The sequence below is a fragment of the Silurus meridionalis genome, chromosome 5, assembly GCF_014805685.1.
Source record: "Silurus meridionalis isolate SWU-2019-XX chromosome 5, ASM1480568v1, whole genome shotgun sequence".
Classification (NCBI taxonomy): Eukaryota; Metazoa; Chordata; class Actinopteri; order Siluriformes; family Siluridae; genus Silurus; species Silurus meridionalis.
In genome coordinates, this window is record NC_060888.1 from 19,956,163 (window position 1) to 20,100,341 (window position 144,179).

The window sequence follows — 144,179 nt, forward strand, 5'->3', positions numbered from 1 at the left end:
GATAGGCCTTGCTGCTCTACCACAAACAGGTCCTGAGGCTGTCAACTTTGGGCTGGAGCCTGACTGCACTGTCAGCCTCTAGCATGGAAACAGCATGATTGGAGTCATCAAGTTGAAGTTTTTCATGTTGGGCTGCCATTTTATTCTCTGGAGAGAGCTCTGTGGGGAATGTGGTCATGTCGGCCTCTGGAACCTCTTCTTCTAACAGAAGAATGGTGATAGTTTCTGACAGGCAGACTCTCTAAAAATCTTGAGCTTAAAGTTGGAAACCCCAAACACCTTTATTAATATGACAGCCAGTTCAACTACAGTGTTAAAGCCTCTGGTTCAAATGGTGACCAGGTGCTCAGCCTACTGACTGACTCTGTGAGCAACCTCAACCTTAGTCAGTGTGGTTCCTGAGGAAGGAGGTACCAGAGGCTTTCTAAATAAATTTTGCTTTGTAGAAAATATCACACTATCACCTTCAAAATAGCAAAGCAATACAGCAATAGAGCAATACTCCCAGCACTCCTGCTACTTCTAGATTATCTCAGAAAAGTCTACTTTTTTTGAAGCGCATCAAACATCATCTGCAATTTGCGCTGCATCTCCGCAATGGTGCCAAAATGGCGACCTTTGAGCTGGATCTTCATCTTCGAAAGAAGGGTCTTTTTCAACGGCACAGCAGTGGCAGCTTAATGGCGGTGGAATTTAAACTCACACCCTTCTGATAAGAAACTCAACATCTTGCCCATTTTGCATTTAATTGACAAAACCTCGCCTAATCCTGATTTCAGTTTGGCTAATGGTATAATCAGAATATTATAGCAGTACGCAAAAAAATTACCTGATCACATCAACATATTTGAAACATAAAACTAAATAATAAAAAATCATTACAAATATAAAACAATAATAAAACCCATATCCCAGTTTTATTTCTGCATTTTCAAATATTTGAAAAAAGTTGTTTATGGATGAATGCAACATGAATAGCTTTACCCAGTGTAATAGTATTTGAGGACCATCTTAATGGCACATGCAGATCAGCATTTGCCCAACCAGTTTGTTTAATAGGACTGTCACCAGTAGACCTGAAAGACTCCACTCTGTTTAGTATGACTGCGATGGATGATCTCCACAATAGAGATATAGGTCCCGGTTAAAAAGCCCACCAGGCCAATTAAGCTGATGACTATGTTTTTACTTAGCACAAAGGGTGAAATTCCTTCTGTGTGGAAGGTGATGATCTCCAGCAGAGGAGGAAATATGAGTGCTAGAGCACTACTGCTGATAGAACCTACTAAAGAGATGACCAGGTCCAGCTCTGGAATCAGAATAGCCAACGCACCTGCAAAAGAACACATAAGGGCAAGGAAGTTATTTTCTCATAATGTTGTCAAGATCATCTGTGGGGTTTAAAAAAAGAAAAAGATTTTTGTAACTAATAATTCCTAGTGGGAAATACACTATATGAGCTAAACTAATTTACAGATGTCCCAATACAGAAAAAAAATGTTTCCCCAATCTGTTAACACAAAGTTGGGGGCACACAATTGTATACAATACATTTTCTAGGTGACCCAAACTTGTGCCAGCATACCCCTGTGCACAAAGCAAGTTTCATAAATACAGTAAACCCCCGATAATTCGCGGTTCGGAAAATTTGCGGGTTCTCATTTGGAACCTAACTAACAGCAAGTTGGGAATTCTCCTAAAATTGGCGGGAATCCGCAGCGGAACCGAATGTTAAGGAATGTTAGGAATAACATTTTAAACTATGTTTTCACTGACAGATTTCCTAACAATTTTTAAAACACATTATTGTATTAAAGTTACATAATGTCTAGATGAATTCACTAAGGTACCATAGGTGGTACAACATGCACATGCTACTTCTGAGATGGATGAAGCCGGTCAGCCATATCTTTCCATACTGGTGCTCATATGCTGGGTCACAGAGTAACTGCAGAACACATTCAGAGGAAAGAGCGAATTGCCGTCTTTCACAATTTTGAAGACACCCACAATTGGTTGAAGTCTGTGTGAATAAAAAAGGGGTGAGAAAATGCCATCTCGAAGATTAGGGCCAGGATTAGAGATTAAGGCAAATTTTGCTCGCTTAGCTTCCAGATGGATGTGGCATCATCAGGATGTGAACTTGTGATAACTTGACTACAGTCTTTGATTTGATTTGATGCACGGACGACTCGGAATCCCATATGCTTGAATTATAAGTATGCATTCAAATATAGTATGAATAATCTAGTATGAGAATGAATATACTGTAGAATTATTATCTTATAATTATTTACATTTAGTAGTCTTTAGTCAATTTGTAGTTTGTAGTTGTAGTTTTGTAGTACATTCCTTGTTTATGTCTAACATACTAGTATGAGTATGCACTGAAAATATAGTATAAATAATATACATTGTAGTGCCAAAAGTTTTCGGACAGCTAGTCATTAATATGGTAGGCGCTTTTTTTTTTTTTTTTTTTGGAACATCAACCACATTTGATCCCAATTTGCTTCCACTCTTCAGGGAAGATGTTCCACTAGATTTTGGAGTGTGTTTGTGGAGATTTGTGCTCATTCAGACACAAGGGCGTTAGTCAAGTCAGGTACTGATGTAAGTGAGGTGTAAGGCCTGGTGTGCAGTCAGCGTTCCAATTCATCCCAAAGATTTTCAACAATTTCTAGTGAAGGGAAAATGTAATGCTACTGCATTCAAAGACACCCAATACAATTGTTTGCCTTCAGCTTCAGTTTTGTTCATATAGTGTATTTCATAGTGTTTCTAGACTGAACCAAGGAATGTACCACAAAACATGACAGAATGTCTGACGATTCCAGTAAGTTTTAAAATAGTTACAAGAATTACAAACTGACTAAAGTCTACTAAACGTTAATTTTACTACTACTAATAGTAGTATTAGTAAGAACAACAATGCATAAATCACTTCTGTATGCATAGACATTGTGTTACAAATAAAAGCTGATTTGAGAACCTGTATTTTGAAGGTTTTTTTGGGCGCAGTGAACAAGCAGCTAATGATCATAACTGAATGCTTTTCATGTCTGATAGATCCTCATCAACCACTAATGAAGCTAAAGGAAGGGTGATCAACCAGCCTCGCTCACACAAATAACTCGACTCTGTGCTAACACCGCGGGTTCTCCTTTTGTCCATTACAAACCAGCAGCAAATTTTCAAATGCTAATTTCTTGCACTTAAACACACATAGCTGCTTAGGGCTTTTCTGCCAGTTATAACCTGCTGCTGGAGTGCCTGTATAAAAGATGTGTGGAGTAAACGTGACACGGTTAAAGAACCTCATGAAAGACACTTATCCAAGAACTCTGGTGATTTTGTCCAATTTTAGACAATTTCTTAAATTAAGCCAGAAGGAATGCTAGAAGGTTGCACTTTTATTTGACATACAGGAAACCACCATGAGGTAGAATAATCTAATGTACCAGTCAGTGTTAGAGTTATGGTCATGCAAGAAAATTCTAAACACTTGGGCTCAGAAACAAGGAATGGTAAAATACTCTGTAGTAATAGGGGATATGTATTAGATATAAAGTTGGGTTAAAAAAGGCACAATGCTGATCATGGTTGTCTGATGGATCTATAGCAGCTACTAATGTGGCAGAGGGAATCATGGAAATGCCGATTTGCTCACACAAATAACTCTATCATCATGCTGCTTTTCTTTGATTGGTTCTTCTTTTACCCATTAGAAAATCAGCAGAAGGCCAAAAAAAACAGAACATCCAAAAGACCCTCCTGAAGGCAGACAGAGTTAATTAAAAAGATGAACTCTGATTGACTGATTTCATCTCTGCTATTCACTTGTGACCTATGTTCCTCTTAATCATTTCACAGCTTTGGTTGACATTGTAGTGTCACATTGTGTGTATCAGCACATTTCATTCTATCGGAGACCAAACAGAAAGAAAGGGGTGCTTTTAAATTATTAAAATCCATTTAGGGCTTTTTTTTTCATGAAAAAGTATAATACAGAAGTGCTATTAAAAAGAGGACCATTTGATGAACAAGGATAATGGCGTATAAAATGTGTAAAAAGTCAAAGTACTCTGCATCAGTTAGAAACACTCAATTACATATACACGATTATAATATAAATTATAAATACATTAGCAATGTTAAATTGGAAGATGTTCATTAGTTTTCTAACAGCAGCTTTTATGTGTAATTCAAATAACAGCTTTATGTGCAGTATATGCATTATGTCTATAGTAGCAACTCATTCACACAGAGGTGCATCTTGGACCTTAATCTAAGCCAGGGGGCCCCAAACTTTCTTTCTGTGTGGGCCACATAATTTTTACATTTCTTTAATAGGGGTCCAGGTCGCTCTATAAGAGAAAATTACATTGGCCGGAGTCACAATCAGTATTTTTGTGGAGATTTTATTATGTTTTATTATGTTTTTTTTTTAAATGCATGTATTATGTTACGTTATATTGAATATACCTTTCGTTTGGGTAAATCTTAAAATTTTTAGTTTGAAAGCCAACCTTTGTTATCAATTATAGATATGATATGAAACCAATATATCATGAAAACTTTCCAAATGTAGGGGCGGTTCATATTCTGCCTGTAGGCTGTAGTTAGGTAACCCCTTATCTGACTATATTAGATTTTTGAATGAGAGGTTTTATTTCATGCAAGGAGCCTCCAGAGTCAGCACTTTCTAACTGTACATTTTTTGCGCTTTTTGTTTTACAGTAATATGACAAGATGTATTTTCATATTCTCATTTTCTTGTCTTAATAAATTGAAAAAAGTGCAGACTATTTTATGTAGTAATAACCAAAACAACCAAAAACTCCCGAAAGAAACACTCTGAACATGAACCGTGCTAAGCAAAACAACACAAAGACTAGGAGCAAGGTTGATACAAACACATGACAACACATGAACATGAAAAACAGCAAAAGCTTGACAATGACACACAGAAATGTAAATTTTACCAGAAGTAACAAGACCAGTCACATTAAAAAACATGACCGGTATGATTTGATAGGAAGACAATTGACAGTGTGGTATTACACTGTTCTCGACCCACACTCTTTTATCTCTCTCTCTCTCTCTATACATATATATATACACAGGATGTATATTATATCAAAAGCTACTTCAGACATGTTTTTTATTTATTTAATACCACAGCAGTTAAAATTTTATCTTAATAAAGATGCACATTTTATTATTTATATATTAATTTCATGTTGTATTTGAGACAAAATGCAGAAGCTGGCTCCAAAAAACAGATGCATGAGTGCTGCCAGCATTGCTTTACAGGTTGCAGAAGCTGAAGGACCGCTTGTCAGTGCTCAGACCATACGCCACACACCGGCACACATCGGTTTGCATTGCAGTCGTCCAAGAAGGAAGTCTCTTCTGAAGCTGGCTCACAAGAAAGCCTGCAGAAATTTAGCTGGAGAAAACCTGTCCAAGAGCATGAATTACTGGAACCATGTCCTGATATCTGTTGAGACTAAGATAAACTTGTTTGGCTCAGCTGGTGTCCAGCATGTGTGGTGACTCCCTGGTGAGGAGTACAGAGAAAATTGTGTCTTGCCTACGGTCAAGCATGGTGGTGGTAGCTTCATGGTCCGGGGCTGCATGAGTGCTGCTGGTAGAGTGGAACTGCAGTTCATTGAAGGAAAAATGGATTCCAACCTTTACTGTGACATTCTGAAGCAGAACATGATGCCCTCCCTTCAGAAACTGGGACGAACAGCAGTTTTCCAACAGAATAACGACCCTAAACACACTGCCAAGATGAAAACTGCCTCGCCTGCCTACATAACTGAATTCTATTGAGCACCTGTAGGGCATCCTTAAGCGGAAGGTGGAGAAGCGCCATGTGTCTAACATTTAGTAGCTCCAAGAAGCCATTATGGAGGAGTGGAAAAGGATCCCAGCAACAACCTGTGCAGCTCTGGTGAATTCCATGCCTTAGAGGATTAAGGCAGTGCAATGATTTTTTTAAATACATTTATTATGTTACGTTATGTTGAATATACCATTCTTTGGTTGGTGGGTGAATCTAACGAATTCACCAAAAAAGGCTACGTAAATAACTAAGAGAAATTTTAGTTTGAAAGCCAACCTTAAAGGCCGGTCAGATAGATAGCAGTGCAAATTGAAATGGGAGAAAGGCCACTTTAATTTAAGTCCCTGACACTTTGAAAGCTCTAGAGTCACAAAGACCCACGGATGAGAGGTAATTAAATAACAAGGTGACTGAAAGGCATTTCTCACGAGAGCACTTAAAATGATTATTTGTGTAACATAAGGCCAAAAGTACTGTATGTGGACACCTGATAGTTGCACTCAGATGTGAATGATGAACATCCTATCTTAAAAACAGAGCTGATGATATATATAGGAAGGTGAGTTTTCTTTGCTACTATATCAGCTTCTACTTCTCCAGGAAAATCTCCCTTTTGGAGAATTCGAAATGTTGCAGTGGGAGTTTATACTTGTTCAGCTGCAAAAGCTGTAGATTCAGCCACTTATGAAGGCCTGACAAACAATTTATGTTCCAGTTAATTGCAAAGATAGTCAGTGGCATTGTCAAGGCTCTGTGCAGACTACTTCCACTCCAGCCTTGTTAAACCCTGACTTTAGGACCTTTGCCCCCTAGTTCTGTAAGCTTTCAATATAGTAGTAACAGTTCAGAGAAGAGGCACATATAGAACTGATAGTCCACATAATTTTGGTGATTTTGTGTAGCGAAGTTTGGATTTATTTTTGCCACCTCAGAGTTTTCTCCATCTTTTAAAAAACAATCAAGTACAAACATTCATCTGTAAAACCTAGTTAAATATTTATAAAAACGTTGACTGGTTGCTGTGATCAGATTTACAAAGTATTTCTTATTAGCATGTATTGATAGTGAAGCCATTGTTACGTAAGGCAACAGTCAAAATCAATGGATTTATTATTAAAAATTTGTGAGGGATCGATAACAATTTACTGGCTGTTTTGTCATTTTAAAACAATTATTTATGTCTGTAAATAAAAAAACGCTATGCTTCTAAGGGCATATAAATGGTGTCGCACCATGCTACTTGGTTATCACACCTGTTGTATATTCATCAAAATATTATTATACTATATATACTATATCATACTATTATAGTTATGACTTATTTGAATTAAGTTGTACTCATTTTAAACCTGAGCTTACATCATATACATTTTAAAATGTTAAAAATACAAAAATTGCAAGCTAGTGATACAAGAAGAAAAGCAGAATCACGCAGCCATCACATAGTCACAGGCATGTAATCAAACATATTCAAGTATTAAAGCTGGTATGTTAAGTACCAGTAGAATGACAGATTGATGTGTGTGGTTTTAAATTATTTCAAAGTAATTGTTCTTTGAATATCAATAAGTTCAAGGTTTTTTTAAATAAAGTTAAAAAAATTTTTTAATAAAATAACTTGTCAATTAAAACTCACCAGGGTGAGGAAGGTTCCAAGTTCTTAGACCCATATGTCTAGTGAGTCTGAAAATGCGTGCCTAGTATACTATACAAAATATTTATATATCTCTTGTTTAACGACAGTTGGTTTCATAGTGCTGTCATTATTAAAGTTCTAGGGAGCAGCTACTTGAGAATAAACGTTAACATTTGTTGACAAAGACTGTGTGTTGCACAATGCTAGCCTGTAGGCATATACATTATCTGCATGTGCTACTGAGACTGGGAAACGATGCCAAAAAATTATGCCTAATGATGCCAAGGAAGAACCGCAGAAAAATTAGTGACTGAATCTGAAAACAGACAAGAAGTCGAAAGTGAATTCATCATCCTGTATGTTTTGCACATCTGCCTTTAGATCGCAAACACAATTGATAATCGGAGAATTAAAATTTTATTTTAGAAATAGAGATAATTTAAAATTCAGGCCATTCCAGCTAGATTCTATTATACTAGCTAGACACCGACATATTTTCCATATGAGTGTAACAATAAATAAGTTATTTCCTGTGATAATGTAATGTGCTGTCCTGTTACAGGATTTATTTATCTCCCAGCGGATTTTAACCAGAAAGCTGGAGAAAAATCAATATTGAATAAATTACACAACCTGGACCCTTTTGTATTGAACTATGATAAAACTGTATCTAATGGATAACTTTGTACTACATGATGAAGATCTTTGACATTATCGTTAAGGGTTCATCATGTGGCAAAAAGGTGCCTCTTTTCCAAGGACACAGTTCTCATTCTGCATATTTCCACCACAGGTTCCCGATCAGAAAAATTAGTTCCACCCCAGCCACCAAAAACCTGCTTTACTAGAACCCTGAAACAGGTTACATCAGACAACAGTCTACAGAAGGAACCTGCATTTTACTGCTCCCAACAGAGATCCAAGGCAAACTAGAAAAAGCTTGCAAAGAGGAAAAAAGGCAAAAAGTGTACAATGCTGGTTCCAGTCAAATGAGTGAGCAAATCATGAACATACTTTAGAAACTTATGACGGCATTCAGGGATCTAAAAAGAAGCCCAGAAAAAAATGGACTGGCTTCTTTGTCAAACAAATGACACATAGCAAAGAAACCTGTTACCATATTAATGTTTAAAGTGATGGCCGGTTTGTGAGCTCTTATATGCCCGGTCAAGATAACCGTGCTTGGAAAAGACCCTTTTAATGCTTTTCATAAAAACTGTTTATAATCTGATACGTTACAAACGGAAACCTGCCACCAAAACATGGTTTGTTTTACTTGGTTTAAACTTTCTTACAAACTTTGCTAAACACAAATCTAATGATTTAAAGCAGAAATAATTGTTTTACTCCAGGCATAGCCAAAGTGAATGTAGATTGAGAAATGAAGAGTCATTACAACATTATGAAAGAAAAATTGTACTGTGGTAGATACATGCAGTAATAACAATTCCATTTCTGAAATCAATAACCAACAGAGACGCATTAATGTTAACAAAATATATAATTTTTCTCTGCCTTTTTCTCTGCAAGAGCTACCTTAAAACCATTTCTTATGCAACATGTCCCAACAAAGCCCAAGGCAATTTTTTTTAGTTATTTAAAACGTATGTTTTTGTTCTGATCCACACGATGCACGTCACAGTTTATAATTTAGAACCACCTCCATGAACTCGAGTAAGAATAAAGCACGTATCTGGGGTTTAAAACCATTATTCTTAGTTGTTTAATAGAATAGCAACGCTAAAATATTTTTATTTTGTGTCCACAATGGCAAAGCAAGTGCTCTTATTACTCTGCACACAGTGGACTTGAGCACCCAAGTGAGTGGATCAGAATCACCACTAGGGTTTAAAATACTGTATTTTTCGGACTATAAGCCGCTACTTTTTTCCCATGTTTTAAACCCCGCGGCTTAAACAACGAAGCGGCTTATTTATGAATTTTCGTGGGTTTTTCCCAGTTTCACAAACTTCAAGCCAAAAAACTGAGTGACATAACATTATACCAATTAAATTTACGAACGGAAATGAAAAAAAACGCATCTCACCTGTGTTCTGAGCTGCACGGCATCGGGAGAAAAAAGTCTTTTTTTAAATGCACGACGATGCCAAAAGAAAAACTCCCAAGAGAAATAGTTGTGAAAGGAAGGAGGAAGAGAGTGAACAATGACTTTCTTGGTAGGCTTCTGTTTAGATAGAAGCCGTTGTAGCGCGTTGAGTCAGGGTGAAGGGAGAACTCGCTAACTCCAGTTGTAACAGAAATCATATAAACACAGACAGGTTTCCAAAACTGTTGCTTTTTTATATTTCTTGGCAACAGTGTTACGGGTTAGTCAAAGAAACTTTGAAATAAGCATCTGAAAATAATAAGGACATATTCCTCAGTCTTGCACACATGCAGTAATAGCGGAAAATGTGGCGGCAGGCTATTCACAAAATGCCGCTCTGCTCTTAAAGGAGCCACAACATATTTCACCCGTTACACCGTGTAACAGTCACTGTCTTTCGTTAAAGCCTGTGTAAAGTTCATTAGTTTCAGTGTAGACAGTGTAGCTTATAGACAGGTGCGGCTTATTTATGTTCAAAATAAAAATATTTGTCAAATTCAGTGGGTGCGGCTTATATATGGGTGCGCTTAACAGTCCGGAAATTACAGTAGTCCTGTTGCAAAGCATATACGTTTCTAATGCAGTTAAAAAATATATTGAGAATCCCATTTCTGCCTGTTTTTTGTTACAAATCTGAAGCTAGTAAGGGTATCATTCATGTCAAATGTATGTATTGCTCTTTGCCAATGCATCAGTTTGTTTTCCAAACGTATTCTCCAATTAAATTTCAGTTGTAACTTAAACTCTCATTAAGAAAAAAATATATACTGCCAATAAACACATAGGTCATTAAAATAATTATTTGGAATATAATGGCAATAAACATATTAGTCATAAAATATCATATTTAAGATTATTTGGTGCAACTGTTAACAGAATAGGGCTTTAAAAGTGTAAACCATGCTATTATGCTACCTCTGTGTTGACAGATAACGTAGTACATAAAGAAGCAACAGTTCATGTTAAACTGCGATCATTATAAGCAGGCTTAGTGGTTCTTGTAACCCATCCAAAAATAATGATTGTTATAGCTGGATTGAGTTGTCTAAAATAACTGTGTGCATTTGTTTGGTGACAAATAAAAGCTTTCATCTTTCTTTTCTATTGAAACATCGACATAATTTGTCTGTTGATGTTTCAGTTAGGGTTTTTAAGTTAGCTGGAAAGCTCACAATAACTTTCTTTGTTTACTGTCAAATCAAGGTGTCATTTACTTTAGCTTAGCTCACTTGCAGATATAAGATGGGAACAGTATCGAACATAGAACGTTTTTAGATTTGGTATTTTTGACATGTGAAATAGTAATATGTTAAAAATTGCTGAAGTAGTTTTTCACCAAACGACTTCAAGTTCCTGATGCCTACATTTGCTTCAGTATGCCATAATACTCAAGTACCAGTACTTTTACTTTTGCTCAACTCAGTATGTATTATACTCTTTCCATCACTAATTTTTGGCCACTCAATTTATGTGAGGCCTTTATATGTCCCTGTATGTCCTTCATTATAAATGTATTATATAATTCTGAATGACATTCACCAAACAGTACCTACAACTATGAAAGCTATTTGCAAAACCTGGAAAAATGGACTGTAGTGAAATTAAAATGTAAAACTGCTCATATGGACATTAGAAATCATTCAAAACTAGGACAATAGATCAAACTTGGATAGACATGCAAGATAGAATTATATGCTTTTTATTAAAATTCCATTGTGTGCCCATTATTCCCTTGCTTTATTAGTTTTAGGTTTGCTCCACACTTAAGCATGGTTTCAAGTACACCCCAAATCCACGCATATGCACACAAACACTTTTTTTTTCCTCCAGTAAGATTATTATCAACGAGGCTACATTATGTCGTACTTACACTCCTAACCATAAGCTCTAAAACCAGATGGTAAATTTATAGCTTGTTTTTATGGTTGTTCAAATGTCCCAAGACACTCCCCTCTTTTCAAAACTCTCAGACATTCCCAGCAGTATGAAAACATTTTGTCCTCACCAAGATATAAATACATATCAACCCCGAACACACACACATGTGCATCTTGTGTGCACAATATGATTGAATGTGCATTTCGGCAATGTTTGCCTGTTTTTAATCCGTCTTTATCATCAACACACTTAGTTCAGTCATCTGCTTTAGTTCCACACATTGGTAACAGGGCACTTAGTTGTGCTGAACTGCACTCATGCGCTCAACTGTCAATGTTCTGCCAGTAGTGATAGTAAAATTTAGGACTAGTTATGTGACAAGAAGGGGCATGGACAAAGCTTCCTACACTTTGCATTAACAGAATACCTATATACCGTAATTTCCGGACTATAAAGTGCACCCAAATATAAGCCGCACCCACTGAATTTGACAAAGATTTTTATTTTGAACATAAATAAGCCGCACCTGTCTATAGCCGCAGTCTACACTGAAACTAATGAACTTTACACAGGCTTTAATGAAAGACAGTGTCTGTTACACGGTGTAATGGGTGAAATATGTTGTGGCTCCTTTAAGAGCAGAGCGGCATTTTGGGAATAGCCTGCCGCCTCATTTTTCCGGTATTACTGCATGTGTGCAAGACCGAGGAATATGTCCTTATTATTTTCTGATGCTCATTTCTTAGTTTCTTTGACTAACCCGTGACGCTGTTGCCAAGAAAAATAAAAAAGCACGAGTTTTGGAAACCTGTCTGTGCTTATATGATGTCTGTTGCAACTGGAGTTAGTGAGTGAGCAGCAGGTCAAAAGTCAGAGGAACATCATCCATATTTATGATGTGGTGCGGTCTGATTCAGTGGGAGCGCTTCTGATTTAATATAAAGAGTTTCATTGGTTCACCTGAACCCGTTCCGCAGTTTCATTGGTCTAATGTTATGGGTCTCAGTTTTTTGGCTTTGAAGCTTGTGAAACCGGAAAAATCCCAGAAAAAAATCCATAAATTAGCCGCTTCATTGTTTAAGCCGCAGGGTTCAAAGCATGGGAAAAAAGTAGCGGAAAATACGGTATATATATATTAAGTCTAAAGGTTTTGTAGCGTATTGTTAGATTGGAAGTCAACTTCCAAACTTACTACTACTTCCAAATAAGCCTGTCCTGTTTCCTGGTCTTATTTTAAATACAATTCTTATTGCTCTGCACAATTTCAGCTTGGCCCAGGAATTGGTTTTCCATTAGTGTACGTTGTGATCATTTGAGGTGTGAACAGAGCTCCAGTTACACACACCAAATGAAGCCCTGTGGCTTTTTTTTTTTCTTCAGAAGAATTAAGGATCCTGCAGTATATGTCGGCATATTTCTCTCCTCACTCTCTCATCTCCCTAAAGAGCAAAAAAAAAGACAGCACAAAGCAGCCCACTCCATTAATTAAAGCAGTGGAGAGTCTTTGGTGTTTGATGCTGGTTTCAGAAATTGCTGAGCCTGTTAAACTCGCTGCACTGTTATTACACTGCGAATATTCACACATATGATGAGAGGGTTTTTTTTTCTTTATTCCGTGTGGAGGGTTTCTAATGGTGAACCATTCCCAGGGGTATAAAAGATATTAAAAGTTTAGTATAATGAATAGAAAAAGTTTTTTTTTTTTTTTTTTTTTTTTGGAAGTGTGTAAAATTATGTTGTATTAATTGAAGTCTCTGAGTAACTTTTCTTTTGGCTCTGGAATTCAGTGCATCGATTATACAAGTGATGATGCACATATGTTATGGCTTGTGGCAACTAGTTTGTTTCGGATGTTGCCAGCAAATTGTGCATTTCCATGTAATTGTAATGTATTCCCTTAGTAGCACACATTTTTACGAGTTTATGTGTTTGCTAGTGAAGCTCATAAATAAAAGTTTCAAACCTTTTCTAAATTAATTAAAGGCCATGTGTTTTGTCAGTTCCGATGTTAGACAAAAAAGATTTACTTATGTTTCCACCTCATTAGCCCTTTCGTTAACACAGTTATTGTGGGTATTAACAACATCAGTATGAATTCCGAAAATGATACCACAGGGTTATCAGTTTCATTTTGTCATAATAGTCAATTGTTCAACCCTTGCTTTTGGTCTCCTCTGATTCAAAAGGGGAAACAAAAAAACAAAAACTAAATGTTATAAAATCTGTTATATTCAGATTTTCCTCTGTATTTTCCAGTGACTGAATTTCAAACAATGCACTGTGCACTATTATGTTTTTTCAAGCATAAGCACTTTTAAATTACCAAAATTTCAATAAATGTAAGGGAGGCTTTATATCCTACCTGTAACTGATATACCTGATCTAGTCCTAATTCTCTTGGAAGTGTTTGGACTCCTGCAAATTTTAGGAGAAGCACCATTGTGAGTGTAGACCAGGGGTGGCCAACCCGCGGCTCGCGAGCCGCATGCGGCTCTTTGGCTGGTTTCATGCGGCTCTTACGTTTATATCGAAGTTTGTGTTTGTGTTTTTTTAATGTGCGTGTTCGCTTCGCTTGAGTTCAATACGGTATTTTTAAGACTTAAATGATCTTGGCCCTACCCGTACTGGGAAACTTTGCGGTATATACATCTCACGCGCATGCGCATTTGACGAAAATACCGTACTGAACTCAAGCGAAGTGAACACGCACATAAAAAAACCACACACAAACAAAGTCTGTGTTTTCTACCCTGAAACACGTGAAATCAAAGCATCGATCTGTTCAGACTGACACCCATGTGAAAGAATTGCTTCGAGTGGCAACAACGGAATACGAGGCAGATTTGAAGGGGATTGTTCAAGGCAAGGAATGCCAAAAGTCCCACTAAGTAACATGCATAGTAAAAGAAAAACGCTATTGTAAATTATTATATTTTTGTTTGTGGACTTGGTTAAACTAAGAGTTTGTGTGTGTGAGACAGTGCACACAATGTTCATTGTTAAAAATGACTGGCCTGTTGTCTTAAAACTGTAGGAGTCAATTTCTGTCATTATGTTGGTGTGTGACATTTACATTGGTGTGTGTGCGCGTGTGTAAGAGGAAGGGATGGGTGATGTTCATGTGTGCCTATGTGTATGATGTGGCTCTTTGTGGTAACACAGTAAAAAAATGTGGCTCTCGGTCTCTGACTGGTTGGCCACCCCTGGTGTAGACTAACAAAAACACGCATCAGGGCCTTTCAGGAATGCCTAGATCACGAAATGAAGTTTGAAATTTCAGATGAAAACGCATACTAGCATTAGTCACTTCTGCATGGTTAAGTATTTAGGGATAAATAAGATATTCAATTGGTTGATATTAAATTGATAAAAACTTGAGTAACACAGAAGCACATACAGTCCTAAATAAGAAAAAACACTGTACCAAGCCAAAAATGGCATAACATTAAGCTTTAAATAGTATTAACAACAAATCATTAGTCAATAACATTTTCCTTTGATTTCTTTAAAGATCTAAGCCGTGTGTGTAAGTGTGAGGACTTTTTTTTTTTTTAACCAAAGAAACAGTAAATTTTATTTAATTCAGTGTTGATGAGTAGTTGAAAGGACTGGTAAACAACCTTGACGTGTGTTGCGTAAAAAGGTCCATGTCTCTATATCTTCCCCAAACATTTTGCTACAGCAAATGGGTGGCATTGAAGAGCTTCAGGTGTGTATTTGTTTAATTCGTTATTCACATTCTGACCAATGATTTGTTGCTGCTCTTTGAAAGCTTTATATTTTACCATTTAGGGCTCAGTTTGGGTTATTTCCTCTGCCCAGAAGTGAATATGAGGATACATACAAAATGTGCTTTGCGTTTTATAACTAACATTTAGTTAATGAAGACACTTGTTCATCACGCTGCAGACTGCATCTGGGACTGCTGACTACATGTACACTGCATTAAGCACAAAATGTAAAAAAGCTGTAAAAGGTTAAAAGCATTTAAAAAGCTCAGTGATTAAATGATAGCACACTTTTCTTTTAATACTAATTAAAAAAAAACACCCTGAAGCTAATTACTTTGCATATAAAGAACAATTCAACTATTCTATTTTTCTATTCTATTCAACTACATTTTAGCTTCGACAACAATTTAAAAAATTGTCGTTTCATAATGTTTAATGTGACGAATGTCTTTGTTAGATGAAAGGAAATTAATAGTCTCCTGACAGATGTGTTGCCAGATCCACTCGTGGCCAAATTGAACCCAGTGTCCCAGTTCTGCAAAGCTTCAGCAATGCTGCAGACACAAATTGCTCAAACTATAGTACATGAAACAGAATATGCAATCAGCATGCTGTCTTCCCTCTTTATGTGCCATCCTCCCTCAATGCCACTGATGTATGAAGAAGAGAAGTGCACTTGTATGTGTTGTGACAAATTGCACATTTAGGTTTGTATACCACTTTCTTTTTTTTTTTTTTTTTTTAACATAGCATTAATCCTAGTGGAACCTTAAATAAAGTTACAAGCAGCTTAGCAAAACCGGTTTAAAAAAGTTTAGCTTACAGCTTACCTTTTTTCCAGAAAAAAAAATCTCTCTTACAATCTCTACGCCTTTATAAGCAGTCCCGAAGTTCAATGTTTACCTTCCTAATCCACAAGGCTATATTTCACACAAGAAAACCAATTAAAGAAAAAAAATGCACGTAGTAGTAAATCTTAAAACTTCACAAGGCGTCAAGGAGAAGTCAAGCATTCATTAGAAGGTTTTAAAAGAGGCTGGAATGATGCTTTAATGTATTAGGCAGCTGATTTACACATTCTTTCAGATTATAGCTTTTTGGTCTCCACTTCTATCTTTTCTCTTTCTATCTTTTAGTGAACTATAATCACAGGTCATTTGAAAAATTACAACTGCACAGCTCGCACTTGTCTGGGCATCTTGGAAATGTATACAGCAACAAAAATAATGAGAAAACGTGAAATCAGTGGTGGGAAAAAAAATATGAAAATGATCAATTCCTGCACTGATATATAAAATTCCAACCATGTGGGAGGAGCCAAATTTGATAGGGCCATAATTAGAAACAATCATTGACAAAAAAATACCTGCTCAAGTATGATTACATGGATTAAGAAAGCCAAAAAAATAAATAAAAATGGAAAAAAAATGGAAATGTCATGCTTTGGTGCACCCTAAAAAAATAGGCCACCTATAAAGGGATTGGTCTCATGTTGCTACTGAACAAGTGTCCCATTATTACAAAGCACAGGTGCCATGCAAATCACGGCCAATTTCTTGTGTTTTCAGCAAGAATGAATTTGATTCCCTTCATGTTGGACAATACACCGCCACACACTTACAGTGACTGTGCCCTGCTGAGAGAACACACGAACACACACACACTCCCATTCAGTCACACCATGAATTATCTACTAAACACCACACAGCACTGGGGACATTTAATTTTGGCTGTCCTCCATTCACAAACTACCCTTAAAATAAGTGTAATCCTTTATCCTTTGAAAAAACTGTATGGTAGAAAACGCTTGAAGGAAGTAAATATCAACAGAACCATAAAGTAATCCTTTATAGAATGTGGTTGACCCACGCTTTAATATGATATTGCTGAAGGTTAAATCTCCACAATACAGGGTTTCAGAATGTGACTTTGCCACGGTGCCATTTTTACTCCTAACGCATTCACATTCCATATGTTTAATATTCAGGATGCTGATGCACAATGAAGGTTTTTGCACCTGCAATTGTATAGTTTTCATATATTGTTTTTGTTTTTTATCCTAAAAAAGGAATCTGAAATGTTTCATTTGCAGAACCAATTTCCATTAGTTTACTGATTTTTTATTTATTTATTTATTTTTAACTCCAGGGCCTGTGAAAGGCCATTCAGAATAGAATAAAAGTATTATGACTATTGAAGCAAGTCTACAGATCTGCTATCAAATCTCAGTTCTCTGTAGTAATGCACCAAAATTCTCAAATTAACAAAAAGTTATTTCAATGTTTCATCTTTAGTAACCACTTTACTCTGGTCAGAGTCATGGTAAGTCCAGAGCCCAGGAAACACTGGCCAGGGGCAAAAACATGGATCGAACACCCATCACTTCAATTCAAAAACTTGATCAAATTGGGCCTACCATAGGCTGTTAATATTGCTGTATTAGTTAAACTGGCTTCTTCTGAAATATAATAATTACAGACAGTAAAACGCTGTAATTTTAGAAATGAAATACAACTGACCACATTTTAGAGAGTAACATTTTTTGGAAGGTTTTATGAAGGTAGGAATGTGCTAGGCTTTTGATGTGCGTGTGTGTGTGTTTGTATTTCAGCTCACATGTAAGTAGAACGAGGCCCATGCGGATGCTGAGGTCCACGAGCAGCGCCAACCTAGGCCTGACCCGTGCCACCGCTGGGGGAATCAGGATTTCGGCTGGCACGTAGAATTGCAGTGCATATGTAATGTAGATCCCAAAGGAGTACAGCAGTTTCACGATCTGATACATCCTACAAAAACACACACATGCAAAAACGTGCAGAAAGTCAGATCTGGTCAATTACAAAGCAAAAATACTAGCGAGTAAATCCTGGGGACGTAAAGGACACGCACAAAGTCTTGTGGCAAAGACAAGTGGACTGACTATTACTCAGTGTAGTGAAACAAAAACATGTGGATGGCAAAATAACACAGACGGACATTATAAAAAAACGGTTTAAGTACAATTCTACAGTCAAGTGCACATGTAAGATTAGACAAAGTATTTTTTTCTTTACTAAATTTCGCCTTTAATAAACACAATTTTTATATCACTTTAAAGAAAATAGAGATTTTTTTTTTATTTATCCCACTCACATCTGATCCTGAAGGAATTCTTTCTTCCCACTGCTATTTTTGTTGTTGTTTAACTATACTGCAGTAAAAATCTGTGTACTGAGGCACAGCACAGTATGTCATGCACAATGCTGTGCCAAATCTCATCACTATCCAATCCCATTCTGAACACTTTTGGAGTGTTTGTGTAAAGACTGTCAGTTTTATATTCCATCCAGACCATATTTCGAGGTCACTGAGGCCTCTGATGGTGGTATGGTGGTTCAACTCCCATGTCATTATCAGCCATGAAAAAACATTCCAAATGCAGGAGGAAACACTGCAACCTCCATCCAAGGTAGACCGTTCATCAAGCTTTAAAAGAGAGCTCTTTAAAGAAACCACAATTTCAATTGCCATGCTTCCTGTCAAGAGCAGAGAAGTGGTACATAATTAAATGGTGTTATTGATGTATTATGGTGTGCATGTGATTGGTGCTAATTGTTCAAAATATTTTCCCAAAAAAAGTCTAAAAATAGCAATGCACTGAAGCTACTTTTCTGAATTAGCGGTCAACTAGTAATATTGGTAGTCATGCTATATCTAGCACGTTTATTACATTTATGGCCAGCGCAACTTACACTTATCTCCTTTATACAACAATTAAAGGTTAAGTGTTTGCTCAAGGGTCCATGAGCGATAGATTGGTGGTGCTAGGATTTGAACTTACAACCTTTCAACTTCTTTTGAATAAAATAAATTGGAACCACAAGCAAATGCTACTTCTAACAAAAAAAAACAAACAAAAAAAAAAAAAACAAAGCTGAAGTTTTGGTTAATTTTTATTCTTCCATGTTTTTTTAAGCCCCCAGAACCTGGTGGTTCTCAGTATTCAGATTACTGAAAGTCATGTTATAACCCAAATAACGTGCATTTCAGCTCAAACTAATTTTCAAGAATATGAAAGAGTGCGATTTTGTTTTTCTTTGTAAAGATAATATATATATATATATATATATATATATATATATATATATATATATATATATATATATATATATATATATATATATATGATGTGCATGAACATAAAAACTCAATGAAACACAGAACTGTGACTGCTCCTAGATATTATTTTAAGTTTATGTGGGCTCTGATTGACATCTCTGCTTCTCCCTGTGTAACTGACACACAGTCTACATGTTCATCATTTCCTGCAGAGAACATCACACAGCGAGGAGATTGAGTGAAGCGACTGTATCCTGAGCCACGTGCTGAGGCTTTTGCTCAAGTGATTCTGGTCAGCTCTGTTCTATGGGACCTGTGTAGGCTGCATGCTGGAGCAACCGGCTGGAGAGAAGCTGAGAGCAACCTCCTGCCTGTGCTGTCGAACTCGATTACAGAGAGCAGCAACTGGCGCACTCCTGCAAATTGAACTGATCAAGCAGTCTCAATCTGTTTGCCTTCAACACCTGAAAAAACTCACTCGGCTGATGGTGCTTTCCTGATGGTCTGTGCCATTAAGCGTAATATAATGTACAGTAGAGTCTGAAGGAGATTAAAACACACCAACACACTTTCCTTATCAGCAAGGACAAGCTGGCGTTCAGCCAACCGAAACGCTTCCATTTCAGCATGTGAGTAATGGAACATCGGTGGGACACGTGACTGCGAAAGGTCTGGCGGAGCAGTTTATCGGGAAAGGAAAATGCAGACGTGTGCATGAATCTCACCAGCAGTCGGGTAAGTTAAGCGTGATGCTGCCCCCTATCCGGCTGCCGAAGCAGATGTACCCGATGGTGCCGAGGGAGATGTACAGCATGGTGACGATCCCCATTCCCAAATACAGTACTTTGCTGAAGTGCTGTGGTTTCTGCATTTTGTTTTCTAGTGGCAGGACCTGCAAATTTGCATGTGAGACAATTACCCTTTAAAAAAATGTTTTACTCTCAATTATCGAATCATTTGATATCGGTTATTAAAAATGACACTCACCACACCGATTCCTTCAAAAGCAAATATAGCAGTTCCAAAGAATAAAGGGTAGTCACCAACTTTTCCGAACAATGGAAGGTTAACAGGGTGTGGAATATGCTGGAAAAACAAAAACAATATTTATAGACAAAGCAGGTAAAGAATACAACAGGTTTTGAGGGTTCTGAAGATGAAAAGAAAGTACCTTTAACAGGGAAAAATACACTCGAATTGAACTGGCTAGCAAGCTAGCCGACAGGTTTATAAAAAGAATGTAGATACTTAATGATCTATTCCAGCTAAAACTACACAAAACTTTCCACTGGATTTTGTCGGAAATGTCACTAAATTACTATTAATTTCTTGTTTGTACAACTGTTGTGGAATAAGCACTTTTCATGAGGCACTCTTGCAGTTATACCGATTAGCTACAGCCCTCAGGTTTGTGTGTGGACCCCAATCACATGCCCTGCAGATATTCATATTGATTTATGGATATGGTGAAACTTTATGTGAGAATAGACTTCTTTTACATTTAGGTCAGTAGGTTTGCCTCCACAGGAAAGTCTTTATGTTGATAAAATTCTTGCTAACATGCTAAGCTAAAAGATTATTGTCTTATTAATTACATTAAAAGAAAACAAATAAGAGCAAGTAAAAAGATGCCATTTTGGCAAACGATTTACAGCTCTCTCATTCAGTGGTTATGGGATTAAGGGCTTTGCTCAGGGGCCACGGAGTGGCAGCTTGGTGTGGCTGGGATTTGAACTCAAGACCCTCAGATTCAAAGTCCAATACCTTAAACGCTAAACTACCATCTCCCCTGGCATTTCTCAGACACCCTTATATAGATGAGCAATTGAGTGCTAGGGGCCTTGCTCAGGGGCCCAGCAGCTTGGTGGCACTGGGATTTAAACCCATGTTCTTCCAATCAGAAGTCCAACAGCTTATCTACCACTAGCTACCACTACCCGTGACTAACATAAGTGATAAAAAAAAAAAAAAACACCATTATGTTTTACAACATTAAATTTAACTATAAAAAGTTCAAAAATATGATGTCATACATAAATGGTTTACTAACGATCACTGGCAAATTGCTGTAGTTTAAGAGAATAGTACAGTTAGCGACAGGTGCATTCGATAACAAAAATCACGCTAAAAACTGCAGTAAAAAAATCATTTCAACCCTTCAATAAATGAAGAGTATAACATTTACTGCCTTAAGCAAGCAATGCAAGCAGTGTAAGTTATGGATAATTTTTTAGGCTTATATAATGAATAAATGTTCATTAATTCATGCTGACGGTGAATACATGAAGCTTATAAAAGCTATTGAATTCATACATCACTATTTGTGTGTGTGTGTGTGTGTGTGTGTGTGTGTGTGTGTGTGTGTGTGTGTATACCATCACGCAGTAGACGTAGATAAACACCAAGCTGGCACACATGACCACATTGGCTATGAAGGAGAAAGGAGCTAGAAACTTAAGGCTGCGGGTAAACACCAGGGCGATAATGAAGGGGAGGAAGATAACCATGTAGATGCGGGAATCAAAGCTGGGAACAGTCACTGCAGTCTCATTGGTATTGCAGTTCATCGTTGTCCCATTGGCCGCCTCGATTACCTAAGCAAAACAGTGTGTGGTGTGTGTGTTTAAAAGTATGTTATTGATGAAAAATAATTATTTAATATAAACCTTGGTGTTAAGCAGACAAAAACTTTTCTTGGAGTCAACTTCTTTGCAGAATTATTGCTTTTCCTACTAAATAGTTTAGAAAAAACAGCTGTATTCTGGGTCGACAGACAAGTGCATGATTGACTAGCCTAGCTCTTTGAGCAAAAATGAATAAAAGCGTAACAGCACCCTCGTGTGGTCTGAGAATTAACAATAACATCGCAGCCATGAAACTCATCATGCATATTCTTAATATTCGTTTGTACATCTTAGTGTTTATTTAATGGAATTAAAATCTAAATTAGATTCAACTTTATTGTTATTGCACAAGTTATGGTACAAGGCAACGAAATGCAGAACTAGAAGTGCACCCAAAGTGCATTGGTAGCAGTGTAAAATATTTACATATGTACAGGATTATAAGGCTTTAAGTTGATAGATATAAATAATAACAGATAAATGAATATGAAATGAAAAATATAAATATAAATAAATAGTACACAGAAGGCGATTATATTCAATGTATACAATTTCTCCTTCATTGCACTCATCGTTTATAATCACCTTCCATGTTCTGTTTATATTCATATTGTTCATTTCAGATTGTTCATTCGTCTGTCATTATTTATAACCATCGTATATCATTATATGCACTGCTTATAATGCAAACCTGTAGTGTTGTAAAAAAAATAATAAAACACCACACATAAAATTATATTCTTTATCACACTGACCAATATAAAACAGCAAATGTTTAAATACAGACTAAAAAAATTTTTTTTGACTGAAAACAAAAATGAATTTGATGAAGTACCTCACCTGTTTGACATTGTCACTCAGAAATACAAAGTACACACAGCAGAAGCCCAGCTGAGTAATGATCAGGAACACATTCACCACACGCCTAGTAACAGAAACAACACGATCCACAGCTTTATATTCCATTCAAGATTGAGTGAGAAAAGGAAAAAACATTCGAAAGTCAAGTGCTAAACTATTCAGTACAAAAATATTGACCATTGTGGCATCCACAAGACACTTTTGCAATGTGCAGAGGATAATTCTTATTACAGCTTCCTGGAAGTGAAGTGGTTTGAACAGAACTATTTTGGACCAATCCCACCCATTTTCAGCGTTTCTGGTGTTTTCTAATGAAATTCTGTTAAAAAACTGTCTCCAAAACGTCCTGAATGCGCTGTCCCTCTAATAAACAAATTTCTAATCCTGTCCATCCTCGTCACTCCCAACAAAAACCTCAACATCTTCAGCTCTGCTACCGCCAGCTCCACCTCCTGTCTTTTACTCAATGCCACTGCCTCTATACCATACAACATCACAGGTCTCACCACAGTCCTATAAACTTTCCCTTTCACTCTTGCAGATACTCTTCTATCACAAATCACTTCTGCCACTCTTCTCCATCCACTCCACCCTGCCTGCACTCTTTTCTTCACTTCTCTAACACACTCTCCATTACTTTACACTATTGACCCCAGGTACCTGAACTCCGTAACCTTCTCCACATCTTTCCCCTGCAACCACACCTCTCCACTGCCCTCCCTCTCATTCACACATGTGTACTCTGTCTTACTCCTACTGACTTTCATTCCCCTTCTCTCCAGCATGTACCTCCACCTCTCCAGGCTCTTCTCAACCTGCTCCCTACTCTCACCACAAATCACAATATCATCTGCAAACATCATAGTCCAGGGAGACTCCTGTCTGACCTCGTCCGTCAACCTGTCCGTCACCACTGCAAACAGGAAAGGGCTCAGAGCTGATCCTTGATGCAATCCAACCTCGACCTTGAACCAGTCTGTCGTTCATTACATTGCAGCGTTTAAATACCCATTCACTTTAAACTTAAACTTGTGTATCCAAGATCACATTGCTTATTTTAGCATGAGTATCACTGAGACTGATTTTTATTACTTTTCACAGACAGACTTTTACTAATTATTATCCTTGTGAATACAAAAAACATAAGCACTGGACACCAAACATGTCTTTGTGGGCTGAATGGGAAATTGTGCACATTTGCCTGTTTAACAAACTATTAAGGTTCAGGTGATCATGAAACTAATTTACAGCAGCACAAAAGAACCAGAGAAGATTAGAGTGTATAGATAAATATAAAAATATACAATAAACACATAATTACCGTCCCCATATGGAATGCCTTCTTAAACAAGATACGTTTTCCATCCCATATTCCACTGCATCTCCATAGGACAGAAATGGCTTCCCTAACCTAATAAATAAAACAGCAGTTCAACCTTTATTTTAATTTGAAGATTGTCAGAAATGAGCACAAACAATTTAGATATTCCAGTCAATCTTTTGGAACTTATCCAAATGAGAAACCAAAAAGCAATTTAAAAAACATTCAGTGGAAATGTGATAAAATCAATTATAGACCAGAATACAATTAAAAAAAAATTATTCATGACAATAAAACCCTGCTTTGCTCTAAACTTCTCAAACACATTTCAGTTTCACAGATACTCTATAAAGACAAAAGTGTGTGGTCAACTTTTTGAATGTCTCGTTCCACATTTTGTCCGCTTTTGCTGTTATAATAACCTCCACTCTTCTGGGAAAGATATTCCCTAGATTTTGAATTGTGGTTGTGAAAATATTTGCTTATTCAGCCACAAGGGTCATGTACTGATGTAGAGTGAGGAGGCCTGGAGTGCAATCAGAGTTCCAATTCATCCCAAAAACTTCATAAAACATCAGTAAAATCAAATAAGTCATATCCGTGTCAATGATTCCCCAGTCGTGACAGGGAACTCAAAGAGTCATATAGGTACAATCTTAATGATTCTGACATTCTATTAAAGAGTTCAATCTTAGTTATCATGCGTGTTATCTTTGGACAAATAAAAAAACGCATTCTACAAATCATCAAGCTGAACATGACAAACATTTGCTCACACCCAACGTCACATGAGTTTCATAAGTGAAGTAGACCTCTCAGGAGATTCTACACAGAAACCTGCTGATCACAACTCATGTGACCATGTATTGAGCAGTGGTTTGTCTAGACATGAACACCTTATTTTTTTTCTTTTTTTTTTTTTTATCTCTCCTATCTTTTGAACAACAAGCCAACATAATCCGTTTCACTTTTGCACAATTGCTACAGAACATGTTTGTATTAATAGCATTTTTATTACTATATTACAATTTACATTTTGTTCACTGTAACCTGGTTTGTCTAACGCACACGGTCTCAAATCAGTGCATTAATGGTGCGAGTAATTACTTGTTAACATCAGACTACATTTATAAATTCAACAGGTAACCAATTATTTGTTTTTTCTGACACAATGGGGTCTTACTTTGCGCTTAGATGGTGCGAACATTTCACAAGGACCTGCATGCAATGTACAGCCACAATGCCCATCACCAGCAGACTCAGGGGGCCCATCTGAGAACAACAACTTAAAGACATCAATATGTATATGGTCCGAAAAGGTTATTCATTTACATAGAAAATTCTGTAAGATATTTTATAGGCTATATTGTTTTCTTTATATAGTGCAACACTATAACATACAGATATCCTTGAGTTACTTTATTCCTAGTATGTCTATTATAGTATTTTATGTTTATTTTTTACTATGTTCATATTCATCATTGCTCCTTAAACCTAGATTCCGTATTTCTCCTCAATAGTGACCTATATTTTAAAAGATAACCGATTCAAACACATGCAAAAAGCAGCACACAGTTAACAGCTGAAAATGCATATTAATGCAACCGAGTTGATTTGACTTTCCACATCCTACCAGAAGTCCAGCGTTCTTCACTGCTAGAGGCAGGCCGAGCAGTCCTGTACCGATGTTTCCTTTCAGTAAATGGATTAATGTAGGTATGAAACTGCAAAGATAACAAATGCAACCTCAGACTTGATTAGACATGAAACTGACTCTTCATACAAGAATGATAACCGGAAAGAGTCTTACGAGGTTCCAGCTCTGCCCCCGATCCGCTCGTACTCGCTCTGCCTGCGGGAAGGACTATTCGGGTGGATGGGTTCATCGTCATCATCTACTGGACTCTGATTTATTTGAGGAAGCGCTGGCCCTATGATACATAAAACACACTAAGTAATAATAAATCCTATGATGATGATGGAAAATACATTTAATTCCTAATTAAATTAGGTTTGAAATCACTTTCCTTATAAACGCATCAAAAACAATGAATGAAAAGGAAATCAAAAACCAAGTCCTGCATTAAGGAGTGCAGTCCTGTAAAAAAAAAAGAAGCCTAATACAGATTAAATTCACTTACCGTCCTGATAGTTGATACCTGAAGCCATGGCCGTGCTGCTTGGTCACGTTTGGTATAAACTGGCTCAGTGTTCCGAAGTGTTACTGTGGAGATCCGGCATTCAGGCCACTAAGATCAAAGACAAAAATCAAATATGATTATCTTTTATTAAACCATCTGCTACAAAGACACAGTGCATGACACAGTTTCATCTATGGTGCTTCAGTTCATATACGCTCAAAGGACAAAAGACACCACTCGGACCACTGCGGATGTGAAATGCTAGAATGTGCAGGAATTATTTCCCCTTTTTTTTCCTCCTAAATTTTAATCAGATGAAAACAGTTGGGATCATATTGCATTAGAGTTGCTGAATCACATTGGATGTAAATGCAAAAAAAAAAAAAAAAAAAAAAAACCACAAACCTCCTATAGATCAATGACTGATAATAGAAATATGACGAGGGTTTATTTAACATTATATTTCAATTATCAAGATAATGCTTATGGCTGTAAAAATCCCTTTATTGTAAACTGAATGCAGTGTAGGGATGCACCGAATATTCGGCCACCGAATAAATTTCGGCCGAAAATGGCCCAAAAGTGCATTTTCGGTTTCCGGCCGAAAGACTTTGATCACTGAAACAACACGCCGAAACAGTTTGTTGTGATGACGCAAACAGAAACCGCTGCCTGCACGTGCATGTCTAAAACAACATGTCTGCGATGTGGACGTGTTTCAGTATATCTGAGAAAGACCCACGGATAGCGATTTGCAAAACATGTAATGCCGAAATTTCAAGATGGGTGCGTCTGCAAAAACTTTCTCCACGTCGGGTTTAATTTATCACCCGAAATCCAAACATCCAGATCGAGAAACACATACATACAGGTCTAAAGCTGTGTAGTAGATATTTGTCTTGAGCGGATGTGGTAGTGTGTGTGTGTGTGTATGTGTGTGTAAACCGAATGTCAATATCAAGTCTATACCTCTATGACGCATTACCTGTATTTATCATTATACACATGATAGCAGGTTGGACCAGATATGGAATGAATAAAGTGATAGACTCATCGATTCATCTCAGATGGAGAAATATACAATTTGGATCATATCGGGTTTATTGATTATATATATATATTCTGGTCTATCTATCTATCCATCCATCCATCTATCCACCCATCCGATTCCAGACTTTTTATGGTTCATGAATGTGATTTGCACTTCCTAAAGGAAACCTTCTAGCAGAGACCTATAATTTACATGATGCATTAGTTTCAACTTTATTAACAATTTTTCTCAATCATGTCTTGTTTTGTCAGGGTGTACATGCTGTACCTGTCCGAGTAAACAAATAAAAAATGCATGTAAATTAAACAGAAAAATTGCATAGCTTTCAGTTTGCTCTTGCTTAATGTATGATGTTATGCAACACCTAAAAACATTTTTTTAAATGCAGAAAAGAAGCACTGGTTTCCCTGTGACTGGTCTGTGGTTTTGCTGAGGTGACACAAACAGATTCTTGCTAGGCTAGCATGTTTATGTCCTATAAAAAAAACTGCTGTTACTCATTAAATAAATAAGGCAGCTGGTGATTTCTTTGCAATTATTGAACGATTTCACAATAAACATTCAGATCACTGTTCTGGATATATTTCATGTTCATACAAATACAAATGATTTATATGTAAAATATAACCTGGATTTGATCTTTTTTTCACAATAGTGTATAACCGATTTGATCATTATAACATGATAATATTATTAAATTAATCCTTGTAGTAAACAAATTACGGTTCAGGATGTTCTCAGTCATAACACGGCGGATGAATCTGACTGTAAAAATGGTCGTGATTAGATCAGACTTACCATAAGATCGGGAGCAGCTCCAGTCAAATATGATGATGTCACTACCTTTAATTATTACTACAAATTACACATTTTGAATAAAACAATAAAACCGTGTTAGTGAACCCCTGGATTCTTAACATTTTCGCTAACAGTGCCTTTGTTCCTGTTGTGCTCCTTCCTGATAGTCACCGGCCACGTGATCTGCTTGATCAGCTAGTCCCGCCTCCAGGCAGAGTCTGTGCAAAGTCTAAAAAACGATGGGAAATTAGTTTTTAAAAAATCCGATGAAGTCTGTGTTTATATCCGAACTAGTCAGAAAAATAGTAATAGGAAAACTCTTTAAAGAAACGGAATTCGGAATTTGATCAAAATGTATTAATGGTAGCGTTTTCAAAACGGTGCGCACCATTGACATCTAGTGGTAAACAGGATGAAGTGCAGATAAACTACTACATGCAGTTTAGACTTTAGAGGGTTTTCAACAAATTACATCTGTTTATATAAAAAAAAAATAAAAAAATTTATAGACAAACCAAGATTTATTTCTTATCACTCCACATAGAAAGTGTAGGCTTGAATTGGCTGTATGAGAATATATAAGGATATGATTGTGTTTGTTGATACTGAGTATAATTAATTATTATGATTTTCTTATACATAGACAGATGTGGTTTTAGTAAACGTTTTCCTTCAGAGATTCTCTGGTTCCAAAACACCGCTACTTCTGCATTAATTTGTGTCCTGTCGTTTAATAGGTACGATAACCTTCCTTAAATGGACGACGCGACATAACTTCTGGCCATGACTTCTTACCAGAACTTTTATTCTCCTCCCAACAGTAGTGTAACATACCCAAAATAGGTTCCCATCCATGCTATATGCCTCATAACATTACCGAAAGGAACATAATACTACATCCTTCCTCCACAAATAAGATTCTTGCTTTTCTTTTCTTTATTTAACACATGGGGAGCAAATAGACCAACAATGACTATACTTTACTTTCTTACCCGGCGGTGTTGACAGTTCCTCTTTGATTTTCTCGTAGACCTCTTGCTGATGCGACCCCCAAACCCACATATTGGACTTTCTCAGTAAGTCTCTGAGTGGCTGCGTTTTCACTGCCAAATGTGGTAAGAATTTCCAAGGTGGTTGACCATTCCCAAGCACTGCCTTACTTCACTGATATTACATGTCTGTTTAATTGCTTTAACTGGTTCCAGCTTATCTGGGTCTGGGCTCACCAATGATGCCTCAACGATCTATCCAAGGAACTTGATTTTTGTATTGGAAAACTCACATTTCTCATTGAATGTGACTCCAGCTTCCTGAAGGATTGCAAGCACCCCCTCTCAGCCTCTCATCATGTTCACTCTGTGACGGCCCCCAGACGAGCACGTTATCCATTTGGCAAACAACACCTTCCAGTCCCTCAAAAATCCTGAACATGCATTTTTGGAAATGCTCAGGTGCAGAGGAGATTCCAAAGCATAGATGGTTATAGCAATAGTGGCCAAATGGAGTTATAAATGTGGTGAGCGAAGAGGATTCCTTTGAAAGTGGAATCTGCCAAAACCCTGCATTGGCATCAAGTTTGGAAAACACTTCGGCTCCTGCAAGTTGTCCTAATGTGCTTTCTACTGAAGGGAGAGGGTGTTTTTCTCTCATAAATGATTTGTTCAATTCTGTGAAATCTGTCAAATTCTCACTTGACCTGTACTCTTTGGCACCACAACTATGGGAGCACACCATTCAGTTGGCTCCTTCACCTTTGAAATTACACCCTGTTGTTCCATACGCCTCAATTCTTCCTTCCTTCCACCTTTGGTAAGAAGGGGAGAGAAATGCGTCTTGGAGTCGATATAGAAAAAGGTTCTGCACCTGGTTTCAGCACAATGCTGTACTCACCGTCCATTTTGCCTAAGCCACTGAAGAGTTGTGGAACTCTTTTTCCACCCTTTCTTTGGAGGTTAAGCTGACAACATAAAGCGTACCAGTTGAAGTGCAGATACTGCTGGTCTGCCCAACAAAAGCATGCACAACCCATCCACCACATAGATTTCCTGTTTCGTATGTTCGTTGTGCTTGCCAAGGGTGGCTGTGAATTTCCCTTTTACAGTGATGTTCCACCTGGTCCCTGGATGACTCTCCTGGGAGGTATCAGTTTTTGGAACTGGCCCTGGTTGTACAGTGTAACCGGGACTGCCGTTACATCAGCCCCCGTATCAATTTTGAACAACATCTTGAGATTGCCGATTGTTATCTCATTCATCCAGGGACTTCCTGGTACATTAGATGACAGTGAACCAAGAAACGCAATGTCCTCCATTGTGTCTTATGTTAGTGTTGCTATGTTCACCTCATGCACCTTCTTTGATTTACATGCTCTAGCACTTACATGCTCTGTCCCTTCTTATGACAGAGGTGACATATTGCATCTCTTGCAGGGCATTGCTGCAAATTATACCCCTTTGTGTCACCGCATCCTCTTTTTTAGGCTTTATTTGTGGGGGGTTTCTTGACAGCTGTCCAAAGAGTGGCTTTACTTGTTTTGTTTTCACATTACTGTACTGTTTAGTTTGCACACTATCCAGCAGTTCGTTTGCCATTTCCCATTTGAAGGTCGATTTGAGCTAATCCTGGTGTTTTTTTACTAGTTCACTCTGTAGTGTCAATTCAGGGTCAAGATGTAACTTCCTCCCCATCGTATAAATCAAGGCTTTCACTTGAACGTGAATTTCTTCGGCGGAGAGACTTGAAACTGAGTCGTGATAGCGCCGTGCTAACTCTTCTTGTCAATCCTTCACGGTGACGCCACGAACGACACTGAAAACTAAACTATAATTCTGACACCATGTTCTGTCGTTTAACAGGTACAACATTAACCTTCCTTAAATGGACAGCCATGACTCCTAACCAGAACTTTTATTCTCCTTCCAACAGTACCGTAACACACCCAATAGAGGTTCCCATCCATACTATATGCCTCATAACGTTACCGAAAAGAACATAATTTGTTCTACAATTTGTTGGTTTCCGACGCATTCACGTGATTGCATCCTCCGGCAAATCAGCTTCAAGCGTCGCTGGTCACGTGTTTATGGCAGACCAACACAAGGGAACAAAAATGTATTGTTTTTAGAAACGTTTAAAGAATACTGTAAATATTAAAACGTACACATTGACATCCATACATCGATTAATGCAAGTCTTAAATATAAGATGATTTTATAAGACATTTAAAAAAAAAACAAATCAAGTCTATGGTCATGAACACTTTTGGAAAGTGCGAGAATTTATCGATCATCCCTAAGTTTCAGGGCTACAGTACGGCCAGTTCAAAGTGCCAGAGTTTCACATTCATTTGGGTTTTTAGCTGTGAATTATATTGACCGGCGGCTTTTCTTTTCTTTTTGTTCAAACCTAACACTTATTTGATCATGGCTGTAAGTATGCATTTCATCTCTGAATAGCGAGTTTACTAAAGCTAATAAGTATACTACTATGTTGGATTTTCATATTGTGTTTGGAACATCTATGAGCTAGCTAATGAACGATATAAATGTTTGCTGTCGTTTCAGTGTCGACTCAGTATCGACTCAGTGTCGACCCACTTGTTTGAATGACCCTTTTCTGTTTATTCACAGACTCACGAGTTTTTTGTTGATATGACATGTGAAGGATGCTCTGGTGCAGTGACTCGGGTTCTTAAAAAGCTAGGTACTGGGTTTAAATTCAAACAACACAGCCAATGTGATATATTAGATATATTTTTAGACCAAATAATCCCCACCTTTACCACATAGGGTTTACTACAGCAACACTATCAGCAATGTTGTTTCTGATTGACCCTTCTAACCATCTTCAAAACACTTGAACTGTAATAGATCAAGGGTCCATCCCATTTAAAGTGTTTTTTTACATTATGAGATAGTATTTTCTATATAGTATACATATAGTATACATAGTATACATATAAAGATAGTATTTCAGTTGACATAAAACATGCATGTATTTGCCCTGACCATGTTTTTCTTTCAAATGAACAGATGTCAAATTTGACATTGATCTTCCTAACAAGAAGGTCTTCATTGAGTCGGATAAAGACACAGAAGTCCTGCTGGAAACGCTGAAGAAAACCGGCAAAACTGTCACGTACATTGGTCCTAAATAGGCCAGATGTTAAACATTAACTGTCCATATGGAGCAACGTGTATTCCTGTCACTATCCATTTGTAATCCTTGTCTCTATTAATTAATATTTGTATCGTTTTGTTGGACTTGTTAAAGTTGCCCATTTTCCATATTTAACTACTAATGGTATGTATTAAAAAACTAACATGGAATAACAGATTTGCATGTAATACAGATGGAACATGGAATAACCGATTATTTTTCAGTTTATAGATTTAATCCAATTCATGTGTAGAAGTTACTCCTGGGAAATGAGCAAGCTCCTAAAATCGGCTCATATTTAACTGATTAAGCTGATTAATTGATTTAATTAATGTCTAATTCCAATTGTTGCTATGTAACTGCTCTATACATGCACATCGTGGGGCAAAAATGACAAACAAACCCAAAATGTGGAAATACTAAGCTTTTAAGAGTCTTTCCAACAAATGATTTGGTCAAAAATCTATCAAGACTTTGTAATAAATGCACACCTGAAGCCACGGGTATGATTGTTTGGTATTTCACTGATGTTTGGGGGAAAAATACCTAGAAACAGATCAATCATGTCATGATTTTTGATGCAAAATTCAGCACATGTATAAGATCACAAAATTGTGGAAAACTAAACTGTTTGTTTTCTGCAAGTTTACACACCATGCTTGAATATTTAAAGAAATCTAAAAAAAAAAAACAATTATAATAATAATAAAATATTAAGTTACTTTATCCCACTAATTACTCGACCAGTAATTTGTTGCTAAGCCTAATATTTTGACATTTTGGCTTTGACCCAGTTTTTTAGCCCAGCTGTGTATATTGGTGCATTTTACAAGGTCATTATTTTGATATACACTGCTACTGAATTGTGTAATGTTTGTGGCTTTATGGTATTTCAGTATATTGCCTTTAGACTCTGCTACATTATCACATGCAACCTGCAAATGTGTGTAATATATTAAACTGCTAAACTCAGATATTTTAACACAATGCTTCACATTTCTTTTTTTATTATTTTGGTGGTCCAATATACAGTATATTCTTTGAAGAAGTAGATTTGTAGCTGAGCTGTTCATAGCAAACTCTCCAGTGTTCCTAGTTTAATTCTAAGTCACTTTATGGTTTTAATCAATTCAGTTTATCCACTTTATCACTTATTCATCAAGATGCTTTGAGTGCAGTAGGTTACACTTTGTAGTCTAGCATCCTCATGAACAGTTAACCCTAAGAGAAAATAAAATCTTGATTAAATATGTTTGGAAAATCTATATGCATATTACAGAATAAATAAAATTACCCTCAACTTTCCAGTAGGGGGCAATGTTTCACTTTTATAACAAAACCAGCCTCGATAGAAAATCAGTACACAACCTTGCACTTCCTACCATAATAAAATCAAGGACAAGTGTATTTTTTTTCTATTTTCTATATTAACCATTTAATGTGACGCAGTGAAATGACCCACACCCAAAACCCTAGTTTATTTGCTGGAAATTAAGATAAAATATGTAACAAAGCCATCTGATTTCTGTACATTGAGTATTTACGAGTGTGTCTAAGGAACTATGGCCGGTGCTGGCGAGCCCTGACCTCCATCTGGGTTTTCTGGCTCGACACTGGACGCGCCTTCCACAAACCCCAATGCCACAGACACCAGAGAGGCATAGACAAGAGTAGCACAGCAGATGTAAAAAGCCCAGCCGAGGAATTTGGCCATTTCAGGCATCTGTTCTTCAATGGACACTATGAAGGCGATGAGAGCGGCAACACAAAAAGCAACTGAGAAAACAGAAAGTGCATAATATGAAAGTGTCTTCATTTGATACAATGTTTATACAATAATCCGATAATATATGTGAAGCTTTATGGTGCATGAATGTGATAACCTAAGGAACAAAGCAAAATGTGGTCTGCGTTACTAAGAATATAGGTGAAGTGTGATGCAGCCTGATTTCTCTTTTTACTCTTAAATGTTATTCTTATTACAAAACTGTGATTTACTGTGGTTAGTCTTTTCTTTACAAATCATTATAATTCATATGCACTATGCACTAAGCATTGTATATTGCTTGGTACACAAGGAATTCCACAATGTAAGGTGAACATTTTGTTAATTGTATGAATCACTAAAATGACAAGAGAATGAAGGTGTTACCTGAAAAAATATTTAAAAGAAGAGCTAGAACGGCTCGCTTTCCATGGCTAAGAGCTGGTCTAATGGCGATAAGTGTGAACAGGGAAAGTATGGAGGAACTTGCCAGAAACATCCAAGTCAGGCTGTACGAGCCTAATTAGGAGAAGTAATGCAAAGTGACATTTTTTATACAAATTTTAAGCTACAGGAATGATGACAGAACTGTTATCAGCAGACCCGATAGATATGATGCAAGACACACTCACCCATCCAAGCTGGAAATGTAGTACAGCTGGAAAAGCCTTCATAAGTGTTACAGATAGTGAAGAGGCCTTCACATGCTCCTCCTGGCTCCACCAACCACTGTGGTGCACACAGACTCACGATGTACAACAAGAACTCCACACAGACCAGTGAACTCATCACGTTCACTGAACTCTTCATGATCAACCAATATCCCAAAGTCCAACTCTTCCCGTTTTGCTTAAGTTTGTAAAACGTTATATTTAGTATTCAGAATTTAATATCAGTCCATCACAAGCCTGGTCACTTTTATCTGTTAAAGTCTGCTGATTTCAGTATATTCTTCCTGCACAAGCCAAGAGAAGATGAATTGCCGGTTTAAAAGATCGTCTTTTAAATCAAGTCTTTTAATCATTGAATAATTCAGATGATGCGATGGTGATGAGGCTGCTCTTCTCACACAGGTTGTTATCAAAAGAGCATGCTGAGCGTAAAGAAGGTACGATAAAACATGGACCCTGATTATCTGAAATGGAGAATGTTTGCTTTTATGCTTTTCAGCAAACAGCCCATCAGATTGGTGCACTGCAAACATATATGTACGCCGCTCTGTGGGTTTTCTGTATTATCTGACTAGGAGTTAATAATGTTTGTTAGCTAACATACTATTTATAGCACTTCCATACATTCTAGCATAAATGACAATAACATGTTAATGCACTTTCTTCCATCTGGGGAAAATACATTTATGCATTTCTTATGCAGTTTTACCATAATCACAAACTCTACATAATAAGGGAATCAGATCAATAAGTGAAGTCATACATAATCATATTTCTAAAGCACTCCAGTTGAATAGGGTAACGTTACAGTACATGTTGATGCACTTTTTTCCATCCAGGGGAAAAAATCATTAAGAATGAATGCAATTTTTCAATGCAATTTTACTTCAATTGCATACTTACTTTACATGGTAAGCATATCAGATCATTAAGTAAAATCAGACATAATCATAGTCTTATGTATATCTTTAAACATATTGTGTTTCATATTGTTAAATATTCATACATGTAATACATTTCATATTCTTACTTTATAAAAACCCAAAGTCTAAGCAAGTAGCAATTTTACATAACAGTTTGTTGGTCATATATTTATCATTTAATCAAGAAAATACCATGCAGCATTATAAAATGTATAGTAATAGTAATTCAAAATCTTAAATCTATCAGAACATTAATCAACTTGTTGTCCTCCAGCTTCTAAATAGGAAGAGGAATGTACATTACGTTCTATTACATTTTATGAAAGTTAAAGGTTGAGAAAAAAGCAGATTTGGGGAAAACTTTTCGAAAGATTTGAGTGTGGTTTATAGATAGTTGTAGATCTCTGACCTTGACCATAAGCAACAACTTTGGGATGAATTTGAATGCTGAATCACTACCTGACTTTACTAACACCCTTGTGGATGAATGAGCACAAATCTCCACAACCACAATCCAAAACTTAGTGAAACATCTTCCCAGAAAAGTGGGAAGCACTAAATGAGGACACATCTTATGGTCAGACAAATGTGTCCATATAGTCAATATTTCCAGGTATATTTAACATGTCAAGTGGGCAGGGCAAACCTCTAAATTATGACCTGGTGGAAAATGGGGGATAAAAGCTGTGAAACATATTTCTATCAAGTTCTAACATTGTCTATTGGTACAGTTTAAGAGTAGACTTGAATGCCATTGAATCAGAAGTCTGAAAAAGACTGACATGAACAAAAGCATCATTTCTACCTGTAGTGTCTTGCCTTAACCTGTTTCTCCCCCCTGAGATTTCATATAAAGCAGCTGGTTGCTGTAAAGTGCCTTCTTGTCTCACCAGCAGGTAGCAGTGTGTAGTCAATCAGAAAAATGTCACTTGCTTACCATGTATTTTGGCAGAATTAAAGAACAAGCTGTACCTGTTCTGATAAGGACAAGCATGCAGCATAGCATCATTTTAGCCTGTTTTCTAGTTGCTGTACATCTAATCACATCAGCAGTACACCATTGTACTGTATACAATGACTAGATGTAAAAATGCAGCACAAACAAACATAAAGTGAAATTAAAACAAACAAAAATGTATGCACAACCAACAAGACACAAATGGCAGAGGTTGGAGGTCTTAAGGTTTATTTATTAAGGTATTTGATATACAAAAATTTGACAATGACTGAGTGATTAAATCAGTGCATTTTAGTGAGCCAAAGACTCAACATTCAACTTGTTTAGACTCCCTTCTGTTCCATAGTTATCAGAACTCCATCTTTGAAAACGGAAAGAGTGGCACTCATGGACATGCCATAACAGTGTTCTCTCTGTTTAATCAGTCTGTCTTTTCACTACTATCATCAGATCAGAGATTTGAGCCTTAGCATCAGGACAGAGAGAAGACGCTTCAAACAACCTCGGTAAACATTAACATTCTTTACTGCACCATGAAAACGACATTCACGGCTGATATACTGTACACTGTGTTTCAATGACTCTAATATTTATTGAACCACATTATTATTATTGGCGCTACAATTTTCCAACGCTAATTTTATGTACATCTGTTCTACCTTAAAGATAATGAAGGTCAGTATTTATCATTTCCCAACAGGCAGAATAAATAAAAGTTTATTAACTTCTGTTATGATCAAAACACAACAATACTATTGAGAGGAAGCTTGTATGAGGTTGACTTTAAGGATATGACATATCAATCTTGGCAGATTTTTCTTTCAGTTTTGGTCACAGACTCTGAAGCCATGTCCTTAACCGCTAAGGACGAGAGAAATCATTGGAGAAATCGTTAGTTGGTAAGCCTGATGTTTGTGCTTTTAAAAAAATTCAACAAAGTACAGAGTGTGTATGCAGGCATGCGGTACAGGTAGAGGCAAGTGCAATCATGCAAGAAAGACTCCACCATATCCATCACACACTGCACTTCATTCTCCTTAGCATGCAAAACTTATGTGTGTATATATATATATATATATATATATATATATATATATATATATATATATATATATAGGACCTATATACATATATATACATACATATATAAAGTGTATACATACACTTTTGTATATATATATATATATATATATATATATATATATATATATTATTTAACTATCGGACACTGTACAGACTTGCTGGGTTTAAAATTAAATGCAGATATTCCCTTAAGCCAAACTGATGATGTGGCAGTATGACATTTTACACTGTGTATAATTTCTTAACATAATAATCATGAAAACATTTTCATTTGCTAAACTGAAACCATTTGCAATAACAATTAACCCTGTCAAATCCTTTTGCTGGTTTAGAAAAAAGGTATATTAAAATGAATTTGTTGGGACTACTTATATCAAAATTTCCGATACATTTATAAATTAATACATTGGCATTACCTGTGTTTTTGCCATCGAAACCAAAATATTATAAACAAGATATTCTAATTCAAGCCTAATTCATTCCAAAACAAATTTGTGAAATATTATCTGTAATATTTCCATTATATTAGCATAAAATCAGTATTGCTGTTTTCAACCCTCCTCTGATCTTTAACTTTGCACAGGTGGCCCATTTGTCGAAACAGAATGCACAAGCCATGTCTGTCGTACACATCACCTCTTCTGCAACAACAAAGTTCTTGCGTTTACAGCCATCATGCCACTCATCCACATTTCTTTTTTCAACAAAGTGCTGCCCTGCTGCTATTACACCCACTTAACAGCTGCAGGAGAAAGCTACCGACAACGCAAACCCGCCACGCTTGCTATTCTGCTCATATCTTCCATCTGGCTCCGAGTCATTATTCTCTGCTTTGATAGATTTTCCAGATGTTTTTATTTCGCTACTGTCAATCCTCAAAGGAAAGTACGCAGAGGAAGGAAAGGATGAGCAGCCATTGTGTTTCTCAGGGTCTGCTCAGGAGTCTTTCTCTATTAACAGCAGTCTGCGTTTTTTTTTTTTTAATTGCTTATGTGCTGTAGTTGATGTGGAGGGTTGTCATTTGGTAAACACGAAGAACAGGAGAATACGTTTAATATGTCAATCTTAATCACTTTTTTAAATGGCGGTTAAATGTTCTCGCTATGAATAAGGCCATTTCAGAATGAGATGTTTTGGTGGACTGCTTTTGAAAAGATGTAATCGAGAAGAATGTCGAGGCTTGTAATTTTAATAATGTCATATAATGTCTTCGAATGACTCAAGACTCAAGTGTTTAACACACCCAAATATGGGGATAGAAAACAAAATGGAAAAATGGATTAGAAAAACCTTTCCTACGGGACTGTCTCCTAAATCTCACATTCAGCATATGATGTCAACTCACATACATATTAGCTAAAATCCTGTAAATAAAAACAGTGAACATAAAATTCTCAGTTTTGAAGGAGGAAATTATTCAGTACATCTCTTATTATTTGCTTTTAACAAAAGATGAACATGGGTTTCCCTTATTTGTAACCTTAATGAATGAAGGATGTGCATGTGTTAATATAAAGAATTAAATTTATATCAGAAGATTGTTGAATGCTGCAAATGTTAATTATACTAGACTTTTAATAAAATGGTTTACATTTACAAGTCTTACCAAAACCAGTATAATTCTATATGGTTGTTTACCAAAATGAGCCAAAAAGGCTGTCCTATCTACACTATAAGCTCAGGTGCAATGGTTTATTCTGCTCCATGTTAATATTAGGTTATTTGCTATTGCAGGGTTTCAGCGTGCCCACAGTTTACACAGAGGCAAAAACAGGAACCATAATGAATAGAAGCCTTGTTCATCTGAGGCTGTGATCCATTTGAGAGTCTGGGGAGGAAACGGTGGTCTGCATCATACTATTTGCTGCATGAATCAGAATCTAACTATGCTCACACAACCACCAGAGAGGTATTTCCTATAAACCAGGTCTGAAGGGGCTACATTCCAAATAAATCAAGCCCCCTCAATGGTGATGCAACAAGTTGATTCCTTTAAACCTTCACCTAAATAAGGTGATAGAATTGAATTTTTAATGCATCCAAAGAACAGATAGCAAAGAGAATAGATAATTTAAAACCTCACACAGCTCAGGTGCTTGTGCCTGCATTTTGCAGATGGTAGCAGGTATAATTAGGCTTAATTGTAATTAGATGGGGGCATGTGTGGGGGATTGGATGGTTGGAATCCCCTGAGCCTATGGTCATGTGAAGTCTTGTTAGGCAACTGTAGACAATGCCACGTCTGCAGCTCGGGAGAAGTGAGTAATTACATCTTCTCCATGGGCTGATCTGAACTGACTCTCTGGGTCGGCTGCAGCCAGAATGGAAAATGCCACGTTGCATAGCTGCTACTTTTTTCCATGATTTTTTTCACATCCAGATGTTTCTCTTCATTCTCCTCATCAGACATTGCGAGGACAGACATTAGCAATCCAGAGCAGAGTGTCTCTGCATGCTGTCTCTGAGAGGCCAAAAGCTGAATGGAACAGCAGATAGGATTACTTTAGCCTGATAAATTCTTAGCAACACACAGTACATACAGCCCAACCCAAGTACACGCGCACACACACACACACACACACACACACACACACACACACACACACACAGAAAATAAGGGTGGGAGGGAAAGGAACAGAGTATGAACATCTTTTCTGTGAGAATAAACAACCATGTTTTAAATGTGCTTTATTAAGATACTAACCATGAAGGACTTCAGAATTATATACAAAATTTTACTAATTACTCTTTAAAAACTGTACATCATATCCACTGCCTGTTTTTCCCATACAATTTTCAATTTAGAGAAATCAACATTTACATAAAATCCCTACAGAATTAACACAAATGATCACACTGCAAAAAAAAAATAAAAAAAACATATCTTAGCCAGAAAAACATCTCAGATATTGCAGTATAAGGCAAACAATTTGAATATAGGCTAATTCAGAGTCTCAAAATCAAGTTATTTATTAATATGTTTTTGAACCAGCCTTTATAAATAAATATTGGTTTGAGTTTCTATTGTTATTCTATTGGCACAATTTAAATTTATTCCTAAAAAAGAAACTGATACACTTTAATCGAATAAGTATAATCATATAAAACAATATAATAAATAAGTCATATCTGTTATATTTGTTACATAGTATTGTCACTATACTAAAACCTCATGATTTTAGGCAAAATGTCTTCACAATTAAGATCAGAATATCACTGATTATAAAATCTTTATTAGGCCTGTTTTGTATGTCCTGAGCTGGAGCTTCGGCTGGCTACATAGAGTTAAACAGTGGGCTGTCCCACACCAGGGCTGTAAGGGGGGTTTGACTGGGCCTGCCCACTGCAAATGTCTTCTGTATGAACTTGTGTTGCTGTTAGATAGTTCCAGACCCCTGCTCCAGCTGACTTCTTCCTTGGCTTGCCTGTTTGCTGAAGCGAAGGTAAGATTACTCACTCCATCATTTGCTGACTCTTAACTTCTGAAGCTAACTTTGAACTTTCATTTTTCTTTCATACAATTTGCAAAAGAAAAATACAAGCTTTCTAAAATCCTTACTGCTTAGATGCTTTGTTCAATGCTTTTGCATGCAAATAAAGTATAGGAGAAAACTAATTTTAATTACTTCATAGATTACTTTACGTTTTATATTAATTATATTATGTTTTAAATGTGCTTGCTACATTTTTTGTTAAATCCAAATATTATTATTAATATTATTATTATTATTATTAAGAACTCCTTTCAGTTGCAGAAGCCAACATGTGGACATTTTTAAATTCAAATGTTTGCAGAACTGAGAACATCTAAACCTACTGTTGACACTCATCTCAGGAGCAAGTGCAGTTTTAAAACATTGTGTGCCACATAGGCAAGAGGATGGGTGACCATAGATTTGTGGGGGAGGGGAGGGAGGGAAAAAAGGAGTACAAAGCCTGAGAGAGACAGAAAAGGCAGAACAGACAGAGTAAAAGAAATCAGCTCCATTTTCACATAGAGCCCTCCCCTCTCAGTTACTCCCATCAGAAGGAATGAGAGTTGCCATGGTCATTCTCGCCAGCTGTTAAAATTGTGCAGATGTCAATTCTCTTGACAAACAACAAACCTGTGAGAACAAACTGAATGTCCACAGCTGCCGGATGGTCTGTCTGATAAAAAAAAAGAGGGATAATGAGGGAGGGGAGAAGAAACAGTGTTCACACAGCATGCAGTTTAATCCAGCTCATATTTATTTATTATTTAATAAGAAACATCAGGCTTATTTTAGACACCTGAACAGATGTTTTTCAAAGTAGCACGAGAGAGACGGAAAAACAATGTCACCCATTAACAACATTTATTTTTTCAATCTTAGCTTTTTTCAAGACTGTCAAGAAAAATAAATGAAATGAATCTGAAACTAAAAATTGTACATTTCAAAACCACTGGGTAAAAGGCTAATATATTTGTCGCTTCATAATAGTGACCTTTCGAAAGCCACGACCAGTCTTCAAGAATGAGAGGCCAATATATGAAACACCTTGGTCTAATAAATCTGTTATGTAGTCAGGGTAGGGCTTTCCACATGCCATTATCTTTTCACTTAGGTTACACTGACATGTGAATGGGAATGTTGTTTGTTTGCAGGCAGCAACCGCAAGTAACAGCTTAGCCTGAAGTCTGCTCGGAGTAATGGAAGTCCAGATGAAGGCTTCTGGTGTATAATCCCCAGTGGGAGATTGGCCTGTAGTGCAAACCAGTCCCATGGCATGCAGCCAGAATGCAAAATACATATAATTTTAGTACAATTTCAACAATTTGGGAAGATTTACCTAGGCTAGAAATAGAATTAATAAATAATCAGGTAAAGGAGCAGCACTAACTGGTTTTGTTTCTGACCTTATTACCATTGCCTCATCATTCATTGTATGATTTCCATTTCCAAAAAAACCCCAATGGAATCACAAATTTCCTTAGTGGGAAAAATCCCATTTCTACAAATTCCATAGCTGTTCTTTTTTTTTTTTGGGCATGAGAAAACTAAACCATGGCGTAATCACTTAGAGATTTAATGTCCCAGCAGCACTGGGGGAAGGGGCGAAAGGGTTAGAAAAGGTCAGCTGACTAGATACTCAGGTTACATGGATTCCTGTCTTTTGTCCATGTCTGCACTTCCTGGGATCACTATGCTTAGATTCTATCAACTTGTTTAACAAAGGTGTTAAAATGCAGATGGAAGATGGAGAGACGAATATTAACCATTGCCTGAAACCTGCAAATCTTCAAAGCCAAACCTAAACAGGGGTATTGTTTTTTAAAAGAGCACCTTCCCTGCTGTCTGCTGTCTTTTTATTACCTCTGTTCAAAAAGCTTCCTGGCATTTGTCGGGTTGGAACTTTTTGGTTTCTGACCAGCTGCCTTGCTGGCAAGTGTGCAGTTCTGTATACTCAGTGGAGATATCAATGCTCAACACTGAACATCATCCAGAAGAAGCACAGTAATTACCTAGAAATGGACAGGTGGCTTTCTCAGTGGTTTCCTGTTCCAAAAATCGAACTTGTGCCACCCTTTGTGCGCACAGATGCAGGACTGGGTGAAATTATGGTGATTAACACTTACTGAGAAGGTTAAACATTAGCGTGGATGTTGAGCCCATAAAGATTACAAAACAGGCCTAAATATTCTTTCTTAATTATTTTCGACACTGTAATTGGGAAAATATACTTGTTTGTGTCAGATTATAATGAATGAGCTTCTTTGGCCAAATTGCTTAGACAGTGGGAAAGAGTGAATTTATTCTCTATCTATTTTGGATTTGTTCAGTGTGTCAGCTCCACTGTTTTTCCACGCCACCTGTTTAAGTCACTCTAGAAAATCAGAAGGAATTTCCTAATTCGGATCCTTTGGGGGGAAAAAGGTGCCTTTGAAAAAGCAGAGCACCGTGCCTCTGTTTTCGTCTCACAGCTTGCTTACCTAACTAACCTCTAAATCAAATACTGTGTGCAAAAAAGGCATCCTTTATGCCACTGCCACCCCTTAATTTCAAGCCTGTTTGAGTATGAGCATTACTTTCCAAATAAAACAGCTTGTTTTGCTCTTACGTAAGTACGTCCAATGGACTAATAGCGTTATGCCTCATCTGTGAAAATAAACATGCAAATTTATGTACAAATTCCTCTCGAAGGGAAATTAATGATCTTTTCAAGCCAAAGACTACGGATGATTCGTATATAAGTTTCTTATAGGACAGTGTATTCCTAGGGAAGTTGTCCTATTTTCCCCTCCCTGAGCAAAAAGTTGAGAAGAGTCTTTGTTTGCCATGGTTCAAGTCGTTGTTAGCCTTTGCAGTGCAAACTCTTTTTTTTCCAAAACTAAATCTATCGAAGATGGTTGGCTGACATCAGTTCCTGAGTAGAGCTCACTTCTAGCCCCTTCAATAAAAACAGATGGGGGAAGAGGCCTGGCTTGGGCTTGTTTTCAGTTTGGCTGGGCTGACGGGTCAAAATCAAAGTGCAATTTGGCAAGACTTCTCTCCCGGCAGCTGCTTGGAGAAACGTGCGATCGTGCCACATCGACACTAGAGCAAACATCTGCATTTGAAGGACTTGTCGGGGCACATTAGCAGTTTTGAATCTCAAAATGTTCATCAGATTAAATAGCAATGACCACTGCGAACTACTGAGTCATATGGCATGATATAAACACTCTGAATTTTTTCAGAAGATATTATAATACTAGGGTTTTATACTTAAATATACTATTTAATATACAACAGTACAAAGCACACAAAGCTTTATTCAGATCTTGAATTTCATCCAGCCATGGTTAGTTCCCTAAGGAATGTGTGACATGCTACAAACTCTTTGTTCATGGAACAAGGATTCCTCTGTCTTCAGTGAAGCACCAAAAAAGTTTGTTGCTCGCAAAGTTAATCAAGTAGGCTGTAAATCACCTGAAGTATGTAAAGTTTTACCAATTATATATATGTAAGATATACATAATGTGAGATAATCCCTTTTCATATTCAATTAGTAGAGCATTTAATTGTAATTATTTTCCTCTTCTAAATACACTTTTGCATATTTTAATCATTTTAAAACACATGCTTCCTTTGCTCCCAATGAGAAGTCACCGTACAGATCACAGATACATTCGCACAATCTCGTTTCCATTTAAAAGGGAATGTCTGTTTATCATAGTCCCAGTAGAAAGCATCTTAACTTTATCTATGTTGACATTTAGAACATGTAACCATGATCATTTGATGCTATTAGTACCACACAGCAGACATGGCTATTCTGAACATACAACCAAAGTACCCTTTTATTTATTTAATAGGTTTTTTACCTTTTATTTTTCATTTGCCATTTCCTGTCCACTACCTATGTCACTAGGGAGGGTGGAGGCTGGCTCATACCACCGTCTTCTTCACCACCATCACCAAAGCTTTTGAAACCACGCCTCACTTTAACACCTGAACACACTCAGGGGAGAGTGTTAACTGCCCTCTTCCACATATAACACACTCTAATTGCCAATTGCTGCTTTGATTGGCAGAAGGAAAGGTGCCACTGAGAAAGAACAGCTTATTATAGTTTCTTGTAAAGTTGTATAGTTTCAGATATCAAAATTAAACTGTCTTACAACAGTCATTGTCATAAAGCAACTTTACAGAAATTCAGTTGTAGATTTAGATCCTAGTGAAAAAGCAAGAGCTGGGAGTGGCAAGGGATTTCACTCTGAGTAGAATATTCAGCCTTAAAAGGAAATGCATTCTCTTCTGGGTCCCTGTATTAAATGTATTGAAAGAATGCAGAATGTTTTTCATTACCATACTGTGAATAGCAGTACTGGGTGTGAATGTGTGTGTGATTGTGCATGCACGAGTTTTCATGAGGAGAACGTGTATCTCTATTCGGGGTCTCCCGGAAAATAAAGCAAACAGAAAACAGGCACAACTAAGTTGTGATCTCAAAGCCGTGGACTCTTAGGTGTGAGATTTAAGCAAGCTGACTAATTTAAGTGTAATTTCCTGTTTAAAGGGCAGGTCTGGTTGGAGAAATCTCTTCTAATCTATCCGCTGGAGAAAACTATAAGAATACAAGTGTGAATAGGAGTGATATTGATCTCACAGGGCTGAAAATGGCCATGAGTCGTGTTTGATGTCCTCAGTCATGAGGGCGAATGTGACGAGGCCGAAGAGCACAAACGTCACGTAAAATCCATGAACTGAGTTTCAGATAATGAAGCCAGATCTTAGATATGTATGTATGTATGTATGTACTGTAGCACTGTAATTTTAAAACAGGTCTGTTGGTTTGTTTTACTGCAGGCTGTATTCCAACATGAGGGTGTGGATCGTCTTCCTTTTATGCCTTGCTGGAAAGGCCCTGGCTGCCCCAGTAAGTATTTTTATTATCTGTGTGCAATACTGTGTGAGCATTTTTTATATGTTTGTAGGTACCAATGTTCCCAGATGGAAAGGAATACCTGCAGTTTTGACCTAGTAGGGACATTTGGCTGGTCCTTAGGAGGGAAACAGCATTTTACAAAAGCTTAACAATGTATTGAACAAACAAGCAGACAAATCAACAAATACGGAGGGTTAAGGTTATGGGTAGATTTGGGTTTAGCATAATAAAAAATTGCTGCATTAATAAATGTGTCATTCGAAAGACATTGCAAGTATAATAAGACAAATGTGTATGTGTGTGTGTGTGTATGTGTGTGTGTGATTGGAGGTCATAGTATCCTCACTCATAAAAATTGAAGGTGATGATTCAGTGGTTTTTACGAGGAGTTTTATTTGTTTAAATGTATTAAATTAAGCCCAAGTTGTTGAGGTCAGCAGTAAGGACTTAAACAAAAGTGAGGATCTAATCACACAAAAAACAGTTTACCATGTACATTTTTTTTGTTGCAGGCCGAAGAGGAGCCAGTCATTGATGAGGTAAGTGCCATTTAACCTGGGTATAAAACAGAGCAATCAGGTTGAGATCATGTAGCTCATTTTCTCGCTCGTATTATTGTGCATTTAGTGAATGATTACCGCCTCTATATTGGATCAGATATTTTATATATAAGAACCTCACCCAATTCTGGTCCTTCCTAAAAAAAAACTCCTTGCCTTTCCAGGTTACACCTATTATTTTTTCTTCAGTTGTTTCTTTTTGTCTTAATTCAACTAAAAGTCTGTTACCTCCTATCCCGATAGGGAGAAGTAGGGTCGAACCCAGTTCAGGTGGAGACCGGAGAGTTTGATGAGGCCATTGAGGTTGTGGAAGATTTTGCTGCAGAGAGTAAGTAAATTAAAAAATCCTACAAAAACAAACAAACACAGGAACTTAACATGACCTTATAAGTGCATATGCATGTAAGAACACAGGCTCTCCCAAAAGTTTACTGTCTTGGGGATGCGGTATTCTGATTTCTTTACTTTATAAAATTCTGTATTTATTTCTCTATGCCATTTGTGTGATGATAGCCTGAGGAAATTATATAGCAGCAAGGTCATGAAAGCTCTAGTAATGACAGGCTGCATTTAAGCCTATACTAGTCTAGCTATAATTATAGAGGCAAATAGACTGTGGCTTCAGAAAAGCTGCTACATGGCATGTCTAACAGTCATTAAAAATGTCCTAACCGAAAAAGCATTTGCTTAAAGTTTAGGAGGAAATGTACACAATATTTTTGTGTGTTTCCTTTTCCAGATGCTTGCCTCAACCATCACTGCAAGAAGGGCAAAGTATGTGAGCTCGATGACAACAACGAGCCCATGTGTGTGTGCCAGGATCCCCTGACATGCCCAGCCCCTGTTGGAGAGTTTGAGCATGTGAGTTTTTACAGTAGTGAGCCCAAACCACATTTCCTTTCTTCTTGTAACTATAGAAGGCTATAAAATAGGGAGTGGCAATGATGCCTAGAACCAGCAACATTTATCCATTCAAGACATTACAATGAGAACAGTAAGCCTTTTTTAAGACATGCCAAATCTTTGAAATATCAATCCTACCATATCCGCCTACTTACTCTCACCTCCTTGTATCTAACAGGTCTGTGGCACTGACAACAAGACCTATGACTCCTCCTGCCACTTCTTTGCCACCAAGTGTGCTCTGGAGGGCACCAAAAAGGGCCACAAGCTGCACCTGGACTACATTGGACCCTGCAAATGTAAGTGAATGTCAATGCACACTTTAAAAAAAATGGCATCATGCCAGATTCTGGGCCGTTTCCTCTGAGAATTTAACTTTTTAAGCTAGTCAAGGCATCATCCGGTTAAGATGTGCTAAAGCTGAGTGCTATGATTGATGAGCTCCAGGCTCTAGGCTTCCCTCAAAGGGCTCTACACACAGGGCAGGTCCTAACTAGTCTCCTTTACTCCACCCCACAAAGCAAGGAGAATCCGTTCCTAATCATGTGCACCAGAATGTGTATGTGTGTGCAGAATCACCTGACTGTCTGGCCTGAAGGGTCCAGATGGAGCTCTTCTTCTGGCAAAGCAGATCCGCCTAGTCACAGATGAACTGAGGAAAATGTGTTTTGACATTACTTAATAGGCTTAATGTGATCCAGAGCCCTGGAGCTGTAAATCATGCTTTAATGATATATTTAGCACCAGGGGCATGGCTGCACTTTCATAAAAAACTGGCTGGTATACTGTGTGGTCTATCAAGATGTTTACTATAAAGAAAGTGTGAAGAAGTATGTTAATGACTATGTTTGTCTTCATCTAATCCAGACATCGATGCATGCCTGGAGAACGAGCTGGGTGAGTTCCCCCTGCGTATGAGAGACTGGCTGAAAAACGTGTTGGTCACTCTGTATGAGCGCGATGAGGACAACAATCTGCTGAACGAGAAACAGAAGCTGAGGGTTCGTCCAAGTTCTCTCTGTCTCATTAGAACCTTATTAATTCTCATATCATATCCCAGGCTACAGTCAATGCAGCCAATAGACATTATTTTATGTTGTTTATTGATTCCAGTCAGGGTACTACAGATTTCTTTAGCATGCGCTGAAATCAAACATGCCAGCTTAAAAATTTTTTTTTTTCCGATATCCAGAAAGGTGTTAAGCAGGATTATATGTAAGACCACAATTAAGAAAGACTATTCCTGTACATGCTGCAATTAAATCATTTTTAACAACCAATTTATTTGGTTTATAAAAAGTTTTTATTGCACTAGATTTTAAGACTGTTTAATCATAAATTTATAGTATATTTTTGTAAAAAAAAAAAAAATTCTAATAAAAAAAGTTTGCCAGCATTTTTGTTTATCTTAATGGTTTAATAATGTAAGGGTTTAATAGTGTTTGTCTAACCAAATGTACGTGTATCATCAGAACACCCAGATAATCTCAACCCAAAATTGTTAGCTAAAATGCATAAAATACAGTTAGGGTTATGATGCGATTAGCATTATTGAGCGACAAATAAAACACAGTAATAAAGTGTGCAAACTATTTTACGCAACTGTTGTGTGATAACAGTCGGCCACATATATGCTCCAAGTAAGTGTTTTGTCTCCAGGTGAAGAAGATTTTTGAGAACGAGAAGCGCTTGCAGGCTGGTGACCATTCTCTGGATCTGCTGGCTCTGGACTTTGAAAAGAACTACAACATGTACATCTTCCCTGTGCACTGGCAGTTCGGCCAGCTCGACCAGCACCCATCTGACGGGTATGTTCCCACACATTTTACTACCCTCCATCAAAATAAGTGTTTGCTAGTACTCTCAGAAACATTGCACGCTATTGCCTGCATCTTTAAACTCTTTCTGATGTGTTTCAGCTTTCTGTCCCACACCGAGCTGGCCCCTCTGCGTGCCCCTCTCATTCCCATGGAGCACTGCACCACCAGCTTCTTCGAGTCCTGCGATGCTGACCAGGACAAGTACATCGCTCTGGAAGAGTGGGCCGGCTGCTTCGGCATTAAAGACCGTGAGTTTCAAACATCTGAAGGTTTCTTTTTTGTGTTTTAAAAAACTATTTTATTGATTTTGATCTATATTTTTGTGCTTCTGATTGCAGAGGATATCGACAAGGACTTTATCGTCTAAAACCTGGCCACCGTTGATGCTCTCTAGTTAGCCTGCTATTGGGACGAGGTGCTAACAATTCACATTAATGGTGCTATTTGCAATTTTCAGTAACCTATGTATACCACTAAAAATAAAAAAAATGTAAAAAGGAAAGAATGCACAGTCCATGCTACTAATCACAGTAGGTGATAATAGCTGCCCAAATGAAAAAAACAAACTTGTTAGCATTATTTTTTATCAATATGTGCAAATGGTAACGCTAACTGACTGAATCAAGTGGATGTTTAAAATGTCTCAACAAGGCTGTGGCAAGATAAATGATCGATGGACTTTGTACGTCAGAAGCCTTTTTATTTTGGAAGTGGATGCACAAAGAGTTCATTATTTTTAAAAGAATCAGGGCTTGATTTTAATGTCAATTTAAAAATACTGAGGAAAACTTGTAAAAAGGTAAAAAAAAAATAATAATAATAAAGTTTCCAAATAAATGTTCTTTCTGCTTGCTTTATAAATCTTTTAGTTTTGTTTCTTGCACTTTTTTTGGTGGGGGATGTTTTCTGTTCTTTGTTAGATTTAAGGAGATTCTTTAGATTTGAACCCCGGGTAGAAAAACGGTTGATGTGTATATTCCTGTTCATTTTTGTCAGGGCAAAATAAATGTTTTTTGGACAAGACATATGAATTGAACCAAAAGAGGAAAGAATCTCGCAGGATGAGAAATTTCTCCCTCGCACATGTTCACGTGCACTTGCAGTTTTTGCCATGATGTGAGCATTTTTAACTTCTGAACATGAATAAAGCAATTGAAGTGTCCAAACCCAAACATTGCATGCATTCTCTCAATGTTTCATCTTTCTGCTCTGGATATCTGGGCTGTCTCCCTTCTGCTTCTGAGATTATAGTTCCTATATCTTTGTTCCCATCCAGCACAGCTTGCAACACTATGAAATGTCTGAGGGTTGTATAACGGCCTGCTTGTTTATCGCCTGTGACGTGGATCAGCAACTGTATGTTTATAGTTCTTATTAAAGCACAATAATTCAAAGGAAAGTTGTAACTGTGAGAGCTACATAAAAGGAGCTTGCATTATATAAACAAAGGAAATGAAAGAAATAAACGATTTAGAGCTTTAGGAACTTTAAATATCTAGCAAAGATTTCCACATGTGCAACTTCCCTTAGGGTGGAGTGAACACCATTGTTATGCATTTTTATGGGCAGAAAAAGTATTTCTGTATCCTATATTTAAGAAGTTGTTTTAAATGTAGAACTTCCTGCTTTTCGCACAATTCAAACACTGGCATATAAGGATATCCATATAAAACCGGTTTAAACAGGTGTTGGTGGGAAAAGTATTGTAATAACCACTGAAAATCTAAATTCTACCTCCTCCCTAGAGCTATAAACCAAATTCAGGTCCTTGTCTTATTCTGTAAACACATATCTGTCAGTCCATATCCTAGGAAATGTGAGTCAAGGCTCTGTGATAAGTTACAGTGCAGCAGTGCAGGCAAGAGAATGGCCCTGCTCTAGAGAGAACCGATTTCACCTGATCTCCAGCTTTACCCTTCCAGCCAGACACACCAGGCAGGAATCTCAAACAATGGCAGAGCTCCAAACACAAAGAATCGTAGACGAAGAGGCCCGGCCCCTTCCACAACAGGGAGGAGAGAGCCTCAGCTTTCCAGTCCTCCTCCTACAGGGCAGCAAATGTGGAAAATCCAATTCAGAGTAGCTGAAGCCCACAGGGGGGAAAAAGTCTGAAAAATGTATTTGCATGCAAATCTATACTAGAGGAATATATTATCAAAGGACATTGCCTGGAAACATTTTTAGAATGTTTGGTAGGCACTGAAACATTGTTAGTATGAATAATAATCAAATTCTAAATTCAAAACATTTCAAATGTTAGTTCATTATATACTTTGTCTAATTCGTCAAAAATCAGTTGATGCCATTGAGTGAAAAGCTGACCTCTAAGGATATGTCTGAGACTTTGCCATGGCCTTTCCATGGTCTCCTGCTGACTGGAAAGTGTCGCCCCCAAGTGGAAGAACAGCTTCTATTATGAATTATTCATTTATTCATTTATTTATTTATTTATTTATTTATTTATATTATTTAAATTGCATGGTTACATACATTTCAGGACCTACTAAATGCTAAAATGTGTATGTGCTGGACATATAAAACGTAAAATCCTAACAAATAAGACAAGAGAGAGCAATTTAAACATCCAAACAATATTTTTTTCATGCATTTAACCATGGATTATGACCAGAGGGAATATGTTAATGTACATAAAAGACATTTTTGGCAGAGACTTGCTGAGCTAAAGTCTTAGGCACCCTATTTTTTTAGTACAAAAACTACACATTTTGTTATAGATATCTATTTTATAAATCCTAAATTAGTACAAAATATTGTGTATAATAATACTAATTAATACTACTAATAATAAAACCAAAATAATAATAATAATAATAATAATAATAATAATATTAAAATAATTATATATTATACAAATAAAAGACTTCTGATTAGAAGATCATGATCTTAAATCACATAACCTCCAAGTTGCCACTTCTGGACCCTTGAGTGAGGCCATTAATCCTTAACTGCTGTACAGTAAATGAGATAATTGTAAAACATTTAGGATGAGGGAGTGTTCCAAATTCAAATACAAACCCAATTCCAAAAAAATTGGGACACTGTACAAATTGTAAATAAAAACAGAATGCAATAAATTGGAAGTTTCTGAGGAGACAAGTTGCTCAAGTTAAGGAATAGGAATGTTGTCCCATTCTTGTCTGATACAGGCTTCTAGTTGCTCAACCTTTGTCGCATCTCCCTCTTTATGATGCGCCAAATGTTTTCTATAGGTAAAAGATCTGGACTGCAGGCTGGCCATTTCAGTACCTGGATCCTTCTTCTACACAGCCATGATGTTGTAATTGATGCAGTATGTGGTCTGGTATTATTCATGTTGGAAAATGCAAGGTCTTCCCTGAAAGAGGCGACATCTGGATGGGAGCATATGTTGTTCTAGAACTTGGATATGCCTTTCAGCATTGATGGTGCCTTTTCAGATGTGTAAGCCACCCATGCCACACGCACTCAGGCAACCCCATACCATCAGAGATGCAGGCTTCTGAACTGAGCGCTGATAACACTTGGGTTGTCCTTATCCTCTTTAGTCTGAATGACATGGTGTCCAAGTTTTTCAAAAAGAACTTAAAATTTTGATTCGTCTGACCACAGAACAGTTTTCCACTTTGCCACAGTCCATTTTAAATGAGCCTTGGCCCACGGAAAACGCCTGCGCTTCTGGATCTGGATGTTTAGATATGGATTTTCTTTTGACCTATGGAGTTTTAGCCGGCAACAGGGAATGGCATGGTGGATTGTGTTCAATGACAATGTTTTCTGGAAGTATTCCTGAGCCCATGTTGTAATTTCCATTACAGTAGCATTCCTGTATGTGATGCAGTGCTGTCTAAGGGCCTGAAGATCACAGACATCCAGTATGGCTTTCCGGCCTTGACCCTTACGCACAGAGATCGTTCCAGATTCTCTAAATCTTTGGATGATATTAGGCACTGTAGATGATAATAACTTCAAACTCTTTGCAATTTGTCTCAGAGAAACTCCTTTCTGATATTGCTCCACTATTTTTCGCCGCAGCATTGGGGGAATTGGTGATCCTCTGCCCAAGAAACGTTTTTGGATGTGAGCAGAGAAAGTAACATGCTAATAAACACAAAGTCTGGGTTCTAAAAGTAGCAAAAACTGCAACAGTCACAAACTCTGGCAGGTTCTTCAAGAGTCTCAGTAAAATATGCCAGCTAATTTCCTTATAAAACTGTGCAAATTTTACTTAGGATTACTAGCTGACAAAAACAAATACAAACAATACACATCTTTTAAGTATAGAAAGTTTATTTCATCACCTTTTAAGTATTTCTGTGTGTTACAGCATATCCAGCTGCCCAAGAATATACCGTGTATGTACAAAAACAAAATGCTGGTTTCAAAGGTACAACTAATTGCTTCTGTCATATTGCAAGGCACATAATGTATGCGGGGGACATACAATTCTGTTGTTTGTATCAGACAGATTCAGTCAGTTGCTAACAAAAGTCATTGTATATTTGAAAACAAAACCAGAGTGAATGATGCATTTCTTTGTAAAGTTCTACATTTCCTGTGCAATCGCCTGTCTGCACATATACATGCGAGTGCTGTGACTTAAAATACCAAAATATTGAGCTCTTGACATTCCAGAATTCTCCCTTAAAATATAAAAATACTAAAACTATAATAGCTTGCTGTCAATGTTTCAGTAACTAATAAGCTTCAGTAGTGTGGTTCTGAATTGGTCGATTATAAAAGTTTCAGTGTGTGTTTTATTTGTTACACATGACTTACATAAATTGCATGCATACAAAATCAGTGGGAGAACATTACCTGTATGTTTGTATATAATCACTGACTATCTGACTCTGACTAACTCATTTGTTACTTTAAACTATTGTGAGCGTCTTTCTGAGCATCTACTATAGTAAATGGTGCAGTCTGTATGTGTAGATTTAAAGAATATAGCTGATTTTTTTTTCATTATCACAGTGTTTTCATCATCCTCAAGTTTCACAGTGTCAGAATTTAACTACAGCACTATAGTTTGTTGATTATTTTTGGCCTAGATTGTTGCTCAGACCAGCGCTTTCATGAGGTGTTTACAACATCCCAGCACTACACACAGTCTCACTGCTTTGTTGAGAATGGTCCATATCCAATCTTATGGTGATTTTATAGTATCTGATCTGTCCAATGTTGAAGGGAATAAAAGAGGGTAGGTTGTAACATAGCATGAATGCAAAACAAGGAAGGTGAACCCAATTATATATTTTTCACTTAGTACATACATGTACACACATATGCTGTATATTTACTTTGTTAGGAAGAGCACCCGCTGTAAACATTTGTTTTATCTCATTATATTTATGGTAATAATGTACTAGACTTTTATTTAAAAAAAGAAAAACAAAAAAACCCTTTCATTTAATTTAGATTTTGTTGGTTAGTTAAACCAACTCTCATTATTAGACAGCCCATACATATTTGGAATTTAACATAAATATATGTCACACTACTTTAATGAATAATGTGTGAAAATCCAGCTGAGAACAGGAAGGTGAGGTCAAGTTCCAGTGTTTGCATCCTATTTTACCAGTAGCAAATATCTACACAAATATCTATTTTAAGAAAGTGTAGTGATTGCAATAACTGATCTGTCCACAAGATAAAGCAAAGTTGGCATTTAAAAACAGTCAACATGAATAGTCAAACATGTTTTTTTTTTTTTAGTGTTTTTTTACTGGAACCTGTATAAAGATAATATAGCTGGCACTGGTATGGCATCTATTATAGAGCTATCGAGAAATCGATATCAAATCAATATTTGGTTGACTACACTTTGGCTTTTAATTTTTACACTTCACACACTTGAACAAAGTCAGGGATTTTGTAGGATCAGAGTCAGGTGAAGTTTCATGTCACAGGACATACCTAATGGCAAGACTGAGCACAGCAACAAGACACAAGGTAGGTATACTTCATCGGCAAGGCCACACCAAGGCAAAGATTTCAAAGAAGACTAGGGTTTCAAGATGTGCTGTTCAGGCTATTTTAAAGAAGCGCAAAGAAATGGCCAATGTTGAGGACCGTAGACAAGTTGGCCGGCCAAAGAAACTTAATGCAGCGAATGAAAAACACATCATGCTTATTTCCCTTCAACGTTGGAATATGACCAGCAAGGACAAGCGGAAACCAGCAGAAGTCTGGCCAGAAGTGGTCTTCATGGAAAAATTATAGCCAAATCTAATTTGGCTATAATTATAAAAAAACTACTGAGTTAAAATTGTATATATTGCATTGTAGAAATAGGCAAGTTGTTTGCTGAAGGGCTGGAGAATGGTACAATAATGAGTGTGCGGGCAACAGTGAAACATGGTGGAGGTTCCATGCAAGCAGCGTTGGACAAAAATACATTAAAATAAATGTTTTTATAAAATACCAAATACCTACTTTAAGTGTATCAAAATAAACTACAAAATACAGCAGCCAAACCATGTATTAAAATTAACTACTGTATTATTGTATTTTAAAAATACTTAAAAAAAATATTTTTTTTAAAGGAACATAAAATTTCTTCACAAACCTTTTATCAATTGGCCTCTTTGATATATCTGTCAACATTATACTGACTTAGTTTATTAAGTAAACAATATTTGATAGCAACAGCTTTTCTCTGGCCGAGTCAGGCAATAAATCAGACATATGCAACGAACGACTCAAAATTGTATCCTAATTTAGTTACTTGGTGTTTGGTAATGAAGGGCTACTTTGCATCAGCAATACTGACTCAATGACAAGCAAGTCATTTATTCATGTAGCTTTTAGGATCATGTAGACCTTTTACAAAGTATTTTACAGTGTTTTAGAACGACAAAATTACAAAGTATTTAAAATATGAAGCCATTATCATCAACCCTATCAAATACAAATTGCAAAATCCTATTTTATATTCTGAAATACGTATTTGAAATACAATGTATCATAAATACTGCCCATCCCTGCTTGCAAGTTTGGGGCTGGATTTCTGCAAATAGAGCTGGAGATTTGTTCAGGATTAATGGTGTCCTCAATGCTGAGAAATACAGGCAGATACTTGTCCATTCAATACCATCACGGAGGTGTCTGACTGGCCCCAAATATATTATGCAGCAGAACAACAACCCAAAACATATAGCCAATGTCATTAAGATCTATCTTCATCACAGAGAAGAACAAGGAGACCTGGAAATGATTGTTTGGTCCCCACAGAGCACTGATCTCAGCATATTCGTGTCTGTCTGGGTTTACATAAAGAGATTTGGGGCAGGCTACATCCACAGAAGATCTGTGGTTATTTCTCCAAGATGTTTGGAACAACCTACCTGCCGAGTTCCTTTAAAAACAGTGTGCAAGTGCACCTTGAAGAATTGATGCTATTTTGCAGGCAAAGGGTGGTGACTCCAAATATCAATTTGATTTGGATTTCTCTTCTGTTTATTTACTTTCAATTGTGTTAATGGATCAAAATTGACAAACATTTTTATTGTTGAAATCGTTCTTACTTTACAGCATTTTTTTTCTCATCTGGCATTACCTTTTGCACAGTATTGTCTATAGGTTGTTATAACAAATGTAAACAAATGTAATCTTGTAAGTATATAAAAAAATACAACTAATAATCAACTGTTATTTAACAAACAGAAATGTAATCACTGGTAAATCACTGTGTATAAGGGGAATAAAACACTGCAGCTTTTATAGGTCAATATTAAACTTTGTGTGGTAATAGTTACTTGTCCTAATTGTTTATCTGACTATAACAGCAGGTCCTCTTCATTTTTTTTATTTTTCTTTAAATAAATTACTTTCAAGTGATACTCTTTTAATTGTAATAATCACAAGCAAATCTTCCCTACTTTGGTGGAACACAATTGTGAAACGGTGCCATAATGAAACCGCATTTTGTATCTGTGATTTCTGTGTACTTTTATACTACAGGACGTCCTTCTCGCCGTATTTGAGCAGCACCTGAAGAGCACAGCTCAAACAACCTTGCTTGTGGAAGATGCCACGCCCTAGCGTGAATCTGATAGGTTGCTGGAAAAAAGAAAGCGGGAGATGATTGGTGGGTATTGAGAAAGCGTCGAAGGCCCAGATCAGTGATTGGTTGGACTGGCTCTGTTCAGGCGGCCTATTGGTGGTCACCAATTAGGGCCCGCTAGAGCGCGTGCACGCAGTTAGGGCCAGTTTGAAACCGGCTAAGCACGCGCTGCCATTCTTACTCCACCCGGCACGGAGGTGAATCCATTCAGCTCAGTGCGGATTTCTTCTCCACGTTAATAACACCTTACTACTGGTGAGTGGCCTGAATTTAAGGAGAACTATTATAAATCACTTTTTTGTGTTTCTTTTTTTGTGTGTGAGGAAAAGATTAGTCAGAGACGAGCCCTAAGTCTCGGCTAACATTGCGGCTTAGCGACGTCGGTGTGTGCGTGAGAGCTAGCTATCTAGCTAACTGTAGAACGCTTCCAAGCTAATTAGCGTCTTTATGCTAATATCGCCCGTATACAATTATTTGCTGCTACCTTAGATACAAGTAAATATACTACGCCGAAACCAAAATTCTGACTATTACTCGTAATAGATTGTCTAATTAAAATTCACCATATTAGAACCGCTGTTTGGTTCATGAGAACGGCTTCCGTGCTGAGGCTAAACCATTGTACTGAACGCTACGCCGCAGTCGCGTCTCCGGATCCAGCGGAATTAGCTGTAGCATGCCGTTTTGCAGTTAATCGCTAGCTCGATGTTTCTCTTTTTCCGCGCATCGGGATTTATTTTTAATCGTTTGTATAGTTAGAACTGAACCATGACGTAATTTATACATATGGTGGGTTTTTTTTTTCAGATTAACCGAGCTAATTAGCCATCGAGTCCAATCTGAAAATAATGGAGAACACGTGCTGTAAAAAAAAAAAAAATCTAACCGTATCAAATGTTATTGATCTAGTAGCCAGATCGTTTTCCCTTTGATTACGAGTCTGGATTTAGTTAGATCATTGTCCTTTATTGGTTATTTAACCAAGTCAAGTTGAATGCTGGTAACGAGGCATCCTTGTCTCCATGGCCGAGTAGCACAGGCCCGGCCTGCGGACCGCGTCCCCCAGCGGGAACGCGTTATCTAACCATTGTACTGTTTAACTGCTGGATGTATCCCGAGTTGTCTTGGATACAAACGTTTATTGGCGGTCTGCTACGCAGGCTTGATGATGCCATCGAGTAGCTCTTGGATCAGGGCACGCCATGCGCCTCCATCTTGGCTTACAAAGGATTTGCATGTATTCGTAATGGGACAGATGGCCTTGGGGGTTTTCTTTCCAGCAGGTGTGATTTGAATCCTTCTGTTTCAGTTCAAACCAGCTGACCAAAGAAATGGTGATGGAGAAGCCAAGTGCCCAGCTTGTCGGGCGAGAGTTTGTCCGACAGTATTACACCCTTCTGAACCAGGCTCCTGACTACCTGCACAGGTAAATGTTCCAGATAGTTGATTATATTGATATATATCTATATTTTTTGTATGTGCGATTTGGTATTGAACACGATTACAATTGCATTGCATTTTTTGTACTCTGTAGTATTTCAAGGTGTAAAAGCTTAAAAACTGGCTGCCAAATTCCCCAGAAATGGAAAAGCACCAGAGCAATTTTTTTTTGCCAAAATTGTTTAATTGAGATTCAGAACTGCAAGACATTCACACTGAATATCATCTATCGTAATACCCGTTGTATCTTTAAAAAAGGTGTTTTGGCCACATGCTTAGCTCCAGATTCTCTGTGAAATAAGATTAGTTGTATTTTGTGTGCATATTAAACTCATGTAATGTGGTAGCAGGTCTTGAGGCTGTTTGTGTCGGAATTCTCATCTGCGTTTTTTAATGATCAAAGCCGCAATTAATTAAATCCGTTAGAAAAGGAATTGTAATTTAGTGTATTTCAAAATATGGTGTCAAGACTGCAGTATGGTGGCTGGTGTGTAAACGGAACAATCAGTCTAAATAATTCAGTTTTGATCATAAATCAGTTGTGGTAGAGTTTCTTATCTACTAAAAATAAAACCTAAGCCGCTTGTTTAATGTTTGACCGTTTTGACTAGATGGTGTATGTAGCTGTGACCCATTCACCTCATCTCTTTATTGCATGCATTGTTATTTGCTTCAAGACCATATTCAGTGTTTAGTGTTGGACACTTATTTTGGACACTTGACCCTTTATTTAAAAAAACTTCAATCCCTTTTGTTCTTCTGTAGACTTGCTGTATTTCAGTTGTGTGGTCTTGTATGAGCTCGATGAAACTGCATTCAGAAAGCTTATGAAAATTTTACCAGGTCAATTGGCTAAATCTTACTGAATTAAATTTTTCAGAGTAGTCTTGGTATAATTAAGGTTTAATGCAATTTATTACTGTGTAAGTTGGCCTTATTTTTTTGTTTGCTATATTTCAAGTATAAATGTAACATTTCCAGGTTTTATGGCAAGAATTCTTCCTATGTGCATGGTGGTTTGGACAACAATGGCAAACCCACAGAGGCTGTCTATGGCCAGTCGGTATGTATGGCAAAACATTATTTTTTATTTTTGGCTCCCATTCTTAGTCTATTTAGTGTCCCGTGATGAGTTTTATTAACTGTTTTATTTTTCTTTATAGGAGATTCATAAAAAGGTGATGGCACTGAGCTTTCGTGACTGCCACACCAAAATCAGGCATGTTGATGCCCATTCCACTTTGAATGAGGGGGTTGTGGTGCAGGTTATGGGAGAGCTGTCCAACAACATGCAGCCCATGAGGAAATTCATGCAGACATTTGTGTTGGCCCCAGAGGTACAGCCTACATATAATTTTTTTTCAATACAAAGTCCATAAGTGGAGTTCTTTAATTGTAATATTTTTCTTATGTATAAATGCAGAATAGTTTGTACATAGTACCTTTGTGCAGGCAGCCAGTAGTGGTGGTTTATTTATTTAATATTTTCTATAAATATAGTAGATAGCTTTCATGTGTACTTTTTTTGCCAGCTACATGTTACTCCTATTATTTACTTGAAGTCTCTTTCAAACCAGGGCACAGTTGCAAACAAGTTCTATGTACACAATGACATCTTCCGCTATCAGGATGAAGTCTTTGGGGATTCTGACTCTGAACCTCCTGAGGGTGAGCGATTTGCATGTTATTTTAATGTGCTTGCTTGCAAGCAGCCTCAGCTTTGCAAATGGCATCATTAATCTCTTACCTTTCCAGAGTCTGAAGAGGAAGTGGAGGAACTGGAAGAGAGGGTGAACTCGCCTGAGGTACAGCAGGAAGAGGCGGCTGCGTTCTATGAACAGAGTCCTTGGTAATGTCCAATTTTTCTATTTTTGTCTGCATGGCAGAAAGGAAGTTTTGGGTCACCGAAAGTAGTAAAGTTTAATGGCCAGAATTGTAGAAAGATGGTTGGATTTTAATTCATCCCCAAGGGAAAGTGTGGCTGCTGCCATTATTTTGATTAGTGTCTCTGTATTGCAAAGCCATGTACTTGCACCTGCAAGGCACGGTGAGGTGTTATTCTTGTTAACATAAACACTTGGTGATAATTGTGTTGAAGTCATGATTATTTAGTTACTTGACTAAATGTTAAATTATATTTTGTTACATTTTGAAGTAAACAAAGTGGAAACTTTAGTGTTTTGTAGTGTCCTACATATATTGTGGGCAAAGTTTTCTTAACATGGGTCAGAATGGTCGGTGTTCAAGAGTAAAATCATTTAGATGTTGACTCTTTCTACTTAATTGTCTAAGACCTAATTTTTACCTAATATGCTCAGCTTGAACAAAGTGTACATGAATAAGGTAGTCTTTTGTCTGAGGCTCCATTTAAGCATGCAGTGCAGCATCATTTATTTATCACAGAGGTCAAAGTATAACATTAAGGATGGTGTTTCAGTGTGGAGCCAGAGGCTCCTCAGGAGGAGGTGTCTGTGACCCCTGAGCCCCAGCCTGAACCCGAGCCTGAGATGGATCCTGAGGCAGCTGCTGTGGAGCTGAAACAGGATTCAGCAAGCCAGGTTGAGCCCCTTACTGTGGAGAAAAGCCCAAGAGCTCCTCCCTCACCTACCCCTGCTGAGTCTGCAGCCACCATACCAGATGAAAACCGGGTATGTGGTTTTCCTGTTATTGATTTACTCCTATTTAATGATTCATTCCAATAATATAAGATTTGCTAAACAAACATTTTTAACTATGGTGCAAGTATAGACTGTCTTTAAGAGACACTTTTTTTTTCTTTTTTTTTTTCCCCTTCAGCCTTTCTCATGGGCTTTAGTCACCAGTAAGAATCTCCCCCAGGGAGGAGTGGTGCCAGCTTCAGGAATTCCCCCTCACGTAGTCAAAGCTCCAGCAAATCAGGTGTGACTGTCATAAACAGCTCCGTACTGACTAAGGAAAATTCAGCCTGAATTACAGTAATCTCTGTTTATCACGATGGTTATGTTCCAAAACTGCTCCCAATCAACGGACGTCACCTCAAAAATGCTATACTGCATCCTCCCTGATGGATGGCAAAAATATGGCGGCGTATTTTGTGTAAATTCTTAACAGTACACTATTACATTTATAGTGAGTACATGTACTATACAGTTCTGTAGTTGCGTAGCCTATGCATAGTTTCTCTGCTCGTTTATTGGTTGAAGTGTCCTATGACGTCATCGTATTCTTCCGTTTCTGTAACGTAAACATTTTTACTTAATTTTGTAATATTTTTATTAATACATTTCATTAGTTCAACATAACTCCATTAAAACAATTCCCAATATGTTTTTTGGTCTATCATGCTATCTGCGAGAGACCGGAAAAGTCAGCGAAACAAATTAGTTATGTGGCAAATGCATATCTGCGATAAACCTGGGCGCGAGATTCGGACCGCTGTAAAGCGGGGATTACTGTACTTTAGTGCATTAGCCTTTATAGGTAGCTTTTTACTATTTGTAATTAATGTATGGGATTCAACATCTAACATTTTATATTGCATTTTTTTCATCTTCACTTTAATTGCTCAAAATGCTTTTGATTAGCACTCATAGTAAATGCGGTGGGGTTTTAAACTTTATATACAAAAAAAGGGATAAAACTAAAGGGTCAAATATTGAGTTTTCTCTATTTAAACACTTGCAACTGTGTTAGCAATGGTACATTTTTTACATGAATAACAAGGCATCATACAAATCATCACAATTCCTTTAGTATAAGCAAGTTTTGGGGTGAACTAATAGTAGTTTGTAGTTTTAAGCATATTTAACACATGTGCCATCAACCTGTAATTTGTTTGCCTTTAGGTATATATTGATTGTGTCTTGTTACAGCAACCCAGAGTTGAAGTAAAACCGGAACCCCAGACCACTGTACAGAGACCTCAGAGAGACCAGAGACCACGTGAACAGAGACCAGGTCCCGTTCCAGCACAGAGAGCTCCAAGACCAGGAGGTACTCAATACCAAATAGATACTATGTGCAGCCCTATAGGTACTGTGTAAATGGTTTGGAATGGGTTGTTCATTCACAGCCTGTGAATCTGCAGCTTAAGGGTTTGCCTTTGCTGAAAGTAATTAGGTCATTTTAATCAAAGTTTTAAAGTAATTGCATAAGACCCAGGATCCAAGAGTAAATGGCTTTTTTTTCCTTTGGCATTATTTGAAACTGCCTGTAAGAAGCTTAGCTATGCAACGCCCTTTCACTGCCCTCACTAAATAAAACTTACATTGCTTTCCTCCAAATTAAGTTTTTATAATGCAAACATAATGTGAATCGTCCAGAAGCAGTTTTGTTTGTGGCATAGTTAATGTAATGTAAATCATTGCTCTATCCTTAACACTGCAGTTGTGTATTTGTAGTGCGGGAAGGGGAGAGTGGAGAGCCTGAGGTTAGGCGAGTGGTCCGGTATCCTGACAGTCAGCAGCTCTTCGTTGGAAACGTACCACATGATGTGGACAGGGCCGAACTGAAAGAGTTCTTTGAACGTAAGCTTGCACTCTTATGGGGAAGGCAACATTTACATGCATGATGCTAGTCTTCTGTGTTTTTTTTCATGTGGTGATTTTAAATGATGTTTGTCTGATTTAGAGTATGGAACAGTACTGGAGTTGAGGATCAACAGTGGTGGCAAGCTGCCCAACTTTGGATTTGTGGTTTTTGATGATTCTGAGCCCGTACAGAAAATCCTGAGCAATCGGGTTTGTACAGTCTGGTACATTAAAATTAACGATACTTTGTTTTTCGGTGGTTATGAGGAAATGTCAATATTGGTCATCTTGTGTGTTGTAGCCCATTAAGCTGCGAGGAGATGTCCGTCTGAATGTGGAGGAAAAGAAAACCCGTTCAGCGCGTGAAGGAGAAAGGCACATCCGTCCTAGAGGCCCAGGAGGACCACGTGACCGGATAGGAGGACCGAGGGGCCCACCTCCTCGAGGGGGCATGGCTCCGAAACCAAGTTTCGGTGCTGGGCGCGGTGCAGGCTCCAGCGAGGGGCGTTATGCAGGACCACGCCAGTGAAGCAGCTCTCGTCTTACTGCTGATGCAAGTCAACCGGAGTAACAGCTTTCCTCATCCTGTTTGCCATGCTGCTCCTGGGCTGTGGAGTGGCATATCCCCTTTATCTGGACTCCTTCTGTATTTGAGTTTGAACTCTGTTGTTAGACAAGCAAACTACTTGAATTGTGGAAAAGGAAAAACCCAAGCGTTTTGTTTCTGTTTTGTTTTAACGTTCTCTCCCTGTTTCTTAAAGGAACGTGTTTTTACTGCTCGGGCAATCCTGTGTATTGCTAGCGCCCGCTTGTCAGGTCAAAGTGCAAATATGGTTTTATTTGGAACTGTCGCCAAGTCAAATCATGGTTGTGTCTGAGTGACTAGCATGTAAAGAATCCTGTTTGCCTTCTACTGTTGCACTTCATCAAAAATAACATATTTTAACAACTCTGCTGATGAGAGAACAGAATAAACTTGATGTACTGTTTTGAGCCCTGTGTTCTGCGATGCACTGCTCAGTTATTTAAACTGTTTTCTTGAAGTGCAGCTTGATGGAAGTGGCACCATTTTCACAAAGACCATTCACACTTCTGCTGATCCCCAGGGCAAAGCTCCAAACTGGCGTGTTCATAACCTAATGGGTGTCCCTGTTCACGTGTCAAATCAGATTTTCTAGAATTTCCAATTCACTCACTCCGAGCCATTGCATTTTGGGTTTTGTTATTCAAACCCATTGGGTATACTAGTGACTGGTTATTTTAAAATTATAATTTTGACCCCCACAATACAATGCTTAATTTATTAAATAAAAGTTGTTTTGAGTACACCATTTGAGATTTCCACCCACTTCATGGTGCTTTAAATCTCAACAGTTGACTGACTAAACAGTTTGGTAGGAAACTAATTACTTTTCTACTAAGTAAATGTTGTGTTCCCGTGCATGATACGGCAGTGGCTCTCATGTCTATGCATTTCTTCACCTGCCTTTTTAGAATGATTTGAGCCAGATCTGTAGGAAACACTTTCCTGACAGTGTTTGAATCCACGGTATTGATCTCTTGCTCCTTTTTCCATCTCCGAATAAAAAAAGCACTAAATGTAGCCATATACAAGACCCGAGGAAAAACTGGTTTTAAGTGTAGAAGTATGCAGCTTAGAACCTTACAACAGAGTGAGGTGAATGTATCAGCAGGTGGTATGAGATTAGTTTTCCTTTGTAAAGACCACTGGCTTCCACCATCACACATGCTCGAGTCCTCACCCCCTGACCCACATGAGCTTAAGATGTCCTCCGAAGCTGGCATTGACCCACAGCACAGATGGAGTGCACTAATAAAAGTGCAACATGAGAAAATTATGCAACTGCATACCCTTTTGCTTAGAGACGAGATATTAAAAGGCATCAGTATATTCTCAAAGGTTTAGATTCATGCACCATTGGAAAGGATTTCAAATGATGCACAACCTTACAGTTTCACCTTTCCAAAACTATGCTGAAGATATTGGTAAGATGTTTGACATTTATGGCTGGAATATCCAGTTTCAGCACTTAGTAAAGCTGTTCTGACAAGAAAGTCTTCATGACAAAGGCTCTGTTTCCCAGTCACAGGACAAACTGAATTTTTTTGATAGCTTTTATATCGATTATAAGCAGATTATTAGAGAAACGTTCATTTGTCTCAATATTTTCATTAACATTAAATGTAACCATGTATAAAAATGGTCAATCTTAATATCAGAAAAGTCATTAGTCCTGATTATTTCTCCTGCTTCAGGATCAAGCACTGTAAAGTTTCACTGCACTGGTTTTAAAGAACAACTACAGGCCAATCGAAGACCTTTTAAGTGACACGGATATCTTAAAAAACATCACCCAGAACTTCACTGAGCTCCCTGCAGTTTGCCTGGAGAGCCAACAGGTCAGTTCATGATGTATTAAATATAGACCTTCATTTCATACACAAGCATCTCGATACAGCTGGCACATATTCAAGAATCTTGTATACGATAATTCCAGAGTTGCTGGACATGAAGCTTGCACAAATCTGCCAAAATCCATGGGCCGTTGGTTCATTGACTACTTGATTGACTGACAGACAAACAGCAGTGTGTGGGGATGGAAAATTGCATGTCAGGAGCAATAAACTCTCAGCACTGGTGCAACTTGCTGATGCTCTGCTGCTTCTTCTCCACCCTTCACCCCAAACATTAGGACTGCACCTCTGAGGACCCATCCGTCATGCTCCTGGAGTTTCAGACACTAACGCTCTTATAGTCCGTGCATCCAACAATCACGAGACCGTATATAAACAGCTGCAGTCTGATGCAGGCACAACAATTTGGACCTGAACACCACAAAACAAAAAAAAAACAGTAGAGGATTTTCGGGGAAGAAAAAAAAAAAACCTTCACACCCAAATTGTTCCACAGGATTCACTAAAATATGAGTGATTCAAACATTTCACACAATCTCAAGTGAGCCAATCAAAAAGGTTTAGCATTCTTTCCAGCAACAGTTGAAGAAATTCAATCCCCCCAGGCAGGACCGGTCCAGTTCTACACATCTATCACCAAATTCATCTTGACACCCTCCATAATTGTAAGCTTGGTGCTGATTCTGCTCAAGAGAAAAATGCAGTGCATCATTTGCTCTTCAGACAAAGATAATCGCCTGCCTTCCTTCACACAACTGGACATGTCCAGATTGTAGAAGCATTCAAAGGATATCATTGCAGGCCCTTCACGTCCTGCCCATCATCTAGATCGATTACAATCTGAAGAATGGCTCAGAGCAGTGAAAACTAGAGCTAAGAGAGCTATTCAGAGCGTTTATTTTCCACAGGCAGGATGTTTTCCACTTATTCTGGAAGTCAGATTACTGTACGAACTTTAAACTATGGCAATCTGGACTATGGCAGCATTGTTGATATGTTGTTAAAGGAGGATTTTTTTCCCCAACATATTCTTATAGGAAAATGATCAACATCAGCCATTGTGAAGTTGTAACACCATGTACTGTTTTTCTATTCATTTGAAGCAAACACATTTCTTACAGGAGGTTTCAGATGCTGAGGTGGCCTAAATACACTACCATGTCTGGTCAAATGTTTTTGGACACCTGACCATCACACAACTACGAGAAGCCCTAAAACATTACAATTTAGCAACATATAATTGTATGGGAATCTTTGTAAGCTGTAACATGTAACAAAGTGGTTTAAACTGGTTTAAACCAGGATGAACTGGAACACCGACTACACCCCAGACGTCTCCTCAAACCACTGCTGATCTCACTACAGCTCTTGTGGGGCCGAATGAGAAATTCCCAGAAGATTGGAGGTTATCACAACCCACTTCCGCAATCCATTCCAATCCCCCTAATAGGTCAGTAATATTTATTTAATCTTTAAATGATAAGACAAATCATTTGCTATCTTTTTTTCTATAATTCGCTGGAGGTTTCACAGACACACAATACATCATTAAGTTTGAGACAAAACTCTCAGAAGTGCAAAGTAGGGCATCAAAATGATTCAAGGTTATGATACATTTAGATGCGTATCGGTATTCACGACAGTGATATTTCCTCAATAATGGACCACAATGCAAATGTGAAGCACATCATTTATATTCAGCAGTAAAGCAGATCGAATTGTTAGTTATAGGGCTGCGAGAACAAACCGAGACGTGCACAGCAACGTAATAAAGCCAAGACAAAAACGCTCCAGAATTTACTACAGACATCCTGAACCTCCGTCCTCAATTTTAACACTCATTCATATTGAGATGGATTGAATTTCGATCCCTGCAAAACAGCATAATAACATCAATATAATTTATCATTGATTATGGGTGCAACTACAATTAGATTTACGAAAAGACACAATCCTATAGTAATTCTGGATTATAGACAAATATAAAACAAAGGATCTCCTCTGTTTTTTTTGTAAAATGATAATGATAATGATAATAATAAAAAAAATAATAATACAGTTCAGAGACTTTGTTCAGAAAACCTTTAATAGTAGAATTAGCTTTAGCATAATGACATATTTCAATAAATATTTAATTATATACAGATACAGCAGAAATGGTACATTCCTTTTTTTTTTCTTCAAATTGCTCACATTTCTGTACAAGCCAAAAATATCTGCCATTATTTATATTCATGCAAAATATTCTATGTTTCAGATTTAGAAAGAAATAAAAATAAAAAAAACACATTTGCTTCTGTTTTTTTTTAAATACTGCTTAAAAGGGAGCTGCACACTTTAATTTATAATCATTAGCAACTGAAAAGGTGCACTTTGTGCCAATACATGATATACGCAAATAAAACAAGGAATTGAAAATATAGTTTAAGGCCATACAAGCTTATGCAGAAGATAAGAACCCTCCGAGAACCCTTTTCGTCAGCTTCGTCTTACTAGAAACGCTCATGCCTAAAGTCACTCTCAGTGATCAACCTTTAAGAAATAGCAATAGAAAAAAGGGAATCGATAAGAAAAAAAAGAAATCATAAAATGACTCGTATCATGCCTATAAAACCGACAAAGAACCAATGTAACCAATACTTTTCATTGATATTTGCATGTTTTTTTTGCCTCAGCAAGGCTCTGGGTTGCACATAGCAGATGTTTCACGTTGCGCTGTCCTCATTTCCAAATCAGTCCGCTGTGAACTTCCAGTCTCTAGTACCAGAGCTAGCAGTTAAAAGGAGGATCCGAGTGTGAACGCAGTCTTAGACACGAAGGACAAAAAGAGTAATTGGCTTGAAGCAGCTTTTATCGTCAGGGGCGTTTAGGGGAAAGAGCGACATATAGCTAAGCATCAGATTTACAAATGTTGACACGTGTTAAAACGATGTTCGAGTTCAGATTAGATTTCACAGCTGAGAGAAAGGTGTCAAAGCCAAAATGTAAATAGTACAGTATACATACAAAACTACTGTATGGATCGAGCATGTCGGTATGAAGAACGCAAATGATGCTGAAATTCAACGCTATGAAACAAAGATCGAATCCAACCCATGGGATCATAATGAGAGCGAATCGCTGGTCTGTTGAATAACTGCAACGTTCTACAGATTCTGGAACTGACTAAATACAATGGCAGCTATTAATGATTAAGGTTAAGGTACAGAAAGAGAAAAAAGAAAGAGGTCAGTACTTGTAGCTTTCTGTACTTTCATTCGTGTAAAAAAAAAAAAAAAAGAACAAAACAACAACAAAAAAAGAATTCCTATGAACTTCAACATTTAACACAGAAGAGTGGCTCAGTGGAGGAGCACAGAGCAACACGCTTTAGGATTTTTCCCATTTCCCCTCTCACGATTCAGTGCTGCTGAACCACTTTTATGTCTTGCACAAGCTGAATCATCTGTCCTGGAGCAAGAAAAGTGTTAAACCGGGGAAATTCTGCGATGATTGCAGCTCGACACACCATTCTGGTCTCACTCTAATGCGACTCTAATGCACAGTCATTTCTCATTTCGGATGTATGAAACGATATACTTATAAAAAGAATAAATACGAGCCTCATGAGGTAATTTACACCTCTTATTAATTCGACCACGTATCCCCAGGCGATGCTACGAAAGCATAGACGTGATCGAACGCGATGTCGCAATTGTTCTTTTTTTCATTTCACGCAACTAAACAAATCACCTCGAGAGATTGATAACGTAGTAATTGATGACGAGCGCTGGTATGCATATTATTTGTCATAAACAGGTAAACCCTTGCTATCAGGTACTCGCACAGCTGAAAGGCAGTGGCAACGCTTTAAGGAGATTTACTCTTTGGCCAAGAAAACAAATCAAGTGGATAAACAGAATGCGGAACAGAGAACGAAAACACTGGCAACGGTCTCATGAATCATAATTCACACTGCCTCTGGGACCTTGAGTTTGTGAGAATGTACTTCCATTTCTGTCCAGAAAGTAAAACATTAGCAAAATGAGAAAATGGCAAAACAAACAAACGCTGTGCGTCATGTAAAGAAAGTCGCCTTGTCATGCATAGTGGACTGGGTGCTTCTTTCAGAATGAGCGAATAAATAAATAAATAAATAAATAAATAAATAAATAAATACCATTTTGGCAATGTGACCCTGGGCCACTTGAGGAAGAAGAAAAAAAAATTGCATATATTCTTATTGCATAGAGAAGCCAGATGTGGATGTAATCCAAGGAAGCATGAATAATAATAAAAAAAACAAAACCTAAAATAATATTTGAAATAAATTGCAAATAATTGGATTTTTCTGCACAATACATACTTAGAATTTTGAGTTAAAAGTCACAGTAACACACATTTGGTTGTTAAATATATATTTAAGTGTATGATGCCGCTGACTGCTTATAAAAATAACGCTTTCTGCCGGAGCTGATGCGGACGCAAAAACAGCAATGATGCGGTTAAGGGGAAGAAAATGATCAGTTCGGTTTTTTTTTCTTTTCATGATGTCTATGCTGCGAAAATGCAAACTGATGATAATGAGAAAACAAAACACTTCTGGTACATTTTCTTCTTGTTTCAGTCATGTCATAATACATAGCTTGTAAATATGTCTGAATAAATAAAGCAATAAAGGTTTATAGCCCAAAGTTTCTTTTTTTTTCTTTTTTTTTTTCTTTCTCATTGACCACAAAAGCTGAGGAACATGGTACAGCAACATGCTGTTCACTTGGCACATGAGTAAATGACATAATTTTGGACCAAAAATTCACACTGACCACAGCTGGTATAAACAATATATTTTTCGACAGTCACTCGTCAAGCTTCCACCAGTAATGTGACATCATGACAGGACTTTGTCATTGTGACGTCCTGTTTTTCTGGGCATTGACAAGTGCTTGCAATACATATATTGAAGCAGATCTAGACATAGATATAGATATAATTCCAGCGACTCTTGCATTACTTATTTATGGAAGCACCGAACCGCATGGCGTTCTTTAAAACCTTTCCGTTTTCCAGTTACCTCTCATGGAATAATTTGAGTATTGTTTTAAATACTTGATATAATACACTGCTGCATTTTAGATTCCTTCATTTTCCCATAATGCAGCATGTCTTCAAGTTGCGAAAAAAAAAAAAAAAAATCCCTGTGAATTTCAGTTTTGCTCAGAGGTTCTGTGATGTATCTGTAAAAGTCTAATATTTTAATGTTGCCATTTTTATTTTTATTTGAATTTTTTAGTAAATATATTGCCACATTCATATATCATGCATTTTACTGCATTGCTATTGCACAGGTCCAGATTAATTCAGGAGAACAGGGAGAAAAAGGACAGAAGAAAGAAAATGAATATCGAGAAATGAGAAATACCTCTGCCATGGACTCAGCACTGAAAGCAAGTGAGTGCAGAGGGGAGGAGGTGGGCACGGGGAGAGGGGAGTGGAAGGGGTGGGGGGGGTAGCGACAGCGGCAGCTTTTTCAGCTTGGATCTCACCCTTTTCTTGGGAATATTTACTGCTTGTGAACATCCTCGCTGCGGATGATCTTGTAAATGATCCAGTAGAAAATGTTAAAAATGAGGAAGACGAGTGGGAAGGCGACCCGCGACACCGTGTCAATGCGTTTGGCGCGGCTGATGAAGAGCTTGCGCATCTCTTCCACGGTCTTCTCTGGTGGCATGCTGGAGGCAGGGGCATTGTTGTTGCCCTTGATGGCCATGCCATCTTTGGCCTGCAGACATGCAGGACCCATGCCGTAGGCAGCAAAACTGAAGCGCCCTTCACCTGCCTCCTCCTCCTGTAACATGTACACACAAACAAACACATGTGTTAGCTGACCTAATAGCAGTTAACTTCAGGTTAACATTCACCTTTTAAGCTTTGCTGAATAATACATTTTTCTTCAGGACAAAAATTCTGTTACAGGATTAAAAGCAACCAGTTATATAATGAGTAGATCTCAGCTTCTCAGTGAAGCTGGTGCAGATAGTTTTAAAAATTTTGAAAGACAAAGGTTTGTGGACACCTAATCATAAGATGTTTCACTAGAGATTGATGTGTGTGATTGTGGAAATATTTGTGCTCATTCATTGACAAGGATGTTAGTAAAGTCAGGTACTGATGTAGTTGAGGTGAGGAGGCCTGAGGTGCAGCCAGCATTCCAATTCATCACAAAGGTGTTTAATAGTGTAAAGGTCAGCGCTGTATAACAGGGCACTCAAGATGTTCCATTCAAGCTCATGTAAACCATCTCTACATGGAGTTTGCTTTGTGTACAGGGGCATTGCCCACATGTAACAAAATGTAAAGCTTAAAATGAAACGGGTTTAACATCCATACATTTGATTTATTGTGATTTCATAATATGAAATACTATATCAATTGAGAAATATATATTTTTTTAATCATATTTTCAACTTCCCAAAACATTCATTCTTAAGAGAAACATATTGCATAAGTGCAAAAAGAAAAAAAAGCGATGTGACAGGGATTAATCATGCAATCATACAAAGTCTATTTTTTACAAAACGAATTCATACAGTTTACCATAGAAAAGTGGAACCGTGTATATTATTGTTCAAACTCCTTCAAAATGCATGCTATTGATCCATACACAGCTTAAATACACCGTAGTGTGTCCTCTTATTGACTTGTTTAATCCCACTTGCTTGATCTTAGGCCATACCTGACACACTGTGAGCCTTTATTCAGGCTAGGTGTGTTCATGGGGATTAATTATTGACATTACAGGTCTGAAAAAGCGAGGGGCATCACAGAATGCATCATTTTTTTATGTGAATTAATGGAACAATGACGGTACCTTTGCTCACACTTATTTGAGACTGAGCAGATGCTTAATATATGCAAAGCTAAAGCAAGCGCCAAGATTAATTACATTTTGTACGCACTGATGTTTCACTACTTGCTGTTTTCAGTAAATTGCCAATGCAAAACAGGGTACTTATCTTTGTGTGATGCCCAGATGTAAACATGCAACACTGAGAACTGAGATACGGTAAGGTTGAGCGACCAGACACTTTTTTTTTTTTTTTTTGGGGGGGGCTTCATTTTTAGCCAATAAACCCTCTTTTTTGTCCTTGCCTTCTTGTTAATGGAAAAAGCATTGCCAGATGCATTTGTGTGTGTGTGTGTGTGTGTGTGTGTTAAAGCATTTCCTTTGCCCTCCAGTTTGGTGCACAGGTTTCTCAGTGATGCCGGGTGCTCCGACCTTGCATTGTCCTTGAGTGCCGCACCATTTGTACCCATTACAGATGCTCCACTTTATTCCTGCTGCCATATGATTAATGTGGTGGCGTGGAGACGTGACATGGTGCCGTAAAGAGGAGCAGGGCTGCGGTGCTGTATCACTACGGTGCTTTGTCCTTTGCTGTGCTGCGGATTCATTAGCTCTCTCTCCGTAATTAAAAACATCGCCATTACCAAACACCACAACACGCCAGGCTTCTTCTCGACCACGTCGGCTCATGACGAGATTAAACAGAGCAGGACCAAAAAATCGATATGCATCCTTAAGAGCTCCTTTTAAAATACAATTTCGGCACTGGTTATTAGAATGCAGCTCACTCCTGTCTTTCAGAGGCACAAGCATCTGGTGCCATGAACCTCTCGAGTCTTTCAGCCACCATCCATCTTTTTTTTGCTTGGGATTGAGGCGTCTATAGCCTTAACCTAGCTCGTGTGATTAATATCACGTATTAAACATCTGACTATGTGATAGTCAGTCAAAGCTTTTTTATCGCATATGTGCTTTTATTATTATTATTATTATTATTATTAATTTTTTGCATGCCATGAACCTCCTAGGAAAGCTTGTTTATTGAGCAATATGAAGACCAGAAGCATGCATAATAAATTCCAACTTTATCTGCACGTTCAGCCTGTATTCCATTGCAAGGTATTTGATTTACATAACGTCCCGAACCTCGGAGATTTCTATCGGTTATTATACGCTTCTGCATATGAAATGGAATGAAACCGGCATGTATTATGCAAATCTACGCAACAATTAGGATTTTGTTGTGAATATAGGTTTGGAAAATGGATTTCTGGTTTGAATTCCCTTTCAAGCCAAGAACTCGAATGAATTAAAACAAAACGTTAAACTAACAAGCACCTAATAGATACTTGTATTTGTCCCTGCACAAATCAATCTCACTCCATCGTGTAATATGTCTCCACCTATTCATCTCTTATTCAAACGATACACACTTCAACTACTTCAACCGTCCTCGTATTAACCATACTCATTGTACAAAAGCCTATAAATAACAAACACGCTACAGTGTTACGGTGCATTCCACCTGAGGTCAGTGCAGCTCCTGAAACTGTGGCTTGTTGATCTCTGCTTTCGTATTTCGAAACACTCCTCCGTTTCTGTGTTAGGCATTGTAAATAGCTGAGCCTGGGATAAGGGGAAAGGAGATGAATCTGATTGAGTGTTCTGTCTGAGCAGCAATCAACACTAACCAGTTGAATGATCACCATCAGTATGATACTTCTTAATCCTCACTTAGCAAAGGCAAAGGCTGCGTTTTCAGTCAAAAGCCTTTCAGTTAGTTATTAATGCTCTGGATGAGCATAATGTGGAGCAGCTGGGAACAACTGCAAGTCTCGTGTACCCTGTCGTGTCCCTTGTGTGACTACAGAGCTCATTGTTCCGATAGTCTGAGCCTGATGGTTACACCAGAATGTGTGCTAAAATTATACTTCTGCAGGAATCTGTTACAAAATTACAAAAAATGAGTAAGTACAATGTGTCTTTGAGGTTAAATCAAAAGATAATGTATAGCTTATATGCACATATTGTAACCTATAATAAATACCACTTTTGGAAATTTTTGTTTATCTAAAAAAAAAAAAAAAGCCCTCTTGTAAGCTGGTTTCCACCTATAGATGCTTTTACTCCACTAATGTCTGTCCAGCAGGGGGAATCCTGTGTCTATTCTGTGAGGCAGCGTGAGACAAAAGGGGGTTGAGTAAGCTCTAAGAACAGCGCTGAGCCGCAGCAGCCAGTCTGAATGATGGCCCCTGCAAGGTGCGATGGAAAGCTTGAGCCCAGCTGTGGATCACCTCTGCCAGCGTGCTTCATTAAGAGAGGTGGTGATAGTGTAGCGACCCTGCTGCTACCGCTCAGTCCGCTCAACATCGATCATGTCACTGCGCCCCACTGGAAAACTCGGACTCTACATCGACAACATACACAGCCATTTTGTGCTTTGGATGCTGCACTTTCTATAATCATGTACTACACACAGTTCTACAGAGTTATTCATCTAAATCACTTACATCTTTATTAGCTTAGCTTAGCTTAGCTCACTCTATCTATCTATCTATCTATCTATCTATCTATCTATCTATCTATCTATCTATCTATCTATCTATCTATCTATCTATAACTGCACGTCCATCTGAATAATTAACATTCTGTCAGCCTGTTCATTCTGTTCACTGTGTGAAGGCATTACATTTAAATCGGACTCATATCTCTCTACAATTTGAGTTATTACTCAAATGAATTTTTGAATGATTTAGTTGCATGTTTAGTTGCTATACACAATTTATATATTTTTAGATATTTACTTATTGAAGTATTACTGAAATAAAAAGTCTTCATACATACATATAATCCATATGTACTTCAGTTTAGACCTTTTGTTTTTATGTGCAACTTCAAATTGTTTGGAACAAATCTCAAAGGTCTGTCTGATCTCATCCAGCACATGATTGTTTCACCTCAATACAGTTTGGCATCCAATCAAATTTATCAGTAAAAACCTATCAAGAATGATTGAACCATAACCTACTCATGCAACAAAATGGCATAGATGAGTTGGTGCTCTACCTATTTATCTGTGTGTGTGTGTGTGTGTGTGTGTGTGTGTGTGTGTGTGTGTCCAGTTGTGTTTCAACATGATATAGCAAGCAAATATTTGCTAAAAAAAAAAAAGAGTTTGATACATGATCTATACATTATTTAATTCCCTAGTGGTTTGTCCAACTCTGGGTTCGATTTTGCATTCAAGTTGTTTTTTCAACAGCTTTTTAAAAATATTGTCAGTTCTTCATGTGTAAATACATGAACATATTTTTATGAACATATCCTTATAATATATCTTCATATTATATTTCCCACAAACTTAAACAATGCATTTTATTTATATTAATTTAGAGGTTTGTGTTGGCTTGATGAATTACTTTTTTTACAGTCATTAATTAAAGCCCATAATATAGATAGTATCTTAGGTACATTAATTGCTATGGAGTGAAGCATATAAAAAAATAAAGTAATTCATTAAAATAATATGATCTGACTTCAACCACAGTCTTTTATTTGTAAAGTTACATGCTCAGGTGGATGAGTAGGATATAAATTTCCCCCTAAAATCAAAAGACTTGTGTATGCATTTGCATAGACAATTTCCAAATATATCAGTTTGATAAATGAGGCCTTTTGTTGGAATTCAGTTGTGTATTTCTTTAAATCAATCAGTAGAAACAAACTCAAGATCAGTAAGCATTTTAAGATAGATATATATATATATATATATATATATATATATATATATATATACACACACACACACACACACACACACACACACACACACACACACACACACACACACACACAGTGTGAAATGGTTTCTTTAACGTTAATCTGAACGTGAGTTTTTTTTATCCTTTGCCACAGGTTTAGTGAAAATTCTATATCATCTGCACTAAACCTCTGCTCTTAACCTCTTACCATGACTTCCCCATGCAAAAATAAAATAAATAAAATCCCTTCTGTATTGGACACTAAATCTGGAATGGAATAGTCGAATCTGTATCTTGTGCTGTTTGCAGGTTAGTGGTGAATAATGCAGGGAAAGATCAACACCAAATGTGTACTTTCTCTGTGCTGGATTTACCTGGGGAAAGCTTGGGGAAGAGTGCATTGTTGTTATCTGCACCTATCGAGTTACAGATCTCAGTGGGATTCAAGATTTAGGTTTAGCTATACTTTATTCTTTAACTCTGGGAAGAATCGTAAAATCTCACACAGCAGTGTGTAGAGCAGTGGGAGCTTACAGAGTGGCTTTCAGCTTTCCACCACTTTTCTAATAAGACTATTTTCTGTTCATAGGATTTAGCAATATAGCATTTAAGGATTTGTATTAATATTATTTTAAATTGATATTATATTACTTGTGTTACTAAAAACTACGGGGGTATTATGGTTCTATTAGTTCTATTAAAAGTGGCTCTGATATACGTGTTAAAATATAATAGGATTAAGGTTATTTAATAGCCCTACATTTTCATGTCTGGTCACAAACTACAGTTTTTAATTTCAGATTTCTTTTTATTTATTTCGAGAATGTCACAAATCATATGCATTTACTTTTAATCATTTTTTCATCACAACACATGCGTTTTTTACAGGATTGTTCTGGAATATTATACCTACACTACACACAAGAATGAAAAGACAAAGAATGAATACTTTATTAACTTGGTTAAGAAAATAAATAAATAATAATAAATAATAATAAAATGTAAATAACGCAATGGGAACTATATACACACGTGATAAAATGTTCCAAATAGAAAAAAAAAATATATAATTAAAATAAACAAAAATTCAACAGTCTACTGTTACAGTTTAGTATTAATGTTCTAGCAATGTATGTTTTAGTTCTTCCTCACTTCATCTACTATTTAGTAAAGAATTGAATTGCATCAACAAAGCAAGAAAGAAAACAGGTTGTTTAAATCTAATTTATTAGGACTAAGCTCTTCATGATCATTGCTTTTACGTGTTGTGATCTCTTTTACCCGAATTAGACTTCACGCCACATGGGAGCGCTGTGTGATACATTTCACCTTCGAACGTACTCCTTTTTTTGCACATTGTGTTTTTTCCCCCAAAACTGTTGGAGATACACAATTGTATAGGATCAATTTGGATGTGGTCATATTACATAATTTCTTCACTTGAGCTTGAAGACCAAACCTGTTCAAAATATAGTTAACATGTTATGGACTGGAACCTCAATACCCAATTGAACACCTTTGGAATAACCTGGAACGCTGACTGCACCAGGTCTCCTCACTAACGCTCTTGTGGCTGAATGAGCAAAAATCTTATTGATTTGAATGAGCAAAAAAGGACTAGTGTGGCTGTGCACTTTCATCCATCTAGCGTCCACAACTATTTACTTTTAAGCCTGAACTGATGAAACAAAATAATTCAGGTGTGGCTCCTGCTTGTTCAGAACGAAACCTGCACCTATGACAACCTTTCCAAGATAATGATCACCCAGAGAGTCATTTGTCCTGCCAGAATTGAAACCATGTACTAAGCTGGACTTCACGTAACCTAGCTCATGCAAGTAAGAAAGATCTCAATGCCTGAGGTCTAAAAGGATGCACGGTTAATTCTACCACAACACTCTTTAATCAGATTGGCCAGAATGTTGTGACCAAACAGAGTTTAGATTTTAGGTATAAATATTCTTTATGATTATTTTGTTTACAAAATGATACTTTGCTGGTCCGAATACATAGCATATTATTGTGCTCGGTTTATATTACTAGCATGTGTGAAGACATTATAATTAATGAGTAATCCTCTGTGTGAGGGTGTGAAAGTGCACTGTATGCCTGTGGGTTGCCTGTAGGAATGTTGCTGGAGCGTTACAAAACCTATGTAATTCTGTATGAAAGCTGGCTAGGCATGTCTAATTATGTAACTGTGTGTTGGTGCAAATTAGGGCCCGTATCAGATTATACACTATGTGGACAAAAGTCTGTGGACACCTCTTTACAAGTTGTGGGTTTTTTTCCGTAAAGAATCAAATCTCAACCTTTATTGGTGTGGTTTTCTTGTTTTGCCTGGATGCACAGCTTCTCTATATGATGACTGCTAGAGCTCTTAAAGAGGGGAAACCTCACTGGCAATCATTAAAACAGCAATGAACACGTGTCTCATACTTGCAGAATGCCTTAGTAACCTACTCTTTATTTTATTATTTAATCCTTGTCATTGGTAAATACCACAAATCAAATTTGTTTGATTAATTACTTTATTAATTTGCAAGTCTAGATATCTAGCTCATGATGCCTTCAGTTTTATTGAGCAAGGGAATTTTTAGCGTAGCAGGCAGACTACTAATTTTGCCGACCTGATTTCTGAAAGGTCTTTTGATGCTTTTACTTATGTGGAAAGACTAAGCATTATAAAGGAGGCCAGACTAACACATTAAACACTAGGGCAATAGTAAAGTCAGGTACTCATGTAGGGTGAAGTATCCTGGGGTGCAGTCACCATTCTAATTCAACCCAAAGGTGTTCAGTATGGTTGAGGTCTATTGCAGGCCACTTAAGATCTTCTACTCCAAAAGATGTTAACCATATTTTCACAGAGCTTGCATTATGTACAGGGGCATTGTCATGTTGGAACAGCATCCAAAGGCATCCTATACAATTGTGTGCCTCCAACTTTGTGGTAACAATTTCAGTAAGGATCCACATATGGCAACATTTTAATACTTTTGTCCATATAGTGTCTTAAGCACAAACAATAGGGAAGGACTAGAGATTACATTCTCTAAAGTACATAGAATGTGAAGTCGGTCTTTTGACATACTTTATTTCGCACTGGGTTCGGCTCTGTAATTGAAGTGCAATTTAATTTTAAATTGAGCAGGTGCTAGATTATTTCTCTCTATAACTGTTGGCTGGTGTGGCTCAAATAATGTCTCCTGGGCATTATGTAGCTATTTGTAGGAACCTTGTTTCTCTGTAACAATGAGAAAATGTGGTCATTTTGACATAGTAGAGCTGTTGTAAGCAAAAAAAATGGAAAAAGATAAAAAGGGGTTTAAGACGTATCCATAGCCATAACCGTACCATATTTATTTAAACGTACAAAACAGAAATGTGAGCGTGTTTTTTTATTATTATTATTTTTGCAATCGCCTTTTAATGCATTTATTTTTTGTAGGTCCTGTTCACTTTAACATTCTATTTTTCCACAGTGACCGTGTGTGCGTTTGAAAGAGAGAAGTTCGTCTTGCTATACCATTTTTATCAATTTGTGAGTTTTTTGTGTCAGGTTCACTATAAGATCCCATCCACATCTCTTTGTGTGTATGTGTGTGTGTGTATGTGTGGGTGGGTGGCATGAGGGTGGGGGGGTTCGGTCACCTTTAGGTGTCGCCGTCTCCTCTGGAAGCGCAGCAGCTCTTTGTGCTGGCGAGCAATGAAGTTGACAGCAGCATACTCCAGTAGAGCCGAGAAGACGAACAGCAGGCAAACAGCCATCCAGATGTCAATGGCCTTTACATAGGAGACCTGCAGCAAGGGCATGGATGTAGACTGTGTTAGCAATGAGACACAGTACAGCGAGCATGTCAGTGTAAAATTGTCTTCCTTAGAAGTAATTTCCTTAGAGGCGATTCGCTGAGGCACTTGTGCTTTTAAAATGGTGCCATATGTCATAAAATACAACAATTTCATTCAACAGTTCCTCTAAAGCCATCGAGCGGGATGGGGATAAAATCAGTTTTTTATTTTTCCGCCCATAATGATGCGTCACATAATAAAAACACAGCAAGGTTAAAGTTTAATGTATTACTGCTCCTGATTTTTTATACGTCTGCCTCTTAAAGCATGATTTATCATCAGACAATGACTAAGCCTCAGGGCCAGTGAGGTCCACAATTAAGACACGCCTTGATTAATAAAGAATAATGAGAAATGTCACATCTGAAAAGGACACATCTGCCTTTCAATCTTTCAACATTTCTTAGCCGGGACATTTCAGTCTGAAAATTCCAAACATAAAGCTATTTCTCATGTAGTGGGGAAGAATAAACAGATTACATTCACATGGATAGACATGGTGATGGTGCATTGCACAAAGACCAGATGAAAAGTGTCATATAATGTGTTGCCATGTTTATAAAAATATAAATAAAAATTGACATTGAAATGGACAAAAATTCAGATTAAGAAAATACACAGAAAAAAAACAACCCAATAAAATCATTACACTGCCAGGGAAGCATTTCCTAAGCTACTTATTTATTAATAAATTATAATATTATTTATTTATGAATAAATAATTTTAAAAAAATGTAATAATTTAACTTTGTTTACAGGGCTGCACTATTCTTTATTATTCCTCTCCTGTCAAAAAAGCTACTCTGCATTATAGAGATCCTAACTAGGGCCGCATAGTAATCAGCTTGTGAAATAGTAACAGATTCTGTATATACGTAAACACAAGTTTGGGCAGTCTGGCCTAAAGTAAAAAAAATATATAATCTATGAATTTGACAAAGACACATTTAATTTAAACAATCATCTATTTATAAAAAAAAATAAAATAAAAAAAATTCGGCACAATTATGATTCTAGCTCAGCGTACTGTCTTAGTGAAATCTGGAGATTTGAATTTATACCAAAATGTTACAAATCATTTCTTATAATTAGAATATTATTAGAATAATGATCCTGTATTTTCTTAATAAAAATAGACATGTTCTTCAATCCTCTATTATTTAAATGTTTAAATTAAATGTTTTGAATCCCATAGGATATTCAGCTTAGTTTATTGCAATTAGAAAATCTCTTCAAATTATATCATATAAGTATTTGTACTTTGACTATACTTTAGTCATGATCATATCCCTAAATTTAAGAGGGCCAGCACTTCTTGTCATTTCTCCTTCATTTATAACAAGGTAAAATATCAGTCTGTATGACACTTCAGCTAAAATTTAATTATTCATGTGCAAGTCACTGCTTGGGTCAAGGTTACCAAAGAAGACGGAAAGAGAGAGCGAAATCCAGATGAAGTGAGACAGTGTGTGATACGCTCTCTGGCAGGAGCTGAGGCTGAATAGTGTCATTTCTATCCATGACCATGACCAAGGGAGCAATTCCATGCACCAGTGTGTGCCGTGTGTTCGGCGTGTGCATGCAGATGTGGCTCTGCTGTTACAATGATTAGCATGACATCAGAATTGTATGGGAGAGACATTTTAAAAAGCTCTGTGCACAGGCTTAAGAGACCATTTAAATCCACAGTTTAATTTTCAAATCCAAAGAGACAGAGAGTGAGAGAGAAATAAAGAGAAGCTAAATTCCGTGAAAATAGACGGTACGTGACTGGGTTTTACTGTAAACCAAATCAATGTACAACATAAACTCCATCACAGTTGCATCACAGTTGCATCACACGCACTTTATATTCATACAATGATGAATAATAATATTCTAACAATATATGTTGAGAGAGGCTCACAATTTTCAATCTACAGCTCAGTTAGTTGGATGCTGGTACTTGTAATCTAACTTTTCATATTTGCTATTGTAGAACAAAGAAAATTCAAAAATTACTCTTTCAGGTTCATTTATGTCTAGTACTGAATAAATGCATGGTCAGTTAATAAGTGTTCATCATGAAAAGCAATAAAGACTTTCAAATAACCGACAAACTGTGTGCATAAGTTCAGTCTTTATGCAGTCCAAGTCAATATTTAATCAGTTTCAGCAGTCTTATCAAAGTGCTTTGAAATGTTCCTGCTTTAACACTTACTGCAGGATAAACTCCTAAATGCAGTCATTATTGAATTGTATACATTATTATTCAAATTGCTAATTTTATTGCTATTATTATTCAATTTCTTTGAATAATTGGTCATTTATGTTCGCTCTTTGTACTATTTAAAGTTAAGCGAGAGAAAGAGATAGACAGAAAAAGAGAAAGAGAAGTGTGAGGTCAATCTATTAGAGTCCTAATGGAGTTTATCTTGTCTGACCTTTGGCAAAGAGGCTCTGGAGCCGGAACTCTGGGTTGTCATGGTGAGCACCGTGGTGATGCCCAGGCCTACACGAGCAGGAGCAGCATCCATGTTGATCCAGAAGGACACCCAGGACAGGATGACGATAAGCAGACTGGGGATGTACATCTGAATCAGGTAGTAGCCCATCTGCCTCTCCAGATGGAAGCGAGCCTCGATGCACGTGAACTTCCCTGAAATATGCACCACACAAATTCGGGTATCATCACCGAGACACAATGTCATTCTTACATGCCAGGAAATTTGAATGTTTGCATGAATTAAGGTTCACACATACTATATGAAATGCAAACTGAATACACAGTTTATCAAATAATATATGATCTAAATCTTATGTGGTGGTAATTTATTAATCATTCTAATTCTACATGTTTTTATATAATTCTTTAAACTTCCTGAAACTACATCATTATTACAGTGTGCGAACATTTGCATCACTTCCGGTTTTTAAAAGGAAACAATTTCTATATTTTACAATTTATGCGATAAAAGATGATTTAAAAATAGAACAAACTGATATTAAATTATGCATAACATGTATTTGAGAATATATAAATTGCAATGAGAAATGTGTCCGTGTGGATTCTGTGTTTTTCGGTTCCTAAGTGTGTGGATTTGCGTGTGCCCATTGTGTGCATATCCTGTTAACTAATGTGTTACTGTTGCAAGGTGCACTAATGTTGAACAACGAGTTAAACTGCTTCCTTTTTTATTTGAATAAAAAAATTAAAATGCTGATTTATTCATTCATTTCATTCTTTGATTGATTTATAAATGTTTTTTGCACAACTGATAACTGAAAAGAACTTATACTCTCTTCACATACTATGTGTTTTATTATTCATATCCCATTCCTCGTAGCTAAATTACAAGGAATAACTGCTATAAATGCACCCGTGTCATGTGCCTATAGAGGATGTGCTGGTGGAGTGGGGGCGATGTTTGTCAAGCAGAAATAGCATACGGCGTTTCTGCTGTGCTTGTTGTTTTTTTTGGTTGTTTTAAGTGACAACGAAATATGGGAACACACTGAAGCTGAGACGCCACTTAAAACATAATCACCCACAACTTCTTTATCCATATACCTTCTCCCAGAGACAACCAGCGGCCTTAACAAGCAGAGATACGTGTCAAATTACTGTTTCTAAAGATTTTACGGATGCACCACATACAACAGGCAACATGAGGTGGAAAACACTAAGGGACTCCATAAAATCCTTTTTAGCTCAAGGTATTTCTGTATTTCAGCACAATGGAAACGGCAGCATTTAAATTTGTATTATTTGCAAATAATTTGACACAGTATGGGTTCCCACTGAGAAAATGTTTCTCCGATAAGGCAATTATAGTAGAGGAATGTTCCGGATGCCTAAGGTTGGGGTAGCGTAACTGCCGTGTGGAAACATTTCGTGTCTAAATCATTTTCTGAATTAAAAACAACATCAGCGTGGCTGTTATTTAATTATACACTTTCATTGCATGTATTAAAACCACAAAGTAGTGGATTGCATAGCGAAATATCTCAAATCCAATCCAATAACGATTCAATATTTTATACCAATATCGGTCCAGGGTCAATACTCAGCGTCGTGTTGATGCATCGCGATTCATTTACATTCATCGTGACAACGCGTAGTGCCAGGACAATAAGAAAATTGATATCTAAGATCTGTCTTAGTCACAGAGACCTGTGGAAGACAGGACAGCAGGAAGACAAACTATACAGATACCAGCGATGGGCTGTCTCAGCAAATCAAATAAGACTGCAGACGATAATTCACTGAAGACATGTGAATATCAGTAGTAAAAATTGAGAATAAAGAAGTAGCTATACAGCTGGAGTGATGAGAATTCACGACCAACCAGGGAGCATGTTTGCCCTTGAAGCATGAATTAACATTGGCAGGATAAGACAAGAAAGATGAAGGGTGAAGATGGGGGGGTGAAGGTGTAGATAGGCAAGTGGAACCCTTAAGGTTTGCACTGGTGTTTTGCCACTAAGCTAAAATGGAGAGGTGAAAAGGGGACAGAGAGACAGCATATTGCAGCAATCTGCTCCTCAACCACATACAAGGAGCAAGTCAGCAAATAACAGGCAGCGAGAGAGAGAGAGAGAGAGATCTTACTCTGAACAAGCCGACTTTGATATCTTACTACATTAGGATATAGATGAAGCTCTCATCATTGACAAAGCTCAAATACAAGCAGGCAGATGAAACTCGTTTTGTAGTTGTATTTCTCAACCTGCTTCAACAAGACCATTTTTATTTAGTGAATAAAACATTTCATAATTGACATTTCACTGTTGAATTCTAGAAAATATAAGTAAACCTTCTATGCATATGACACCATAAGGCACACAAAAGCAAAGTGAATATTTTTACAAACCAACTGCAGACCAAAATCACAAGACAGGACAGGATATCACTTCATCATGTCCTTCATTTTTACACAAATAGCACACCTCATAAAAGTGCATTCCTGTAAGAGCAATACAACCCGTGTCTCTTCTGTACTGCTTTGTTTTATATTAAATCCCAAGCAGCCTGGCCTTCAGCTCTTATATCCACTTTGTCTTGTGGGTAACAAATCCTGACTGCTGAGAATGACCAGACAGATGCTTTTTTACCCAACTGCAAGACCATGAAGGAGAAACAGACCATGGCCATAACGCTTTTTTCAGGCAGCAGAGACTCGGCTTTCAACACTGAGTAAAAAAAAAGTCAATATAAATAAACACAACAGGGACCTCGTAAAATCTTGCTTTTTCAAATACATTGACATGCTTACAATTATTATTTTGTGATGCCTGCTGTAGAGAGAATAACAGCACTTAGTATTTTTCTGTAATGTCTAACAAGGATCAAGTCTATTGTAGAGGGATCTAGGTCCACTCCTGCCTGTCTGCATTTTAAGGTCTTTTGCATTGCTGTTTGTACATGTAGACATCCTGTGTGGTCACTGCAAAACTCTCTGGATGTGTGTGTGTGTGTGTGTGTGTGTGTGTGTGTGTGTGTGTGTGTGTGTGTGTGTGTGTGTGTATACACATATATATATGACTTTGGCACTCCAATAGCAAGGGAGCTTCACGTGCAGAATATTTCTCAGCCTCAGCATCTGTTAGGATGGTGCTAACCTGTGTTGTAGTGTTTGGTGCAGTAGCGTAAATCTTTCTCCTCCTTCAGGATAAACTGGGGTAACGTCAGTCCATCAGCCACCTGCACAGCACCTTTTTCATCCCACTCAAATATCAGATCGTTCATAGTGTAGCCGACTACAAAAAGAGACGGTTAAACAAGTAGTAAATTAACAGTTCAAAACACTCTTATAAACACATGATAAAGAAACCTGAAAACTACTGCATAACCCCTAACACTGCAATTTCTAACACCGCCTAGTTTTGCCAGACCCCTTGAATCGGCTGCATCCCAATAGACAATAACTAAAATAAGAGTGGACGGAGGCGCAGGCAATAACCTGAGCTCGCAGCATCTCTCCACACACTCGACTTTAAGGTGCACGTAAATTACTGTGCTCCTCATTCCTTCCTGCGAGCCAGCAAAACATCCGTCTGTGAGCCAGTGAATAAATCATCTCCAACATTGTGATGAGCAGGGCATACTTACAGCTCTCCAGCTGCATTATACAAGTCTGCACGTCCATCGGGAAATTCTTCAGGTCCATGGGACAAGCCAGAATCAGCGTTATCCTGTTAACAATCAGATCAGGCATTGCAAGCAAACATTACATTCCAAATGCAATTTTAGCCATTCGCTCTCTTATCTGCCACTTTTATAGGGCAGAAGTAACATACACCTGCATTATGATCTTTCACAAAAATGGTCAAATCTGTATGATTATAAAGTGTTAGTCAGCCATTTCTGTACATGCATTGGAAGTTATTACTCATGAACCCAATTTAGTCCGGAAATGAACTTCACCCATTTTTTTAACTCTCTCAGGGTTTGTGACAGCAACACTACCACATAAAATAACAGTTATTTTCCAGCATGCAGTCGAAGTGTGCACCAGCCCTGATGCAATTTAGAGGGTGTTCATAGCCGAAAGCCGTCTGATTTGGAATGTTCATTTGATAGTGTCAAGTTAAGAGATGATGAAATTCGAGATCCTAAACATTGCCTTCTTGCTCTTGAAGCATACTTTAAGCCCTTAAATTCATCAGTTCCACACTTAAATTCCAAACCATGAACTGAAAAAACTAACACATTAGTACTGCATTAAGTACACATCCCATAATACGCTAGAGTTTACTACTTTGTATACAGTACTGTCCATGTTACTAGATCGTTTACTTTAGAATTAACTGGAAACAAATAAGTTATTACATCTATGAGGGGTGTTCAAGTCAGTCCAGAAAATTTAGTTTTACAGATATAAAACATGGATGCTAGCGTGGCGGTACTCCACGCAGTTGTGTGTGGCTAGAGTGTCCTATTACTTATAGACAGTGCACATGTCGTGAGCCAGTCCAGAGACCGTTAATCAAGATGGCAGACAACAGTGTTAGTGCACGCATGAAACAGCATGTGGTGAAGAGGTTTCTTGTGAAGGAAGGCGTAAAACCTGCGGATATCTACAGAAGAGTTCAAGCACAGTACAGACGCTCAGCCGCAGTTAGGCATTTTAATTATGTAAACATTTAAAAAATGGCCATAGGTCTATCAGTGATGATCCTGGTCATGGTGGTTCCCTGATGACGAAGTGAAGCAGGCTGTCAAGGGATGGTTTAGGCGTACTAACAAATCTTTCAAGGCACAGTTATGTTGAATCTTTCAAGGCATAGTTAAACGCTGGGATAAGGGCATAAATGTAGCAGGGGAGTATGTCAGGAAAATAAATGCAGTTTCCACTTGAACATTTGCTCTTTTATTTTATAAACTCTAAATTCCTGGTTTGACTTCAATGCCCTTCTTATTACAGTACTGGTAAATATGCTATTAGTCAGTGGTGAATGAAGTACAGATAAAAAAAAGAGATACAGTAAGTAGAAAATTACTCCAGTAAAAGTGCTCCCTTTAAACATTCAATTGAGCAAAAGTACAGAAATATTTGCCTTCAAATGTACTTGAGTAGCCAAGTACTATTAATTAGTATGGCTATAATGTTATATATTATAATATATACTATATTATCATTTTTACCACAAAACTCTTGCATAATGAACTCAGTTTATGTAAAAAAATACTCCAATGTTACTCTTAGCACATCAATCTATTATTAGAATGATATTAAGGAGTCAAACACTGATTGATATCTATTAAATATTCATGAGCCCAAAACCTTATTTTCATCGACTTAAAAAAGAAATAACGTGGACCCACTGCCAAAAACAAGTTTAAAACAGAGTGCACTATAACATGATTGGTGACTTGCTGAGCGCTTAAACAGTTAAGGTTTTATAGACTCGTAAGTAAAAAGGAACGACTGATTTCGCAAAATGTAGTTGAGTAAGAAGTACGATATTTCACTTTGAAATGTAGTGAAGTTGAAGTAAAAGTCTCCCCGAACGGAAATACTTGAGTACAGACACGTGAAAAAACGACTTAAGTACAGTAGCGAATTACATTTACGTCGTTACTGTTTACCACTGCTATAAGCATAAATTTTAATTCTACTTTTAATAATAATTTTATTTGTCATTCATTTCTCATTTGTTCTAAACATTTGTTGCAACAAATAGGGTTGTCATAAAGCCATCCTTCCTTTTTCTTTTGTCCACTTGTACACCATATGGAGCGTTCCACTTGGCAGCTTGTGATTACAGTGTGCACTACAAGTTTCCTGTCCTCAAAAATCTGGGGATAGCCTCTTCTCATCTAATTTCATCTCATCTCTTCTGCCTCAGTGAGTTTATTTTCACTTTACTACTGCCCTTTTTTCCTAGCACACCACAGAACACCCTGAAGTATATGACATTTGAGTTGCCTTTCATTTAACAGGTTTGAGGTTTTCCCTTGCCATATCATGTGTTGTTCATTGCCAATTCTGTTACCTGGTTAGGTGCTTATATTCTCCTATATCTTTTTCCATTTAAACAACAGACCTTTTTGTGGGTTTATTTTGGATTGGACTTATTTTTTTTCAGTACACACCAAGTGTTTAGCCCAAAGCACCACACGTCAAAACTCATGCAGCTGGTGAATCCTGAAAACCAATAATAAGTGAGAGCCATGTGCCAATTGCTCATTGACCGTCTAAAGCATGTTCCTGGCTGCCAGATTTAGACGCCGATTCAAAATCCATTCTGACTCAAGCCCCGCAGCCCAAACACTTGGCTAGCTTTCCACATCTGGCAGGTGAATTCACGATTTGGTGGCAGACATGGCTCAGCTGAAATCATTGATTGAGAAGATGAGCCCATTTAATTCAGAGGGTCTAGTGAAGTCCCTGCAGCAATCACTGGCAAAGCAGTAGCAGCCCGAGTAAAATGGGATGTTACAAGGTAACCTACAGCAGCAAATGTGATCTTCTGAACACTGGTTGCAACAGAATTCACAGTGCAATGAATTTATTGAGTAGTATTGGGAGAGACAGTTCATCTATGGCTGACCTCTATGCCACAATCTCTTGCTAATATAATAGATCCTGAGCAGGACAGGTTGTTGATGATGCCTGTATGGTATTGCTGGTAGTCTCACAGGATGATTCTTTGTCTGGGGTTGTGCTGAATGCAGACACTCTCACAATGCTTCAGTGAAAACCTGTGACAGCTGGCAATGATCTCTGATCATTAATATAAATGTTGCAGGGGTACAAATTTCAGTAGCGCAAAAATCCCAATACTTTTTTCAGGGCTCATTGCCATGTCAATACCAGACCCCCAACAAAATTTTGCAAAGGTGCACTTGGTGCATTAAACAAGCAGTTGTAATGAACCTATATCCCTGTTATAAGCAAACCAGGATAGGAAAGGTATGTTAAGCTGGTCATCTGTAGTTCTGCTGAACTTCAGGATTGATTCGTTTTGAACGGACCTGTACGATGCCTCTTTTCAAGTCTCCACAACACAGATGTTTTATGAACTTTGCCTTACAGTGACTTAGAGTCCATGAATTAGTAAAGTTTAATGTGGTAAGAGCTTTATATATAAATGGTTATCAAGATGATTGCAAACCTCTGAGCTACACCCCCTGTCTTTACTCTAGAGGCACTGATTTCAACTGAACCATGTCGGCTGCTAATTCATCTGGAGAGCAAATCTTCCTGCAGCACTTATCTTTTGTAATGGGACTGGGCATTCACAAACAACAGGCTGTTCAGGCTAAGAATTATGGGTAAGATTCAGCCAGAATTCAAATCTTTTAGCCAAGCATATGTGTATTATTCTGCAGGCAACTCAGGAGATGGCGGAGTCTGACATCCTTAAGATGGTCAGTGCTTAGGCACTGGGCACAAAGCTGATTATTGTGTTTCAAGAGATTCAGATATTGTCTGCAGCATAGTAGTAGTGACTACATTGTACTGGCATAGCCGTGACTTAGCAAAGTATGGGGGAAATCTGATACAAGTGTAGGAACTTCAACATTTTTTTTTTGTAAAAAAGTGGTTATTATCTTGAATTCCATAAGAAGAGCAGACTCAGCAATACACAGAGCATGGTATTAAGCATGAATATAAACTCTATAACACTTAACTGCACGTTAGACACAAACTCCAATAACCAGTTAATTAGTGCAGCTGGCAGAATTACGAATGCTCATGAGAGAAAAGAACTTAAAAATAAAATTATAATAAACAGTACAGAATGTAGTATGTCACGATTACAAAGGAAAAAGCATTCAGAAAAGGAACAAGACAAAACAGCAAGGTCTATATGCAAACTAAGGCTAGCGGACTCCACAGTGCTCAGAAGTGTTTTAAAATAATGCTTGTGCGATTCAAAAAAGAACACACTGAAGTAGAATGAAAATAATAAACGGCTACGTATAGCTTCGGCTTCAGAGGACCTGTAGCTTTGACAATACTCACAAGCTGCTTCCTCTTACCTCTTGTTGTTGAGGTCAGTTCTGAATTCTGCTTCAAGTAGCTTAGAATAAATGCACCTTTGTAATTGTAAATGTATTCAAACTATAAAAAAGGCAAGTCAATAATCCTAAATTTTACTTGAACAATCATTGTCTATTTCAAAACGACATTTTGCAGTCAGAGCCTTGCCACCACAAATCGATAAAATCAATAAGCAATTTAGCAGCCTGAATAGCCAAAATAGACTACTATTACTTTTCTGAATGGACAAAGCAAGCAGATTTAGATCTTGATCATATAGGACTCATCACCTTATGCTATACAATACGTTCCCATTTTTAGAGATCCTCAACAGCTTGTTGTCAGTAGTAACCTCATGGAAATTGGCACCCTTCTCATTGGCAAAGAACAAATCTGGCTTCCAAATGGAGTCCAACATGGAGGGGTCAAGGTCGAGGGAATCATCAGGGTATTCACTGTAAGCCAGTCGCGGGTCGTTCCACTGCTGCCTCAGGAAAATGTTCACCCTGTAATCCTGTAAGAGAACAGCAGCTCTGTCAGCAGAGCAAAGGTGAGAAGTTTCCATCCTAGCTATCGTTAGTGCTGTGATATAATCACCATCAAGAAAAAATGATTAATTATTCATTATAAATGATACTGTCTGGATGTTTCAGTGAATCTTTAGAGTATGGAATTGCACTGTGTGTAGTAAAGTCTTAACATGCATTTCTTGCATGTTATATACATGTGATTAGTGTCTTTTTTGGCTTTTTATTGCCTATAGTGCTTATAGTGCTTATAGTTTCTCAAAAATTTTATACATTCTTAAAAATAAAGATACCAGAAAGGGTTCATTAGAGCAATACAGTAGAAGAAACATTTCTTGACAATGTTTTTTTGGTTTCATCAAAGGCTATTTTTATTATTTAAAAATCTTTCAGTTCATTATATTTGAGCCATTGTACATTTTAGCCATGATCAATTTGGTTATTTTCCACCAAAGTTATCACTTTAGGCCATATTCTTAATCAATATAGTCTTTTATTGTTTTTGAGGGACACATGCATGCTCCTTTGGTTTATATGCAAGAAACTATTTTGAGGGTATGAAGATTTACTTAAAAAAAAAAATAAAAAATTTGTATAGATATTAAACTTTATTTTCATTGAAAAATCCTCCCTTAGCATGAGTAACAACTGTACAAACTCTTGGAATTTGGACAATTATTTTCTGAAACCTTTAGCTGGAATACTTTTTCATGCCTCTTGTAAAACCAACCAAAGGTGTTCTTTGGTAGTCGAATATTAATTTTTTTCACCTTGCAATCCAGTTCATCCCAGCGCAGTTCAATAGGATTTCGGTGCAGTGACTGGGCCAGTGCAGTGACTGGGTTCCATGATAAATAATACTCCAGCTGACTGTTTGCGCTCCAAATAATCCTCATAGAGCTCGGAGCTATGCTTTAGGTCATTGTCTTGTATTGTGAAGTTGGTACCAATTAACCCCATTGCGGACAAAATTGCATATCACTGAAGTATGGAATTGTAGCCATGTTGGTTCAGAATTCCTTTCAACCAGAATAAGTCTTTTTCCTGCTCCAAAACAATCCCAAACCTTTAAGCTCCCATTGCCATGTTGGACTGTGGCTGTGAGGCAGTCTGCAAACATCATCTCTCATGTTTCTCATCTTATATAATTCTTCCATTAGAGAGAAACATGTTAAATGTGGACTCATCTGTCCACTAAACTTCCAATCATTTACAGTGCAATTCTTGTGTGCTTTTACAATTTACAGAGTTGTTGTCTGTAGTCCTTAGTGCTGTGTTCTGTTATGCAGCTTCATGTTGTTTAATTTAGCACCAGGGTTCAGGAGGAACGTTGTCTAATTTCGCTATGTACTGCGTCAGCTATATATGGTTGAAATTACAATAAAAGCTTCTTGTCTTGACTTGATGCATATAAACAAACGAATCATGCATGTGTCTCAAAAAATGATGAAATGGTTTTATTTAAACTTTTGACTATATCTCTGCATCATTTTGGTAATGAATTATCAGTTACCCAAAAAATAACATCCCATCTACACTCTTCCTTTTCTTAATCTGGGAACAATTACACAGGTTGATTTTTATGTCTTTGTATATTTAATATTACAAAATTTATTGCAAAAAAAATAAAATAAAGCTATAATATTGCAAACTATCCTTTTTATCAGAATTGTTTATTCCTAAATACAAATGTAGGCATATTTGCTTACTTGATATTTTGATACTAAAGTATATTTGGGAGGTGATTAGAACAAAAAAAAAAAAAAAAAAAAAAAGAGAGAGAAAAGAAAAGCTTGCCTCAAAAAAAATCTCAAAATCGATCAGACATTTGTATCATTTCTGGCAGTGACATACCTTAAGATGACACGCAAGCATGAGAGAAAATATACTAAGTGACCTTTACAACAGCACATTTTAGAGCAATTATTGTAATGCACAGTAAATATATCAAAATATTTCGATAGTGTAGGATCATCTGTTTCAAGTTATTAGATTTGTGCCTCCAAAGGAAAAAAAAAAAAGTGGAGTACAGACAGAATAGCACCGGTTATTGATTTTTACCATGTCGATATTTTCTCTTTATAATAAACAACCCATGCCAACTGAGAAAGAACAATCATCTTGATAATAAACAATCCATGGGCAGCATAAAATAACAGTGCAACCACATCAAGCTGGAAGTGCACACGTTCCTACAACATTATCACCTCGGGTGATTTATCAGCTTTTCTGATTGCTTGCTTTGTGGTTTGTACTGTTCTGAGCCCACACCAGGATAACTTGCATTTTGTAGTTAATTGTAAATCGTTCTCTCAAATCTACTGTGGCGATCTGGCTGTCCATCGTTACAGCCAAACTCTGGACAGGGAATGAAAGCCTAAAGGAAAGAGTACCCTTTAGAGTCCTAGCTTTTTCTTTTTCTAACAGAATGATCAGTGTGCACACATTCATCAGCATAAACTAAAGGGGAGGGAGTCCTCATATTTCTCGCCATGATTTCTCCAGGCTAAGGAGACTGATTTATGACAACAGTCGACACATAATGTGATTCAAGCTCAAGGCTAAGATCTTTTTCTGACTGTGACAGATTAGAAAAAGTTTCGCTGCTTTCATGACTCTACTTCAACTAGCACCACTAATAAATGCAAGCCTTTCTGGATTTATTTGCTCTCTCTCTCTCTCTCTCTCTCTCTCTCTCTCTCTCTTCTACTTGAGGAAATTAAGAGCGAGAGAACTAATTAAATGGGCAGTCAAGCCCTCCCTGATCCACAGACATCCTAAACAGTGTAAATAATGTGGATAGCAGTAGTCCAGGGAGAGTTGTTGATCCCGGTAGTGGTTAGGTTCTGTTTGATCATTACAGCACAAAACATGGTTCTCAGCAGGTTATTGATGTCATTTTCTTTCGTAGTGCCTTGCTCTTCCCGCTCGTTTGAACATCAGTGTCAGTGAGTGAGATCAATTTTCCTGGCTGTAAAGGGAAAAAAAGGAGTAGAAAATACCGCATTTGTTTTGCATGAGCTAATCCTGTGAGCTGCAGCAATTTTTGGTCAGTTCAGCAGCGGGCTGAGCAGTAAAGCTTGGCTCATTCAAGCCTTGGCATCAAAACTACTTGTGTAGCTCTGTTGGAGGTATTCGAGAGTGCTTTGAAATGCTTGTGAAAGGGTGTGAATTGTTATCCGCAGGCTTGTTTCGACATCATCCGGGATGTACGGCATGGATGTCAAAATCTGATTGCTTTTTAATTATTATTATTTTTTTTGTATAATTACCACAGTTGTTTCTGGGAATTTATTAGTGTTATAAAACACGTTATAGTTATAACCTGCTCAGTCATACAGGTCACAAAAACAACATGTATGTAAGCTACATTCTTGTACATTCATGTATTTTTAACAACTGGTCTGTGTTTTTTTTTTTCAATCAGCATTGCTTGACATGTAATTTAATACGTTTACAGAGAGATCTTTTCAAAATCTGAACACAATCCACCTACAGAGTAGAATTAGCACGTGCAATTTTTTTTAAGTAGCCCTTTCAATCCAACCAGGTGCTTCAATTAGCACAAAATACACTTCTGGTTTCTGTTCTATAAAAAGTCTTAATGATTTTCAGAGATACACATGATGCAAAAAATACAATTATATTTATAGGTATTTACTGTGCGTTTGTGTTGTCATGATGATATAAAAATGTAATATCTAATATCTGTAGAATATTTCTGCATTTATCAAGAAAACTGTAGAATCTGATATTTATTATGCAGCAATCATCTTTTAGCTTACCATTGTTGTTTCAGCAATGGATCCAAAACTGTTAATAAAAATGTTGCATGTTACATTCACGGGTGGACCTGTAAAAGAAATGGAAAAAGCATATATCAGTCATGTCAGGTGGAAAATTAGCTGAGTAGGTCATAACAATCAACAGCATTGGTTTGGGGTTTTAATAGTATAAAAGCCATGATTCATGTCACTTACCTGAAGCTTAAGACAATCAAAAGTCAAACAGAAGACCATTTAAGGAATGCATTATGAAAAGCACTATCTCTTAAGAACATTATTTAGGTAACAGTCGAGTGAGCTAAAAAAAAAAAAAATTCCACTGAGAGCACAGTATCAAGGTTAGAGAAAAATAATTCAATGTTGCAGTGACCCTCCTCGCTGGACCTGAATACTTGCTCGTACAAGCATTAATAAGATTAGACCGTGAGTGGGACAGACTTTCAATGAAACCTGGGCTATGCTGTAAACAGGCAAGTCAATATTGTTTAGATGAGCCATGACGTCCGTGTCTATTGTATAAAGTATGACTGCCAAGGTGCTCTCTGTTTTGGGGGCATTAAAATAATTAAAATATAGTCTTTGCCAGACAGACACAAGTCGTTCAATATCACTCATGTTCGCAGCAAATGGAATAAAAGCAAGGTATGAGTCTTCTTCCTGTACTTAAAATTCAGAGTGACACGTCTCATAAATGCTGTCCCGACCTGTTCCATATTTCTGATAATACTCACACAGAGCCCTCCTGCTTTAAAAAAAAAAAATAAATAAATAAAAAAGACAAACCCAAATTCCCATTTCTGCCACTGTCCAAAGCTGTAGCACATGTCAGGGTGCGGAATAAGTACATTACTCGAAAGTAGCATATATCAGTTTGCAAAAGAGTGCAGTTTTCCTCTCATTTAGGTTGTAAATCTTCCCTAATAATAGGAAAACAAAAGTACATACAAAAACATACACAGAACAAATTGCTACCTCAGTAGGTAATTTAATATTTTCGAATGCAAAACAAATACAGCATTACAATTAATTGCAGCTCTGTTTCATGACATCTGGTTTACATGTGAACAAAACATATGCGTCAGTATGAGCATGTTGATGGTCAGTTTCATATATGTGTGAGCTAGATACATTGCAAGGGTTCCTTATCCGTACAGTTTGTGCACTCCCTTCACTGGCTAATGCGCTGCTTAGAATAATTTGTCTTTTCTTGACATTCCTGTGACGCAGTGCTGGGGAGCACTAGCGTCCTTGCTACCTATGCGGGTTTATTCCCCACCTACTCCAATGAGAAAAGAAAGACTTTGCTCATTAACTATAAGACTGGGGTGACTCATCACCCAGAATGCTTTATTTTACTACATTTTTACCAAATGAGCTGGGAAAAACTGCAAACACACACACACACATGCACTCACACACACAGCAGCCATAAAAGAGAGAATAAATTTTTTTTCAGCCTCTCCGTCCCAGTGAATCGAAGCCTCATTTCGGTGGCATATCTCCACACCCTTTTCGTAGAATGACAGTAGTTAAGAGGCGTCCCACGTATCACTGCGCTTCCATATATTGCAGGATCATAAACACAACACGCTCGCTCTTAAAAGGGCACTTTTGCCCCTCCTAAAGGAAAACTGATCAGAGAAAGCTTGGTTTTTTGGAAGCTTTGTTGCTGTAGGCTATGAGCAATCAAGCTCCTAAAAAGTGCAATGAAGAAATAAAAAAAAAATTTCATTGTTCTGATTCGTTTCTGCAGAAAATATTTTCCAGCATCGTCCTCGGCAAACGTAACCTTCAGGCTTTTCAGGCAAATTGTATAGTTCCACACAGATGCAAATACAAAGGAGGAAAACATGTGCCTAGAGACCAATCACTATTTTATTAACCAACACTGCGACCCCGAAGCATGAAGACTGTGTTATAGCTGTCACTTACACAACACACTGTATCAGCCAACGTAACAATAGCAAGGTTAGAACATAGTAAAGCTTTAAGAATGAAATCAAACACCCAATACCCAAACACCCAATCTGTCCCCTCTCCCCAGCTATTCGGGGGCATATCATGCCTGAGCTGGTGTGACCACATGACAGCACTCTAAAAGCAAAGCGAACAAATTTATTACAATAAACTGGCACTCAGGATGCCTTTCGGATAAGTGGATTGCCACTGAAGAAAATGCGCCACATAAATAAAGAGATCTTAATGATATTGCTTATGTTGAAAAAAAGTCCAGCTGCTCTCAGCAGAATCACAATGCCCATGGCACATTAAATATTCATATCACCCAGGCTGTACCTAGAAGGTGTTGGCAAGGCAAGTTTTTATTGAACTAATAAACAGGATATTACCCACATGCATAGACAAGTGGCGCACAACTCATTTTGCCTTCTCTGAAGGCGAGGAGAAAGCAAAATGCTCTTTGGTTGCCTCGCCTAGAACTCTATGCCTCTGTATGATGTGATAAATGTCAAAGGCTCGGTTCTTTGTTTATAAGCACCCGAGTTGACTCAGGGTTTTTAATTTCAGGTAGCAATCGTGTAGAAAGAAATTCAAGCCGATTCACGCTGCAAACCTTTGCACAAATAAAATGGCAAAACATACAGTATAACCAAATAATAGCACTGCATCAGAAAGCAAGGGATATAATGTTAATGTTAGAAAATCTGTGTATTTTTTCAACATATTCCCAAATGATCATCACGGTGACAGTATTATGTATATATAGCTCCCTATTGTGAACTTGACAGGATCTTATAATGCATTTCTATGAAAAACAACTATTGTAGAAATATTCTAAAGTCCAAACAGCTTCCCCCCCAAGCTCTGCTATCTTACTCCTCAATCCTGCCTAAAATACTAAAGAATTTGACTATTTCTGCACTTTGCTTATACCTGCAACAGCATCCAGATAAAACACGAGATTAGGACACAGCCCGACCATCTATCATTGTGCATTTCATTCGGCTAGAGGCAACCTCCACTATTAGAAAGATTGTATTAAAATTCATAAAAGTAGGGTTGCTGTGGGCCAGACTGAGCGAACAGTGTGAGCCTGCAACGTCACACTCCTGAAAGTAATGACAGGTTGCTAAATCACCAGAGTCCCTTCGCTGCCCCTGAGGCTAGCGCTGACTGACATGGGGACATGACAGCCTTGTGCATGGAGAGGGACATAAATCAATAGGAGGGCCATGGCATGCAGTTCGGGATAGAGAACAAATTGACTGCAGTGTGATTATACTGGCTTACGAGCCTAGTTATTTTTTTCTTTAGATCATCAGATGAAGGATAGGACAATGTGGTCAACAATGTAGTGGAGGTGTTTACTCTGAGACAGCAAATCGTGGTTTGATACTATGCTGTTTTAGAACTGCTATGTATTGCAAAAAAAAAAAAAAAGAAAAACTGAAAGAATTGTCTGACATTACAATAGTCTGACATTACAAAAGCTCAGCTCTTCTCTATTTGAGACCACAGCAGCACATTCTCTATAATAGCCAATCCCTGTGTGGTATTTATAGGAGAAAAACTAAACAAAAACTACAATTATATGATTAATACCTTACTGAGCCCATAAGTAAATATTATACATAGGCCTGAACGTTGTTTAAGCATAAATGTCACATGATATTTTCCAAATTAGGGAGACATTAGGGGACATGCCAAAAAAATTTAATAAATAAACAATTAGAAAACAACCATTTAAACCGGTTGTTATCTTCCAAGTCAGTATCAGTCTAACAGCATAGCAGAAGCTTTGCGTTACGCTGTGCTTTAGTGTACCTCGTGATCGTAGTCTTTTGAGTACTGCAGAGGAGCTTCCCTTACCACTATAGCAATACAATTTTCAAATTCAAGTACCTATATAATGCTGAGAAATAAATACATTTAATTTTAATAAGTAAATAAATTAATCTGAGCTTGCATCTTGGACAAAGAAAAAATCACAGTGTGTTTCTATTTGAGCTTAAAGACCTTCCCATATGATGAAAAAGAAAAAAAGATCTCCTGAAACAGAAAATGTTCCCCTGCAGGACAATCTAATGAAAGCTTTGAATGATCCAGCCTGAAGCAATCAGTGTAACTCGTTTAGAAATATAGCTTCTTTTAATGTTTCACTGTCATGATACCCTCCTGTATAATTTATCCTAATTATCAAGTGATAAATGGTGCATCACAATCAAAATGAAAATGCCACGATGCGTTAAGGCATTCGACTTTGATGTAATGTATGCATTAACTTGACGTGTGCTGCACTGACATTTATTTTAAAACGAACAAAGTTTAAGGAATCAGAAAGACTAGCGAAGACTAAAAGGCAAATCTGCACAACTTAATGCTTTTTTAAAAATAAATATCATATTTCTATAAATCGCAAAGAGTAACAAATAAAGAAAACAAAACCAGCTGTATTTTTCAGGCTTTGGATAGCCTCTACAAGAAAGAAAGCCCTGGTCAATCAAGTCCACTAGCTGAAGTAAAATAAACTAGAAGCCGAGACAAAATGTACTGATGTAGAATTATTAGCCAAAACATAAAACACAATTTACTGAGGAAAAAGTATCAGCCAGGTCCTAAAAAAAATGTATTATGAAAAATATCATTAGCCAGAAGCTAAAATAGAATTTACTGAGGTAAAATTATTAGCCAAATGCATTGTCCAGAAACTGGAGTCAGAATGCACATAACATGATGCTACTGTTTTCGTAATTACTAAACAGTACTATTATTTTATACATTTTGATTTGTTACCTAACTTAATATCTGCTACTCATATTTTAATTCTCCAGATCATATTTTCTATAAGGAGCCAAAAATGCTTTGTGACCATATCCATTGGTAAAAGCGCTATACAAATAAAACGTAATTGAACTGAATACCAGCATAGAAATGTCAAATGAATGATAAAAATATATGCTGTTTTCAGAAGAGTTTGCTGCTGTAAGGTAATATTTTGGGTGGTAAATGATAATTAAAAAGCTGCACAATGTATAAAGAATAATGCCAACTAAGGCGATTTGTGGATGCTGATGCAATGACCATCCATCTGATAGCAGTGGAGCACTGAAACGTATCCCCGAGCTGTGCATTATTCAACACCAAACTGTTGTGTTTGGAAATGAGCCATGTATACAACATCCTGAACCATTCTTGATAAAGCTAAATAAAAGGAGTGTAACAAGGATTCGATGCCAGTGCTGAGCCAACAGGGCTAAGACTGCAGTCAGTGCTAAATCTACTCCTTTATTCTCTACATGCACACACACACACACACACACACACACACACACACACACACACACAGAGCTCTGATACTTACTAGTGCCTTGGTACATGCCAATAAATTATTTTTTATTCCATTCTGGCATTTTGTAACCAAAATTATTTATAAAAAAAAAACTAGTGCAGCAATAAGTCTTACAATCGGAAAGGTAAACAGCATTAAACAATGCTAGTTATAAAGCCCAAACTAGCCAACTCTATATAGCACCAAGAGCTTCAGGGTGCGTCAAGAGCAAACGCCAAAACGCTATTATCCACAGAGAGGCAAGACTTAATAACAAACTGATTTACCAGCCTAGAGCAAATGTTTTGTGAACACTGAGCCGGCTAAAATGCTACACTGCTTAAAAAAATACTATTTTAAAACAAACCACATTTGTAAATGTTATTTGTAAAAGCAATAGTAACATTCAAGATTAAAAAAAACAAACAAAAAAAATACATATACATATATGACATACAAATAGTTAGTGTGCCGCCCAGGATACTTTCAGCTGACACGCAAGATAAAAAATGAGTACTGACATTGAAAAGAGAGAGAGAGAGAGAGAGAGAGAGAGAGAGAGAGAGAGAGAGAGAGAGAGAAAACGTCTGGATTACTAATACCATAGTATATACAGATATTCAGCCGTAAATAAATCAATGAAAGAATAAATAGGTAAATGTGTGGTCCTAAAACAGACCACTGTATGCCAGGAACCTTACACAGTCTAGCTACTGCTTGTTTTTTTTATTATGTGAGAGGGACAAAACTCCAGGTGCATTAACTACTCAAGTTAATTAGTCCTGGATAAAGAAAAAGGAAGTACCTTTCTTGTGAGTACCATCCGATTTGGGGCCTTGTGGGTCTAATGAAAAAAAGATCAGGATTAAACATAATAATATTCTAACATCAATAAATGTTATGCCTTCATTTTCTCTGCAGAAACAAGAAAACAGAAAGAAAAAAAAAGAAAACATAAGAAGCATGGCCCAATTCCTTTAGCTAGTTGACGTTACCATACACTTGTGCTTTGAAATGTATGTCAGGGAAGACTAGGGCCAGCATACTAAAGGCAAGAGCGGGTAGGATGCAGTTATCTGTCCAAAAATCAGCGGGCAAGGAGAAGAGGTGATGCAGAGAAATGAAAACAAGGGTGTGCAATGCAGATCTCATTACAGGAGGCAAAGGTGGGTTAGCAAAATGCACTAAAAGATGCAAGTACATTATAGAGAAGGGAAAATGCAAAGACTACATGTCAAACTGGCTTCAGTGAGCTTTGTAGTTTTTCTTTTTTTTATCTTCGCTGATAAATTGAAAAAGCCAATTTTTTTTCCCCTTGAATTCTTTCCTTTAGGGTCCTTTACTCCCCTTTGGAGGTATATAATCTCATCAGATAGCAGAACTGCATCAAAGTGAAATTACTCTGAAGTACAGAAAGCATTCGTAGGCGAATGCTCCGTACATTCTGTAGCCTTCCTTCCCTTCATCAGAGCATGTGATCTATCAGATTAAGCCATTTTCCCTTACAAATTTCAAGCACTCTAGTACAGGTTAGAGCTCAACCATTTGTCTTTTAGTTTGAAAAACAAATGTATCTTAAATCCAATTTTTTTTTTCTTCTCCAAATTCCCATTAGCACATTTGCCTGTTGCAGTAATGATATTTTCATAATTACCATGTCTGCAGAGTAGGAACACAAAATGGGTGTACTGTATACTTGGTTAACAAGAGTGGAACAACTGTGAATTTCTTGTTTAAAATAAATGACACCAATGACTCTATAATAATACTAATACTACTACTAATAATAATGGACAAAGATAAAAAACAAAACACAAACATAAAAAAAACCTCTTTTCCCAGTTGTTGATCAAAAGCAATTATATTGGACATAATAGTAAAATATGTAGAATGTGCCATTCCTGTGCACACACAGACACACACCTGCGCACACGCACGTGCACACACACACACACACACGTATATGTTTATTATACACGTATCTGTACTATCGCAAATCTCATACATCTGTCATGAAAGGCAAATTTATGATTATCTGCCTGGTGAGGGATGGAAATCTGCCTGCAGGAAAGATTCTTGTTGACTGCAGTAATCTGTCTGTGTAACTTGCAAGGGAACTCAGTCGTAAAATGAACTGCAATTACTTGGCATAAACATGAACTGCAGCAGACAGCTGACTTAAGCTCAGTAATGGGAGGCATTTTTCCTTCTATCATGCTACCTGACCAGCAATCCCCTGTGCCAACATAATCCTGTAGATTCAAAGAGGCTTATCCTTTGTGAGGAGGATCTGTATCAACGATTTGAGGCTCAATACATCTGACCCAGCTTTGACTGTGCTTTGTAAACGCTACATATTATAGTCGGTGTTGATCTGAAAAAGAGTTACGCTGCTTTATGAAGGTCAACAAACAACAGTATAAGCATATGCCGATTAAAACCTATTAAAAGAGGCTGTGCATCGATAACACAGTGGAGTCTTATTTAAAAAAGAATTCTTTCATAAAAATAAAATTGAAGACCAACAGTTATAATTTCATCATTTATTTTTTTCAACTCTTTCAAAGTACACTACATGTACCATTTAAGAAACATATATCCTTAGACTATTATTAGCATTTATTTGAGCAGTACTAAAAAAAAAGTTTTAAAGAGCTTAAAAGATGACAAAAATGACTGCTCTGGTCTGAATTACATACGTCACAATAAATAAAGTATATTTTTCTGGTATTATTGTTTCTTTCCTATATGTATGTTTTATACATATAAAAGCCTAAACACAAATTCCCAAAATTAACATTTAAAAAATACTGACTGTAAAAATGCAGACACCGAAATTATTATTATTATATAATTATTATTATGTCATAAATACCAATTATAAAAACACAATTTTTGATATACTTTGGTCCATTAATAATACATTAGTAAGCAGGTGGGACACACATTTTGATTGGTTAAATACTGAGTTTGATTGACTGTGTTAGCCTCTATTTAACTTGATTTGAAGAAAATAAATACTTTTGAGATTTGAATGTAGGGATTTATGTTGAGGGCTCTGAATATTTTATATCTGAAATCTTACCCCATAAAATTTCTAAACAAAAGGAAATATATTTATTTAGAATCTGCATGTATTAATTACACAACAGAAAAAAATTTATGTGACAACTTTGAATGTTTGAAATTCATATTTAAATACTTGAATCAGCCAACCACACATTAGCATAACAACATCTATGATTGCATGTGTGTAATCATTACTGCAACATTCATAAACAGGAGAGTTCCATACTGGGTCCCAGTCATGCACCTTTGAGTCAGCATAGCTGAATTGCAGCAGCCATGCACACTGACTTCAAATATGAGCAATAACAGAATAAAATTCCCATGGTCGATAGTGTCTGCAGTCCTGAGAGAGTGGAAGCTTTTATAACAGCTTAAAATGTGTATAAAATGTTAAAATCAAATTTGCCCTGCTCCCTTAGTGTTGAATGACTGCTCTATCACACCACATATTTACTGGCCTGCACTGACTTTGCAGCTGTGCTCTGGCCTTTTCATGGCCCATGAGAAAACAACAATATTTCTGCTCCTACCTTACGACAGCAAGTGCCACATTGGCGATATGGTTTAAACTACTTTGATATGTTGGATAGATTACATCATTTGGCAGACGGGAATCCCCGAGAGACATGTTTAACGGCAGGATCCACTTTCTTTTGGGTTTGAGTTCGGTTTCAGCACACGAATTGGAATCGTCCAGTGCACAGTGTCTGATAGCATACCAACACACATAATTACATCTTTCGATTTTGTAAAGGAATCGGAAAACACAGGAACGAGTCCTCTATTTCCGACTACACATGAAGACTACACTCCCTCTCATTACCAAAGCCCTCATCAGTCAATTAAAGTCCAATTACTGAGTGCAGATAGAACCTAAATAAACATCAAGCTCCAGCAGCATATCATAAATCTTTTTTACAGGTTTGGATATAAATGAGGTGGAAATGCCTAATGATAATAAACAAGCATATAGGAACAGAAATATTCAGGAAACAGCAAAGACAGACACTACATACTTTATATTTACAAATGTACACCTATGGACCCATTTAAAAGTAAAATATCATAGTTCATATTTACCCTGATGAATAATGTCATGCATTGTGGTCGCAACAAAAGTTGGTTTGTTAGGAGAGATGGTATGATCAGAAACAGATTTCCAGCACCTTAAATTGCTGGGCTTTTTTTTGTTTTTAAGCTGACTGCACTGCTCCTCATATCCACTGACAAGGTGAACAAGGAGACTGCGGTTGCAGTCTACTCCACTCCAGTTGTCAACGACTGCTGGAGATTGCATCAAAGCTTGTTTGTGAAAGAGTCTCACTTCCTCACAACTTTCCTCACTTCACAAACACAGCAGAAGAAAATGCCCCCCCCATCCCCGATAAATAAGGATGTACTTGCTAAGGTGCAAATACATTTTTGCATATATAATCAGAATCATCAAACTTGGTCATCCCTACATGGTTTGCCCTAAATATGGCAGGAAGGATATGGCTCTAAATCTTTGTAATGGATTTTTCTACACTGGATCCCAGTCGTCACTGATATAGCATTTCTTCTTATGTTGGCACATTTGGAGCTTGAGGCCATTCACTAGCATCAAATTAGTGGGAGGAGTGGTAGCCGAGTGCTCCTTCACAATAAGAGCTGGAAATAAATGTCTACTCAAGATAGACAGTGTGTGATCAAAAGCAACCTCAGGCTGAGGACACCATCATGAGTTCAGTGTATTAGATCTCTCTCTGAATGAATGTCATTACTGTGCTCTACAGCAGAGCAGCCAAAGACAGGAACGTCAGTGCTTCCGGCTTAATGTGCTCATACACTTCTGACTTGACAGCCATGACATCCTATTGACTTTCATAATGTGTGTTCATGTGACCATGGCTGCCTCCCTGCTCTCAGACAATGATGTAAATTTCATTGTCATAGAGGGTCACGGTTATTGTCATGTTTTTTGTTTGTTTGTTTGTTTTTTCTTTCCAATTATGATTAGCGATCAAAATGATCATTTTATTTGTCTTGCGTTAAACATACCCAAAGTTAGATAACCATCGTCCAACATCGTACTATGGTTTAGTGTAGGCGAATGATATATATATACCCAGTTTGAAAGTCACAGCACTTAATTTCACATATCACTTACAATGCATTCAACCATTGCATTCTTAGCAATTTATAGTACATTTTGAATGGGTTGTATTTTCAGATTACTTTTTTTAATGAATAATAATAATAATGATGATTAATAATAATAATAATGATAATAATAATAATAATAATAATGATGACACCTTAACTCTGGACTGTCACTTCAACTCTGGATTTAAACAGCACAGTGTCACTTTATATCACACCATACTGTACATGCACACTTTAAGGACAATCACACTAAATCACTTTCATTTGTACTGTTAATATCCACCATACTCATTCATGTATATACATATATTTTCATATATTTTTCTATAGTGTATATTTTTTATTTATCTACTTAATTGTTTTATCCTTAAATGCTACTCCTTTTTCATGCTTAAATGTTGGACAGTCGTACAAAGCATTTCACTGCATGTCTTACTCTGTATGTATGTGATTGTGACAAATAAAATTTGATTTTGATTTGATAATAATAATAATAATAATAATAATAATAGCTCAATATAAATCTCTTTCGCAAGCAAGATTCCTACACACTTGCATTGTGAAGACAAGCTCAGAATGGCGCTGCTCTATTGAAACTGCTGTTTGTGTGTTTGTGTACACTGAAAATAGTTCTGCTCGTTTACTGACCAACAAAATATACCAAACAACATTCTCACTGTTAAGCGAAAGCCAATGATAAAGGAAGCCAAAGACTTTTGTAGACATGTTTTGAAGCCATGTTGCCAGTCAAAATTATCTATATATAGAAGAGATTATCTTTTTTTAACCAGCAATCCTGTAAATAAATTCCTGCTTAAATAATGTTCTTTTTTTAAATCATGTGTTACATAAACATCTGCCTTCATAGGACAAAAAATCTTATAGGCACCCCACATGTTCCACATTAATTTAAAGCCATCTGGATACAGAAACTTTGTATCACAGAGCAACAGTGCCACTAATTTATTACTTAAATATTTTTATACATTTTTTTAAGATAGGAAGTATTAAGTCATATTATTGATTCTTAGCGAGTAAATTATAAAACGGCTTTCGACCAATTTTTGGCAACATGAAATTCACGTTTTCTAATTTTACTGTTTGTTTTTTCACACAAACAAGATATTAGAATGGCAGAGTGTAATTACTATGACAAACATTTCATGGATTAAAGATTTTGTCACATAATTAACTGCATTCTATAGCACATGTATAGACACAAATGTTCACCCTGCAGTTACATCTTTTCTCACATTGTTTAGCAGTTGGTTTCCTTTTCTCCTAATGTGAATAACTGTGTATTAGTGTTATTCATTGGTTCATTCCTTAATATTAGGTATATGTTTGTTCATGAGCCACCCTCTATTGAAGCTTGATCAGAATTTTGAGTAGGACTGAAATGATTCCTTGAGTAACTGGAGTAATTAGAATACAAAAAGGCAAATTATTTGTTTGTTTAATTAATTTAGTCCATTTAACTACACACGGAGCACTGTGTTTCCCCACGGACCATTATTACTGATGCACTACCCACTCTGCGCTCTGGACAGGTAAACATAGAAGACGCTGTGGGAAAAATAAAAAAATGGAGGCACAGGGGGAGAAAACAGTGAGGGGGCGAGGAGAAGATTCAGGCCAAAGAAAACAACAAAGTTTCCTAAGTTTCAAAATACTTTCCTGTCCACTTATTTTTGCCTCTTACAAAAGATTCAAGATTTTAATTTGTCACAATATGCACATTAAATGCATACTTATATGCAGAATACAACTCGCAGGGAAATGAAAACCAGATCGGCTGCTCAGAAATGGCGCATTAAGTAAAAGGGTCTGTAAGTATAAAATATAAGATAATATGAGAAAACAAAAAAGTAAAAGAAGATATGAGAAAATATATTGTAGAAGGATAAGGTGGTATTTTTAAAATAGCCGCAAAGCCTCCCAAGAAGACTGTGAAGGCTTATGTCATCCCAGAGCTGTAGTTAGGCTGAAACTTAAAAGTTAAGCTACACAAAATAAATGAAATATTTAGGTTTTATTATTATTTTTTTTATTACTATTATTTTAATGCATGCCTTTGTTTTAGATTGTATTATGTTGACCCTTTTTTTAAAAGTAATTTGAAATTGATTTCTATATTTTATTTCTATATTTGTAATTGCATTTTGATGTAATATGACGATTAAATGCACTAAATGGGTTTAGTTTTTAACTTCTTTCTTTCTCTTTCTTTCTTTCTTTCTTTCTTTCTTTCTTTCTTTCTTTCTTTCTTATTTTCATTCATTTATTCTCTTTCTTTCTATCTTTCTTTGAAAGTGAGTAAAATGAATTGGTTAACAATATAACTCCGATATATATATATATATATATATATATATATATATATATATATATATATATATATATATATATATATATAACAATATAGTTATAGCACACAAAGAGTCTTGTGCAAAATTATGGAAACTTTGGAAATTTGTATTCCACACAAAATAAAGGTGTTCTTTGTTACACTTTCAGAACTGAATTATTTGATAAAAATTTACTTAAAACGAAAAGTCTGAAGCTAAATCAATGCATCAACCGCTCCAAATGCGTTTACCAAACATCCCTCAGAACATTTCAGCATAAAAAGGCAGTAACCTTAGCTGGGAGCAAGGTTAAGAAGCACACTATAAGAAAACCAGTAAGACCCTTTCCTTTCAAGCAGCTTTAAAAGAGAAGATAGAATAGACTCAATCCTCCTGAAATGCAGCACTTTTACCTACCAGTACCTTTATATATATATATATATATATATATATATATATATATATATATATATATATATATATATATATATATATATATATATTTATATATGTGCATATATGTAAACATATTTACTGCCAAGACCATTTGTTAAACTGTTCAGCAATGATAAGGAAACCTCTGACATTCATCTTTCAGCACCTCTTTTTTGGGGTTGAGGTCGTTTCTAACACTATTATCGCACATATCCCATTTAACAGTAGATGAAAAGGCAAATACAACCTCACACCCCCTCTCTAAAAACACTGACGTAAAGTTACAGGCCCCATACAGGAATGTAGCCAGCCTAGGAAAAGCCTTCAAAGGAACAGCCTCTTAAAGTCTTAAACAAAGATTATCACAGGGATCATTTTCAAAAATGAATAGAAATAAAAAATCCAATTTCACATGCTAATTCTTTTTTGTCATGCTTCGCCGCACTGAAATATGGACATAGCTGCTTTGCTGTTCCATTCACATGCAAATGCGATTTTTCAGTAAATCTTGGGGATTGTGATTCAAACTTGACTAGGCAACCACACACAAAAAAGTTCACAGGTTTTTTTTAAAGCTTATATTTTTCTCTCTGTCTTTTTTTTTTTTAATACAACGACTTGTTTTCTATAGGAAACCCAGTAAAGATTGAGCATTTCAGCATATGGTGGAGACATTTTGGATCAATAGCACAATTGATCACTTGCTTCCGTAGCTTTTTTCTTGACCAGTGATCAATGGTCGAAATGCACTTTACTTCAATATGCAATTTGGAACAAATCCCCAGCTCTAAAAGACACATGCCCAAGCATTTCCATCTATTCAATCCAAGCCATTGCTTGGCTACATTCCTGTGTTTTTTCACCGGTGTCTCTGTAGCTGCACCTACCTTTAAAATTAGGTCTGATTCTTGCGTCGTACCCAGACACTTTCCCCATGAGTTTGTCCAGGAATTCTGAAGGGGGCATAGGGGACGCAGCTTTCCGTGCTGCAGCTTGCTGAGATGCTGCCAAGCTGAAAAATAAGATCGAGAAATAGAGGCAGGTGTGTTAGAAAATGCCTACACCTTTTTTTAAACAACCTGTTTTTGTGTGCAATGAGGCCTACATGAACTAATTAAGACAGTATTTGAATTACATGCGTTCAGAAGGTGCAAAGTAGACATATATACAAGAGAAATATCGCATACTCTCATCCTATTGACTCAATATTTTCCCATTACCTTTAGCAACATGCTTTCTATCTTTAGTTGGGTAAATCTTTCTCAAATAATCTTTTCCAAATGTTGTTTTTTTTACTTTGGCAGATCCAAACACATTCTTCACATGACCTTAATCTTGGTTTTACTTAAAAATTTGAATAATAAATATATATATTTATATTTATATATAATGAATAATATATTGAATAATACTGTATAATGAATGGGGTCAACGGACCAAAACTCTCACTTCATTATTCAGTTGTGAAGCTCTGGTTTAATGAAAAAAACAAAAAAAACCTATTTTCTAAATCACATCCATTTGGTTAGAATTAGCTTTGTTTTCCTTATTTACTTGAATCACAGTGTGCACTGGAGCTGACATGGACTTCACAGATTTGTCTAGAACCTCATGATAGATTTTAGAGCAAATCTATTAGAATGTCATCTGAACACATGCTCTAAGACAGGATTAGGCATGAGGAAGAAGCAGTTAAGCAGTTGACATGGTCTATATCACAACATTTGCTTACAGTTTAATAGAGACTTAACATTTATCGTCATTGGTTTGAAATATTATATCAAGATGCTGAAAACGTCGGTTTATTTCCAATTCGAAATAAACAGAATTTTTTAAGAATGTGTCGGAAACCACATTTGTGGAAATTGTGTAGGAACTCAAGAGACAGGCAGTAATGTCTTTCAGAACACCAAAATACTTAATCAAGACATAATTACCTAATCAAAATCCCCAACCTTGAGCAAAATCATGAATTCTTACTTTTTTGCAAATTTATACATTAAACATATGAAGAGTTTTTTTGTTATACAGTTGCCAAATAATTACAACAATGCATTAATAGAAACGATACAATTCCATATCCTATATTCTATTCTATCTATATTCTATAATTAATATTTTTGTAGAATACACAGCATTATGTACTGCTACAGTTTCCATGCTGACTGTTGCTCTCCCTGCTGATTTTGCTGGCACAAGACTGCAGCCATATATTCACTTTTTTTATTACAACTATAAAAAACCAAACATAGTTGAATAGTATGATTACAAGCGCTCATATCATATTTTAATATTAAATTACTGAGTACAAATATAGAAATGATAAATACTAAAGATATTAAAAGTAGCAAGCAGGCACTGCCCACTCACTTTTATTGTGTCACGAGATACAAATAAAAAGACATTGAATATGGACATTGGCATTATGGTATCATACTGTGATGACCTGATAAAATAAATGGAACTGAACAGATAGCATATTGTGAATATTCTGCTTGAAGTGTGCAAAAGCTTAAGAATTAAAGCAACCATGTGCCTGCAGTGTTTGTCATCTGTTCAGGCTAAAGGTCACTATTACTGTTTAAACACCTACTGGTTTAGAGCAGACTTTCTCCCTAGTCACTGTTCATGTTCACTGCCACTGCATTGATTAGACACACACACACACACAAATACAGCAAGATAATCATTCAAATTTATTTTCCCCAAGGACCAATTTACCGATCACAGAATCAATGTTTGACCAAAAAAGCCGATCAGTAATCACTAAATAGCTCAGAGTAGTACTCAAATCACCTACGTCCTTGAAACACCTACTTGCTTCGTCCAGCTTTTCTTTCATTTCTGTTAAATCTGTGGTCGACACACCCCCGTTCAAAGTTAACTAACCAGCAGCCAGCTTCACCCTGCTTCATACATCATTAGGCTTTTAGCTCATTAACATCCACCACTGCGGTCTTCTTGAGTGACTGTTCAGGCACATTTCTAATTTTTACACTGTTGTGTTGCCAAGTACATCATTTTACAGAACAAAAACCCATCTAAAAACAGTAAAAAAACTGTCTATATATATATATATATATATATATATATATATATATATATATATATATATATATTATTATATATATATATATATATATATATATATATATATATATATATATATATATATATATATATATATATATATTATTATTATATATCTTCAGGAGGAACGAGACAGATTTCGTGAAACATGTTGCTTTATATATATATATATATATATATATATATATATATATATATATATATATATATATATATATATATATATAAATATAAAGCAACATGTTTCTTATTGTAGGATAGTAAATAAATGCATGGGCCTTAAATAATAATAATAAGAATAAGAATAAGAATAAGAATAAGAATAAGAATAAGAATAAGAATAAGAATAATAACATGTTAATAGATAAAAGCTATTCTAACGATTCTGTGATTTATTCCAAAAAGAAATGTGAGTAACCGAGACATTATTAAATAACAAAGCAGTGCAAAATGAGTCAAAATGATGGCAAAGAAGTGTCTTACAATCCGTTACAATGCGGCAGATATTTGCTCGTGTAGGTGGCCGTAATCTGATGGCTTGCTTATTCAGCTGTGTAAAATGTAAAAATATAAAATGGCACATTACAAGTCTTCCTGGTATGTAGACACAATACATTCAGCATTAATAACACCGCCTAAATCTGTCTCGTTCCTCCTGAAGATATGGTCTTGCAGCGAAACCTCAACAAGATTAGTCATGGTTTGGCTGATTGTTGTGTTGTGTCTCATTCACAGATTTATAGCTATTATAGTTCCCTTTACGTGAGCCCATACTGTTGATGAAATCTTTGTGACAGTGTGAAATCTGGGGTCCCTGTCTCCTTTCAAGTGATCTATTTAGATTTTCTGCTATCAGCTCCATTTATGTTTAGCGTGTACCCTTGTTAGTGTGACTCATTTTTAGCATACTAATAAACCATGTCTAATGATTAAAAATGGTAAAGATCAAAGCGGCGCTGTTCTAATTAATTTGGATCGATCTTGGTGGAGGCACTTGTGAGGTCTTTACACTACTGCTGATGCAGCACCAAAAAAAAAAAGACATAGCTGAGCCTCCTTCAAGAAAAAGAATATGCAAACAACTCCGACACTTGCAAGCATTCAGTCAGTAGAACTGAAATCATTCCTACAGCCTTTACAATACATTACAAATTGGTCCTTTCCGTGCATTTTCTAATACTTGAAAATCATCGAGCCATGTTCACTTCCAATACGTCCGTTAGACATTCCCTGCTAAGCCATTCAGCCAGTCTCGACCAAACCACTAGCATAGACCTTGAACTCTAACATAGAATAAAATACCTACACCTTTTTTAAACATTTGCCATGACATTCACACAGCGTGACAATCGCAATTGAATCTTAAATCCTAAAATTTAACTGAGTTGTTGCTGATTGGAGTGCACTGCACTGCTGATTCACCTTTTTCCATGACTTAGAGTGATAGTTTGTTGATAATTCATTTGAAGTGCAATCAGTCTTGGGCAGTGAGAATCGATAACGTATTGTAATGCATGTGAACTTGCCCAAAACCAATACTACCATGAATAAGAAAGAACTCCCCTGAGCCAAGCAACGTATTTTCTTCTGGTCAAAAAATTTCGATTCATAACTGCCCATTCTTCGTGCAGCAGTAACAAAGAGATAAAAAAAAAAAAAAGAAAGAAGAAAAACAGATTACAGGGCCACTGCAACCAGCTGTGCTTGGATAATTACCACACAGGGTCTGATGTGATCGAGCCACACATAATGAATCCCATTCTTATTATAAACAACGCTGTTTAGACTCTACAGTGCAATTTTTTTAAATTGCTTTCTACTCTCAGATATGAAATTGCTTTCTACTACTAACCTGCCTGTGCACTGGTATTTTCAAGGCTGGCTCAAGGTCACACTGGGCAATCCACATAAAGCAAATGCAGTTTGCATATAGTTCAACGAAATCATTTGGAAATTTATTTTGCATCTACTTGTTCTGGTTTGGAGGCCTCTAATAATCCCTTCATATTCCTATATTCAGTGATAAGGCATAATTATGAATAAACAAGACACATAGTGAGAATAACCAAGTTACAAGACTCTTTACTTGAGACTAACCTCATCTCCAGCAAGCTTACCAAGCTCCATTTGTAGCAGGTGTATTTTGTATCTTTGTGTGCTGAAAACATATGCGTTTTTAATAGATTCATGTGTACTGCTTCACTGATTTTTAGCAGCTGCTTTATTCTGATCAGGATCATGGTGTTTGCAGAACACTAGGCACAAGGCAGAAATACACCAAGGATAAGACAATGCTACATCACAGGGCCCCAAGTACACCATTCACATACTGGGATTATCCAGAGCAGCCAGCATGTTTCTCCCAGCACATATCAGCATGTTTTTTTGCCATGCTGCCCAGCTAATGCTGACATAGTTACAAATTGGAAAAGGTTTGGTAATAGGAAAGACATGTAAAATAAGACCATGTAGCTTATGGATAGTTTTGGATTCTTATTCCTCCAATAATACCAACAATGCCTCGAATAGACTCCCCACTCCAGTGGACACGGAGTTATCAGATGCAATTTCTATAGAAAAAGAAATGGCGGTGGTGTACGATTTGTATTCATCAGTGGTACTGGCATTGACATGATAATCAATGTGTGGCAATACGTCTGCATGTTGAATGAGGTCTGTGGTCAGGCTGAGACTGGGAAAGAGATATCAATTAAGAGAATTTGCAAAGTTCAGCAGTGAACGCTGATACTGCAATATCACGATTCGAGCTCATAAATTAATGGCCCATGCAGAATACAAAAATAACTGCTACCAGCTCTGACGCTACAGTTAACAGAACATTCAAGACACTGATGCACATTTCCGTGCATTTATGTTTTGTATGACAATGTAGAATACATGAAACAGAATAGTGATTTTTCTCTTTTGTGAGTAAAGGTACTTACATTTTACTCATTATACGGATTTACACAGCTTTCACAGAGCAGCATTGAATATCATGTGACAAATGAGACCTTGAATAACCAAATGTCCTATTAGTAAAGACAGACACATATAGGACAAATATCGGTAATGTCCAAAAAATGCATATTAGGTGCTGAACAATATAGCGGCCTCTTTGGATATAGATATGGATTTATTCAGTACAAAGAAGGAACAGAAATTAAAAAACAAATGTTCGCTTTTAATTCAATAGTAAACAAAGTGTTAGAAATTACACATTGTGGGGAAAACATTTTAGACTGTTATAGATGCACTAGGGTCGGACTACAGTGGATTATCCTTCTGCTTAGAAGAAGAAAGAATCGTGGGCATATAAGCAATCAATTTCAGATTTAACTGACACCTTTTAGACAATAAAATAATGATGTAAGCATGCAAAACATAGGATTTGTCTGTGTTCTTTTTGATACTGAGTTCTTCCAATGCTTTAGTTAAACCCAGTGGGAAATAAAGTCATTGCGATCAGTGGACGCTAGTAGTCGCTGTTTCGCTGTTCGTTCTGCTACACTGAAACCGCATGCAGGTTTCCTGGCTTTCTCCTCCTGCCTCAACGGGGAGGCATTAGCCTGGGAGCAATTATACACACTGTCAAATGCCTTTACACACAAACAAAGCATGAAGCAGATACCCCTGGGTACTAACATGAGCCATCATGAAACGTTCACCAGCCCCCTATTAAAGTGTCCTGCTGAGAACGCCCATGCAAGGCTGCATTAAGCCACGAATGAAGCCACATTCCCAATTTACTGCCATAAAGTAAATCGTTTCACATTTCACCAGTTGAAATCGCGTCTACTCACCTGAAAAACACTACGGTTTCCCATAAATAAATCCCGAGTGCGCTTAATCTACACATTGTGGCAGCTTTGAGGTCTTCCTTTTTTCCCCCACCGACTTCTCAATTGCAATGCTGCTGCTGATGGTGATGCTGATGATGATCGATTGCTATTGTGTCTGCTCGCGTTTAGGATACCAGATCCAAAGGTGTAAGCCAGGGGATGCGTTTAAGCCCATAGAAACGAGGTGAGCATGATCCTGCCAGCGGATGTCGGCTGGAACCCAGCGATGCTTCAGTTCGCGTGTTTCAGAAGTATCGGGACGCGATCCAGCTCAATTGCAGACGATCACTCCGGGCAAATCCATAACGGCGCGCAAAAACGACTCGAGCGCTCGTGAATTCCGCGGTGTTTCCACACGTGCACGCCGAGTTTCAGCGTCCGGGTTTAAAACTCTCAACCTCCTAGTCAATGCGCGAATCCGAAAAGAAGTTATACTGAATAAATGTTTTGTTATGGTGTTTTTTATTTTTTTTTATTTTTTATCTAGCTTTCTTCACGCATTCAGTGGCATGCGCTCCGGGATACAATGCGTCGCTTCGGAGCCGCGCGCGCTCGCAAGAAGCCGGCCGGTGCGCACCGACGCGCTTTTGCAGATTTCCTTATTTCCTGCGTTTCCCAAGGGCGAACCGATACTGCTGCAGGAAGCCACTTCCATTGTCCGGTCCACTTTAGAAGACACGACTCGTTTTCGATTTCATATTTTATTTCTCTTTCACCTTTTTTTCTCTTCTTTAATTAATTCCAGTAAAAAAATCAGTGCAAAACCCAGAATTGTAGGACAAACGAAAGTGCGGCGCCCAGAGCGTCTCCCAGTCCCCCCCTTAAGCCCCGTGCAAACGCTGCCGTATTTCTTGCTGCAGTCATTTAGTAAACTCAAAAAGCAGCTCACCTTTGCGCGCACGCCCCCGCGCCGCTGCCATTGGTCCGAGCAAAAGACGCCGCCGTTTCGATGATGCTTCCCTCGCGGACGCGCGCGCGGCCGGGAGTGCGTGTATGCGTGCGCGCGCGTGACCGTGACCGTGCGTGTGCCCGTCTAAACGAGACTGCAGGTTCACGAAGGCAGGTGTAACCTCCAGTGCCTTGAAACGAAAGGTCGAAGTGTGGTCATCTAATCAAGCATTCCGTATCCGTTCTCCCTAATGGAACTCAGATGACACGTGGGTGAAGGCTCAATTATCCCCCATTGTACACCTGTTTAAAAGTCGTTACAGATGACGGAGGTGGTAAAATTCGACTTTTCATTTTCAGATGGGTTTTTGACGTGATCTTGATCAGCCCTAACATTGGTGGATGAAGTAGACAATTCCTGCACATGACTAATTAAATCAAATTTTCAATTGTTGCATGCACACGGTGAGAGCCTTAGATCGCGGAAAATCTCGCGAGAATTGGGGTATGATTGTGGTCTAGCAACAGGATGAACGTAAATTTTGTTCAGTGACAAACGGTATGATTTTCCAAAATGTAGTAAAGCATAAAGTTAGATATATTAGGCATTAAAATGTATGTTAAAAAATTTCCCAATAATAATAATAATAATACATATTTTAACTACATTAAGGCCCCACCAATCATGACCAAGAACAGAAAGCACAGGGACTGAGCAAAATCACACTCTTTCACTACAGCACACTTTACAGGACACTCAGCATTCAACACTGAACTTAGCATTCAACCACAGGCTGCACAACTGCAACCTAAATACTGACAAATCATAAACCTGTTTTTACCTCATCCTGCACTTTATAGCTAAACATCGATTCCTTTAAACTTCTTGATTGATTTCATTCTCATCTAATTTCATTTTCATGATCATTTAATACATTTTCACAATTCCAAATATGTATAAGGGGCCTATGTCTTCATATTATCTGCATTGTAAAGAATGTATTTGAATTTATACACTAAAATACTGTATTCAACCTGAATAAATGCTTGAATGAGTATTTCCCTATTCTGGAAAGATTCGTACTGACAGATTATAATTTATCCAAAGACCAAAGATACCAAAGATTTATACCAAAGATTTTGGTAATGATATGCAACCCCTAATTTGTTCTGTTAGCAATGATTTAAATAAATAATTTATATTGCTTTTTTTTTATCATCGTTTAACAGTTTCTTAGTTACTTAGTTCTAAATGTGTCATTCATTATATACAGTTTTGCATATAAATACAGAATAAAAATGTAATAACAAAAATACAGTAAAATATGTCCTAACTGTAAACAAATAATAGATGAAGAAGCAGAAATATTAAATACAAGGTGCTATGAATATATAAGATCATTTTTATAGTGTATTTGTGCTGCCATTTAAATTAGACTTATTATATATCTCTATATCAAATCCCATTTCAATGCACATATTGACTCATTTCTTCTCTTTTGATATCATTGGTCTTGGCAGATAAGATTAAAGGTAAAATGGCAATATCAAGAAGCTGTAACATTTATTTAGTGCGTCTTTTTGTTTTTCTTGATGTAAAATATTATCGTCAGGAAATATTCAGCAGACGGACACACTGACAGAATCATCCAATTTAAAACAAAACTGAAGCAGATTTTCTTTTATTAATAAACCACTGTCATTGATTGCAACAAATGAAGAACACCACAGGGGAGCCGAGCAATTTTGAATGTCAGCCACATAGGCTTTGCCTGCCTGCACTTTATGAGATAGTTTTATGTTTTCTCAGATGGTGTCTGTCTGGCCATGGGGGTTTTATTAAACCTGAGTTTGCTGTTAGCCATATCAAGTAGTTTATATATAAAGAAAGGTGAGTTTGCAGAGTAAAATGTGGTACTCTGCAAGACCCATATCAGGTAACTGAATGTGTGTCTCTTTGATATAAAGCACACTAAAAAAGAAAGTGCCAGTGGGCATTAAAAGTCACTGTTCACATGTGTAAATCTTGCAAAACAAGATAACAAGAAAAAAAAAAACATTAGATTTCATTGAGCCTAGCTAATGCTGAATGTACCCTCAAACTTCTATGTTGGTTAATAATAATAATAATAAAAATAATAATAATAATAATAATTGTTACTGTATAAGATGGTTTATATAAAATAGCAAAGTCTGTTCCCAGTATAAGGCAGGATTACAGTGAGTGTCAGTCAAGCAATGATGCATACTGAATGCACACACCTGTGACTGGGACTGGGTATCCAAAAGAACGAACACATGGGAGTGCCAACTCCTGCAGGTTATACGCTCTGATTCTGAGCTGCAGCTGTTAGAGATCAGCCAGTATTTGGCTATTTTCTCTAAAGGCTTCCCCTGTGCAGTACTGCTTCAAGCATCCTAAACTGTAAATTCTGTCATTCATTCATCCGCAATAGTTGTTTAAATCTGGACTTGTTTGCAGCCCACACTGGGTGTAAGACTGGAAGACATCCTGACTGAGACTCCAGTCCATTGAAAGGTGCCATGCAATAGTTCATACATGGAGTAGAGGCAATATGCTATCTGGAAAGAGTTTGCATGTACTCTCATATTCATGTGGGTTTCTTCCTTAGAACAGAAACTTATCAGCGGCACTGGAGTGGTTACTCCAACACGGCCACACCTGTATTGTGTAAAGCAGTTCATAAAAATGAGTAAATGAATTTAATAGTGGAAAGTATTCTCAAACAATGTTTTTCATCCTGGCTCACTATGTTTAGAAAGAGGACATGTAGGACATGCTGAGTAACACATCACAAAGACAGTATGAGACTCAGTAGCTTTCTCTACAAATATCCTTGAAACAACTATGAAGCCTCTGCTAGGTGGCTTACGTTAGAAATGTCTTCAAATCCCAAGCCCAAAATACTATTCTTATTGCTAGATGGGTGTCTAGTGGTGGTTTGTGTTATTTCAGAATTGATTTTTGGTTGTTACCTCTCTGGTATACCTACAGCAGTGGACTGAAAGGGATATTTTACTTTTTGAGCATTACATGTGACAGGTAATTTGCTTAGTAATCAAAATGAAGTCATTAAAAAAGAAACAGGCAGTCATATTAAAGTAAATATATCCATTGGACCCCTGCCAGATCTGCACATACTGACTGTAGACTGTCTAATCTGTTGTTTTTGCCTTCACTAAATTGAGAGTATTTATGAAGAATCTCTCACACAAAAAGGATTTTTCACGCCTGCTAAAAATCATGATGCAAATGTTTTTACACAATACAATACACAACTTTTTCTGTGCAGCCAAACTCAACCTTGAGTGACAGCACAGCTGACACTGGTAATCACATTAAAAGCGACCTCTCTTCATATTCACACAAGGAAGACATATTTTACAATCTCTTTAATTCAGCCCCGTTGATCGATTGTAGTGCTGGTCGGCAAGTTGCCTCAGGTTGTCCTGACTCCAGCATACACTGTCCTTGAGATTTTTTATCCCCTGTATCACCGGGTATGTGTTGACATTTGAATAACGATAACTGGATAAATAATAGAAAGTGGAGAATGATGAAAGTGCATGTGATCACTCTTACAGGTTTCAGTGTGTCATGTTCTTCACCATGACTATACGTTCAGGGATGGAGGTCAAAGACTATTCATTTTGACTAAGTGATTAGGCCACTCTCCCTTCTTGTGCTTTCTGTCTATTAAAAGAATCGACTGGCAAAACTAGTCCAGTATAGTAAGTATTCGGTCATTATAAATAAAAATTGTAAAATTAAAATAATGATAAAACTGACTTTTTGAAATGAACATTTTATTGTTATGCTGGTCTTTCATAGTTTTAATCCCATGAGTAAGAGTAAAAGCACCTTTCCCTTAGTCAAAAATGACCTTTAATGTGAACTGCACCATGGAGAATGATGAAGAATAAACCACAAAACTAGTCAGCTTGTTTATTGGTCTGAGACGAAGATAATTACATCTTCTTCAGGTGCTTTATCTCCACTAAAATGATTAAGTTTCCTTGTTCCAAAAAGACATTTCTTTCATAGTAAAAACAAGAGAATTTTAGAGTGAAATTTGAAATCTGAAATTACAATTTCTTCAGTACAGATAAATACACTCAATACAACCATTTTCTAGAAGTGTATAAACATGACCTTTGTCATCTCAAGACAGCTCTTTACAATATGCTCATAGTACTGTTTTTATAGATCAAATATGTTGTTGTACAACTAGAACTAGGTTTTATAATCTAATAATTCATTCTCACCCAGATGAAAACACTTGCAAGCATTTGCAATCTGGTTACTCACATGATCTCAGGAGATTTTCAGGTGCCACCATCACCTGTGGTTTGCTCAGCAACTTCCTACTGCAAATTGTACTTCCCTTTTTACAGACTTAATCATTTTAATAATTTTCTGAGCAGCCGACCAGGATTACATTTAACTGCAGTTGTATTTTGTATAAAACTATGTTTGTGACAAAGAATTACAAATTATCCTTCTATTAATATTTTGAATTAATTGAAGTGAGGATATAAGAATGCATTTGGATTTCTGTTAAAGTGCTTTGTGGCGGTGTCTTTTGATTAAAGCACTATACAAATACCATTGATTTAACTGAGATTGTATATGCAGTAAAACAGTCATTAAGATATTTTTAACAAAGTGAAAAATGTAAAGAAACTTGAGTATACTGTATATGTGTACAGTATTTTTAGAGTGCACTTTGCCACCCTTGCTAGTTTTTATGGAACACAAGTAAACACACACAATTCTTATAGATATGTCACAGAGGTTTGTTATATAATAAATTCAGAATATGATCAATTTAACTGATTAGATTTTAGTAGTACCAAGGCAACGTATATATCTTCGAAAAGATTAATAAAAATGTCTACTTTCAGGTATGTGAACTTGGACTCATGGTTAGTTTGAAGCTATTATTAGTAAATCATTCTGCCAGTATTAAACCCATACATAATTATAATTATGATCGATTCTGTGCCTGCTATACAAGAGGGGGGGTTGACTCTCGTCTAGACTTATTTGATATGACATGAAGATGGATAAAGTTTTCAGGCAAGGATAAAAGGACACCGCCCCAAGTTGTTCTCCAGCAGTGAGTAGGAATCCTGTCATCAACTCTTATTCATGGTGATAATTGGCAAAGTCAAAGGCAGCTGACATTTGCTTTTCCTGCTAAGTACTAACAAACAGTCTTGGATAAAAAGATGCTCTCTTGACGACCCTGAAGCAAGGGAATATAAACTTGAATATGTTGATAAGATCTGCTGTTCTCTATGCTTATTGCAGCCGATGCTACAAAATGCACAATGAATTACAAGAATTACCTAGAACATATGGTGCATGCTTTCAGGAAAAAGGCCCTCAATTAATTGTTAATTAACATGCGCACTTTCTGAAGTTATCAGTTAGAATTTTGGCGTTTCAGGTCAAGCAATGTCAGTATCAAACAAGATCAAAACTACACAAACTAAAGTGATTTTTTCCCATTAAACTCACAGCAAAGGTCTTTATATAACAGTTTCAAAAATAAGTATATTAAGAATAACCGTACTGTAATGTGTATCACTTCACTTGTCTGTGTTTGAATTGTATGTGGACGTGTAATTTCCTACAATTCCTAGCTTCAATTCAAAATGGGTATTATAGTGGAATTAGTAATATAATCAGCAGAAACGAACCTTTTCAGGAATATAACTTCTGAATTAAAATCTAAAAGTTTAAACAGGTGATGATAAAAAGAAGAAAGGAATGTCAGTGGGTAATTAATTAAATATCGATTCTTCGTGATCTATTCTTCTATTGGAGCTAAAATTACAGAACATTTGTCCATTTTGTGTCCGAAATGTCACTTGCTTGATATTTAATCTCTACGGGCAAATTGTAGCCATGATGATATTCAGTATACTGTTAAGATTTAGTTAGGGTTAGGCCACACTGAGTAATTAGCTCAGGATTCAAGATCCAAGAAAGGAACAGTGGTGAAACGATGATAGCGCCACAGGCGGCTGAGGCTCATTGATGCACAGACTGAAAAGGTTAATGCTGTTAATACTCAATGGGTCAAGACTGTTTTGGCAGCAAATGGGGGACCAACACGATATTAGGCAGGTGGTCATAATGTTATACCTGATCGGTGACCATAAAGTTATGCCTGGTCGGTGTATATACAGTATATATACAACAAAGTACAGACACACTATCACTGGTTGTAACAATAACTACACATTTGCTTGTATAAATATTGCTTGAATGACCATGAAAGCTTCTGAAGTCTTCTAAAATTTTGTTTAGGATGCCTTCTTATGGCCTTCTCATCCAATATATGGTCTAGTGTTTTAACTTTGTTGCTGTGGACCTCTTTTCAAGTTAAAACTTGTATTTTTCCTTATCAGACAGACCAACACAAAATCAAACCTGACCTATTTTTAAATCAAGCATCTGACTAGAATGAGGCAGCATATATTATTTTCTACCTGCTCTTCATCTATATTGTTCCATGTAGGCCACGGCCCAGCTGCATCCCCCAAAGGCCATTAAGAGTAGATGTAGAAGAGAGGAAGTTGACGAGAATGCTGTGTTCTGCAAAAAAAAGGAGAGTCCAAAAATCCATACAGAACCTGATGAGTCATCAAGTGAACACACCAAATACAACATCTTAATATGTAAATTCAGTCCTCTGTCAAACAGTTCTAATTATCATGTTATTAACCTACACAAGAATATCTAAACAGTGGTATAGCTTAGCTAAAGGGTGCAATGAAAAAAGACTTACTGCTAAATCAGGCCAGGTAAAACTACTAAAAAATATTGTCTATCAAATTCACTTTGTATATAATAGATACCTGAAAATGTAATACACTATATGACATTTCCCCTATCACATCAACATCCCCTACAGAATTATTGATTATTCACTTTTTTTTTAGCTTTTATTTTTGTTAAACACGGGGCTCAGACACACTCTCCCAGTTTAAGTGTAGATTAAAAACATATCTTTTTAGCAAAGCCTACACATAACACACATCACATCATAACCTTGTGCTCCAGAACATCTGATCACATGCACATTATCAACTTGTGCTGTTAATATCATGAACAGCAGCTACGCTAATTCCTCTCCACTGCTTCTCTTTCTCTCCCCATCCCGAGACACCCTGAGGTTTGGCCAGCTCCAGTCACCTCCCACCTCGTGATGATTACGGACCTTTGAAGAAGTAGATGCCGAACTCACAAACATCCCGAACCATCTAGAGACGTACCAGTGCCATTTGGATCCCGCTACATGTGTGGAGTTTTGACATTGGACCTCCTGGAGTGTTTAAAGGCTCTGGCATAGAGAAGCTGATGCTGGATCTGTGGTGATCACAAATGCTGAGCTCATAAAACTCGGAGCTACTAACCATATAGACTGATTAAGACTGCAGAAAGAACATCACTTATAATCTTATACTCCAGTAATCATGTTAGTTCTCACTGTCCAGTGTTCTTTATTGTTGAAAGATTTATGATCAAACTCTTGATGTCACCCAGATGAGGATGGGTTCCCTTTTTGAGTCTGGTTCCTCTCAAGGTTTCTTCCTCATAACATCTAAGGGAGTTTTTCCTTGCCACAGTCGCCACGGCTTGCTCATCAGGGACAAATTCACACCATTCACCATCACTGTTGATTTGTGTAAAGCTGCTTTGAGACAATGTCTGTTGTGAAAAGCGCTATACAAATAAACTTGACTTGACTTGACTTTATTTGTCTGATATGCAGCTGGCCATTTGCATCTTGACCAAATAAAATAGCTAAAAAAATCTAAAATAAAAAAATGATGCCGTATATACAAGGTAAAAACAGTCAGAATTAATCATCACAATTATTCATCGATTATTTTTAATAAAAAATAAAAAAATGATTTAACACAAGATTTGATTCTGTACTAAAGTTAATATATGCAGGCACATTCAAAAAGTCTGAAAATAGCTAGAGTTAATTTTCTATAACCCTTTTATTTCAGGTTAAGGCCTTTAACTTTCTGTGCTCCAGGGGTGCTGAAACATTGCAGACCCTGTACTCTGACCCCAGCTTTCTAACATCCTTGGGATATGCAAAGCTATTATTCCCTGTGCTGTAATGTATATCTGACGAGTAAAAAGCATATTTCTTTCTTTTTTTCCTGCAGTATTCAGTCAAATAGATTTTTTTTAAATAGAATTATTACAATTTGGGAATGAATAGGTTGTGATTTAATGACACACCTGCTAGCTTTACTTAAAGGAATTACTAGTTAACCTACCCGTGTACAGTATATAGCTAGTTTGCAGGATTTGCCCAAAAAAGCTCCTGCTATTAAATCCTAATTCAATTATAAAGTCTATACCCTTGGCTCCTGTTGATTTCTGAGAAATAAAACACTGCATTATGAGGTAGGTCACAGGGTTTTGTTTTGACAGCTCTAGCTTCCTGTGTTTGACAACAACAGGTAGGTTTTCCTGCTATTAACAGCTCAGCTGTGTCTTGCTAACACAACACCTAGCTTATCTTCACAGTTGAAAAACCTCCCCCTCCATTTATCTTCTTGTCTGATTTTTAATTTTTTTTGCATCATCCTATTATGAAATAAGATGCACAAAGGAATTTATTAGGATGCCTACTGTAAAATCACTGGAAGATTAAAATGTGAGCTTCCTGAACCGTTAGCAAAAAGCAAAACTTATAACAGTGGGGTCGATCTAAAATTAGTTAATATTATTATTTCATCAATGGAAGTTTTGATTTTAAATTGTTCAGTAAGCCTAAGAATCATATGTAGGTCCTTATGAATACACGTCGTACAGGATCAGTTATGTTTTCCTTTTCCTTTTAGCATTGATACAGTGATACCGCAGTGAAACCGCTAATGGGAGTGAGCAGATTTATTTTCTTGGATATTAATTCTGTGGGCTGGTAAACAAAGTCTGGCTTACAGTGTCAGTAGTGAATAAAATATGTGGATGTTTTTTAGCTCTTTTTCTTTTTTTTAACTAAATTAAGAACCAAACACTCCCTTATAGTGACAGACCCAATTTTGTGCTGCATTGCTCTGACATCAAGACAACTGAGACAATTCAGCTAGCCAAATGATCCCAGAGGTAAACATCTCACAATGCCTCTTATGTTCCATGTTAATTAGTTTTATTTATATTTTATGCTTGATCAGTTTTCAAGACCACTGCGCCATGAAAAGATTCACGGCTCTGTCCGGTCCCATAACAGTGATCTCACACGATGCAGGCTGGAGTTTCTCTGCTAATTATAGTGAGTGCAGTGTTGTGCATTCTGCACCGGACTGTGAGACAGTTTCTCGGTGATCTTGACGTTCACATCAATAGTAGTTTGAGAATGATAGATTTTAGGTGCCAGCAACAAAGGACGAATCTTGATTACAAATTCGACACATCCCGTGATTCAAGAGGTCCAAGTGGCGAAGATCGGATTGAAGCAGGACAATGAATAAAAATCTGATCTTATGTTTTTGGAGCACTTTGAATAGCTCAAAGCTGGATGACAGCATCGTTCTTCATGTTCAGAAGAACACTATTCATAGGGTACAGTGACTAATCTCTCATTAGTAGGATGATGTCATTGCGCATTTCTTTGTCCACCTAGGAGGCACAATATTCTATTAAAAGCTGTAAATTTTAGAATGTGATATTTTTGAATACCAGGAATCGACTAGAAAAACAGAAGCAGACAATGTAAAGATTTTCTGAGAAGCCAGTGTCTGTAAGGAGATAGGGGAAGGGTGGGTGTGAGCAAGGCTCCTGGAACACAGAGGCGTGTATTTTATGGTTTCATTTCTTCAGGGACAGGCTTGTCTTGCTGGCCGTCTCCCGCGTCTGATCATGATGATCGGTGATGTATGGCAAGGCAAGATTAATGCAATTTGCTCAACAGCTTTTTGCTGTAGAGGCTCTTATCAATATCAAGGACCTAGCTTGAATTATTCCTTTATCATCGTAGGCATCTACTATGCTCACATTAGTTTTGCAGCCAAGGCTAAAAGACTGGGAAAAAACCTTGTACATGATGCTGTGAAGGATGCTAGTGCATACAGCTAGTATAAGTAAGAGTGTGAGGATATATAAAGTTTAAAAAGCAGCAATGTAATAGTGCCACAGTAGCATTGTACCTACATTAATTACTTCCATATATATTCTCCTAATCTGGTTCAAAATGTATAAATGGTACAATTCTCAATTAAGGGGTGTGTGCTGTATATATTCACTTTATTCACTCAAATCATGTTCCATTCTTCCTTAATTTAATTCACATGTAACACACGAAACGGATCTCTAGAGCCAATAAGGACTGAGGTTCTCTTAAAGCCCATATGTGTCTAGGCTACATATCAGAGTCTATTAAGCCACATTTAGTCAAAAGCTGAATAGCCCAACATTCTATTTCCCCTCGGCTAAGGCATTAATGATTATACATCGGCTGTGTGAAGCTTTTAGGAACATTTGCGTACTAATGATACCACAATGAGCGAAACTATGCATTTGAACGGCACTACATTAGAGCACTGTAGCTCAAGAAAACAAATGCATCGTTTGATTTTACCACACCATCCAACAGCACTTATTCTCATGTTAACTACTACATCTGAGCATTTATCATGTTAAGCAAAAGCACAGTTTGCCCCTTTATACCCCCTGTTTACTTTACTCATTTCATAATTTGTGTACAGTATATTATCTCTTGCTTGTGTGATAAATGTAGCTTCCACTACCAAAAATTAACAATGCTGGCCAATTCAGGAAGATATATATATTTTTTTTAAATCTACCATTTTCTTCATGACTGACATGGGGTAATAATACATACATAATAGTGAGGACATTGCTTACTTATTTTACCGCAGACACAGAAAGTGGAGGGACTTCTTTTCTGCCCACTTAAAGTCTGAGGCTGAATTCAGACCTCAGGACAAATATCATTTTTTTAATGTGAGTTTCTAGACTGAGTATTTGCACTGCCAAGTAATGGAATATGAAAAAGTAGGGTGATAAAATACAAAACAAAAACAAATGATAGATAGATAGATAGATAGATAGATAGATAGATAGATAGATAGATAGATAGATAGATAGATAGATAGATAGATAGATAGATAGATAGATAGATAGATAGTGTACACACAAACATATACTAAAGTGCTTTGTTATTGCTGATGCTTCTTCTTGCTTCATGTGGTCGTCAAGATTCCAAATCAAGTGCTAACAAAACTGAACATCAAGCTGTTCATATACCCTTGTCTTTTTAAGAAGAATCTAAAGAAGATACACACCTAACAAGAAATAAACAATAATATAAAGAAGAAAACAAACTTTTTTGTCTTTGACATATCATTTGGATGCTTGGCTACATAAAGGGACTGTATACAAGGAACAGCACCTGATACACATTGTGAAATATAGTAGTGAATGACTGCTTGCTTTCGGGCTCTGCTGCAGTACTGGTGGCTAATGTGGACTACTCAGTTTAAAAATCAATCCTAATGCTAAGTTTAGCAGTTCTGCCTGATTTGCATGTCTAGCAGGTTTGCTTGACTCAAATGCCTGTTCAAAGTGCTGTGTTTATAAGAGGCAAATTGAAATTAGCTGAACTTTGGTCTTCAATAGCATCATTCTTTTTTGTCATGAACAGCTGTCTACTGGGAACCAGAGAGTTAATCAATCTATGAATAATCTTAGTGTAGTTAGACAGTTTTCCATGTTTGAGCAATGATGTATAGCCTCAAACAAAAGGCAGAGGTACCTAAAGTCAACATTGCAGAACGAAGGCAACATCTGATCCTATAGGGTGCTCCGGTCCAAAATCCAGTGTGAAGCAAAGATGCAACTTACAGCAAGTTCTGTTTGCTCAGTTGCTGAATGTGGGATTAGTAGATACACTGTATAAACAAAAGTATTGGGGCGCCTGCCTTTTTGGCCATATGTGTTTTTACCCCAAACTGTTGCAGCATAGTTGGATATACACAGTTGTATGTCTTTGGATATGGTAGCATTACATTTTCCCTTTAATTAAACTAGCAGACCCAAACCTGTTCCAACAAGTGAGCTCCATTAAGATATGGTTTACATGGGTTAAAAAATCTGCTATAGAGCTCTGCCCTCAACTACAATGAAAACCTTTGGAATGAATTGGAATGTGACTGCACAAGAGGACTTCTTACCCTGCATCAGTACCTGACTTTACTGATATCATTGTGATTGAAAATCAAATGGTACCTCTTTCTAGAAAAGTGAATGTTATTATAACAGCAAATGGGACTAAAAGTGGACTGGAATCTTTTAAAAGCACATGTTAACGTTTAGATGTCCACAAACTTTTGCGCAAATAATGTACATTGTAGTTATGGATATATATCTTTCTGTAACTACTCTTTGATGAAGCTAATTAGAGGAAGTGAAATTCATTAGTGAATTAACTTTAAACATTTAATCCATGTTAACAGATAGTTTAATTGTAGTTCGATATTTGTGAAGATAAAAACAAGATGTACTAATCCACTATGGCAACCCACTCTGATAGCTAATGGGTATACAGAATGCCATGCTGTGTAATTTGTTTGTCAGTCCAAAATTTATAAGCTAGTAACCAGTAGGTGAGTAAACATAAATCAAACTTTTTGATATATGCTTATTTTACATCTTTTTCAGATGTAGTCTTTGTAATTTTATCAGCATTACTTCAATGAGAACAGCTTTGCTCTCAACATGTGTATGAATCAATGAAGGGATGAAATATCATTGCTCAGGATCTGTCAAGCTTTCAAACACTATCCCACAAAAAAAAGGCCAAATTCAGGGACATAATTAGGCTATACCATTACTCTTATTTATTTTGAGAAAGCTGAATATTCTAACACAAATCTCTGTAGAAATAAAGAGATTTTGTTTAGATATTGCTCAAGAATTTGCTTTGTCATACCGAGAAGCCTAGAAGCGTATCTTTTTGCAGGTTATTGGTTACAATGGTAAGGAAAGGAAAAGACTACACAAATAGTTTGGCTTGATGTATATCTTGGCTGCAGATCAGACTAAACACAGATGTTAACTTGTTATACAGACACTAAATAACACTTCATTTTTTCCACTTAGATGTGCTGTAATCACATCATGAATAAGATGCGAAAAAAGCATATATCAAAAGGTTTGATAAATGTTTACTCTTTATCACTTACTGGTTACTGGACCATAGATTTTGGACAGATGAACAAAGCACACAGAATGGCATTGTGCATACCCATTAGCTATCAGAGTGGGTTGCCATAGTGGATAAGTACATCTTGTTTATATCTACACAAATATCAAACTACAATTAAACTATCTGTTAACATGGATTAAATGTTTAAACTCAGCTATTAGGGTTGCAAAAGCCAGTGCACACTTAGTGGGAGGGTTGCGTTAGGAAGGGCATCCAGCGCAGTGGCAAATCAAATATGCAGATCATGATCCAGAATTTCATATCGGATCGGTCAAGCCCCCGGGTTACCAATGACCACCACAGGTATTGTTAGCCAACAGGGTACCAGTGGAAATTGGGCTACTGTTGGCCAAAGAAGAAAAAGGGGAGGGAGAAGATGTATACAGAGATAGCAAGAAAAGGAGAAGTGTAGGAAAATGGAGGTTAGGGTGGGAACGTTAAATGTTGATACTATGACTGGTAAAGGGAGAGAGGTAGCTGAAATGATGGAGAGGAGAAAGGTAGATATGTTGTGTATTCAGAAGACCAATTGTAAAGGAAGTAAGGCAGGAACATTGGAGTTGGGGTTCAAACTGTTCTATTATTGTGTGAGTGGAATGAAAAATTGTGTAGGGGTGATCCTGAAGGAAGAGTACAGTGTGTAGTACAGAGTGTAGTCAAGGAGAAGAGAGTTTCTGATTCTGTGATGAATGTGAAGCTAGAAGTTGTGGGGTGATGATAATTGTAATCAGTGCTTACAAGTGGGTTGTGAGATGGAAATTCTGAAGTGAATTAGATAAAGTGGTAGAAGGTGGAAAGGAAGATTAGTGATTGGGCCATCCTCTTTTCCTCCTTCTTGGCAGCTTCATCCTTAGCATTCTTCTACTGATATAAAACAGTATTTAGCAGAAGCGCTAGTCAATTAGAAAACAGAGTATGAACAAACCATATATAGATTTTAGTGCTAACACTATCCGCTATGCACCAGATGGAAAACAACACCTTATACCACTACACCATATTTTCACTAGTTATTTAGTATAAGTAATCTACATCAATCAGCTGTACATCTATACTCAGTACTGAGCAAGCCGAAAAAAATTAATCACGGGTGTCTTATTTGAGTCGGTGTGAGAAAACGTAAAACATAGTGCCAGTGACGGCCACTAAATACAAATGTATTTGTACCAACTGTTCCAGTATTATATATATGGCAGTACGGATGCCAAGGCAGCATATGGCTGCTGACTAAGCATAAGGAGGTGGAGGAGCTCTGTGTTTTCTGGAGTGATAAAAAGTGTTGTTGCAAAACTTATCCACTGACCCATGAGAAATGGCATGAAGAGATATACTACATGGAAACTGAGATCTATCTATCTATCTATCTATCTATCTATCTATCTATCTATCTATCTATCTATCTATCTATCTATCTATCTATCTATCTATCTATCCATCCATCCATCCATCCATCCATCCATCCATCCATCCATCCATCCATCCATCCATCCATCCATCCATCCATCCATAATTTGCATTGTGTTACTGTGATGCCTTCTCTTATTCCAAATATTTGGCAGGCTTTCACACGTTCCATAGCAAATCTGACAATGATCGCCTGTTTACACAAATGCTTTTCACCTTTCTCTGCCTCTCTCTCATTATCTTTCTCTCATTAATTTGACACAAATTGGTATTTGCTTCTTTTTTTTTTTGGCAAAATCCCTTTTAAATTTACTTATTTTACCAAATCAACCATCTTTACCTATGATTTGAGTTCCCACGTAGCTCCAAATGAATCATTCTATCAGTGCACACACTTTTGTGCTGCACCTACCTGGGTAATTAATCATCCTGTCAAAGAAGCAGGCTTGTGTTTCTACACTGTGTTCTTTCTCAAGGCATATATATATATAGTGGGGATTTCTTGCTCAGCTGCTGCATCGTTGCTTGAGAGGCGTATAAATGGACTCCTACAGCTTAAGGTTGTGTATAATTATTTACATGCTGCCAAATTACAACGGAAGAGCAGGTCAGGATGGCACATGTTCATGGGGAACTCCATGCAGTGGCTGTGCAGGAAAAAATTACTCAATACTGTTAACAGTGGAGGTCATGTCTTTATACTGCAACTCTGACAATATGCCGGGAGTAAATTACTAATTCAGTCTCAGAGCTGCTACAACCCTCTGTCTCTGACTAATATCTCTATCTCTCCCACTGTCCTTTTCTTTCTCTCTCTCTCTCTCTCTCTCTCTCTCTCTCTCTCTCTCTCTCTCACACACACACACACTCTCTCTCCCTTCCCTCGCCTTTAATAGTGCAATGCTTCTGTATAATGTGACCCCCACAGCCACTAGGGACTACGCTAAGGCTTCACACTTTTTTAATGCAATTTGCCAGGCTATGAATCTGAACCTACAGTGACAGCTTCATCCCAGAGATGTCACTCTGAAGTTCAGGATATCTATACCAACATGCAGTGACTCGGTGGGTCATATTTGAATTGGAAAATGTCTTTCATCATGACAGATTGATTATAATTGCTATATTTCCTTCTTGTTAATACAACCTTATGAAACTCTTTTTTGTTCCTATTAACCCCAATATGGACTTGGATGTGGAATGTTGAAGAGTGTGATTTAGTTATTAGTCATTCATTAAAAAAGTAGAGTAGAATTATTGCTACATGATTATGGCTAAAATAATAACTATGACCTGCTCAGTATCCTAGTTACAGATGATGATGATTATGATGATGATGATAATTTATAATTATGATTCTACAAATTTAGAAACAAATTAGCTTTGCTGTGTGTGCGTGTGTGTGTGTGATTCTTAAATTAAAATGAACACACAATTAAGTGATGAATTGTTAAGTGAGAGCTCTTGTAGCAAACATGTTTGAAGAAATTATTGAGGAAACAAAACTAGGATCAATCCTTAGACCCTAAAATATCATGCAAACTGTTGAAAATATTCCCTCTTCTTGTTGTCCTCATTTTTGAATACAGTGGGAGTATCTACCACCCACAAAAGAAAAAATATATATAATTTTTTTTTATAGTTTCTATGGTGGAGTAGAAATACCAGTTAACAGAAAATGCAGAAATTAAACTTTATGTGCCCATAAATCTGTGATTATACCATGGATTATTGCCTGCACCAAAGAATTTCATATATCCTACACTTGCCCTCAGGCAATGAGTATAAATCGTCTACAATCAATGACCACCATTTCCAAGTTCACTTACAGACCGAGTGCAGTAAATAAATGCAAGCCTGCTCTGAGTAGAAAAAAGCACAGACAGGGGCAATGTTAAATTGAAGGTCACCACTAGGTCTCTCTCTCTCTCTCTCTCTCTCTCTCTCTCTCTCTCTCTCTCTCTCTCTCATGTCTTAGGCTGGAATGTGGATAAATGAGTGCTCTACCTTACACATAAATTTTCTGTTAAAAAGAGAATTACATTTCTTTAACACAATCTCTCGAAGTTCTGGTCAAAAACCTTACACCATGACCTTACGCCATGATTTCAATGTGGAGGTCGAGTAACAAAATGATTCATTCGTTTCATTTGGTTACAGCAAGCGATTATTTTTCATTTGCAAACATTGCAGCATCACTGAGTTCCACTAATAGCTGAGCAGTGATTGGGCCAAAGTGTGACCGACATAATAATAGCCATTGTAACATTTAACTGACATTTATGGGGCACATAGCTCTCCCTTGGTTTTATTCCAGCACAGAGAGCACAAGACATTTTAAATTGCTTTAACTTGTAATCTACCAAACAGCTAGAATGAGTCTAGGCAAGACAAGGCTTTTAATGATTTGCACAGGATAGAAAATATGAAATAATTCTTAAGGGCTTCAAATGGCATAAGATATACAGTATGTGTCCATGCTGTTGTCAGGAGATTTGCGAATTTGACTCCTGACAGTGACACAGCCATCTGGGGACATGTGTCCAAGAGAGCATAATTGGCCCTGATCTGTAGGTAATGTGAGATGACATACAGAATGTGTCTATATGATCCAAGGTGCTATGTAATAAGGGAGACTTGGCAAGCAGGTGGCAATTGAGAGAGAAGAAACAAACTATAGTGACAATAAGTCTGATGATTTGCTTAAGTATTCTTTGTGAAAGATACTGATCTTCTTGTAGACTCAAGTTCTGATGGCCCAGTGATTATCAAATAAGATAAGCATAGCTACAACGTGTATGTGTATGTGCCATATGTAAAGGGAGGTTGTGTAATATCAGGTTTACCTACAGTAGTCACAGATTCCTCTTTACTCCTCTACTGAATAAACGAATGTGGAGCGAAGACAAGCGTGCCAAAAAGGTTTCATTCATGCATCGCTCCAAATCTCCCTGGTATAATGCTTTCAAAATAGCATAACAACAACCTTTAAAGGCATCACTGGCATACAGGCATCAAATGCAGCCAGACTGGCTTGCTCTCCCTCTCCTCACCGACAAGCCATCTGGCAGCAGCCAAGCATTTTTAATGGCTTCATTATAGGATAGAGATGCTGCGGCTGCACAAGCTGCGATTGAAGGACTGTTCTTTTGGCCGTAAAATAAACAGGCCAACGGCAGCTATAACTCAACAGTGGTGCCGCTCTGCTAATGATAAAGACCAGGTGAAAAGCATGAAAGTCATTTTTCATTAAAAAGGTGTGCTGTAGTGTATAGAATTACAGGCTAATATCCCAGTGGATGTACGGCTACTGAGCTGCACCCTATTGGAAAGAGAGTGTCGCATGCTGTGCTATCACTCATAACTCTATTTAGGCTGGCACTAACCCATTCAAGCTGTACACGCTCAACTCAAACAAGGCATCAGCATATTCCCCAGGTGTGAATTCAGAGCAGTATTAGACGAGGGTGTACATATCCTTTGGAGAGCATGTGCTAAGATGTGTGTGTTCACAGTTAAGTGCATTCTACCAGAGGCAAATGCTTACCTGGGTGTAAAAAAAAAAAAAAAAAAAAGAGCCTGATGTTTTATAGACTGGAAATGCGAATGTGGATACACTTGCTGTCTGCCCTCTAGACAAGGACATTTATCTTATTATTTCTGCATGATTCTCAGTGGACAGGCACAAATTTGATTGACGCAACCAAGCAATGTGGCACTGAGGCACTAAATCACTAGCGTAACTAGTGGATAAAAGATAAGCGTGTGACTTTTGTAACACTCCTTGAGGCTATTTGTTTGCTGTATGATAGTCACTTATGGCTTACTCCTTCTTACACAGTAGAAGGAAGGAAATTAGAGTGAGCAACAGAGGGTATACTAGCAAAGAGAGGGGGAGTAAGAGGGGGCCAATATGGCCTTAAGCAGGGCTGTTTTAATTGGAATGTGCCCTGTAAAGCCCCAAGGCTGGGTGATGAATGTGTGAGAAGGGCCCACACATTTCCCCGACAAGGCCAGAGTCAAGAGTGCTGAAGCCTCCTGAAAACACCTAATGGCTCGTAAACTTGCAGTCCAGCCGTGGCTCCCATATTGGTTTTGCTCGGCGATGCAGGAGGCGTATTTCTGTCCCTGCTGGAGTTCGCAGGAAACCCCTCTTGTTTTATTTTATTGCTTTCATTTTCTTGTTTTTATATGCTCCTTTTTTGGAGGGCGGATATTTATCATGGGTCCTGCCGAGAAAAAAAGCACTACAGAGCACAATGCACAGGGTTGGGGAGGGAGGTGCAGATGATTTTTCACTCCTTGCCGTGCTCCACTTCTGCTCTCCTGAGTCAAATGTAGAAAGACAATTCACTCTAGGCAACATTCGCTCCTTCTCACGGGCACTTCTAATGTGTAGCTTTCTACAATTTTAGCAATGATAGACAAATGTTCCTGCCATGTGTGTGTGTGTGTGTGTGTGTGTGTGCTTGTTAATTATCCTGCTAATGAACTCGCCGAGACAGGCTGATGTGTAAAATGTCATGAGAGTGGCCCAGTGAATTCTGTGCAGGGAAAAGTCGTGTTTCGGTGCAGCGATGTCAGTTGACAATGCCCTGCGGAGAGTGAAGGCCCACCCATGGATTAGGTGTCAAAGCATTTTGGCATCACATCCATGGGGTAGAGAGTGCTAAGCAGCAGCTGGGGCAGCAGTGAATTGCTACACTGCTGTGCACTCTTGCTTCCTTGATTGCAGTGTCGGAATGTAGGAAGCCCCAGGCACTGCCTCTTCACTGGAGATATAGTAATGGAGGAATTGTGCATGATTCAGCTTTTTATACAGCAGGGCTGTCAAACATTTGCCTTTGTGGTCTCTGAATGCATCAGTATGCACCACCCCTAAGTTATAAAGGGACCAAAAAGCATTAAAATGCATGGAATTACTGAATGTGCTTTGTAATGGGCTTTGTTGTGGTGCTCTGCTTTTCTCATTTTATTAAGCAAAAAAGGAATCATCAGCAATTATATTGTATATTTCTTCTCGCTTGTCATTATGGGACTGTGTTCGAGTTTGCTAAATGAAAAATCCATTTCAATGTGTTCTTTTAAACAATATGGCATGCGGAAGGATTTGGCAGTGTTAAATAAATTTTAGCTCTACTTAAGCCTACGACTTGAAAAACTTGACAGCAGGTGCTCACTACAAAGCTGATACTGTTTGTGTAGAGAGCACTGTAGGGGGTCGAACCCAGACAGCCAGATGAATGAACCAAAAGAACAATAGAAATGTCAAAAAATATCTGTCTGAGATTATGTGAACAACAAGAAGTCTGGAAATAATCAAAGTCGAGGTCGCCCCCTGCTATTCCATCTCCACACATTCAATTCCCCTCCTTTGCTCTTTTGCTTTTGTAAAATATGATAGACATAAAACAAATTGAGGCATGGTAGGAATGCCTTTAGAACTCGGACAATTATGCATCACTCTTTTGTGCACATTGATCATCTTTTCTTCCCTGCAAATTTCTTCTTTTAAAACATAAACAAACTTCATCTTCTGATGTGTTTTAACCTTACTTTAATACGGCTGTGAGGAAAGTGATATTCTGCCCTTGAGGCTGAGGGAGGATCATCATCATTTGCTTGGTGCATGCTCATTCGTTTGGCTCACCAGTGCTAATGGTCCTGCCAGTGTCACACTACTCGATCAATAGTCACAATCTCATGCCTTCTCTGTTGGAATAAATTTTCTATGTGATTGTGACCAACCTAAACCGATCCTTTAAAACACAGGCAGCTAGTCGCCATTGTTATATAGCCTACACAGCCTACAGCAGTGTGGATGGCTAAAGATAAGATAATACATACTAAGAGATAGGAAGTAGCTAATATATCTGAGTAGAAAAATGTTATGTGAACTGTTAGAGTATAGGAGAATGTTTATTATTTTGTACATGTACAGTGGAAATGGCTGGTCTCATAGCAATTTGGTTAAATAAGACCCTAAGCGAAAAAGAAGAATTATGTATGTTTTATACACAACTAAATATAAAACGTTCTCAAGCTCTTTACAGCAGTGACTCATTGGGCATTCCCAACCATGTCTTTAACCCAGATGTAAGCTGCTAAATTAAGGAAGAATTCTCCATAGCAAGCAATTGCTCAAGGTGTAATATAAGCACATTAAGCTAGACATAGTATTTCTTGCCAAGATGGCAATTTGTGGTCACTAGTACAGAGGTCAAATGCACAGAAACACTTCCAAATTTTAATTTGCACCATTAACATTTACAAGGGACTGTAAGGACATTCAGACTTTTTTTGTTGTAACTTTAGTAGAGGTACACATACTGTAATTAAATAAACATCAACTGATTTATCTGAATTTATGAACAAATTCCCCTAGGAAATTAATCATTTGTCAGTCGTGGAAACTTAATCTTTCAGTACATTGGACAGTGATTAGAGCGCATGTCAAAAGCCACCCCCAGACAATTACAGGCAAAAATATACTACATTTTCACACATTTGATGAATTATAAATTAACATAATCTCATTAGCATGGAGTTTGTAGAGGAAAACTCATTAGTAATAATTAGCTATTTATTTAGGATACTTCCCAGCTTATCAAAGTCAAAAGTTCGAGTAGTGTTATAGCATTTTAGAAGAAGACTGTAGGCCTTAGAGAGGCTTTTGTATTGAAGCAAGACCTATTGGTCTAGAATTTCTTGTTCTATTTACAGCAGAAAGGAATCCCAAAAGGATCTCCTTTATATACCATGAAAAAAAAATACAAACTCACAGAGAAGCCTTTTATGCCTCTGGTTATTTGTGCCTGTATTTCAAATTGTATCTTACATTTTATTTGGACTAAATTGAGAGAGAGAGTCCTGCATCATTGTGTGTGTACATATGGATGGGTGAGAAATTAAAGGCAAATTTACTAGCTATGTTGGTTGTGGTTATGCCATTGGAGACATTTTACTTGTTTAGTTTGGGTCCACATAGAATGAAGAGTGCTAGAAAACAAGTTATTCTGACTCCTCTCCATAATCCTATACAGACACTTTTTTATCCTGATGCAAATGATTTTTTTTAAGATGACAATTTTTCCATCCACACAACTCAAGGTCTCTTAAGTCGAATCCCAAACCAATTGAACAATTCTGATATATTTATGAACAATGTATTAGGCAGTGCTCTGCTTCTTCTTTTAAACAGCATGAGGGAATATCTTTTGGAAGAATGTATGTTCATCTATCTAGTACAGTTCCAGATACTTACACACAGATATACTGAAGTTGTTCTGACTAAGATGCTTTATGTTGTATTTTCCTTCACCCATCTGTGCAGTGTACCTTTCTTTTGCTGGTGGTAAATGCAACAGAAACATTGGAATGTGTAAAAAAGTGTAGTAAGCACCTTTTTTTAGTTTTTTTTTTTTTTTATAGGTTTACTACATAACTCTACACAAACACATACATTTCCATACATCCCCACGCATTCCCACGCATCTATTCAGTACACACAGTTCTGCACATAGCATGTGTCAAGTGCAGGACATCCATCTCTGCTGGAGTAAGTTCAGATCTTTGCCAGGTAGATGATATGAAATAATCTGATTGCCTGTGACAGTAACCTAATCTGATGTAAGACTTCGGTTTCATCCTATCCTCAAACATAGGGATAGCAAAACCTTTTGAATTTTGAATTTGAGAGAAGCCTTTCTTTTTATGTGCAAAAAGCACAAGGCAAGATAAACAAAGATAAAACATCAAGTGAAGTCTGGGATCCTGACAGTTGTTACTTGTTATATGTGTTGAAGTAAAATGGATTTATTTTCATAGCTTTACACCACAGTTTATATTAATAAAGTCTATTATAGTCAACAAGAGCAGACAGCAATACATTTATTTTACATTTTACAGTAATAAATTATTCCATTGATTACGTTTATGGGACATTATTTCAGTATTCCTGTAGCTGTATTACAGCTATATTTCTGCTCCTCTTATTATATACTTTAGTAAGTTCTTTGTAAATACATTGGCTAACACTATGCAATACTATAGTCAGTGTCTTTGGTAAAGATAGAAAAGATAGAAAACTACAGTATAACATTGCAAAAGACTGACATGTAGATTGAAAGATTGACTAAACTGAAAGATTAAAAAAAACTCTAGATTTATAAAAAAATAAAAAGCAGGGCTACCTAAAGTTTATAGGAGCTCCTGGACTACTGCAACTCTCTGCTAGTGGGTTTTCCTCTGAACACTATTCATCCACTGCAAATGATCCAAAATCTGCCCAAGTTCTCTCACACCACCCCACTGCTGCGCTCCCTTCACTGGCTTTGAGTAGCTGCACGTAGCAGATTCAAAACACTGATGATTGCCTTCAAGGGCGAAAATGGACCAGCACCATCTTACCTCAGAGATCTCATCACACCTCGCACTGCACTACGCTATCTGAGATCCTCCAGCACTGCTCGACTGGTACAACCCTCTCTAAGAATGAGAGGTAAGTATACTTCAAGGCTCGTCTCTGTTCTGGCATCGAGGTGGTGGAATGAGCTTCCCCTAGATGTCCGTACAGCGGAGTCCCTGGCGATCTTCAAGCGACGGTTGAAGACCTTCATCTTCCTGAAACACTTAAATTAGCACTTTCCAAGTTTGCTTTGTAGAATTCAAGAGTTATATTTCTATTAAGTTTGTAATCTAGTGTACCAGTGTAGATTTATTCATTGCTAGAGACTCAAAGCACTTCGCTCTGGACAAGGGCACCTGCTAAATGCTGCAAATGTAAATGAAAATGTAAATGTTAAACCTGTATTTGTACATATCTCTCTTAATTCTGGTGTTGGTACAGCAGCTGCCTTAACAACAACATTTCTCTGAGCCTTCTAATTGGCTGAAATCAATGTCATTCAATCTGTGTATACTTTTTAAAGTATAGTTTCTTTATATGCAGCTCATCATCACACACATAATATCCTTTAATACCAAGCTTCCAATCATTTGGCTTGAAAGTGGCTTGAAAGAGCTTGAAAATGAGCTTTGAAAAAACAACTTGGCTTTCTAAGCTTTTTGGTCAAACAACCATTAGGTTGTTTTTGCATACTTTCACAACCCTACATTTTTTGTATTTATATTTTAACATTTTAAATAAAATTGAGTTTTATTTTAGTAACATACTGTAGATATGAATATATAATGTAATTGACTAAAGCCAAAAGAATATTGGTTACCAGTCTAGTGAGAAGCGTTTTTGTTAATCCATGCCAGAGTAGCGTGATGTGGCTCATTGTGAAGCAGAGGGGTATGGTTTCTTCTTGACAATTGACTCTGTTTGTGTCCAAAAGCAGCAGTAATACAAGCAGCATTGTTCACATAGGATTAAATGTGACATGTACTAGATGGCACATCAGAGCGAAACATCTCTGCCCATTAGGTTTCCTGCTTTGAAATTTTTAGCATATTCACGTACGTTGATGTTAAACACATTGGCAACCTCTGTCTCTCTTAAAACTTTTTTAGGAAAATTAATTAGGATTATTTCTCAATAACATTACTTCACAAGTACTTAAGAATTCAATTTGAGACACAATTCAAATGTATTTTTTGAATGCAGATAGTGAAAGGATTATAGGAGAACTCGGAATACTCATTATAGCATTCATTTAAATGTGGCTTTTCTGAATGTGGCACCCAGTACAATTTCGAAATATTTGCACACAAACTTATTTTCAGTATTTCTAATCTTGATGAACCCATTTATAAATTAAGAAATGAAACAAAAAATTCGATGCAGAAAAAACTTCCATAATTAGAAATGCACCACCAATTAGCATTGTATGTCAACATGTTTGTAAAACTGTGTTTTTAAAAAGATCTGCATACATGTTCTCCAAAATATGTCTAAAATTTGGTGTTCAAAAAAATTGAATAATGTTAAGGTATAAATAATATTGTTCAGCCATATATGTATTGTGATGCATACATGACTGCATATTGACTACTTACTCAATTAGTGTTTTTAATGACTCAATTAAAATTGCAGCAAAAGCATAGAGTAAAAAATATGCCTGTGTATTAACTAATTATTGTCCAAAACTTTACTCAAATAATTTACAAACAGATGAGATTTGCTTTAGTCCATCAAAGTCCAATAATCCAGTCCAATAGCTTTGCCTGTGTATGTGTGTATGCTGTGTATGTGTGTTTAAAGAGGTCTGCCTACTGTGCACATTGATTCGAATGGTATTACATCTATATTTCGTGATATGAGTGAAGGTACTGCAGTGCACATCGATGATTGTGAAGATTTGCACGCACTGAAGCCTTCAGCTGCCTCCTCACTGTTTTTCTAATTAAAGGCAGCGCGTGGGCTGAGAAGAAATCGGCAATAAATCACCCACACTCTCAGGTGCATTCGCTGTTCACTGACATTTCACTGTCAGGCAAAAGTGATTGACTTCCCTGGGTGTTTCTGTGCACAAAAACTGCTATCTCCTTGCAACTAGGCAATATGGAATTCAAAGAAGATGCTCCATATTTTAAACACAGAGGTTTGTGAATGATGAGAGGCTGGTGAAATCTACTGATTTGTGTGACTCTCTTTTGTTCTATAACCCGCTTAAATAATACCTAAATATGGCTATTATGAGCTTACGTGTTCAGTGCTTCCAGTAGCTCACATGGGTGTAATGGTCGAGTGGCCAAGTACTTTTGACCATGTAGTGTATATTTTATAAAGTAAATAAAGAGTAGACATTGAGCTGTGTGCTAGCGGTATCACATAGAACTTAGCAATTTGAGCTACATAAACTAAACGGTTTGTGAAGTATGGGAATGTTATATGACCTTGTTTAAACTGGGTGGGAAAAGATTGGTCGAGAATATAATTTTTCAAATTGCAATTATACCAGATACATTATCTATGATGAAAAGATAATAGGATGCAAAATGACAATTAAATTGATTAAGTATATATCTTGGGAAAGGAATAGCAGGAAAGCCTCAGAGTGAAACATAATTTTTTCCAGTGAGCTATGTGGGTTTGTGGAGCTGTGTGCTCAGAAATATAATTTATAGTTTAAACCATACAAACCACAAATTCTATAAGCTTCTACTATGTGTAAATGGTTTAGTGTTTTGGTAAATATGACAAAACCACTAGTATTACTATTGGTATTACTATGAAACTAATCCTTGGTGCCATACACGTCATGAATAAATCTCACTCTAAATTTTGGCAGTGAAGCCACATGTGAGTAATATAGGAATAAAAAAGGTTAAACAGAGAAAAATACTCCTACCTCTTATTAAAGTTGTGTCCTCAGTTTTTTTCAGCAACCAAAACATTCTAAGGAGGGCAGTGACTGCACCTGAGTAAAGTTAATTGGCTGCCTGAAGACAGTAGGTATTTTTGTTTTTCTCAAGTCCTTTGTTTGTGGCCAGTGCTCTATTTTTCACAGCTTGGCTTGGATCAATACTTATGAATATTATACAGAATTGATTCTGTTTGAAACTCAAGAGTTTGCTGAAACTGTGTTTTCACTAGAACATCAAAGTATATTCCGGTGCACTTTTGCACACTTTATTTAAAGTTACAAAAGGTTTATGAAGCTTGAAAGACAACCAAGGTATATGCTTTGGAGGATCACTCTACTGCATATATAGTAGCTCAAGATACCATGAGATGTACATGAAAATGAAAAATGCCACCCGACAAGCCCACTATCACAAGCCACGATATCATAGCACTGATAAACTAGGATAGGAGACGTCGTTGTTGCTATTATCTATCCTGCCTTGAGTGAATGTTAATGATGGATCGTGAACATACAGAGCAGTAAAAAATATGTGATGAAAAATAAAATAAAGACAAGGGATATTTTAGTATATGAAAAAAGCAATTATAATGTTCATTTGTATTAATATGAATTATTACAGACGAGAGGTTGATTTCATTTTGTTTTTATCAACTGTGTTAGTAATTAAATAAAACAAGGAAAGTTTGGTGTATAGAAATATCTGCTGAATCATGTACTTGACCATCGTGTGAAATTGAAACTTTTCAGATATAAACCATCATATACATAAAATGTGAGTCATTTATTATTCATATAGACCTGAATGTGATAAATCATGTAAAGGTTTAAACCAGGCCTGTCCAATGAAAGCGATATATTGTAGCTGGAAATACCCCCAAAACCTACAGGAAGAAACATTAGAGAAATCAAATTAACCTGCCAGTTATATGAGGCTGGGATGCCTAACTGTCCCAGCATTTGATTGCAATGTAAATCTTACCCATTAGACAAAAATGCTTCTTCCACACAATATGGCCTGATTCCCTGTGCAGAATGTAACATGGCCCTGATATCAATCCTTTCTACCCATGTCTTGGAGCTTGTTGAAAAGCAAGACTCTTCTATAACACAGCAAAACAACAGTGTCTCTCTCTCCTTCTTTTATTTATTTATTTTTTTACAGTCATGGTGGACAAATCACAAGCAGATTTCAACTAGATTTAGTAGGTTAGCAGACATCCAAATTTTTCTTTTCTTCTCTTGTTTAACAATCTTTATTCCTTTGATTTGCTCTTTTCCACAAGAATTCTCTTATTAAAGACTGTTAGACTATTCATGTCTGTGACCTGCATTTGGGTCCTTTAGACAGTCACTCACTGACAGAAAAACTTGCCAGCTATGGATCCAGACACTCTGGATCTACAAACCATCCTCAATTTTCTGGTCCAGGTTTCAAATGCCCATAAGCAGAAGCGCTAGGAGATAACACGAATCTTTAGCAGCTCATGTGGCACTAGGAACATCCTTTAAAAACCCCAGACAACAGACCACAGACGACTGCCGCACCCGCACCCGCCCTGACACCTCCGCCGGCGACTCTACAGGTCCAGCCCACTCTTGGCACCATCACTCCCACCAGCTAGCCACTCTGCAGGTCCGAGCACTAGATGGACACCCTTTGTACAATGCAAACAGCAGAACCAAGCCTCTCCATATCACCATCGTCCGTATTCTAGGATTTTGTGAGCAATGTGCTGCAGGGCATGTGGGACCATTTTGTCTTTGTTTATCTCAACAACATCCTAGTGGTCTCCCGGATGAAGTTCGACTCAAATACCCAAAGCCCTACAGATTCACCCTGTCTTTCATTTTTCCCATCTCAGAGCCATCCGAGCTTGTTCTACTTCTGCTTCCGGGGCGGTGCCATCATGCAACCGCCGCAGTGGCCATCTTCCCCAATTATAAATAAACACCCGCTCCTTAGCCAGATTGTCTCTTTGGCTCTGTGTTTGTTTGAGACCTTCCAGGATTTTTTCTCCTTGTGTTTACTTTCTGATTTGGATCTCCTATTTTCCTCACACTTTTGCTTT

The 144,179-nt window shown here is 37.1% G+C and overlaps 5 protein-coding genes across 9 annotated transcripts; 3 read left to right on the forward strand and 2 right to left on the reverse strand.

Moving 5' to 3' along the window:
- Positions 1–898: 898 nt before the first annotated feature.
- On the reverse strand, positions 899–31,096 carry slc36a1 (solute carrier family 36 member 1). 3 transcript variants are annotated; one of them, XM_046849254.1, is made up of 13 exons: positions 29,093–31,095; positions 28,101–28,329; positions 26,252–26,359; positions 25,921–26,041; positions 25,744–25,834; positions 25,294–25,382; positions 24,111–24,200; positions 22,769–22,853; positions 21,680–21,898; positions 20,292–20,390; positions 20,030–20,196; positions 17,823–17,992; positions 899–1,333 (listed from the first exon to the last, which is right to left on the reverse strand). In XM_046849254.1, the coding sequence occupies exons 3-13, from the start codon at positions 26,277–26,279 to the stop codon at positions 1,065–1,067; spliced, it is 1,428 nt and encodes a 475-aa protein (XP_046705210.1). In that variant the 5' UTR covers positions 26,280–26,359; positions 28,101–28,329; positions 29,093–31,095; the 3' UTR covers positions 899–1,064. The 3 variants fall into 3 exon arrangements, with proteins under 3 accessions (XP_046705210.1, XP_046705212.1, XP_046705211.1); XM_046849256.1 differs by lacking the exon at positions 28,101–28,329 and having other exon boundaries at positions 29,093–31,096; XM_046849255.1 differs by lacking the exons at positions 28,101–28,329; positions 29,093–31,095 and adding an exon at positions 27,121–28,084.
- Positions 31,097–31,242: 146 nt separating this feature from the next.
- On the forward strand, positions 31,243–33,232 carry atox1 (antioxidant 1 copper chaperone). The gene is made up of 3 exons (XM_046848822.1): positions 31,243–31,528; positions 31,730–31,802; positions 32,132–33,232. Exons 1-3 carry the CDS (start codon positions 31,523–31,525, stop codon positions 32,254–32,256), a joined length of 204 nt encoding a protein of 67 aa, XP_046704778.1. The 5' UTR covers positions 31,243–31,522; the 3' UTR covers positions 32,257–33,232.
- A 7,727-nt stretch (positions 33,233–40,959) lies between these two features.
- Positions 40,960–50,504, forward strand: sparc (secreted protein, acidic, cysteine-rich (osteonectin)). The gene is made up of 10 exons (XM_046849821.1): positions 40,960–41,101; positions 45,971–46,040; positions 46,562–46,588; positions 46,853–46,937; positions 47,349–47,470; positions 47,691–47,811; positions 48,380–48,513; positions 49,172–49,320; positions 49,432–49,580; positions 49,671–50,504. The coding sequence occupies exons 2-10, from the start codon at positions 45,984–45,986 to the stop codon at positions 49,697–49,699; spliced, it is 873 nt and encodes a 290-aa protein (XP_046705777.1). The 5' UTR covers positions 40,960–41,101; positions 45,971–45,983; the 3' UTR covers positions 49,700–50,504.
- Positions 50,505–57,494: 6,990 nt separating this feature from the next.
- On the forward strand, positions 57,495–64,338 carry g3bp1 (GTPase activating protein (SH3 domain) binding protein 1). Its single transcript, XM_046850416.1, has 12 exons — positions 57,495–57,652; positions 58,707–58,823; positions 59,819–59,900; positions 60,001–60,174; positions 60,415–60,505; positions 60,593–60,686; positions 61,275–61,485; positions 61,634–61,735; positions 62,689–62,809; positions 63,217–63,342; positions 63,446–63,555; positions 63,647–64,338. The coding sequence occupies exons 2-12, from the start codon at positions 58,729–58,731 to the stop codon at positions 63,872–63,874; spliced, it is 1,434 nt and encodes a 477-aa protein (XP_046706372.1). The 5' UTR covers positions 57,495–57,652; positions 58,707–58,728; the 3' UTR covers positions 63,875–64,338.
- A 6,672-nt stretch (positions 64,339–71,010) lies between these two features.
- glra1 (glycine receptor, alpha 1) lies at positions 71,011–116,233 on the reverse strand. Of its 3 annotated transcripts, none has more exons than XM_046850336.1 (10): positions 116,107–116,233; positions 109,173–109,297; positions 101,094–101,132; positions 95,002–95,069; positions 90,980–91,203; positions 86,309–86,391; positions 85,819–85,956; positions 82,641–82,855; positions 80,020–80,166; positions 71,011–71,605 (listed from the first exon to the last, which is right to left on the reverse strand). In XM_046850336.1, the coding sequence occupies exons 2-10, from the start codon at positions 109,249–109,251 to the stop codon at positions 71,321–71,323; spliced, it is 1,278 nt and encodes a 425-aa protein (XP_046706292.1). In that variant the 5' UTR covers positions 109,252–109,297; positions 116,107–116,233; the 3' UTR covers positions 71,011–71,320. The 3 variants fall into 3 exon arrangements, with proteins under 3 accessions (XP_046706292.1, XP_046706290.1, XP_046706291.1); XM_046850334.1 differs by lacking the exon at positions 116,107–116,233 and adding an exon at positions 115,179–116,077; XM_046850335.1 differs by lacking the exons at positions 101,094–101,132; positions 116,107–116,233 and adding an exon at positions 115,179–116,077.
- Between the last annotated feature and the right edge of the window lie 27,946 nt (positions 116,234–144,179).

Coding starts and splice junctions, on each gene's coding strand:
- sparc (XM_046849821.1), top strand. CDS start 45,984: ATGAGGGTGTGGATCGTCTTCCTTTTATGCCTTGCTGGAAAGGCCCTG. Junction 46,041..46,561: donor GAAAGGCCCTGGCTGCCCCA/GTAAGTATTTTT, acceptor TTTTTGTTGCAG/GCCGAAGAGGAGCCAGTCAT. Junction 47,812..48,379: donor CTACATTGGACCCTGCAAAT/GTAAGTGAATGT, acceptor CATCTAATCCAG/ACATCGATGCATGCCTGGAG.
- slc36a1 (XM_046849256.1), bottom strand. CDS start 26,279: ATGGCTTCAGGTATCAACTATCAGGACG. Junction 25,383..25,743: donor TGAAGAACGCTGGACTTCTG/GTAGGATGTGGA, acceptor TGTTGTTCTCAG/ATGGGCCCCCTGAGTCTGCT. Junction 21,899..22,768: donor TGAGTGACAATGTCAAACAG/GTGAGGTACTTC, acceptor TGTTTTGCTTAG/GTAATCGAGGCGGCCAATGG.
- g3bp1 (XM_046850416.1), top strand. CDS start 58,729: ATGGTGATGGAGAAGCCAAGTGCCCAGCTTGTCGGGCGAGAGTTTGTC. Junction 58,824..59,818: donor GCTCCTGACTACCTGCACAG/GTAAATGTTCCA, acceptor TAACATTTCCAG/GTTTTATGGCAAGAATTCTT. Junction 60,687..61,274: donor TTCTATGAACAGAGTCCTTG/GTAATGTCCAAT, acceptor ATGGTGTTTCAG/TGTGGAGCCAGAGGCTCCTC.
- atox1 (XM_046848822.1), top strand. Junction 31,803..32,131: donor TCGGGTTCTTAAAAAGCTAG/GTACTGGGTTTA, acceptor TCAAATGAACAG/ATGTCAAATTTGACATTGAT.
- glra1 (XM_046850334.1), bottom strand. CDS start 115,234: ATGTGTAGATTAAGCGCACTCGGGATTTATTTATGGGAAACCGTAGTG. Junction 91,204..95,001: donor CCATTGCTGAAACAACAATG/GTAAGCTAAAAG, acceptor GTTCTCTTACAG/GATTACAGGGTGAACATTTT. Junction 82,856..85,818: donor CACCAAACACTACAACACAG/GTTAGCACCATC, acceptor TGCATATTTCAG/GGAAGTTCACGTGCATCGAG.